General features: G+C 38.3%; 14 protein-coding genes, 1 long non-coding RNA gene and 2 pseudogenes across 24 annotated transcripts in view; 9 read left to right on the top strand and 8 right to left on the bottom strand.

The window, feature by feature from the left end:
* Positions 1-25,944, bottom strand: part of LOC127364283 (replication protein A 70 kDa DNA-binding subunit) — a 39,763-nt gene extending 13,819 nt beyond the window's left edge. The window contains exons 1-13 of one of the 2 annotated variants that reach the window (XM_051401688.1): positions 25,817-25,944; positions 25,241-25,288; positions 24,993-25,068; positions 24,638-24,746; positions 24,448-24,539; positions 24,242-24,340; positions 16,827-17,106; positions 14,634-14,736; positions 14,432-14,500; positions 11,018-11,210; positions 7,063-7,199; positions 6,324-6,472; positions 4,132-4,261 (exon numbers count right to left, since the gene is read on the bottom strand). In XM_051401688.1, coding sequence (XP_051257648.1) covers positions 4,132-4,261; positions 6,324-6,472; positions 7,063-7,199; positions 11,018-11,210; positions 14,432-14,500; positions 14,634-14,736; positions 16,827-17,106; positions 24,242-24,340; positions 24,448-24,539; positions 24,638-24,746; positions 24,993-25,068; positions 25,241-25,288; positions 25,817-25,849 — 1,518 coding nt within the window. In that variant the 5' untranslated portion in view covers positions 25,850-25,944. The remainder of the gene's footprint in view (positions 1-4,131; positions 4,262-6,323; positions 6,473-7,062; positions 7,200-11,017; positions 11,211-14,431; positions 14,501-14,633; positions 14,737-16,826; positions 17,107-24,241; positions 24,341-24,447; positions 24,540-24,637; positions 24,747-24,992; positions 25,069-25,240; positions 25,289-25,816) is intronic. The other variant, XM_051401689.1, reaches the window with a different exon arrangement.
* A 476-nt stretch (positions 25,945-26,420) lies between these two features.
* smyd4 (SET and MYND domain containing 4) lies at positions 26,421-35,372 on the top strand. The gene is made up of 10 exons (XM_051402085.1): positions 26,421-26,655; positions 27,765-27,909; positions 28,374-28,463; positions 29,320-30,313; positions 30,713-30,979; positions 31,160-31,383; positions 31,520-31,664; positions 31,767-31,883; positions 32,729-32,852; positions 33,032-35,372. Exons 1-10 carry the CDS (start codon positions 26,522-26,524, stop codon positions 33,153-33,155), a joined length of 2,364 nt encoding a protein of 787 aa, XP_051258045.1. The 5' UTR covers positions 26,421-26,521; the 3' UTR covers positions 33,156-35,372.
* Positions 35,373-48,298: 12,926 nt separating this feature from the next.
* On the top strand, positions 48,299-50,411 carry waif2 (Wnt-activated inhibitory factor 2). Its single transcript, XM_051402252.1, has one exon. It carries the CDS (start codon positions 48,539-48,541, stop codon positions 49,610-49,612), a length of 1,074 nt encoding a protein of 357 aa, XP_051258212.1. The 5' UTR covers positions 48,299-48,538; the 3' UTR covers positions 49,613-50,411.
* Positions 50,412-69,605: 19,194 nt separating this feature from the next.
* On the bottom strand, positions 69,606-72,881 carry LOC127364082 (uncharacterized). Of its 2 annotated transcripts, XR_007884974.1 has the most exons (4): positions 72,715-72,881; positions 72,446-72,526; positions 72,156-72,300; positions 69,606-69,692 (listed from the first exon to the last, which is right to left on the bottom strand). It is a non-coding gene; the product is annotated as an uncharacterized LOC127364082 (long non-coding RNA). The 2 variants fall into 2 exon arrangements; XR_007884973.1 differs by lacking the exon at positions 69,606-69,692 and having other exon boundaries at positions 71,890-72,300.
* A 94-nt stretch (positions 72,882-72,975) lies between these two features.
* On the top strand, positions 72,976-86,165 carry LOC127364285 (uncharacterized). 3 transcript variants are annotated; one of them, XM_051401693.1, is made up of 7 exons: positions 72,976-73,145; positions 73,663-74,049; positions 74,197-74,328; positions 75,032-75,144; positions 79,801-80,011; positions 82,324-82,647; positions 85,041-86,165. In XM_051401693.1, exons 1-7 carry the CDS (start codon positions 73,109-73,111, stop codon positions 85,484-85,486), a joined length of 1,650 nt encoding a protein of 549 aa, XP_051257653.1. In that variant the 5' UTR covers positions 72,976-73,108; the 3' UTR covers positions 85,487-86,165. The 3 variants fall into 3 exon arrangements, with proteins under 3 accessions (XP_051257653.1, XP_051257652.1, XP_051257654.1); XM_051401692.1 differs by having other exon boundaries at positions 75,032-75,355; positions 79,688-80,011; XM_051401694.1 differs by lacking the exon at positions 79,801-80,011 and having other exon boundaries at positions 75,032-75,355.
* Positions 86,166-86,289: 124 nt separating this feature from the next.
* Positions 86,290-90,574, top strand: LOC127364286 (olfactory receptor 1M1-like). The gene is made up of 2 exons (XM_051401695.1): positions 86,290-88,938; positions 89,100-90,574. The coding sequence occupies exon 2, from the start codon at positions 89,162-89,164 to the stop codon at positions 90,122-90,124; it is 963 nt and encodes a 320-aa protein (XP_051257655.1). The 5' UTR covers positions 86,290-88,938; positions 89,100-89,161; the 3' UTR covers positions 90,125-90,574.
* Positions 90,575-92,161: 1,587 nt separating this feature from the next.
* On the top strand, positions 92,162-93,513 carry LOC127363821 (cytochrome c oxidase assembly factor 4 homolog, mitochondrial). 2 transcript variants are annotated; one of them, XM_051400752.1, is made up of 2 exons: positions 92,162-92,310; positions 93,097-93,513. In XM_051400752.1, exon 2 carries the CDS (start codon positions 93,121-93,123, stop codon positions 93,373-93,375), a length of 255 nt encoding a protein of 84 aa, XP_051256712.1. In that variant the 5' UTR covers positions 92,162-92,310; positions 93,097-93,120; the 3' UTR covers positions 93,376-93,513. The 2 variants fall into 2 exon arrangements, with proteins under 2 accessions (XP_051256712.1, XP_051256713.1); XM_051400753.1 differs by having other exon boundaries at positions 92,164-92,310; positions 93,094-93,513.
* A 1,209-nt stretch (positions 93,514-94,722) lies between these two features.
* On the top strand, positions 94,723-96,553 carry LOC127363808 (olfactory receptor 2AT4-like). The gene is made up of 2 exons (XM_051400734.1): positions 94,723-94,830; positions 94,987-96,553. Exon 2 carries the CDS (start codon positions 95,022-95,024, stop codon positions 96,024-96,026), a length of 1,005 nt encoding a protein of 334 aa, XP_051256694.1. The 5' UTR covers positions 94,723-94,830; positions 94,987-95,021; the 3' UTR covers positions 96,027-96,553.
* A 1,626-nt stretch (positions 96,554-98,179) lies between these two features.
* Positions 98,180-100,733, top strand: LOC127363801 (olfactory receptor 2AT4-like; annotated as a pseudogene).
* A 1,583-nt stretch (positions 100,734-102,316) lies between these two features.
* Positions 102,317-103,928, top strand: LOC127364569 (olfactory receptor 2AT4-like; annotated as a pseudogene).
* Positions 103,929-106,464: 2,536 nt separating this feature from the next.
* Positions 106,465-109,008, top strand: LOC127363809 (olfactory receptor 24-like). Of its 2 annotated transcripts, none has more exons than XM_051400736.1 (2): positions 106,465-106,511; positions 106,796-109,008. In XM_051400736.1, the coding sequence occupies exons 1-2, from the start codon at positions 106,466-106,468 to the stop codon at positions 107,746-107,748; spliced, it is 999 nt and encodes a 332-aa protein (XP_051256696.1). In that variant the 5' UTR covers position 106,465; the 3' UTR covers positions 107,749-109,008. The 2 variants fall into 2 exon arrangements, with proteins under 2 accessions (XP_051256696.1, XP_051256695.1); XM_051400735.1 differs by having other exon boundaries at positions 106,467-106,511; positions 106,687-109,008.
* A 1,644-nt stretch (positions 109,009-110,652) lies between these two features.
* LOC127363806 (olfactory receptor 1-like) lies at positions 110,653-121,399 on the bottom strand. Of its 4 annotated transcripts, XM_051400730.1 has the most exons (3): positions 121,316-121,399; positions 120,810-121,232; positions 110,660-112,135 (listed from the first exon to the last, which is right to left on the bottom strand). In XM_051400730.1, the coding sequence occupies exons 2-3, from the start codon at positions 121,223-121,225 to the stop codon at positions 111,547-111,549; spliced, it is 1,005 nt and encodes a 334-aa protein (XP_051256690.1). In that variant the 5' UTR covers positions 121,226-121,232; positions 121,316-121,399; the 3' UTR covers positions 110,660-111,546. The 4 variants fall into 4 exon arrangements, with proteins under 4 accessions (XP_051256689.1, XP_051256691.1, XP_051256690.1 ...); XM_051400729.1 differs by lacking the exons at positions 120,810-121,232; positions 121,316-121,399 and adding an exon at positions 118,558-120,217 and having other exon boundaries at positions 110,653-112,568; XM_051400731.1 differs by lacking the exons at positions 120,810-121,232; positions 121,316-121,399 and adding an exon at positions 112,652-112,671 and having other exon boundaries at positions 110,653-112,568.
* On the bottom strand, positions 116,744-118,561 carry LOC127363807 (olfactory receptor 51I2-like). Its single transcript, XM_051400733.1, has one exon. The coding sequence runs from the start codon at positions 118,455-118,457 to the stop codon at positions 117,450-117,452; it is 1,008 nt and encodes a 335-aa protein (XP_051256693.1). The 5' UTR covers positions 118,458-118,561; the 3' UTR covers positions 116,744-117,449.
* A 1,925-nt stretch (positions 121,400-123,324) lies between the features above and the next one.
* LOC127363803 (olfactory receptor 6C4-like) lies at positions 123,325-125,281 on the bottom strand. Its single transcript, XM_051400726.1, has one exon. It carries the CDS (start codon positions 125,226-125,228, stop codon positions 124,134-124,136), a length of 1,095 nt encoding a protein of 364 aa, XP_051256686.1. The 5' UTR covers positions 125,229-125,281; the 3' UTR covers positions 123,325-124,133.
* Positions 125,282-126,981: 1,700 nt separating this feature from the next.
* On the bottom strand, positions 126,982-128,893 carry LOC127363817 (olfactory receptor 1361-like). Its single transcript, XM_051400747.1, has one exon. It carries the CDS (start codon positions 128,776-128,778, stop codon positions 127,807-127,809), a length of 972 nt encoding a protein of 323 aa, XP_051256707.1. The 5' UTR covers positions 128,779-128,893; the 3' UTR covers positions 126,982-127,806.
* Positions 128,894-132,587: 3,694 nt separating this feature from the next.
* Positions 132,588-134,198, bottom strand: LOC127363811 (olfactory receptor 6C4-like). Its single transcript, XM_051400738.1, has one exon. It carries the CDS (start codon positions 134,053-134,055, stop codon positions 133,084-133,086), a length of 972 nt encoding a protein of 323 aa, XP_051256698.1. The 5' UTR covers positions 134,056-134,198; the 3' UTR covers positions 132,588-133,083.
* A 2,383-nt stretch (positions 134,199-136,581) lies between these two features.
* LOC127363814 (olfactory receptor 1-like) lies at positions 136,582-137,994 on the bottom strand. Its single transcript, XM_051400743.1, has 2 exons — positions 137,941-137,994; positions 136,582-137,744 (listed from the first exon to the last, which is right to left on the bottom strand). The coding sequence occupies exon 2, from the start codon at positions 137,722-137,724 to the stop codon at positions 136,900-136,902; it is 825 nt and encodes a 274-aa protein (XP_051256703.1). The 5' UTR covers positions 137,725-137,744; positions 137,941-137,994; the 3' UTR covers positions 136,582-136,899.
* Positions 137,995-143,565: the final 5,571 nt, after the last annotated feature.

Genomic DNA, 143,565 nt, shown 5'->3' with positions numbered 1-143,565 from the left:
AGATACAATGAGCTAAACTTTTCTCAGTTATGAATTTAAATTAAAGTGTACACAGTCAAACAGAATCAAATTAAAATGCAGCTATGTTGCGGTAATTTAAACAGATATTAGCACCTTAAGCGCCAGAACTCACGCTGCTAAAATCAACAGCTAAAAAGGAAAGAAATGCTAATTTTGGGGGAAAAAAGGCTATTCTATCTTCCTGTGGAGGAGCACAGCATTCGATTTCCATAAATATAAATATAAAGAATGCACACAGCAGATGAACTGTGTCTCATTGGGAAGAGGCACACACACGTGTATGCGCCTGCATGCAAACATACACACGTGGATATAACACAAAGCGATAAATACGATATACATACACAAGATAGAAACCAGAGAAAAAAGCTTTAGCTTCACCAGAGGGTATATCTTCTATCGGGAGAGCAGGCCTTAAATAAGATGTTGGAATTACAGCCAGAATTTAAAATGAAATGCTTTAAAATGCATTCTAAACAACAACTACAAGCTAGAGCTGGGCCAGACTCATTACTAATGTTGGCCTAAATGAGTCTATCAAAGACTCTCCCTAGGATGCTGGCCAAATTCACAAACACACACAGACACACACACAGACACACACAGACCCACACAGACACACACACACACACACACTGACTAATGCTGTTCCTTCTTTATACAACCCACACTTTCTGTAAAGTGTTCACCAAGAGCACTGAATGTGAAAAGGCCACTGTGTTCTCTGCATCCCTTGTGAGATGGTTGATGCTGTCCTGTGTCCCTACGACCTCTGCAGATACTGTCAGTCAGACTTAGAGCTCTTTGACACTTTCTTCCCGCTAGCTAACACTGACTCATAATCTGTCCACCCATCCATCTACCCAGTACCCATGCCACACAGAGAACCCCTCCGAAACACTTACTAAGGAGGTTTTTTTAATTAGGAGAATTTCTCCCGTTAGCAACAGCCCTCTCCCCCTCAACACTCCAACTCCACTCCCATGCTTCCGCCCGCACGCCTGCCTCATCACATTTTGCAGACTTGGGCAGATTGGAGCGCTGGAAGGCTGGAGAGGTGGGAAGGCAATGGGTGGGGAAGGTGGTAGGAGGGTGCACGAGGCGGGAAGAACAGGACGCGTTTCTTTGGGGGCTCGTTGAGGGCTTGCGATGTCGGCAGATGCTACCGAGAATGCGAAGGGAGAGGTCAGCAGGATCTGGACCATAGTGTTTCCATCACGACTAGACCACTCTAAATAAATCTCCCTACATTTGTCATCTCTCCCCTTCTCCTTCTGTATTCCAGTGTGTACACAGAAGCCTTGGGGCAAAGTCTTAACCTTAAGCACACTGAGAAGAACCTAGAAGAGCACCATGACTAACGATGTTCACAAAAACAGATACACAAAAACTCTCACAGACACACTAACACAAAAATAATATGTGTGCAGACTCACCTAAAGATACACACACACACACGTAACACACTCAAACACCCCCAACATTCTGAAAATAGTTTTCATTCTTATCACACCAAATCCCTGTGTCACCTTCTGGCACCTAAATGCAATTAAAATTTGTATGTGGAAGGGCAACCAAGTGAAAATCTACTTCACATAATTGACGTGGCTGCACATGCCAACTTTAATGCTTGTCCCAAAATCCCAACACACACTCTCTCCCATACAGACACACACACACACACACAGCTACATTAATTAGAAATGGCTTGTACATTAACAACCACACACTGACACATACACACAGATACCCAAACAGAGTCACAGTCACGCACATACATGGAGGCAAACAGGTAGAATGTCAAATTAGGTTCCTTCAACTATAAACTAATGATTTGGATTCCATTATTATTACCAAAGCTGCTGCCTCAGAGTATGTGATAGACAACCTCCTTAAAAGCCGTTCAATTACAGAAGCGGTTGGGGGTATGCAGGGCAGAGAGAGAAAAGAGAAGAAGACAAAGGGAAAAAGGGAAAGAAAAAAAACTGAAGAAGAAGGGAAAAAAATCTAAGCTTGAATTATTTACACATTCTCACCTTTCAACTCCGTTCCCCACATCTGCCAGTTAACCAATCCTATCTGTATCCTTTTCTCAAAACCCCGTGTCACTTTTTTCCTCTTCCCTCGCTTTTTTTCTTTCCTTCTGTGGCATTGTTCCCTTTCCATCCGTCAACGCAAGTTTATAAGTGACATGAAGTTTAAGTGACTCTGCCTGGCTTTTATAGCCGTCTCTCACTCTCCCACGTCCTCCGTCCTCGCTACTTTCCTTCCGGTAATGTTATGCCCTATAGGCTTCCTCCACCTCCAACACATAATTAGAATTTTTTATTAGAAACGAAACTGATCTTGAAGCTACTCGTAAGTGGCTTCTAATTAAACGTGAGGGATGAGGGAGACTAGTCGGAGATAAACCTAATTAATTAGGCAGAAAGTTTATGCGTGGCACATACCACTTACATGCAGTCTACTTTTAGACGAAAGCATGATCATTTTGTGTGATAAGTCTTCTTAAAATGGCCCCTGGATTAATTTCAGAGTTCTCACATGCTCCTTTAACAGGGTATGGTGGTTTCGACCAGTACTGCTAAAATGTGAGAGCTTCACTATCACCTTCCCACAGCTAAAACAAGAGAACCATGACTCTAATCCATGCAGCGTTAGCAAGGCACAGCCGAGCGCTGCTCTATTTACAATGAACAGGAGACTGGATTTGTGTTTGTCCAAAGCTTACATTCAAATGAGACTGAGAAGTGGTCAATTTTAAAAATCACTAAATCCACGTCTGTTCATAGAAATTCTTGTCTGAAAAGTTTTACATTAGAGGCCTTCAGTGTCATCTCTATATGGCTAAACAAAAAAATACACGTCATCTATGTGTTATTGTCCTGTAACGTTTAGTAACATGGGTTGTTTTTAGGATACGTAGTGTCAATTTCTGTTTTATGAATTATCATTTATGAATAATTTTCCTAAATGCTTTTTAACAGCTGAACTCAGCTGTGGGTAATGCTCTATGTGTAGGTAGAGAAGTCATAGCGATAGGGTAGTAAAAGCGGGTAGTCACGCTCTTGACGTTAAAGTCCGTCAACATGATAGATGTGTCCCTGTGTGACTGCAAAACTTTGGTGCAAAACAGTGAAGCTCCAACTCTTTCATTCTCAGGGACAGACACCAAAACCCAGTGTTTACTGTGCTTGTAATACAACACTGAAAGAGTTTCTGCAATCAACCTCTGCTGTACTGTAGCTATGCTGATGTTACATCATCTGTAGATGGTTTTCTTTTCATTTGTCTTCAAACAGTAGCCAGCTGAGAGAAGGATTTTCTGACTCACATCTCAATCTGCTTCCAGCCAAAGTTTTCATAAAGAAATGGCTCAGAGATCTGACTAAAACTGCAACACAAACAACAAGATTTACTTTTTGCTAGTTACACACTTCGTGGCCTCATTTCCACCTGAACTGCTGTGCATCCCCTATTATGTGACTCGCTAAAGGTTCAGCGTGTAACAAGGAGGATATTTGGTCAGAAATAGAATATTCATAGGTGTGTTTTAATTAGTGTACAATCACCTGCGTGTATGAATCGTTGTGTTTTTGTTACCTTAGAATTAGCATTCCAAAAACATTCCTTTGTTCAATATCATTGTAAACTGAATATCTTTGGGTTTTGGACAGTTGGTTGGGCGAAACTGTACAGATGTGAATGTGACACTTAGTTTGGCTTAGGAAACTGTTATGGGCTATTTTTTTTAAATTTATTTTGACATTTTATAGACCAAACCATTAATCAATTAACCAAGAAAATAATCATCAGATCAATCAATATAAAAAAAAATGCTAAGGCTAGTTATTCATGGTACTACAGTATCTGATATCAAAAAGGGCCCAGAAATGTATGGTACATTTTTCTTTAAAGGTTTAATTAATCTAATGGTATGGTAATCTAATAGTAATATATGGCCATGGAAGTAATTGGGCTTTCATCGGCTCTGGTTTTTATATTTCTGCCTCCAATATTTATTTTCACTTGGTCTATGATGAATGCCCTGCTACATGGCTGTATGAGGCTGTATGTATGTATGTGTGTGTGTGCATGTATGCACTGCACCTTTTCTCCATGTCCCATTTGTTCACTCTTAATGTCACTCAGTGTTTTCCAATTCATATTTGCTCCACTCCCTGCTGATCTCGTCTCTGTCAGGGATTGGCTGTCGAGTGCATAGCCTTCCCGGTCATACCTATATTGTGGACATTAAAAAACACAGCACATATGTACAAATAAATGTATGCGCAAACATGCTTGTACACCAAAACAAACACACCCACACGTGAATATATAACATGCAGTATTAAGAGTGTCGGGAGACACAGAAAGCACAGAAAAGAAGGAAAGGAGGATTTGTTGAGTCAAATTAAAAACACAAACAGAGCATGCTTGAGAAAGCAACTAATGATCCCTGGATACTGAGATGATTAAACTACACAAGATGCACCATTAATATTAGTCATCTGTGACCAGGTCCAGGAGTGTATCCACCTCTTTGACAAAAGAGGGCATGCTGTTTACATGCATAAACGTGTGTTACATTAACAGACTTTTTCTTGTGAAGGAGATACTTCACTGTATTACACACTGCACTGTTTCTGTTATTATCTAAAGTAACCATCTTCAGCAATGACTGAATTACTCCCTTAATCCCCCTGAACTGATCTACAGCCACTGCATCTGCATCCTGGAATCTATTATATCTGACATATGGCTGTCTATCATGGACAAATGCATTTGTACATCAATTAGCTTTTCATATTTGAATTTCTGTCCATAGATACCCTTTCTTCGCTGAAAAAACTAAACTTGTCCATCTCGCTTTCTGTCTACCCACTCCATCTATTCATTTATCTACCTTTTTAATATTCCCTTTAAAATCTTAATGCATCAGTGTGAATCCTGCTTTATATTCTAGCCGAGCAGAGAAATCTAATCAAGGCATCATCCAAATTCATCAGTTTCCTTCAATTATGCAAGCAAGCCTGGTCAAAACAATCCCACAAAGCACCACATCGCCACAGGAACTAGAGTCAGACAGACACTTTTTGTCTTTGTAAAGCGCAAACCTAAATGTTAAAAAGGAGTAGAGAACAGTGTGTCTGCTCCTTGAATAACATCTATTGTAATGCTTTCACCGCTTTCAGCATGTAAACTGGAGAGAGGACCAAACAGCAGCAGAGATCAGGGGGAAAAGCCAGGGATTAGAGAAGAATGGAAGGAAGAATGAAAGGAAGGAGGGGCACCGTTTTTTAGTTATTTAGCCCTTTGAATGTCAGGATGAGATGGTGTATTGACCAGAGACTAATAAGACCAAGATTAAAGCTGGAGCAATAGAGTCTGCCCCTCCTCTCTCTCTCTTTCCGTCTTTGAGACACACACACGCACATACACACACACGTAACTGCTATGACTAATGCAACACACACACAAACACAAAAATGGCCATGGAGTAGTTAGCAAAAATTCATATAAGAGACATTAACGACTGAAGGAGTGAACAGAATAATGCCCACTGGTACTAACAAACACGCCCCTTTATATACCGTATTCACACTTTGAAGCTGTGAGCGTGCTGTTTGATGCAATTTTATCCCCAAGAATAGCTTTCAGTGTAGCACACAGGCAATCGTATGCACACTGAAGCATTGATATGTACACTCACATGTACATAGGGAAAAAAAAAAAGGATAAACGCATTTATATTTCAGCTGTGGCCAGAGTTGGGAACAGCCTTAATGAGTGAATGAGTCATAATTTAAAATCCCTACACAGGAACTGCTAATAAGAATCCAGTTTTATGCGACTCCATCTCTCTGTGCACGTAAAGTATAGCAGTTCAGAGCTGGAATCCAGAAATATCCATGTTCTGCTTTTCTGTTCCCTCTATCTGATCCTGTCTACATCCTGTCTGGAGTCCCACTGGGATTGAGGAGGCACATGCCACCATGTCTCCTGACACGTGATCGTCAGGGCTTTGCACTATGTGTGTGTGCATGTGTGAGCATGCCCTTTGTTTTGTATTTGTCATAGGTTATTTATTTATTTATTTATTTATAGAAGCATTTCGGCAACAAGAGGATATTTGTAGAGTGATTTGTCTGTTTACACATACTGTCTTGTGTCGTGCTTGTCATGACGTCATTGAGTTTCTGTGCACAAGGTGTACATGACAGCACGAGTGGACAATTATTTGTATGTTTATAAATGGTGTGTTTGAACGTTGGTATATGCTTGTACGCCATGTGACTCACCAGGCCCTTAGTCTAAAGGCCTCCGGTATGTCTGGGTTGACCATGACTGTTGAACTGAACAAAGCGGAGAGAGATCTGCCCCCGAAATCAGACAAGCGAGCTCCTTTGACGGCGACCACAGGCTGCCCAGAGCCGTCAAACTTCTCTGCCTGAAGAGAGAAAGAAACTGTGTCAAAGACAGTAATTGAGGAGAGGAAGACGGAGCGCAATAGACAGCAAAAAAATAAGTTGTGTTATTGTTTCTTATATGTTACATTGTGCAGCTCGTTGGAGAGACCAGAAATTAATATGTGGTATAGTTTGCTTTTATAATTGGACAACCTACAAGTTAATTTGAAAGTCATTTTTTGGATTTTGGCAAAGAGGAGGGATTAGCACTTGCAGATTGAATGAGCTTAGAGAAGAATAGTGCCATTTCATGCACATTCGAGAGTTATTTAGCCTTTCCGTCTCAGATCAGGGACTCTGGTCCAAAACACTTTTGAAGGTCACAGGAATGATTTGACCGATCCAGAATTTACAGCCTAGAGAAAACCTAATCAAACGCCTCTGTATGCAAGAGCACACAGAGATATGTTACTGACACGGACGCAGAGGCACATACATGGATGGGCACCTTAATAAACACATGATTAACTATAGCTTGTCCTACTTGTTTTTATGTTAAACTGCAAATCCATCCCTGGATACAGAGAAAGAGAGAAAGTAGAGAAAGAGATTATAGATTATAGATCATTACCTCCTCTCCCCACAATGTGACTGCCACCACTTTGCCAGAGTTGTCTATTAGGTTGAGGGCCCTCTTGGAGACTTCTCTGCTGGTCTTAGTGGTGATACGGGATACATCATCTGCAGTCGTACACACTCCAATCACATCTACAGACAGAGACAATCATTAAACATTCCTATAGATAGATACAGATGGTTCATGAAAACAGGTAGACAAATATGCTTATAACGAGGTAAGAAAAGGGCATTTTGAAAAGTATAAAGTGTAAAAATGCCTCCTGGATTACTCATTTATACTACATAATGTAAAGTGTTATCACATCATAAGTAGTAAAGACACAGAGTTGACATGCCTCTGATATTGCCAAGACAGAGCAGACTGACATAAATGTCATAACAAGCTGGCTAACACCCAGGCCCACACTCCAAATCACAACAAACACACTCATTCCTCATTCATGTTTCCTGTCATGCTCAAGGCCTAAAAACCTCATTCAGGATTACTGCACTGAAGAGCAGTCATTGCTGAGCTCTAGGAAGGTGAAGAGCCTGGCCTACCATGACTGATATTAAACACTAAATCAGAACATATCAAATTAATTTATTAAACGCTTATTGTACAACAAATAGGATTGTCACAAGGTTACTGAATATAAAGGAAACAAATAGAGATTAGATTAGGATAGTGTTCAACGACAGGATTAATGCATCTCAAATGCTATGACATAACCCCATGTCATAGTGTTTGTACAATTTTAATTCAATAAACTGAACCTTCCGAAGATAAAATGTGAAAACGATGACAGAAGATCATCACGTGATGAGCATTGATGATGTACTAGTCCCTCTTTACATCTTAATTTCATTCATATGGAACAAGGGAAAAGCAGCCAGAGCAGTAAGCAGCAGAGTTTTGTCATCTTTACTTGATGAATAACTTAAGATGCCCTCTGGAGTTTTCTTGTAAACAAACAAAGTTATGTTTACATTCAGTGTCACTCACCAAAACGCACTGTGTGCATCCATGGGACCTGACAAATGAGTGCATTTCCTTACTAATAAAACATTTGCGAAGCGATTTTTTAATATTTTAAATACTGCATTTTTCATATTTATGTTTTAAAAGATTGCAGTCTTCTTCTTCCTTGCCCTTGTTGGCACACTGCTATGTTTCCTTGTGTGTTCTGTAGATCAGTGGAATAATGTGAAACAGGCGGGAGATATGTGTATCGTGTTGCATGTCCTCTATTTGTAAAAACAGTGTCCAGAGGGCACTGGCCACCTCATTATCCTTACCTCTTTCACTCCACATTGTCTTTCAGAGACTGTAGCTGTCTGTTATAAAGCTAGAGTGAAGCCACTGGTGTCATATAAATTAGATGACCAAACAAACGCATCCATTAGTGCCAACCATGCAAGCATGTCAGGAAAAGGACTAAATAACACTCAAAACGTAGGCTAAATTTTGGTGATGGAAAAACATGGCATTGACATTTTCAAAGGGATCCCTTGATCTTTGACCTCAAGATATCTGAATGAAAATGAGATCTATGGGTACCCACGGGTCTTCCCTTTGCAGAAATGCCCACTTTATGCTAATCCCATGCAGTTTTAGGCAAAACCATGCAGTTTTTTTCCCCATGTAATATAATTGTGTTACTTTTGCCAAGAGTATTGGAATATTTCTGCATACTGGAGCCCCTAAACAGTGTTGGAATTGCATAAATGGGGAATTTCTGGAAAGCTGCTACACCTACTTCATGCCACCCCTGCCTAAGTAAGTGCCGCACTTGTGCCCCCCCCAGTCAAAAAAGTCTGGACACGCCCCTGCATAGCACTACTAGTGATCAAAAACACTTTAAATGGCTTAACAATGATCACATTTGTGTTGGATACCTCATGGTGTCAGAACTAGTGATGACCATGCGTTAAATAAAATGACTGGACAGAATTATTATATAGATTTTGCAAACCTACTTCCTTCTCTGAACTTCATCCTTCTGTCTGCTACTTCTGCTAACCTTTTTCTAAATCCCCCCCTCCTCCTTCCCCGTTCCTCCCTTGCTCTCTGTCTGTGCTCTCTCAGCCCTCCTTAATTCCATTATGATTGAGACGATGTCATCCACCTCTGAACTCCATTATCACCACAGGAACAGGCTGACAGTTCTCATTACCATGTTATAATCCCCTATTTAACAAAGGAGCAGGGAGAGAGGGAGTGCAGAGGGAGTGAATAGAGAGACAACAGATGACACACAGGACATGTAATGCTGCCCCTCTGCGACCGACACAAACACACTCCTCCAGGTAAACCGCTCAGTGCATCTCTTAACTGCGTAGCGTGCCGCCGTGCTGTCTTGGATTGCTCACAGTTTACACTAATTTAATGATGCAATGAATGTAAACTTACATGAATCTTCCACTCAGCAGGTCACAGTATGTTGTTTACACTTCTTTACGACCATTAATTTGTTCTGTAATATGGCGTGTCTGACAGTCACAAGAAATAATAGCCCTGCCTGTGCTGCCATCCAGCAGTTGCAGTATGCTCTGCTGACCTTATGCAGTATAGCACTGCATTATTGTGCAATGCAAAATCACATCTGGGTGGCTGATCACAAGTACAAAAGGACCTATGCTGATTGGTGCGGTGGGAAATTCAACAGACATCAGTCAGCTCTTGTATAGCACATTGTCATCTTGTTTTAAATAGAGGTTAATTTTTTTGGTTAAAAAAACTGTCCGATCATATTTGTAAGCTTGTTTATTTATTCTGCTATCAGAAAGTTCCTGATTTAAATCAAAATTTGTGCCCATTTTAAATTATCTTTTTACTTCCAGTATGGCTTCTTTCATTTAGAAAAAACCTTGGTTGTTAAATGAAAGACATATTACTCAAAAGTAAGTAAATAAAAAATACATTATTTAGGTATCAGTACTGAAACTGGGGTATCGATTCCACACTAATATAATAAACGTTTAAATGATACCCAGCCTAATTCATAAATAACAAAAACAGCTTATTAATGTGACATGCAAGATTACGTCCTCACCCCTCAACGTGCACGCAACTACAGAAAGGTCGCTGTCACACCTGTGATCATTTGAGCAAGCTACCAAATATATAAAGCACACTGTTGAATCACTGATTTCAACACCAATCTGCACTTGGACGATCCCAATTTGCCTGTTGCAGAGTAAGACATTCCTGTCAGACACAGAGGGCAGGCACTGACTAACCTTCATGAAAACAGTGGAATGAGCATTATCCTCTTTTTTTTTTTTTATCTCTCCTCTTTACTATATGCCTGAATTAACCTTCCCTTTGATCCTGTCACAATGTATTCTTCCATGACACCTGGCACATGGCTGACTGGCACATGCCTGTCTATTAGCTTAGTTTTTTTTAACATCTATATCTATAACCTGTTACTGCCTAGGTTGACTGAGCAGGTGGAGAGATGACCCAGCTGATAACCCAGACGTTCTAAAACTGGCAGCAACCAACATGTCCTAGCCTGACAACACCCGTCCACTAAAAGTCACACACACACACACACACACACACACACACACACACACACACACACACACACACACACACACACACACACACACACACACACACACACACACACTTTATAAATCACACTTCATTCAGTGGTTGTTCACAAAGTTTGTAGAGGGGGTGAGTCATGTCATTATCTGAACCCTCACCACAGATTGCTGATTGGTTTGACACATACGTATGTAGGTCAGCTGATTATTAATGTTTTCAAGTCTTGATTGCAAAAATTGAGCATGTGATATTTAGTCTGGCTTTGTGAGTCTACAATACCGGAGCAGCCACGGTTCCTGCTTTTGCCTTTTTGCCCTACTGGCTTTGGAACTAAAGCTCAACCTACTCACTCGCTGTTAAGTTGTTATTTTATCGGTTAAATGGTAGAATTAACATCTTCTCTTACCAATGATGGTGTCCGAGTCTCTGTTCTCCAGCTCTGCGATGGGCACAAAGTCACAGTGCAGTGTGGGTACGCCCTGACTGTCATCACAGGGCACGATGGATGAATGAGCATGGAGGGTCATCTCGTAGTCATTCTTCAATGTGGTGTACTGTTTGTTGGCCACCTTCAGTGTAGCTTTAGAGATGTAGTACACCTACACAGAAAAAGGGCAAGCAAGGTGTACAGGCATTATACAATTAGACCTAATCAAACTGGTTATTTCCTGTGAGTTTGAGGCAACTATGACTGATCGAACTGGGCAACCACTCTATGGATCCTGCAAGGGAAATTATTATTATTACAATAGAGCTTCTGTTCCACCAAAACCTCTTAATAAGAACAGAAAAACCTTCAGGTACAACCAAGTTGTGGTGTCATATCAGCCCCATCACTTCTCTAATTCACCATAAAATAAGAAGCAGCGAGAGAGTAGGTCAGCTAAACAGCACAATTTAGACTCAATATGCAAGGTGCACTTCTTCATTTACTCTCCCAACTCTCAAATATCCTCTCTCACTCTTTTTTTCTCTCTCTCTCTCTCTCTTTCTCTCTCTCTCTCTCTCTCTCTCTGAGTTTGGCTTACTCTCTTTCCTTTCCTTCCTCTCTCTTCTTTGCTCTCTCTCTGATTTACCCCACACAGAGATAGGAGCATGTGATAAGCATTCTGGCCGCTTAGAGCCAGTCACACCCACTCACTGTTCTGTCAATACTCAGATCACGAAGGGAAGACGGATTCATTCCTTTATTTATCTTTTGAGGGCAGAGGGCACAAATTGGATCTGGGGCTGTGTTGGGAGTCACTGCCAGTGGCTGATACCTGAGCCAGTGTGACTAGCAAAATGATGGCCAAGGTTAATTGAGTTATTAAGCTCTGTGGGCCAGACTGAGCCGAGAAAGAGCTTTAACATGTGTTCTACCTGTCTGTAATTGCATAGTAATACAGGAACATGCAAAGGGCAGACTGACCACCCATTTTTGCACAAACAACACAGACTGTTGCATGTTTCTCATTATTATTCTTTCAGCTGGTCCCAGTGGCTGGTGCTAACTCTCTTTCTAGGAAACAATGTAGATGTCTCTCACCGTATGTCACCATGCATCTGTACACCCCATCTGACATTTTGCTTTTATCACTTGCCTATTAATGTGGTGTTTTTATCAGTTTAATCACTTGAATGCAACATACTGTACACTGAGTGCCTGACTTCCCATGTGGGAAAAAACTCACTGGCCTTCACTAGTTTCATTTGAAGGCGCCATTTAATTTGTGTCCTCAAAAGTATTATCAAGGAATTCCTAAATATGAATCATTCCTTAATATCCATGATTATATTAAAGGACCCTACTGTATATACTTTTCTTCTTGTATAAAATTCAGTTTGATTTGCAGCCCTCCAGCAAGGTCAGAGGCGAGCATCAGTGTCAGTTATGCAACAGGAGCTGGAGCTGGTAGGCATTACATTTCTTACTAAAGGACAGTAAAGCAGATGCTTGCTGACAGAAGGTCTTGAATCAGGGCCCTCTTGTTGAAAGATGATCTTATACACAACTGCTACCTACAAGATTCTTTAAGACCAAAAGATTTATGTGTAAAAGTGTTTGTTTTGGAGTTTAATTCTAGATTTACACTGTAGAAAACATGTAAGAAAACCTTTATTCACTATATATTCACTTGCCCATGTACATGTCGTCCTCTTGATACTTGCTGTGCAGAGATCCCTTTGCACCGTGACTATACTGTACGAGAAGCGTGACAAAATCTAGTGTCCTCGGCCTGTGCTAAATGTATTGTGAATTACAGCCAAAGCGAATATGAAGCTTCAGCAGTCAGAGTTACCCAAATAGAGTGGGTATATTCCAAACTAACATAGTTTTTTGAAATCCATCTTTTTGTTTACCCGGACAGGGCCTCCTCACTGAGCCGTACATTCTGGCAGTTACATTGCCAGGACATAACACTGGCAATAAACCTACACACAACTACCAGGCCAAAGATACCAAATTAATTAGGCTAACTAAGACTGCTGAAGCCTCATATTAGCTTAGGCCAAACCGCAGAATGCATTTTTGCACAGAATAAAGTCTTTTTTCTCCCCATTTCCTCTAGCGTACTCACTACGAAGGGATCGATGCACTACCAGTGTGGAGAAGAGGAAGAGCAATTACAGTGACCCACAAGTCTTTCAACGTACATGTGGGCATGGGAGTTTTGTATGAAGTTAGATTCAAAAAACCTATCCTATCCTTTGACATCTTACAGGAACAGTTTCCCCTGGAAGAGCGCCGGGCTTTGAAGCCAGTTTGACATACTGGCCAAACTGTGTAATTACAGCAATGGCGTCTGTAACATAATGCACACTGGCCCAAAAATACTTTATATTTTACTTTACTATTTTTTTTGATTATTTTTTTTAGCGTCACAACGCCTGCGAAAAGACTCGTTTCCCTAAACAGAATTTGATCCATTCAGTATGATAAGATTCTTAAAGTCTAGAAAATTTGCAAGATTCAATTCAACAGTACTTCAATGTTGAAGTGGCCCCCCAAAGAGATGACAATAGCAGTAGTGGCGCAAAGCCAATCAGAGTTTGAGACCCCTTATTTATGCCCAATCAAGGCTAAAATGGAAGTTAGCCGGCTCAGCCATCGGAAGTCTCCTATATCCTCTATGAACCACTGTGGCTTTTTTTAATTTGTGCGTCACTGGGCAGCTTTCATAGGAATGAACGGCATGCCGCCTCCAACGCTGTATCCGGTTCTCTTTATGCATCCATGTGTGAGACTGGCAGCCAGTTCTGATACAATAAAGCAAGCAAAATAATATCAACACATCAGATTCGACAAGTTTTCTCTCACTGTTCTCAGCAGCATACTCCCAACCACATATATGCACCCAAATGTTCAATATGTCTCATACAGAAAAATATGACATAATAAATCCCTTTCACAAAATCCTCTAATACTTGCCTCTGGCTCATTCAGTGGCCAGAAGTCCTATAGGCTTGAGAGGATTTTGCAGACAGGTTTATTAGGCACTATTTTACCATTGCATTTATTTGAGGCGTTATGTGCCTACAAAATGGATACCTGAGACAGAGGTTTACTGTGCAACGACTCTGTAAATTACTTATAGCCTTCAGGTATTGTGTCACTGTTGTTACAACGGCTCTTGAAACAACTTCATCCAAGAAATGAAATGGCGACCACGTTTGGAAGCTCCTTTTGACACAATGTGAGGACAGACAATGTCCTTTCTACATTCTAAGCTATTGGAGATGTGCAATATGTACAAAAGTTATCACTTTTAAGCGAAGTTTCCAAGAAGCTCTTATCACTTCAAGTGAGGATGGATGTGGGTGAGTGGGATCTGCTCACCTTGCCTTGCTCCACTAGAGAGAAAAACCTGTCCACCTCCTTGTTGAAGGCTGTGATCTTGATTTCTCCCTGTTGAGCAGCACATTTCCATTAAACAACATTTCGTTTCACGGATAAAACGAAAAAACAGCCATGTGTGACATATGTTGACATGCATGCGCATAACAAACAGATATTCAGGCCTCTTCCCTCCCCTACTCACACTCTCATCTACTGTCTCAAAAGAGAAGAGTTTTCCCTCTCCTTTAGAGTTACTCCAGGTGCGGATACTGGACTTGTTGGTGACTCGGGCTCTGATAGTCCACCTAGAGATACACATAGAGTATACACTTAATAATGAATCAGCACTTACAATGTATGTGTCAACAAAGCAGGTTGTAACTCCCTCGCTACAACTTCCTTGCTTACTCTTCCAAGCGTGAAAGACAAACTACAATGGCCCCCAACAAACACAAACGGCCCTATATAGAGTCAGTATTTGGGTGCCAGTGTTTGTCTGTTATGGACTACAGTAGAAACATGGCAGTTCAACAAGGTTGCCTACATGGATGGCAACCCAGGGTGTCTGTAGATATAAAAGGTTCAATGATTTTACACTAATAAAAACATAATTATGAATATTACATTTAATTTCTGCCAATAGATCCTTCTAAATGGCACACATCCCAATACTTCAAAATACTTTAATCAAAACATTCTCAAATGCCCACTGAGCAAAATCTAAGCATTGCAAATATTTTACTTGTTAAAGTTACAGAAGTGCCTTCCATCATGTTTTCATTTTCTATACTAAAATAAATTACAAAAAAGTTTTCTTTGACCAGCACTGTTATGTGCAAGTACAGGAGCTGCAGTCTAAAGGTCAGCGCAAACAGCAAAGCTCGCTGCAGAGACACTTTAAAAAGCTTCCTTTTTTGTTAATGAGCATTCCAACTCTGCTTACATCAGTCACCAATGTGAAACACAACTGCGCAAAAGAACAATTCCCAAGGAAATTGGAAGAGTGTCTTTTTCAGTCTTTTTAAAGTTCCATGAAAGAAAAGAGAAAAAAAAGCATCCAGCAACTTTCTTTTCAAAGAGTGAACTAGGTGTTGTACATCTGCCAACTTCTGGGTGCATTTAAAATGTGCTTCTTATTCTGTTTTTAACAACAGCCAGCCAAGCACGGCAGTTTATGCAGCAGTGAGCTTTTTGACTGCGTTGATAATTGTGCAGTGGAGGATATTCATACCATAACTTTGCCTGCAATTAAATCCCCTATCATGAGAGCAGCTGCTGGCCCAGAGTGAACCCCATTCCCTGCTCAGTATGGATAAGACTGCTACACCAAGGTTTATGGCAGCCAAAAGCCAATTATAGTCTGCTCTAGATGCTATTACTTAACACCAGGAGAATGGGATGAGTGAGCAATGCAAACCACCATAAAAGACCAAGTGCACATACACAGCATCCCTATATAATCTACTGTATGTAACACTTCGTGTCACACACAGACGCACAGGCTCTTTTCATTTCACGCAAACATACACAAAAGAACAGCTGCTGAAGTCATCTGTTTTACTCACTGTAGGTACTCCCCCTGCTTCAAAGTTAGAACAGTCATCAGTTTATTACAACACCTAGAGGCACAGTTATCTTTACAGCTTGCAATTTCAAACAGGGCTACGTTATCAGAGCCCAAACATGGAGAGAGAGTTGACAGGGTACCTTTACTCCTATCTGGGCAACTACATCTTGCTATACAGTTCTCTTGTCTTTTTGTGACCACCTTTAAGGTCAGAGACAGAGACTTAGCCAAATGAAACGATAAGAAGCGAGAGGGGAAAAAAACAGCAGTAAAATGGACTCCTGGAGGAGGTAAAGAAATTGTAAGAAAAAAAACGATTGGCCAAATCCCCACCAGGCCAAATAACGGAATCAAAACCTCAGCAGCAGACCATAAAGAGCCAGCAGTACCTGCAGTTAAAGTGTCCATTTCTGAGGCACGATCGGTCATTTAATTTCCTTGCAGATGGGCTGGCTAACATGCACACACACAAATCCACACACACATTGATACGGAAAGAAATTAATGCTCACACATGTATGCACAAACACATTTATACTGACACACATTTCCAAACATGCCCCTAAGTGCTTCTCAGAAATGGCAGCAAACAGGGAAGTAGAGTCACAGCATGAGAGGAAATAGTTTAGCTGATGAATGAGCGGAAGGGGAAAAAATGTGAAATCATATAGAAGAGTTTGTTTGCAATTTGGGAGGAAATGCCTGTCAGGTTCAAGCTTTATAACTATTCCCTACAGAGTTTAAGTTGTGTTAAAATTATTTTACAGAGGCTCTAAATGTATATGAAAGCAGACACATGCAGACATGGGCACAGACACTTAAACTTACTTGCTTTGGTAGGGGTTGAGGTGAGCAATAGGAATCACTGTTGTTGAAGAACCTGGAGAAGTGCTGTCACCCTTCATGGGTGAAAACTTTGTGGGCGAAAACTTTGTGGGCGAAAACTTTGTGGGCGAAAACTTGGTGGGCGAAAACTTCATGGGGGAAGCCTTCATCGGAGAAGCCGTCATTGGAGAAGCCTTCATTGGAGAAGCCTTCATCGGGGAAGTCTTCATGGGTGACTTTCCAAAAAACCCTCTTCCGCTGCCTCTGGGAGGAGAAAGGGCTGCTGGGAAACAAAATTAGATACAGGAGTACTCCATATTAGATGGCAATGTGGCAATTTAATAGTGCTGAAAGATTAGCTAATTATTAACTGGTAAACTGACAACAATTTTTGTAATTGATGTAATTGAGAAAGTGTAGCAAACATTTGCTGGTTCTGGCTTGTGAAGATTTGCTGGCTTTCCCAGTTTTATTTCATTTTAAATGAAATATATTAGGGGTTTGGGACTGTTGGTTGAGAAAAAAAAGCACTGTGAAGATGTTGCCTTAGGCTCTGGGAAATTGTGATTGGCATTTTTAACAGTTTTCTGGCATTTTCATGCCGATTTGTTTAAAAATAAATCGAATAAAAAATAATTGACAATGATAATGATTGACTGCAGCCCTACAATTAAATCAAATATATATGTAAATATGTATGTATGTATGTATGTATGTACAACAGTGCCATTTTGTCTGAGAACCAAATACACAGATTTAGATGATACGCCTGTAACACCGTATATAACAGATATTGTCTTTTTCATTCCACACATTCTTCCTTGTCAAAACATGATGCCTACATTACCCACAATGCAACTAGACTGCCGGAGGTTCGGGTTGTTTTATGCTAGTAGCAGCTTAAGTGGCCTCGAGCCACTAGTCTCAAGTATGAGGAGCGGGCTGGTAAGCTCACTTCTTTCCAACTCTACACCCACAGATTTTTTTCATCTCCAAACTTGTAGTTTCCCTCTGGAGCCACAAAAGACTTTATGCAACTTTGTTTTTTGCACATTTGCAGTAGTACTCCTCAAAGCCTGTAAACAGACTTTAATGTGCCATATTGGTAAAGTTCCTCTTTAAATGAATTTCTGGATGAATTATATTTATTTTTATATACAAATATGGCAACAGTATTATTTTTATCATTTCTTCAATGATTGTATAGATGTTCGATACATTGTGGGATACTTATTACCACATGTACATGACAAAGTTCTCACTAACAGTGGGTGACCATAGAGTGGAAACTTAATTAAACACTAGTGGTAGTACGGTTATCTCATCAACAGCTGCCAAAATGATAAAATGCCAAAGAAAGTTAAACTCTCCCCACAAATCTCTCTGTAGAGTTACTCAACTCTCTGTTAACATCAGCTTGTGCCAATGAATTAAACTGTGTTTTTCTTCTTGGGCTGCCAATCAATTATTAACTTCATAATTACTATACTTATGCCTTTCAGTCATAGGAAAAAGAATAATTAGGATTAGTAATCAGAATATCAGTCTTGTGGCAAAGACACCAGGCATAAATCTGAAAATACTAGTCTTAACCACATTCATGCATTGTGACCATTTATATTTAGTTTGAGTCAGAGTTTAGAGGGTATTATTTTTAAAATAAATTTGTTCAAATCGGCAGTATAGCATATAGTAGCATGAATAAATGATGCAGCTATATTCTTCTTCTTAACATATTATTTATATATAATATAATATATAATATCCATCATTCTGTGTAAGAAGAACATATTCTAGTATTTCAGCCACTAAAGGTTTATCAGATATTGTCAGATAAGCACCTGAACTTGTGTAATTAATGAAGCTGGCATTTATTGTTTTTGTTATTTATTTGTATGCTGTCATGTGAATTGAACTGATTGTTAAATTGAAGAACTATGTCGACATTATTTCTGATTAGGTGCCCACTTACTCAGATCTAATATAAAATCTCACATACAAATAAAACACCACAACTACTAAAAAAAAGTTAAGAATAAGTTCCATTTGTTTCTAAAACAACTGTTCAGCTTTTTATTTTATGTTCATTTCACAAATGACAATGCCTGAACAGTTCGGACCAGCCCACAGCATCACAAGGTGTTACCTCACCTCCCACAACAAAGTAGCATCAGCCCCATCAGCAGTGATTCAGGCTAGATAGTTGGCTGTTGTCAAAATGTATTTTATGCAATGCCTCATTTTGGCCTGGATGATCTGCCAGCATTTGAGGGAAGAATTGTTCGGGATAAAAAGATGCAATTCCACAGAGACCACTCCCCTGATTTAAGCTCCTGTTATGGAGCACAACAAACACTCACCTCTATGATACCCTCTTTTGCGGGTGCATACAAGTGTGTGTGTGTGTGTGTGTGTGTGTGTGTGTGTGTGTGTGTGTGTATGTGTGTGTGTGTGTGTGTGTGTGTGTGTGTGTGTGTGTGTGCACGAGCCAATTCCTTAGGGAAATCACAGATTGAACAGCTATTTTCAGGCGAGGGGTAATTAACATCAATATTCATATACACGCTATCTGGATGGAGTGGTAGATGGAAGGAGTTGGTACCAAAAGAAGAGAAGGGGAGATGATAGGTGCGGATGGGTGGGTGGGGTGAAGAACAGAGAAAAGACAGAGGTTTATCAAGATCCAAATTTTTTGTGATTAAGATCAGTACTGAGTCCTAATATGTATGCCGGTAACGTATGCAACAGCCCCTGTTTGTGAAGAGGGCTTGGCTTGGTGAGGATACTGTAGGACGAGAAACAGATAGAGAAATATATAGACAATAAAACAGCAATAAATAGAAAAAGTGAATAAGAAAGTGAGTGTGTAAAAGCGTGTGTGTTTACGAGAGAGAGAGAGAGAGAGAGAGAGAGAGAGAGAGAGAGAGAGAGAGAGAAAGAGAAAGAGAAAGAGTGAGCACAAAGGAAACCTGCAGAGAATGGTTAGTGATGAATAATGATTTTTTTTTAACTGTACTTCAGCGAGTGCAGATCTCTTTTTAGAATTTAAATATCATCTGCGAAGCAGTTTGAAGGTAGTCTATTTCAAGGATAGCTGCTGATGAATATTTAAATGGGAACACAAAACTGCCTGTGACAACTATGTCAAAACCTTTGACTTTACACCTACTGCTGAAAGACAGGATTTTTTCAGAATATTACTACTGCGATTCAAATGTTGTTGTTTTTTTTAACTGAGAGAATACAATGTATTTTGTGACAGAGCTTTCAAGGAATCCTCGAACAATATTCAATGCTTAAAACATTCCAACTAACACAAGGGGAAAAATGTTCTCTGACCACATCCTCCCACTCTGAGGATGTCCAAGGTCAGAGTTCAAAACAGAACAGAATGCCTGGAGCCGATCGGGGCTACTTTTCAATCAGCTAATTACGCTTCCTCCAGTCCTCGCTCCTCCATCCTCTCGCCTGTGATCTGGAAATTTATCAAGTTCTGCCATCATAAAGGATGTCCCCATGCTTAAATATGTCTCAGAGAAGAAAGGAGAGGGGAAGTACAGATCCACACATTCTATACCGGACAGCAACATTTCAATCAGAATGATTGACAAGAGTGATTGGTCAGCTGTGGACTGTTGAAACTAAAATATTATTTTATTGCATTAGTGCAATCCTGTTGATTGAGCAAACTACCCGTAGAAACAAATAACACCAATGGCAGCTTTAACATTTTTCATGTTTATCCAGAAAATAAAAAGGATTAGATGTGTGTTTAATCTGAATCACAATCTAACAAATTAAAATCTTTTCTGCTCCAAGTGTATCTTGGCTTAGTCAGGAAAAATGTTTGTCCCAAAAAGCTGCACAGGTTTTATTAGTCCTATAATATCCAGCCTGAGCCTGAATTGGACAGACTTACTGTACCTGCAGCCTTTCACAGGCTAATTATTGATTTTATTTTAATGTTCCCTCTTGTCTGTTCTATTCTCTCAGTAATAAACAAATGTATTTGTTTATTGGTGTTATTTCTATCATGCTCTGACGCAGTAATGGATCTATGATTGCTATTGGAGCCGTTTAAAGCTCTTATTTAATTATTTCTACAAACTACTGGAGAGTTAAGATGCTGCGTCTCATGAAAATTTTGAGCAAAGTGAGCAAGGATGTCCCATTTCGTAAATACAATTCCTCCATCCTCTGTCTTTCCCTCGTGTCTTAGCTCTCTTTCGCCTGCCCGCTGGAAGGAGCTATGATACAAGGAAGAGATGTGAATAAAGGAAGCAAGGAGCCATGTTAGCCAAAAGGAAGCACCCAGAGATTCAGTGGGTTTCTCAAGGACTTAACAGATGCTTGAACCCAGACCCTCTAATAAAACAGCAGCCCTCATCATTACATTGCCCTCAGCTTGTTGGAAACGTTTCATTTGTGGCATTTAGCAATCGTGTGAATGCACACAAGTTTATCGACTTACTTAAAATGCAATTTACAAAAATATTGAAAAATAATCAAACACTTGTTGGAGAAAATACTTTGAGAGGCTTGTTTTTGGCTCCAAAAGAGGAATGCAGGGCCATTTCATCAACAGGACAATTAAACAGAGCAGCAGGTTCTCTGTATCTGGTGGATTCTCCGAGGTAACGTGATTCAAAGGATACAACTTAGTTGACTTTTTCCTTTCTCCCTCCGTCTGTGCATCGCTACAAGGGGATCCAGTCCACAACACAATATTCATGAAGCCATGAACTAGAGGAGCCATCGGCCCACACAAGCTCCCTCAGTCACAACACACACACACACACACACACACACACACACACACACACACACACACACACAATATATACCGAGCACTCATTATCCACCCACATGCCTACATCCTCCACTGAGGAGGACTTTTGGTATGTTTCTGCCACATAAAAAAATCAATGTCGATGCTGAGAGCAGTTGGTGGTATAAAACAACTGAGTGAAACAAAGGCTGAGCTAATAAAAGAAGATCAAATAAAACACAGGCTACTTTAGGCATGATAGATGGAATCAGCCATTTTGGCAGAAAACCAACCATCATTTGGAGGCCCTATTCTGTTATAAAAATCGGGTTGGTGGTAAAATGGTAAAGGATGTGAGTTATGGAGTCTGCAGTGGCCAGTGGGCAGCAAGATAGTTTCCAGCTCTGATAGCTAAGCAGTATATATGATAAAAGTGCACAAAGTGATGTAAAAATGGGGCACTTAAACTGAAAGAACTTCCATTAATTTGGCACTTCCTGTGGCTACCTTCAACTGGTTGAAAAACACCCTCTGCCTTATGATCCCGTTTCATCTGCTTCTTAACCCACGCTCAGACTACAGCCTTTGAACACTAAGGTGCTATGAATATCAAAGGCATGAAAGCCAGGATTTACTTTTCACTGCATAGTTCTGGTTAAAGTGCAGTATAGTAAATGAGATTTGAAAAACAAACAACAAAAGACTCTGCTGGTCCCAAATCATGGCTGCAGAACAACAGTATTGAGGAGAAAAACCAGGGAGGACTGCAAATCATTCATCAACCCCCCCTCTCTCAATGGGTACATGGCTCCCTCTGTTGGTGAAATGAGGGTTTATCAAATTATTCACATTTCCTCTAAAATAACAATCGAAACATAGCAGAAAAAGAATAATTACCATTCAACTCTTACACAGCTGATAATGACTGGTGTAAACAAATGAACAGAACATTGTGTTGTTATTATGTTGAGAAGCAAACGGATCTTTAAATAAAGACACAACAACTCATCATCTAACTGAGAGGTTCACATGTCACAAAGCCCAAAATGATGTTGAATTAGTTATTACTTGAAAAAGATCCCTACTCGCTACCCTGACTTCATATTGTTATTCATAATTGGTCCTCCATAAACACTATATTTCACTTGTTCCTTCTGCTGACTGCAGAATAAAGAATACATTGTGTGACAAAACTGTATTCAGGTTGAGCAACACCCTAGTGCCCAGTACATCTAACTTTGCTAAATAAAGAAATTAGAACCTGTTTATATTAGTTAGGTATTTAATTACTGTAATCTGCTCAGCAAATAAGTAGCATTAATCTATTTGGCATGTAATATCCATGAACAGAGAGCTTGAGGGCCTCTGGGTGAAGTGTTTTGTTGTGTTTAAAAATGATTTATTCAGACCTCTCCGCCTTGCATGCAGTGGCTTGGGAAAGCATTTGCATATATTCTTGGTATTACTGTCAATACTATCGGTTAAAAACACACAGACCAGAGATGTTTTTAAACTAATCGTTATACCAAACTCTATGTCTGTCTGTGTTGTATTTAATCTGCATCAACCCCATACTGCCCACTCGTACATGGAAAGCAAATGTTTAGCTGTGGCATGTTCTTGCAATATCGACAATGTCGGTGCAGTAATCAATAGGTGTATGCTTTAGAGTTAAATTCATCCAATTTGTTGGCTGTAAAACAAGTGGAGTCTTGCTGTTGTGTGTGCTCTAGATATGAAACCTCAGGTAGAATATGCTCAGAATGTATCACCTCTTTGCTGCAGAATATTATACTTCCCAACCCCTAATCACATTTGTCTTTAGTTACTGCTGCTGAGAATGAGAAGTCAACAACACAAAAAACTAAAAAGCTGAAAATATGCTGTGCACAGCAGTGCTTCTCTTCTGGGTGCCAGCTGGTGCAGGGAAAACCAAAGTAAACCAAACAAAATGTATTCCAGCACACACCAGGATACTAGGATTGACACTGTTTTATTACATTAAAAAACCACAAAAAGGAGAAAACTACGTGTTTCGCATGTTGCTTTATCAGATTTACTGGTGTGCCTTTAAATAATCAGGTGCTGATTAACAGGGAATCCAACAGGTTCACATTCAAATACAATAGCAAATATTATTCTACTACCACTAAAGATGAAATATAAATATTACATTTCATAATTAACAATAAGATACAATTCATATCACTGCAAAAACTGGCTATTCCATGCACTATATTTTCCCATATTACAATACTTCTGGTAATACTGTTATATTGTGTACAGCTGATTATTGAAAAGGCACGTTATGGTAATTAAGCACAGAGTGAATCTGAGGAAGCAACATGTGAAATATGTAGCTCGGTCCTTTTTGTTTGATTTTTAATGTAATAAAACAGTATCAATCCTAGTATCCTCATGTGCACTGAAATTTTTGTTGTTTGGTCAACACAAAAAGCTTCTTCTGCCATGCAATTGACTGATAAACAACGACTGACAACCCAAGAGTACTTCAGAGATTTAATTTGATTTGTCCTGGTCAATAAAAACTGATAAAAAAGGACCGTATTGGGAATGAAACAATTGTTACAGCATTTATGTTTAATGACTGAGAGGACAAGAGCACAATACAAAAATCTTTGGCACTCACCACTGCTGTTCCTATAGGAGGGTCCAGGTACTGCAGCAGATGGAGGGGATGCTGGAACAGACACACTTGAGGCTGACTTCTGTGGAGTTGAGGTCTTACCTGTAAGTTGAATTAACACCATAAGGGACCTTAAAAAACTTTTTTTTTTTTTTTTTTTTTTAACAACTGTTTCAACTTCATGCATGAGCATTTCAAAAGATCCATACTGTCTACAGTATATAGCGTGGGATTTCCAATCTTCCCTCCAGTTTCCTCGGCCGACTGCAATATCTCCATGTCCAGCACAATCACCACAATCCTGGAATACAAGAAGAAGAAAGCAAAAATTAGGCCGAAGGGGATTACATGCTGCAAACAAATAAAAATAGGGAGAGGAAGGAAGATAAAAACACATACCTGCCATCTGACAATGAGTTGGTGATGGTCCTCTTCACCTTACACACACAGTTAGGTACAAGGAGGTTGTCTTCTGGCAGATGGTTTAACTGTGTGGCCAGCAGGAAGGCTATATAACACAAACACACACATATCCAAATATTTCAATGAGAAAAAAGTTATTCTACAGATTTATCTATGACTGGTACTTGATAATCTTCTGAACTGCAAATTTTCCTTAGCATTACTGTTGTACTTTATATTTCATGATATCTTTTCATGTTTGTCTGTCAAACTGCTGCCAAAGGGCAAGATATGTACCATGGCAAACCGAACCCACAGTCTGACAGTGTTCTGGCTAGTGCAAGATACTCACAAGACAAAGAGTGCTGACCGTCGCTCAATATGAGCCGGTACCTGGGTCCAGTGTCACCAGTGATCTTACGGATGTTCTGGCAAACACAGAGGGAGGGAAGGATTTTATAAGCAAAAATACAAAGCGGTATGTTTTCATAGAGAGTGCATCTCTGCATTCATCTTAATCTATGCATTTTAGACAAGTATGATGTGGAAACCTGGAGCCTCCAGTGCACATACACTGAGAATGCATTTAAATTCACTCACCAGCAGCTGCAGCACAGGATCGTTCACCTCTGAGCCTTTGAACAGGGCCTAGACGATAACATACATGGACTTGTTAGTATATGCTGCCTGGCCCCATCCTGTCCCATAACATTACCATCCGGATAAAGCAGAGTTACTATCAATAATTAACTGGAGATTAATGAAGTGGTTATTATTATGTAATAACCCCTAGCAAGTAAGCCTCAGTGGACAAACAGGACGGGACTAGATCAGACCTTCCTGTTGTGTCAATCAGTTCTCTGGACACCAAATATTTGGTAAGAATTTGGCAAATTTCAATATTTCATTCAAACCCCATAAATGATGCATTGTGCTGCGTTAATACCACAATAAATGAGAAAAGCTTGCATTTATTTCACCACATAAACGTATTACTATTAAACGACAGCAACGTTTGAACCATTTGATCTATTAATGGTAAACGTTGCTTCGGCTGTGATCTCGTTAGCTTATAGTGCTAGCAGCTGCAGCTAGTAGCGCTACATTGCTAAATATCATCGAGCCGAGGCAAAAGGCAGTACTTCAGTTATATACTATATTAATATTTACGCTTACTTCAACTGCCCCCTGTGTGAGTTTTACACTCATGTCTCCTGGGTACAGTGGTTCTCAAAGCCAGCAGAAGCTTTTCTCAGGCGTAGACAAGTTAAAGGTATGGACGGTATCGCGAGAGTAACGAGACAAACGATACTTTCGTAAATACACAAAGTTACGTCAATGCGTAACTGCACCGGACATGGTACATTTATGCCTTCAAAGTAAAGGAGTAAAATCTGGGCTGGATATTGCAGACAGCACTTGTACGTGTATCAAAATGATCCAGGTAGAACTCACATCCCGAGTTAAAATGTAAGTAAGTAGAGTAAAGTAACTAAAGATAAATGGTGGATGAAAAACAAAACATTCTGGATTTGTTATTAACAATAACTACAATTTAATACTCATTCACATGAATATAAAGTATCTCCACACCATGAGGAAACACCCTTGTTTTACGATTGATGAAATGCATTATAGAGATATTTGTATGGGTTTTAATGGGGTTCATTAGCCTAGAGGATCCTTCTTGGACGTCAAGAAAAATTAATTTAGATGGTACGGGTTTTATTTTGAAAGTTAAAGTCGGAAGCTCCCATTTGCCCATTTGATCCACGCTAGCTTTACGGTGGTTCTCTGACTGCCGCGTGTTGGCGTGAAACGGAATCAAAACAAACCCCTAAACTGTCCCCCCGGTGCTCGTGTGCTTTATTTTAGTTCCCGATGGATCTTCCGTGTGTCCAGTGGCAAGATCACGTTGCACAGAAATGGACCGGACTCGACCCCGAGCTGAAGGAGCATTTTATATCCCTGCTTGAAATAGACGATGTTTTTAAATACACCCTGACTCTGACAACGTGAGTAGCTACCTTCACATTACGTCTGTTTTGTACTTTTGTACGGGTTTCCAGTCACTATCTGATCAGTCTGAGAGTTTATGAGTTCAATCTAAATGGTCTTTGGGACCTTGATTGGACCACTTTTTCCTCTCATGTTTTACTTTTGCAGAGACTTTATTCACTTGGCTAAAGTGAACATACAGGTGTACATATTCACATCTTGTAACTCAAGTAAAAGTACTAATCTCTGCTACAAGTAGAAGTCTTGCATTAAAAATGTATCTTGAGTCAAAGTATGTTAAGTATAATCAGGAAAGTACTAAAAAAGACTGCCCATGTGACTTCTATACTAATATATACCACTAGATTATTATTACTCATGCAATACTATAGAAAAAGGATGTTGTTATGTTGTAGTTGGTTGAGGTAGAGCAAGTGTATATTTTGTATAGGCCTGTAACTAATGATTATTTTAATTATGGATTGATCTGCTAATAATGTTTTTTTTTTTATTATGAAAATAGTGAGAAATGCGGTAACAATTACCCAGAGCCCAAAGTGACACCTTCACAATGCTTTGTTTTGTCCAACAGTCCAAAGTGCAAAGTAATTTTAAATAAATTGAGATAATTAAAAGGAAAATGAGCTAAATCCTCACATTTGAGAATCTGTAACCATAAATGTTTGCACATTTTTACTTTGATTATCATTATCACTACTTGCCAATTCATTTTCCATTCGGTTAATAGAAGTTAATAGTTTCAGCTGCAGTTGTGTATACTGTTAGGTATTTTAATTTATACCAATCATCATATATTATAAGCTCTTTGTATGTTTTGTCTGAAAAAAATCTTAATTTGTAAAGTAACTAGGAACCAAAGCTTAAAGGAAACATAGTGGAGTATAACGTACAATATTTCCCTCTGAAATGTAGTGGAATAGTATAAAATGGCATAAAGAGAAAAGACTCAAGTAAAGTACAAGTAGCACAAATTTGTTTGCACAGTACTTAAATAAATGTACTTAGTTACATCCCACCACTGAACATAAGCTTGCTGCATGTTGAACACAGAGACACTAATCTAGTTTCTCTATAGTCTGTAATGGTCTGCATTTCTGTTTCATAGCCCAGATGATCTGGACTTTGTGCAGTCGGTCTCTGCAGGATACTCTGTACAGAAGGACACAGAACAAGCAGCCAAATGCAGGGAGAGGGGCAACTCTAGCTTCAAGAGCAGAGACTACACTGCAGCCGCTCTGCACTATTCACAGGTGAAGTCAAAATCATATTCTCTTGTTCTGTATGAGCCAGAAAATAGAAACTTCCACCCACCACACTGAAACACTGAATTATGTTAAAGTCCAGCATTCCATTCAAAATGCTAGCCTGCTTTTGATTATGTATTATCTGTATCTGACCTTTTTAAAAAAAATCTTATTTCATGTAAAACATACTGTTCAGCTGTTTTTTGGATATGGGATCAGTAGAAGTTGAACAAGATATAACATAGTAATAGTTCTGTTGCACTATAAACAGTATTCATCAGATAATGTTGTATGTCTCCCTAAACTGGTTCAAAATCTGATGGACTGTAGATATAAATTGTTTAGATTTTGGGAACAGTACTGAAAAAATGCATTTGGGATTTTATAGCAGTATACCTCAAACATGGCGTCCTTCCCAGACCTAATTAACATGCATCAACATCCAGTTCCTTTGTCTCCTGTCATGACAGGGCATATGTTGTGCTCCCCAAAGTTCGGAGCAGCTGTCTCTGTGCTTTGCCAACCGCTCTGCTGCGCTCTACCATCTGCAGCACTACCAGGTGAGTTGGTGCCATCTTCAACAATGAAATAATGAGGTAGTGTTGTACTTGTGGTATCATTAAAACCTGCTTAAACCAGTTCTGCTTCTTATTTATCGACTACAGATGGGCCTGTAGATGTTTAACAGATTGTATCTGTGTGTGATCAGGTTGATCAGCACTTGACTGGAGGAATTCTGCAGGGAAAATGTATACTATATATAAACAGTACTGTCACATGCTTAAGATGTAGTTTATATTGAAGTCCACACAAATAGCCGATGGTTTGTAAGTGTACATAAATGGGTTATTTCATAATGATGTCAGAGGATATATGGGAAAACATTAAGGAGTTTTCTCCTTGGCCACTTTGGTAATATAAGATTTTCACTACAGGAACCCATATAATATCATTGAGAGGTTATTGCAGATGTACTTCTGGAACCAGAGGCTCATCTTCTATAATGCCTTATTTAATTGAAGCCTGTCAGCCTCACGATTGGGTAATTGACTCAGCCTTGTTTCATGAATTCATTTCTTCGACTCTTATAAAGCAAGTCAGACATATTCCAGAGTCTTTTATGGGCTGTTTTTACTACCTGTGTGGGGCTAAATGACTCTACAGATGAAATCTGAAATGTGCAGGATAATAATTCACTCAGAGGCCTTTTGAGGTTTAAATAGACTAGTAATGAAGCTTCTGCCACTCCTGATGCCACAATGACCACTTCTCACTTAGTGTCCTAAAGAAATGGCTTTATTATTTCTTTCTCAGGTCAGCATCTCCTGCTTTAGGTTTAGATCCGTACTCACTTATTAATTATTATTTATTATTTATTAAATGTGGCTCAACTCCAGTGTTTCTTCTTTTCCTCAGGAATCCCTTGATGACATTGACAAAGCTCTAAAGAACGGCTATCCCTCTCATCTTTCACACAAACTAGAGGACCGTCGCACGCAGTGCCTCAAGCACCTCTCTGCAAGCCTAAAGGCAAAAGAGGATCATCACAGTCCGGCCTCAAAGAATCCTAAAGGTCCAGACAAAGAGGGACCTCTCACATTTGGCATTTGCCCTCAAGCTGCTGTCGGCTTCAGCCCAGAGAAAGGTCGACACCTGGTGGCTGCAGAGAGGATAGCAGCCGGGGAGGTGATCCTCAATGACAGGCCTTACAGCTGTGTCCTTATACCAGGGATGGAGGAGGTGAAAGGGATGGGAGGAAGGCAGGACACAGAGAGAGGAGTCTTGCTTGGAATGGAACACAGGCGCTGTCACCGGTGTTTGACTGAAACACTGTGTCCTGTGCCGTGTGAGGGGTGTAGCTACAGCCGATACTGTTCAGCTTCCTGTCAGCGAGACGCCTGGGAAGAGCATCACCGCTGGGAGTGTCCACTGGGAGCAGATCTGATGGTGATGGGTGTGATGTTGCAGCTCGCTCTGAGGGTGACAATGAAGGCGGGGTTAAAAAACATCCAAATGGCCAGGGATCCAATCAGAGACAAGCACACAAAGTCAGAGCCAAGCTGTCTAAGCAGAGAGTCCGGTGGTTCCTATGCAAGTCATGCTTCATATTACGGTGACTCGTATCTGAGCGTGTTTCACCTGCTGCACCACCTGAAACGCCACAGTCCTCCTCTGCGTTTCCTGTGTGCGGTTACCGTGGCAACGCTCTACCTAAAGCTCAGCAAGGCAGGACCTCCACCTGCATCTTGGGACCTCAGTAGACCCTCGAAGGGGAACAACCAATCAACAGATGAGGAGGGAGGTATCGCAGATTGGAGCTCGGAGCTGTGGCTGATGGGAAGTGCAGTTCTGAGGCACATCCTGCAGCTGAGGTGTAATGCCCAGGCAATCGTCATGCTGCAAGATACAGGTGACAAGTGTTATCACCATGCCTCAAGTTTTATCACAATATGAAATCATGACTGTGTCTCAAAGTTAGAAACATAGAATAAGTTTATATCGTTTATGAGCATCAGTGCAAAGCCACCACAAGATGATCCAAATAGTTAAAAACCCTAAACACTGACATTTGAGAAATCAGAACCAGTGAATTTGGGGCATTTTTGATAAAAAATTACTTTTAAGTGTTGATCGAAATTGTTCATTTTCTGGTAATTGACCGATTGATTCAGCTCTACTGTAATGGTATCCATGCTTATACACTCCACTATAGCAGAATTGGGGCTTTTTTTTAAATAATGAAGGATGACGAAGACGATGTTCTTGTGTTGCTCAATGACCTTTACTTTCTGGTTCTTGCGACTCACAGGAGCAACAACCATGGCAGTGCAGTCCAGCAGGGAAATCCGCATTGCTACGGCAATATTCCCAACTGTAAGCCTTCTGAATCACTCCTGCTGTCCCAACACAAGCCTGGTGTTCAGCACTGGAACCGGTGCTGATCCCTCAGGTTCAGATGTGTCTGCAGATCTCAGTGAGAGTGTATCTGAGGACAGAAGCACAGCCTGCGGAGTGACTGTAACTGTCAGAGCAGCCAAAGTTATCACTCCTGGACAAGAGATCCTGCATTGCTATGGTAAGAAAATTAGCCATTTTTCCAAGGGGCTGATATATATTTCATAAATTACAGGGGCAAATAGCAACATTTCTACAGCTCTCTCCACTGAAACGAGAGCTTCATTGTGTTGTTCTTTCATCTTTTGAGCTTTAACCTGTGCTTTTGTGCTACCATCAACTCCCACCATCCCTCACTCAGGTCCCCACAGCAGTAGGATGGCGACCCAAGAACGCCAACGTCTCCTGCAGGACCAGTACTACTTCCTGTGTCAGTGTGAGGCCTGTACTCAGCAGCAACAGCAGGAGGAGGAGGAGGAGGAGGAGGAGGAGAAGGAGGGTACACAGGGCAGACAGCAGAGGTCAGATGCTGGAAATCTACATAAGTCTGGTCTCCTGTGTTGCAAGTGCAAAGGACCTCTCAGAGTAGGTGTTCATTAATGTTTTTGAGGATTTTCTTTTTACAATTCTATATGATTAATTGCACTACTTATTGATGAATTCCTCTTTTGATATTTACCTTACAGCTGTTGACTTTTGAGACCCTTTTTATGATTTTCAGAAAAGCAGTGAGGACAGAGGGATAGAATTTATATGTTCGCAGACCTGTGGTCACCGTATGCCTTCATCTGAAGTGAGTCACAGCCTGCAGGGGATCAGGGTCGCCCTGGAGGAGGCTGTGGACCTCATGGAAAGAGAGAGGCCAGGTCATTATGATATATTATGCACATATAATAATGTGTGTGTGATTTGTTCAGGAGCCTTTTGTTACATCTCTGCTACATATCTTCTGCTCTGCCCTCCCTCAGATGAGGCTCTGAGACTATTGAGAAGGACCCAGTGTCAGTCTGGACTGATCCTTGCAGAGACACACCCACTGCAGGGGGAGCTGGCAGACGCCACGGCCAGAGCGTATGCCACAATGGGTGAGAATAATAAAGCATGAGTATTTGCAGATGAGCTTTGTGGTTACTATATCCCTACTGGTTCATGTGGGTAACAGATGGGCTGTTATTTTTGTGCTCTGTTCTGTTTTTCTGTTATGTGTGTATATATATATATATATATATATATATATATATATATATATATATATATATTTATTTATTTTTTGTGTGAAAACTGTCTAATGGTCCCCATAACAATCCCACCCAAACAAAACCAAAAACAATAACATCTTTACCATTAATGGAGGTTTCAATCAATTACACTTTTACTATTAATGGACATCACTGATTGGTTGAGCATGTTAAGGTTTAAACTTAGTGGGGGGCCGCCACCTGAAAAGGTCTGGTTCTGAAAACCCAGTGCACAATTTTTAAGAAGCTAAGCATACTTTGACCAGTTGAGTAGATGTCAGATATTGCAACTCAAAATACTCTCTAATGATAGAAAAAAAAACCTTAAAGGGTTAAGGACTGATTAAGTTTCTATGCCAATGTACTATTGATAGCAGTGGTTTCTCGGAAAACAGGCATATTCTGTAACACACATATGCAAACAGATTCAAGCAAACCCTATAATTGGATTTATAACCCTGTATAAATAGCTGGATAATGTGTATTGGCTGCTACATTACACATTAATTGGATTAGTACTAACAGCAAGTGAACAAGCACAGTGATGATGACAATGAAATTCTTCATGGTATCATGTTTAATTTAAGATATGTTGCTAAAGCAAAGAAATCAAAGAAAACAAGAGTGTCAAATTAATCAATATATGACCTAAAGATTTTTCACTCCTCTTACTGCTTTGTTTCTTTTTGTAGGTGACTGGGACAATGCAGCCTCCCATCTGGAGCGAAGCACTGTAGCTATTGGCTCCCAGTACGGAGAGGACAGTATTGAACTGGGTCGTCAACTCTTCAAATTAGCTCAGCTACACTTCAATGGGTGAGTGAGTCATAGAAACAGTGAGGAACATTTTCAGAGCGTGTTGTTTTCAACATCTGATTAAAAATACGTACTACTACTAACTCTAATAATAAATTCTACAATTTTATGATTTTGACTGACATTATTAGTAGAACTAACAGCTCTTCTTTGCTGTTTTTCTCACCCCCTTCTCCCAGTGGTGCCAGAGGCCCAGCTCTCTCTGTCATCCCCAAGGTCAGACGCCTCCTCTGCCTTCACTGTGGCCCTCACTGTCATGAATTACAGGAGATGCAAGCTATGGAGAACTGCCTACGAGGCTAGTCTTACATGTACACAAGAGTTGAAATCTTTACAATGTAATTACAGTTGTGAACTTTAAAAATCTTCTGTGTACTTCTGTTGATATAAAACAATTATATATTACTGTTTATAAGCACTTTTGTATATATATACAGGTACTTTTATACCGATATACACGTATACTGTTTTAGAGGTGACGTACGAGTCTGCACAGCTAACAAATGGCCACAGGTATACATGCAGCTGATTCTGGCTCTCTGACCTCTTGCTGTCAGAATGTATCCATCAATAATTTCAATTTCATGCTTCAGTGGTAGCCTTGCAGTGTGAGGCAACTTATCCACCAGGTACTTCCAGGTTACATGTACTTCTATAAATGAGACTGAAGTAAATGTGTGCGTACTTCATGATTGTGGTTAAGAAATGTTTTACACGGCAAGTTAATCAATCTGTACAATCTGCAAATACCCTCGGGTACTACATACACATATAGGGAGTCCTCTGACCTTTAGGTGGCAGCAGTTATCCACTGACAAATTCAATTTCATGCTTCGGTGGCCAGAAAGCAAGATTTAGCTCTGACTCTTGAACCTACAGTACCCACCCCATGTCCTCCAAGACCTTTATACATTCAACTTAAACGTCATTTATGAATCTATGAAAGCATTTTGTAAAGGTCTTTAGTTTTTTCCCCCCCTCTTTCAATTTATAATCAATTAGTAACCTTCTACTGTGCCACATAAACGGCAAGAAAACAAGGGGTCTGATCACTGTGAGCTCTGCTGCAAAGGCTCATTGGTTTTCAGAGATGAGGGACAGCCCCTGTTGAGCAATAAAATCTCGATCACAGCTGGAACTCCCGAGGCATCTGCCAGTTAGACATCACCAGTATCTGGAGGGCATCCAATCCGACAGATTCGTACTTAGGGAAAGTTAAGGTCAGCTCAGAAGTTCAAAGAAGCAGCTGGTGAAATCAGACCAGCAGTCGAGTAACAGTGAATTCAAAAAGGCTCCAAGCTGCAAGTTCCTGCTGATTATTGTTGAGATGAGGTTGCCGCAGGTACAGGACCAAATAAAGTAAAGCCGTTCATGAACTGTTGAACTGGGGTCAATTTTGAGTCCAAAGAATTAGGCAACATCACAGATATTGTAATTCAATTCAGAGAAAACAAGATTAGGGCTGCAAGCAGCAATTATTCTCATCATCTGTTAATCTGATGATTATTTTCAGAGAATCTCTATACAACTAATATATAAAAATCACCTAACAGGCAGTCAGTGCCACAAATAGAAACTTGTATCATCAAAATCAATTTATTATCACAGATAATTTTATTTTGTGTCATTTTTGATATTGTTTTTTTTATTTTTGTATGTTTTTCCATACAGTAGATGTCCAAACTATCTGGCTTGAATGAATGGCAAGCCACTTGTTAAATGTTCAACCACTCTATGTTCAAACAACACGATACAAACCATACAAAACTTACTTCAGGATGCTGTACTATAAAGTAACTCCAAGTTGTTTTATATATAAGTAATACTTTCTCTTGGTATAAATCATGGAATTTACTGACTGAATCATGCTTAATTTCAAATGGATTTGATAGTGTAATTCCACTCCTTGCTTAAAACCCTGCTTGAAAACCCTCAGCTCTTCTGCTGTATATTAACATAATGTTAACATGACATGTCAGATAATGTCTTCTTACAAGTGGGAGAGTCACTGATGCAGCTTAAAGTCTGCAAATGCAGAGCCAAAGATAACATTGCTTACAGAGACGTTGAGTGATACCGCACACAATGGGAAATGTTCGCAACATCCCCTAATGTACAGCTCATGATAACATAGTTGTCATAGTAATCCTAGATAATAAAACTACAGTATTTGAATGTTAAAATCCAGGAATGTTCCTCTCTAAACACACTGCTTAAAGAATACTGATGTAGAAAAGCCATTGATTATAAATCAGGTTCCAGTTTGTCTTTGCACTGCACACAAATTGTGTGCATCTCAAGATCTAAAACTGCTCATTCATGTTTCAGATATTTTTGTTTGTTTGCTTTTGTGAGCTAAGCCATGTGTGCTTCTATATCCGTCTGGAGCTCAGGGAGAAAATGTGAGCTCATGTTCAAAGGGAAAAACGCAAGCGAACTAAATATTTTGAAGTAGGGAAAGAAAAGAAGCATTAGGAGGGGAAACACAGGCAGCATGAATAAATCTACAGACATCTCCAGTATCAGATCACAGTTTCCTTATTTGACTGTCCAGTGCCATTTGAGGCCATTTCCAGTGGCTGTGATCTCGGGCTTATCAGATGTCTGGCTATACATAATGCAATCAAAATTGGCCAGACCGCAAACAAAAAGCTGTTGCGTGTGTATTCTGTAACAAGGCCTGCGTCAATATCTGTAACACAGACCGACAGAGTTACTAACAGCTGAGTTGGCCTGACTCAACATGTCTCCTGTAAGCCGCTGGTCATCAACGTTACAACCACACCTACATGAATTATACACACAGCTGTAACCATAACAATGAACTCTGACCTTCAGTGTAAAGGTGTGGCTGGAATATTAAAGTGGTTAACGAGAGTAAAATTTGCCATTTGAATCCCATTTTTCCTGTATTTCTACATAAATAATATAAATAATAGAATATGGTAACCAATGCTGAAATAATGAGGTTGGTCATCATGCTAAATTCTGCAAGAATAATATTAAATATGAATAGAAAAAGCTGTCTTACATCATTATGACACTGTTGATAGATATTCATTTTCACAACAAACATATATGAAATATATCATATTCACACACATTTTCACAGTTACGCACTGTCAATACTTGTATGTAAGAGCACTGCAAATGAATGTTAGCCTTTTATGTACAGCAAGTCTAGTGTGTAGTTATTTTTATTATTATGAGTAATGATTATACCTCAGATTAGATTCTTTCTTCTCAGAGTTTTGTAATCACATTTTTTATAATCCTTCAAAAACTAACATTCATGTATCATTACTTAATGTCTACCTTTTAAGATAAAAGAGAGTCAATTAATAATCAAACTTTAAATATGAATAACATTTCTTTATTCCTTCCTTCTTCCTTTAATCTCTTCCTTCCAACCTATCTCAATATCCTGGGCTAAATTACTAAATAGCCTTCTAATCAACCAGCTCACATGTCCTTTCTTTCTTTTCATCCCCTCTCCAAAGAAAGACATTAAATGTAACTGCTGCTGCCGCCTGCTCATTCCGTGAGCATGTGTGGAACACGTCCGCATCCACAGCTGGTCCAGGTCCACAGACGCCAAAGACAATATTGAACTGTGTAGGCAGGCTGTCCATGTGAACTACTCGAGTATATCAGAGCAAAATCAGCAGCTCATTTCACATTCTCAGCCAGAATCTGACAGCTGGCCAAACAGTAGTGCCAATTATTGTGGTTAAAAAAAAATAATAATAAAAAGATTTTGCCCTGTCACTCAGTTCGGGGACTCACAAGGGACGTGTTAAAACTAAACTTGGAGTTTACAGCCACACTAGTGCCTCTGTGGAGCTGCAATATTAATTGTAAAGAAAGCCAAACCAATAGATCAACCAAAATATAAATGGAAACTCTGGGATCACCAAAGTTGACTAAGACCATGAATGTTTGCACCAAATTGTACAGTTGTCAAGACAAATTGACTCAAAGTCAGAGGGGTTCATCCTCTGGGGACCGGGAAAGTCTGTACAGGCATTTGACTAGCAATCAATCCAGTAGCTGTAGGTGGACTGACCCACTGACCATCCATGGAGCTATGCATGGCTGACAAAATGCAGCAGATTACCCTTCTGACATCATTCGGGTAATTTTCCTCAGACTTGACATGACAAAGCTTTTTTTGAGTCACTGCCAGCAGAGTGCAAAGGTCAAGCTGAGAAACACAACCCAAAAGACAACCTGAAATAAAAACCAAAAGGGACTCAATGCTGGCAAAAGGAAACTGTTCACCTTTAAGCTTTTTGTCATATTTTAGCTTTAATAGTCTGCTATTGTTGTTTGTGATCATAATTTATTTTCATTTTGGTACTTAAACAGTAACAATCTCATTGACCTCTCTTTCACCACTTATTCATCAACTTGCACTTTAAATCCTCCCATGCAGACCCCTGTGGAGGGTCTCATGTCACCTTTACCAGACAAAATAGCCCTCTTGTCGCCTTCCTCCCATCCTTATAGTTACATGAGCCCCTCACTCTGCTCTCTGAGAGCTCCGACCCCCTTAAGCTCTCCGATGTCTGCATCTGCCTTTGAGAGGATATGTTCCTTTAGTCAGTCTCCTCAATGCTCCATCTTTCAGCCCCTCTCTTCACAGCAGAGGACATCTGATACATGATGCAGACGATGGTAATGTGGCTGGTGCTCATGTAAAAATAAAATCCCCATCAGTCTTCCACACAGGCAAGGTTATTACGCACTATTATGGAAATGGCTGACAGTAAATAATAGTCACTCAAGACTGAGTGTTAAGTACAATGATGTATTTAAAACAGTTTCGAAAGACAAAAATAGAAACATTCATTAACTTTTGCTTGCACTTGCAGGCTACAATTTCAACATCCAAATCATTATTAGAAAGAGAGAGCGATGGCTTGGGAATCACAGCCTATGTAGTTGAGGGCTGGTGTAATGTCAGCTGCAGAGAAGGGGGCTTGCTAAATTTGGGACGTGCACAAGAGAGGCGTGTACACTACCGGACAAGGTGAGGGTCAGCTGGGCCAACAGACCCGGCGGCAGTCACTCTCCTGAAACAGTTCACTTTGCTGGAACACAGTCACACACCTCTGACTAAGCAGCTCGACAAATACAAGGTAAGGGTTTAATTGGCACTCCAATCTATGTATTTTTAGCCATGCTACTATAGTGCCACTTGGATCTGGGGACGGCAGTCAGTGGGTGGGTCCACCACCATGAGGCTGACATTTGTGGTTTTACTATAAGACAAATTTAGCGCCAAAATCAGGTCAAATGTTTAATTTTATGACCAAATACCTGAAAAACTAATGACATTCCCATCAGTCTCATCTGTAATTTGTGTTGCTAATTGCTCATTTCTAATTAGTAACACAGTTCCCATACATTTTCCCTTTCAAAATTCCATACTTTTCCAGACTTAGATTTTCAGACCATATTTGATGTAAATAAATGGTTTTAAAATATAACTGTTAACATGTATGTAACATTTTTTTTTTTTTTTTTTTTTAAAAAAAAAAAAAAAAGAACAAATAATTTTTTTTTTTTTTTAAAAAAAAGGTTTTTTTTTTTGGGGTTTGGGGGTTTGAAAAAGTTTTTTGGGAAAAATTTTTTTTTTTTTTTGTTTTTTTTTTTTTTTTTTTTTTTTGGGAGAAGGTTATTATGGAAAAATTTTTTCCTTTTTATTTTTTTTTTTTTTGTTTTTTTGGGGGGTGTTTTTGATTATGTATGTAGTTAGCATGCTAAATTTAGCTCAAGATTCCACTGTTCAGCCTCACAGAGCTGTTAGCATGGCTGCAGACTCTTGGTCTGTGTGAGTTTGGGACCTTTCCTATATCAGCTGATTCTTATCATTTAAATCCCTAAGTGAAGTTTTTATTTTGCATATGTTAAGTTTCATCGCATTATCGTCCGCAATGAGAAGAGTTGTTGTTGACAAACTCTATGGAGGAATGCTTTCTACTGTCCCCTGACTACTGTCTGCTTGTTATGATGTTCCCAGATATGAAAGCTGAATATTGCTGACATTATTCATCCCACTCCAGGGAACAATAACCCAGGTGACATACTTCGAACCTCAAAAAGCAAATAAAAAATATTGAGAGGAAAGTCGCCCTTGGGGAAATTTATTTATTTACTTAGTTCATATTCTGTTGTGTCAGCACTTCCTTCTGCCAGCTGGGGTACTAAATATGTTAACTGAAGAATAAAAAGCCTGCCGTCCTTTTTCTTTCTTTTTTCATAACTGTCATAAAAGTATATTCATCTGACAAAGCAATGATAATATAAGTAGGTTAAAGTAAAACATCCTTCATCAGCAACCTTGAAATGGAGTATTAACTTTTCATTATATGCAGGATATTTGGTGGGATAAGTAAGATGGTTAATGGAATATTATATTCATTATATTATTTAAATATGTTATTTTTATATTATATAGAAAGAGAAAAGAAAGAAACTGACAAGGACAAAGAAAAGACCTGACAAAAACACTTTAATGAAGTAGTACAGTTAAATTATTATTATTATATAAATTATCATACAAATAGTACTTCACATGTCTCTGAAAATCCCAGAATCCAACAAAGAGAATACATTCCACTTATATGTGTATCTGCATTTGTTTAATCATATGTTATGTTATGACATAAACTCTGATCAGTCTATAGTTTTCCACTCTGGCCACACAGAGTGATCAGCAGCCAAAGCTAACTCCTCTGATTGAGTGACTTGGTTTTGTTTATAGGTTGTATTTTGTGTGTGTGTTTGATGAAGCTGTAGACGGGCTTGGGTTTGGGCAGACAGGCTCACATAAAACCGTAGATCTATCTTGTCGGGCCATGGGGGTTAAAGCTAAGAATAGGTCCCCCTCTCTCTCTGCTCTCCAGATAAAAATAATGACCTCCCCTTTTTAATAAGCTCCGCCATTATAAATGTAAGATAATGTCTCCCTCCTTCTTGTCCATCTATCCATGCCTCCTTTCCTCTGACAGTGTCCCGCTCTGTTCTCAGCCGTAATGGCACAAGTATTTTCAGCATCATGGTGAAACGTGGATGGATGATGAAGACATTTCCCTTTATGACTGCTCATGCTTCTCCTTCATTTTCTGCCCCCCACTGTAATGTGTAATATGATCCTTTATTGCTCTCTGTAAGGAAATTTCCTTTTCACTTTCCCCCTTCACAAGAAGAGCGCATGATCAGCTGCCGAGCAGGTAGGGATTTGGTGTCGTGTTCAAGGACACTTCAATGCGTGCTGGTCCTCTTGCTTACAAGTTGTCTCCCTTCTGCCTTTCTACTTAATTATTCCCATAAACGCACATCAGCACCAGAAAACTGTTGTTTTTTTCCCAAAACTTAAATGCTTCTGTTCTCGCTGTGATGATATCTACAAGGATTGTATGAGTGCTAAAGAGTTGTTTATCTGGTGGCAGTGGTGGAAAAAGTGCTCAGATATCGTGCTTGAGTAAAAGTACCAATAAAACAGTATAAAGTCCTCAATTGCAAGTAAAAACCCTTATTTTAAATCATACTGCTGCAAAAGTAGATTATATAGCTATAACAAAATGTAGGCCTACTGAAAGTAACAAAAGTAAAAGTGCTCATTATGCAGAAGAACTGTCCTCTGTGACTGATTACTTATAATATATGACACTATTAAATTGTTAATACTGCTTCAACAGTGTGTAAGTAGTGTTTTACTGTTAGCTGGTCAGGGTTGTTTTATTATTATATTTACATTTAGGTAGTTTAATCCAGTGGTTCCTAACCTAGGGGTATGTCAGCCTCCAAAGGATTACTAAATAAATCTGAGCGGTTGTGAGAGTTCAGCTACAAAAATTTGTATTCATCAGGATTTGCTTTTGGAGGAAATATTGGATAAATTAACCTCTGTGGTGTTTGAACATTTAAATAAAATCATCTCGGAGGTTTAGAGAGGAAACTCTTTGGTGGAACTGCTAATGAGAAAAATGCCCAAACGAGACACTTCCTTTTATTAAGGGGTCAGAAGCCTAAAAGGTTGGGAATCTTTGACAAAATTTTATAAGCTTATCATATGTTTTTAGTATAATACTTCCTCTGAAATGTTGTGAAACAGACGTTTATAGTAGATGTAATGTACCAAATACCGCAAAATTGTACTAAAGCATTGTACTTGAGTTAATGTACTTAACTAATTTGCACCACAGTCTGGTGGCCAATACCTTTTGCTAACTACCTTCTTTGACCACACACAGTCCTGGAGATCTCACATCGCACATCTCTAAGCAGCTAAAAATGCATAAATTATTGAATAAATGAGAGGTGAAAGCATCCGACTCTGGTCGCTGCTCGTCCATCTCCACAGTGTCCTGCTGCCCTGGGTGCGGTTTGCCCTGGAAAGTTCACCCTGACTGTGGGTAGAAGTGATGAGCCAGTTGCTGATGGATGGAGGGGACTACTACTCTGATTGCCTGGCCCTGCCAAACATAAATATTGCCTCTTACTTTGCCCCTTCAGGACAGCCTGACAGCAGCAAGGTTTATTGGGAGACGTTGAGGGAGTGATGTCAGGCAGGATAACCAAAATGTACCTGTATAACTCTGTCTATTCTGTGTAATGTCTATTATTTGTCCTTTTAATTGACTATATTTCAATAGCCTAGTGTTGGTATTTAACGATTAGGTGACCGGTTTCAACACATTGTCACTTGATTATCTGATGACCTCCATGTAGTCTGGAAATCCTAACTCCTGAATTTAACCAAATCCAAATCCTGCCCCTGATCAGTGTTACTACTGATCCCAGTCCTATTTTATGCTTAAACAAAGTAGACAGACTTTTTACTGTGGATGCAAGTTGAGTCTCAGCATACTGTATCTAAATAAAATGTGATCATCTATGATATGGGACCGCCATGTTATTACACTGAGTGATTCAGCACATTTTGTAACAAAGAAAGAAAGAAAATAATCAGTCCAGTAAGCATGGTGTAATTATCTAATAGACAACTGGAAGCAATTCTCCTTTTCCGAAAACGTTTTATCTGTATAGTGGCACTGAAACTGGATCGCCTACCACTGGAACTGATTAACCCCTTCTAACAGGACTGGCATCAGGCCAGCGTCTTTCCCTGACTCAAGCAGTTGGTTCACTTTCCAAGGTGTCACTGATACACTTTACCCTTCAGCAGGAGTGTCTTAACTGCCATGGTGGCCTCGGTGTCGTCAGTCAATGACAGCCAGAAGGACAAACAGCGGTCACCCGAACATCAGATATCAACCGTTTTGTAATTCAATCTAAACTGAGACTTTGCTAGCCAAGTATCCATATCATTTGTCGTGATTGTTAATGGATGGTTAGAAACGTAATGTTCATCATGGACTGAAAGAGATGTAAACTAATCCAGCCGGCTACTGGAGAAGTCATTATTGTGTAATACTAATTGTGTAAAACCATTAGGACTTTTCAAAAAATACAGCAAGTCATGAATAATTGTTTAAATGTGTATCGCCTAACATCACGCATGATTCCCTGATTATATTTATTCACATTCAAGTCCTCAGATCCTAAAGGTCGACTAAACGGTATCAATAAACAAAGTAAGTAAGTAATTAAAGTGGAACTGCAAAAAGGAAGGAAATGCCGTAATAACCCAGAAGAACTTTGTGTGACTTTTACAACAATTGAATTTTACATAGTGTTCTGCAGCTTATAGATATCTCAATAAAAACTGTTCAAAAGTCATATGTAATACTTGATAGCACAAATGACCACTTGGATTTTAATCAGTAAAAGTATTAAAAGTAGAAGTATTGTGCCTGTGAATTGTGCTTTTCAAAGAGCCACATATCTATTTGGAGAGCAAAGTGTGTGAATATGATCTTTGCCACTTGCCCGAACTTTTGATTTCTAGATCATATTACATTCACACCCCAAATCATAAGAGTTGGAGGACTATGGGTCACAACTGAATGAATGTGATGCATTACATTGAGTCAAGACTGTAATGTGAAAAATGATGAATTTATGCATCACTGTGACTATAAAGTTTGAAAACAACCTTCATCAGCAACCTTGAAATGGAGTATTAACTTTTCATTATGTGCAGGATATTTGGTGGGATAAGTAAGATGGTTAATGGAATATTATATTTATTATATTATTTAAATATGTTATTTTTATATTATATAATAATAAAGAAAATAACTGACAAAAACACTTTAATGAAGTAGTACAGTTAAATTATTATTATTATATAAATTATCCTACAAATAGTACTTCACATGTCTCTGAAAATCCCAGAATCCAACAAAGAGAATAAATTCCACTTGTATGTGTTTCTGCATGTGTTTAATCATTATGTTATGTTATGACATGAACTCTGATCAGTCTATAGTTTTCCACTCTGGCCACACAGAGTGATCAGCAGCCAAAGCTAACTCCTCTGATTGAGTGACTTGGTTTTGTTTGGCCAGTTGTGTCTGTCTGGCTACGGCTCACTCCATTACAAGTCTAGATGACTAATTAATGGTCCCGGGACAGGTGACACCGGCTCCTCAAGATCCATTTACACCCTCATCACCACAAGGGCTCTGACTGGGCTCAGCTGCACTTTTTCACTTCTCCCTCAACTCCATCCTCTCTTCTCCTCGCTCATCCCCTCATCTCTTATTCATCTGGTGGTGGAGTACTGTTTAAGGAGCAGGTCTGCGGATAGACAGATGGGCAGATTGAGAGATAGATGGAGCAGACAAATAAAGGTACGGACTGTATTTGGGTTGGGAGAGAGACAGAAAGAGCAAGGAGGGTGATGTGAAACTATTTTTACTGTTTTTTTTAAAAAAAGTTGAGTGAGGTATTTTGCAGTAGTTTGTCCAGAGGGGAGATAGATGAAGCCTGACTCCACCTGCCTGCGAGCCCAGCACACCCACACTTACCTCTGAAGAGTTTTATTTGGGTCAGATAGTATTAGACCTCATGTGAGAATGTGTGTGTGTGTGTGTGTGTGTGTGTGTGTGTGTGTGTGTGTGTGTGTGTGTGTGTGTGTGTGAGTGTAAAGGACATTATTCACAGTTGCTACAGAGTCCTTCAACTTTTCAACCCAGCTGCTTTTTCAAGTGATGGACACTATCAAACACACACACACAGTGCAAGGAGAAAGATTAAGAACATTTTAGATGAAAATACTGTTACCCATGAGCACTCTGATGTACCACAGCATGTCCCCTGGCACCCATCTAATGGACAGAAGCAGTATAAGTGTGTGTGCCTCTAGCCAGTAATGATCCTGCACATACAAAAGCTCCATGAGTCACTTTCATAGTTAAGAGAGTTATGTCTCTATAGAGAAGGAAAGGAAATTTCACTTTTATTAAAGCTTAAAGTCCTTTTCATGCAAAACTTAAATGAACATTGCTAATCTGTCAAAGGTAAGAAGAAACGGCAGACTCCATTGAAGATGTAATACTGTAACTACTACAGTATGTCAAACTACTTTCTCCTTCCCACAGTATTAAACAGACCGCTCTGTTATTTAAAGGTCATGATTTTAGAAGGGTTTCTGAATGCAGCAAGAAAATGGTTCAAGCCTTACGGTATATAATATGCAGTGTAATAGAACAGCAAACTCAAACTCCTGCTTCAAACATTAATATACAGTGCAGTTGTTTATGGTATTGTGTCCATCCCCACCTTATCCATAAACAATAATGTAATGTAGCTCATTACAACACATTTTTGTGTCAACATATGTAAATGTCTGTTGTGTCAATAAAGGTGCTACATAATTTTTAGGCTATTTTATAATGGCGCATCTTCACACAGCAGTCTCTGTGTGTGATATTGGGCCAGAGAGATGATCAAGGTGCATATAATGTCTCTGATAGCCTAAGAGTTTGGGTAGAGTCATGCTGGGAGATCTGCACCTACTTTACCAACTATCCTGTGCACTGTGGTACCCTCAGGCCTTGAAGACTGTTTTTACATGCTGTATATATGCTTGTGTCCTTAACTTGGGCCATAAGTCCAGCATGTGTCAGTCATGTACCAGCTGGAGGGAGGACGGAGGACAGATCAGCTTGGCTGTTAAAACAAGGTTAATGAATGACGAATGACGCGGCAAGGATGAAGGAATAAAATCTAAATGTGAGAGTGGACAGCAGGAGCAATTTGCAGTGGACATATACTTCTACACATAGCACATAAAATGTAATCATGCTCATGTACAAAAACAGTATGCAGCTGCTAATTTAGCACCGAAGCTGGCAGAAATAACGACACACCTGAGGATAGGAGGAAAACTCGCACGCCAAGGTTACTGGCAACTGGTCGCACACCCACAAGTTTACACACACATACACATACACACACTGTAGTCAGGAGATAGGGATGGGCAGCCTTGAGTAAATCAATTACGAGGTTCAGTGTCAAGTTGAAGGCCAAGAGGAGGGCACCATAACAATATCCCAGCAACGGCCTGTGAATAGCAGCCACCACTAAATCAGCTCTCTGCACCGGCAGATAGAGTGGACACCTGTGGAGCAGGCGAAAGGGTCCTAAGAGGAGAAGAGGAGGACTGAGCAGATGTCCTTGTTTGTTTGGAGGAAGAAATACTATCCCATATGCCTTAATAGGCAAAACAACCTGACATTAATATGGCCCTTTGTGCTTATCGGGAGCACCAGCAGTAAGGCCATTCTCCATCATTCTCTATCTCCTTTCTCATTGTCTCTCTGTCTCCCAGTGTCTATATTTACATCCCAACCAAAGCCATTTCTGTCCATCCGTTCCAGATTTAGTGCTCTTGGGCACGACAGCAAAAGTGCAATCAGCTCAAGACTCCCTAGTGCCATGGCCCCTGTTTTATACAAACAAACACTAGTACTAAATGGCTTCTATGGGTCTTATTGTCCTTTAAAGGAATGGTTTGTCATTTTGGGAAGTGCACTTATTTGCATTCTTGCTGAGAGTCTAATATGTGCTCCTTTTAATTTATGATACCAGTAGCATCACTGAGTCAGTTGGGATTCTGTAACTTTGTAACAAGAATGGACATACTGAATATACACTATAGTGTATAAGTATGCGGTCTGGGGTATATGGAGTTTTGGTCTGGGAGTGTTTTTCATGGTTTGGGCCCCTTGCTTCCAATTAAGGGAGATTTCAATGTTACAGCATACACTGAGATTTTAGATAACAGTGCCCCTCCAACTTTGGGCCCATGTCCAAAAAGAATTGTTTTTTCCAGTTTGGTGTGAAAGAATTTGCCCAGCCTCCACCTCATCCAACACTCTCAGGATGAACTGAGACCCGAAGAGGTTATTTCCTAACACCTCTTTCAACACCCTCAGGATAACTGAGACCCGAAGAGGTTATTTCCCAAAATCAGTTCCTAACCCGTGCTGCTGTGGCTTTCATGGGTGTAAAGCCCTGCAACCAGGTTCCAAAATCTTGTGGAGTGGAAACTGGTGTAGCAGCTGATTATTGGCCAGGGTTTTAGAAAGAGATTGTAAACAATCATGTTTGGGATGTCCTCATACTTTTAGCTTCTGAATATAACTGCGTATATAAAGCTAACCCTGTGAGACTAGCATATACTACATTTACTAAACAAGCCAGTTACTATACTGTATACACTGTACTTTTGACTTTTCTGTGCAGTTTCAAAGAAATGTCATCATAAGCCTGAAGAAAACTGAAGGCTTTGGACATAATAAGCATGCACACAAACACACAACACAAAAAAAAAACACACACACACACACACACACACACACACACACACCATGGTCTTTGTCTTGGTGTGTGCTCTCACTCAGCCAGCAAACACACACACACACACACACACACACACACACACACACACACACACCACAAAAGAAGAAAGAAAGAAAGAGTGAAAAAGAAGAACAGTTGTGTTCATTGTAACCATGACCAGGTGTCAGTGGGGATGTTCAATGACAGCTTACTGTTACTCTGCATCTGCTCCAATTAACTAAACCCCAAATGGTTTGATTTGAACTTTTTTTGTCATCCTGAAAGTTATTTTTGTATCCTGTGTCTTTGATAAACAGGACCACACACACGTGACAGCGAGGAGTGGATACTGTTAAGTAGTATTTGTCCTTCATTTCTTAACCATTTCCACCAAATCGTTCTGTTTTTAAACCTGTCCTCACTTCACTTTCCTTCCCCCCTTCTTTATGCACTTAGAACTGACTGCACTGCTCTGCCATTTGGAGCTCTACATGGTGCTGAACCTCTCATTGTCTCTTCCTGTCTCCTTCTTTATTTCTTTTTCTTCCTCAGTTCATGTTGTGTTTGTTGTCAGTTTAAACAACTAAGGCTTACTCCTTTTTTCTTCTTTCCTTCCTTACATCTTTCCATTTGAAGGCTTCTTCTTTCCTTGTATCCTTTGGGCACAGAACAACAGAAGTTACTTATTAGGAGGTACTGTAGTGCTCTGTGGAGCTGTCCGTGGTGCTGAACCTCTAACTGTCTCTCTTTCTATGAGCAGACCTTCTTTCTCTCTATCTCTCTTTCTTTCTGGCTGACCATTAACATACTTGATTAAACTGATAAAAACTCCATCTGCTTCTGTCTTATTTATGTGTCCTTCATAAACCACTTTGTTCAGCTCAGCATTATGTTGGTTGGTGGAGTCAAAATATTGTCACCATTTCCATGATAAAACATGCACTATACCATGGCGCCTTCAAGACACAATATAGCTCAATTAGGAGATAATTCACTTCACCCTCATTACTTCCAGGCTTAAATGTTTCATCTCCTTGTTTCCGGTTAAGTAATGAGAAACCAGTCCCATGTCCTAGTCCAGCACCACATGCCCCATGCAAATTTCAGTGTTGGAAGCGGTGTATGTATTCAAGCTTATTGATTTGTTTGCCAACTCTATACTGTAGACGTGGAGAGCGTGACCAACTCCCTGAAAGCGAGTTTTCTTTCTTTCGAAAAGGGATCAATGACCCTAGGCCCCATTAAACTGGCTACACTGGCCGCACATAATTAAAGCAACTGATTTGCAACAAACACAATGTGCCATAAATTAGGGCTGTAATAATGGAAACGTGGCGTGGGAAGGAAACAACCAACTTTTTTGAAGTTTAAATTAACCTACAGCCATCTGTCGTGATAAATGAGCTCATTTTCATTCAAACGCAACAATACACTCAGGAGGGTGTCTTTAGTCAAACCAACATGTGGCCATTAAAACCATTTAACTCTTTCACATATCTGTAGTAAATTGCCTTCTGTGTTAATCCTATTTCCTATCAAAGATAATAACTATATAATAGGATGATTTGGGAGTACTGTCGCGTACATCTCTCTCTCTCTCTCTCTCTCTCTCTCTCTCTCTCTCTCTCTCTCTCTCTCAGTGACAGGCGTCAAAAATACCACCAAGGGAGCGCAGATCAGCAGCTTTCCACTCAGCCACACTCCGCTGTTGTCCACCGTCCGATGCGTAAGTATCCCACAGAAAACTCATCTTTTCTCCAAACGGAGACGCAGAGCGCCGAGATGACCGCGGAAGGCGCGTTTTTTCTATCCTGATGGTTCAAAGTAGCAGGTGCCGGACTGATTCGACTTTATATGCCTGAGAGGATTGTAGTCGGTCGCCTTCTTTGCAAGACACATCGGCATCGACCTGCTTGGAGACTAAAATGAGGGAGAAGATGTGGATATTTCGGAGTGCAGACAATTCAAAGTGTGTTTTTTTTATTTGGAATCAGTGGTGTTTGTGTTACGCAGCCGTGGTGTGTTTGCTGTTCTCGCCTGTCAGGATGGATGACGCCTGCCCGTCGTCCTGCATCTGTGCCAGAGACTCGGGGACAGTGACCTGTCGTGATGGGGAGGACTCTGACGTACCAAGAGACATACCGGAGTGGACGTCCACCTTGATACTCAAGGGAAGAAACATCTCAACTTTACAGCGCGGTGCGTTCATGATCAACGGCACGGAGTTGGAAATGACAACACTGTCGTTGTCCTATAACGGGATACAGGCAATTGAACCTTACGCCTTCCTGGGACTCACCCGGTTGCATTTGCTGGATCTGAGCCACAATCAGTTGGAGTCTATCTCGGCCAGGGCTTTCCACGGGTTACTAGAGCTGCGCTCTCTTTACCTAAATCAGTCTATTTTAGCCCCGGCCACGACGCAGCTCTCCAATGCGCTCAGCACACTAAGTTTACGCAACCTCCACAGGCTGGAGTTGGCGGGAAACAGCCTGAAGTCCATACCCCTAATGACATTAGATATCTATAATCTGCACGCGTTAGTGCTGATAAATAACTCAATAGAGAGCATGGAGTGGGAAAACGTGACCAATTTGTACCAGCAAAAGCGCTTACGCGTCTACTTGTCTTTAAACCCGTTTCGGTGCAACTGTGAACTGGAAGCGTTTTACTACTGGTTGAAGAACTCATCCCAGTGCCCGGATGCAGGGCGTCTCCTGTGCAGCGAGCCGGAGGGCAAGAGGGGGATTCCCGTGGAGAGGCTCCGGAGAGAGGACGTGGATTGTATGAACGAGAACCTTGAGGCGGTTTCATACGTGTTCCTCGGTATAGTGTTGGCTCTGATTGGGGTGGTGTTTCTCATGGTGCTGTATCTCAACCGTGGGGGCATCAAACGGTGGCTCAACAACATCCGAGAGGCGTGCCGAGACCAGATGGAGGTCTACCATTACCGTTACGAGCAGGACTCAGACCCGAGGCTGGCCAACGTGGCTGTCTAACCCCTCTGAAACGTCCGACCAGTGCTGTAGAAGCAGAGGACAGGGGATCCGAGCTGAAAAAGTACTTCATCTAAAAGACCCTGGTAGTGTCCTGTCACAATCAAAATCAATAATTTAAAAAAAAGTGTAACTTTTCAGCAGCTGGCCAATGAACTGGGATATGCAAAGAGCCAAAGACACTTAAATAACAAAGATACTGTTATTGTATATATTGTACATAAGTATCTCCTCAAGACAAGAATGCATTTCATGCATCATGTCAATTTGCAGTCTGCAGCAGTTTGTCAGACTAACTTAGTATTATTTATCTTATTAACCAAGTGACAAATATACAGTGACGGTATGAAGCTTTCTAGTTTGAAAAGCTGGAATGAAATGGTGAATCAATGTGATTACTGAAAACTGCAGCCCTTGCAAACGGCTGAAAACTAATAGTCTGCATTCAGGAAACCTTGCAGGGAAAACAAGATATTCCTGTTTCTAATCTACTGTGGGAGGGAGTGCATAATTCAAAGGGTGAGAGAGAAAAGTGGTAGAGAAGGGGGCTGGGGCAGGTAAGATGAGGAAAGCATGTTTGTTGGAGTGCCATGGTCATGCAAGCAGGCGATGCTGGAGTAAACTGTCATGTTTAATCATCAACCACATGGCATAAGTTGTCTTTACACAGGTGTATCCTTTGAACACCAGATCGGTTTATCAGTAAAGGGGCTAAAACAGAATCTAACCATGCATGTGATTGTTGTAGGCGTAGAAAACCAACTAAAACATCAATAAAAAGGTCAAATAAAAAAAAAAATAATGGTGCGTTAGCAGTGTTCTTTATGTCAGTATATTTTATCATCACTGTCAGTAAACTTCATGCAGCGGTTTGCTGGACATTAAACAGAGGAAATGTTTCCCTGTTATTATTTAGAAAATGAAAAATGGAAACCAGCCAAGCAGGTGTGAGTTAATCTAATCCAATAAAATGCCACATTGTCACCACCTCTGGGCTCCAGAAAAGGTCTCGACTATCTCATCTGCTTCTTTTTTTTAAAGCACCAAAGAGTGCAAGGCTGGCAGGGGTCTGCATGGCGAGATATTACTGAAAGGCATGGCAGCGTTAATCTCATCAGCACTGTGACTAATAAACCGTGGAGAATGATGATCGACCTGTGAAGTCAGTATCTCTCTATAGCCTGGAGCTCATCAACCCTCTTAACTGAAGGTCTACATTATGACCACAAGGTCAAGCATGAAAAGCTGGAGAAAAAAGCTTTGTGTGTGTGAGCATATTCATTTAAATATGTTAATGAGTGAGTGCAAATGATGCACGTTAGGCAAAGAATAGATGAAAGTGAAAACGACAAACATATTTTTGTGATACAGGGATCACAAAAAGGGATTTTCATGATAATTAATTGTTTAGGTATTAATTAGCCTCTCTTCTTATGTAATTAAAAGGTTTGTGCATGAACACTGGCTGACAAAACTACCCAGAATCAGTGTAAATTCACAGGCTTTCACTCGCTTGTAAGTCATAATAAACCTGATTAATACACCAGAGACATTACAATCAGTAGAGTTGATGTACAATTGTGTGACAAAAAGTGTAATGATGAGACACTTTAAACCACACAAACATATCAAAAAATAACACATATTACAGTGTCATATATTTGTGCATTTAAAAACATTCAATAAACAAATAAATAGATAGATTTTCCACTTTGTGCACTCTGAGAGTATTTCACTATGTCAGCAGTGTACGAGCCGCCTTTACATAACAGTAACATCAAAATGTGAGACATTGTCACTTGATATTAGGTGACATGACAGTGTACCATAGACTGTCATGTTGTATATGGGGGCCGAGGTGTAACAGGATAAAAGTATGTTGACATGACTAATTTTGACATCATACACTTAATGTATAGTCACAAATGATTCTGAGAAATTTTCAACGGGGGTCCATACCGCTAAAGGACAGTGTCTTAGGACATATACAACAGAGATATAAATAAAGAAACAAAACGAACAACTGAAACACCTACTTGTGTGTGAGTGGGTCAGAAAATGTATCTACAAGGACGGGACTGAAACAAACTTCATATGGATTACACATGACAGTGTGTGAAAAATATGTTGTGACAGTGGCTGAAAAAGTTGGAAGAGTGTGTGTGCATGTGTGTTTTTGTGCTGTATATGCATGTCCTAGCTAACCAGAGTCTACAGCAACACTAGCAGTTCTGTAAGAGTGTATGTAGACACACTGGTGCTTCGAGCTAAATGCTAACATTAGCGTGGTGACATGCTCACAGTGAAAATGCTAGCATGCTTGTGGCATGTTTAGCACATATAATGTTCACTATCTTAGTTTAGCGTGATAGTATGTTAACAATAGCAAATTAATACTAAACACTAGGGCTGCAACGATTAGGCTAGTAGATTAGTTTTTATAACCAATTCATTGTTTAAGTTATTTTTCACTCAGAAATGCTGTTTTCAGCCTCTCAGATATTGAGATTTCCTGCTTTCCTTTGTGTTATGTCATATTCAACTGAGTATCTTAGGGTTTGGGACTGACTAAACAAGACATTTAAAGACATCTCCTGGACTTTGACAAATTGGGATGGACATTTTTTACTAATTTCTGAAATTTTATAGATTGAATGAATACCTGATTAATCGAAATAACTGGCAGATTAACACAAGAATAGGTGAGGCTGATTGGGATGTCATTAGTTTCCCAAGTATTTGATCAAAAACATTTTTGACTAGATGATTGACAATGAAGGTCTTTACAAAAAGATATTTCAAAATAGTGGACTGACAAAGCAGCTGACAGGCCGAGATTCCCCTCCAAAGAGCCATGTCACTGGCTGCCTAAAAATGAAGTCTCTAGGCTTAATCTAAACAGTCCACTGTTGATGTCCAACCTGTAAATGTCTACAATGTGCATACTCTAATGTGACTGTGTCAAAATCACTTGTTTGGTTAATTCTTAGAATTCTGGGTTAAACTAAGATATGGGTCAGCATCACATATCACCAAATAGTGAACACATATATTTCTGTGATCTAATAATTAACTAATTGAGATTGGAGTAATTTTGGAAAATAGTTATTGTAAAATTCCTACACTATGGTTTCACTGGAATCACTTATAATAGTTGTACAATTATATTCATAATTGACAACAATGTGTTTTAACATTTGTGGATAGAAATCTAATCGGGGCATTATAACATGCTGGATGCCACAGGGTTCTATCCTTGGACCACTCCTATTCTTCTTTTATATTAATGCTGCAGCATCATCCTCCATGTTCCTCACTTAATTTTTACAGATAATACCAATTTATTCCTCTTGCATACACATTTTTCTGTACTTATAGCCAAAGTTAAAATGTCACATTAACATAAAAAATAATGGGTTTTTTTCACCGTTGGAAATTACCCAACTACCCAGATCCACAAGGTTCATTGGAGTCCTGATTGATGAAACTCTAAGCTGGAAAAATCATATTCAGTTTGTTTACAATAAAATATATTTACAGAATTGCCACATTTATCAGAAGTGCTGAGAACTCGGCACCTATCATCAGTCAGTTCAATATTGTATCCATTTTTTAGCATAAATATGTATACAAAACCTGTGTTTTCATTTGCATCTGCCTGCTTTTCTTTTCCAGGCTTTGTGAAGTACTTTTCCAGCCAAACTGTGATGTACATAACTATAATATGAGACAATGTTCTGTACTGGGGTCTGTCAGTTCTCTATGCGATATAGGGGATCTCAGCTATAAATAGTTATATTCAAATTGCATTTCAGTCTACCTCACTCAAGAATGTTAAATATAGGCTTTGGTCCTGTCTGATAAACCAAGCTGTCTGAACTGATCATATGTGACCATAACTGACCCTTTTCTATCTTCTGTACACGTGCGCACACACTCACATACTTTGCATTAGTCGGCTGAATCGTTCTACACCTCATATTGCAAACACACACATACACTAACGCACACATAGTCTCTCTACATTATTTTTTATTTATGTTGCTTACTTTATGTTTTCCTTTTGAGTCTATGATTTGTGGGTGACATGACTTTTGTGTCTGCTTATAATGTTTATTCCTTTAAATCTAACCTGCACAATTTGCTTCTTTTCTTTTGTTTGAGGTTCTGCTGTTCTGTTTTATTGTAAAAATAAATCTAAATTTGATAATAAAATGAAATAAAATCAAATGAGTGTTGCCATCAAATGTGTGAATTGGGCACAAAACCCAAGACATTAAGATGATAATTTTATCTTGAACAGAGACAGAATGAAACAAAAGGAGAGAGCCTTAACTTGCATGCTGTTTCAGCACAAGTGTTGGGATTAATGGTTATGTGCTGTACTCAATATCTGGAACTCTCTGGCCTCAAAAAGTCAAGAAACACTGGCACACAAACCAAACACACACCACACACAGTCTTTGTCCCTCTGTTTATCACAGTTACATTTTCTACATTTCTCTTCAGCAACTTTGCCCATATGTTCATTTAAATGTGCTGACTGTGACTGATATGTAATGATCTTTCCTCTGTTATTTTAACAGTCTTCAAGCTGCCTGCCTTTTCTGCCATCTTCTCTCTCTTTCCACTGTGTGGTATCTCTCGTTCTTCAATCAGCTTTTTCTACTTTTTTGGATGTGTCTCAAAGAGGTAGAAACAACACCATGTTCTGTTGTTGCCCAAAACTGAACTTGTCTTTATTTTCAGGCTTCAACTCTGCACTCGCTGTGCAATTCTCTTGGCATTGCTCCATTTCTTTGTTCTTCATCCATTTTGCTACATTCTCCTTACAAATACAGCTCTTGTCGAAGACATCCTCTCTGCCCTCCCTCTCTCTGCCTATTCCCCTCTCTCGCTCCTCTTCAGCCAGGTAAATGACTTTATTCAGTTGAGTGACTTTGTAAGGACGCAGGGACAGGGTTTAGGCTGAGCCCAGCAAAGAGGAAGAACGCAAAAAGAAAGATAAAGAAAAGGGAAGTAGAGAAAAGATTCATTAGAGTTTTTTAGTCCAGGCACCAAATGTCCTTGCCTAATGCAAAGCGATGACTCATCGTCTTGCTCTATATTTGAACGTCTGGGAGGCCAAAGCCTTACTGCAAACTAGAGGAGTCTAAATGGAGGTAAAAATGTGATGCTGCTATCAAAAAATTCAATCATATCTGAGCATCTAAACTCCAGGACAGTTTTTTTAAATGGCCTCCATAGGAACACTATCACCATGATGAGTTGTCTGAGTGTCTGATGTCTCACAGCCCATCAGCCACTGATTGAATAGTATGGTTACCTTTACACATGCATGCATCACTAGGTGTTGCAGACTGAAGGTGCAGTGAAGTCACAATGGGTGCAGTCACACATAACCAAATGTAAGTGAATGTTTGTTGGCTGCCCATTGATGTCCTGGAAAACAGAATGTGAGAAGTCCACAATGTGACATATGGAAATGAGTCTGCTAGTTCGTAGTTGTTACTGGTTATTGATTGCTGGACGTGCCTCTGCTGCTATCTGAAGATAAGGAAAGAGGGTTTGGCATTGTGGGACAGGAGAAGAAGAGGTGTTGATGTAGACAGGAGGGATCACATCAGTCTAAAACACTGCTGAAGTAAAACTCTACATGTTGTCCAGTAGCAGAAGAGGCTCAATGTTTCAGAGTACAATTTTATGAGTAAAACTCAATTATACAATATGAGCTGAGAACATTTTGAAATTACTTCTCCATTGGAAAATAACTGTGTGTTAATTTCTTCATCTGTATGGTGTGAAGTGAACTGGAAGCAAATGTGATTTTGTATTTCCTTTTTCTGCTATCAAAATCCGACACAAAACCAGCAAGCAGGAGTGCAGTCTTTGACTGTAAAACGTAATTGTTTAGCATGCTGTCACAGCAGCCAGGAATGCATTGCAGGTCTGATTCAATGTTAGCAGAAATGTTTTCTGACAGCAGCTGTTAATACGAATGATCAAGGGGATCAATGGAGGACACTCCATGATGTACAAAGACTGAATCATTTGACATTGCTTTTTACACTTGGTATTACAGCATGCCACAGAGTGAAGGAGTAGGGGTCTAAGAGGCAAACAGGGTTGGTAAATTAAATGTGTCTTCCCTTGATCACTTAATTATTGAGAATAATTAAAACAAAAACGAACAAATGCATTTTTGAGGATGGGTTACTTTCTCATAAACAAGTTCTCAAATATTATAGTGTTGGTTTACTTACCCTTAGTGTGGAAATCAACCTCCAATACCTTTTGGGTACTGACAGTAATGTGTCTTTAGTGTAGTCCAACTTATATATTGTTTTAAGCTTTTAATACTAAATATATACTCGATATTTGGTTACTAAAACATAAAGAAACATTTTTATACGTATTAATGACCAAGATGGTGACCAAGATACTTACTGAGGAGGTGAATAATCAATTTGTCAGTGCTCCCTGGTGGACAAATTATGTAATGGTGAATTAACTCAAACTCAGATCTCTGGGTTGTACAGAATACTGATATATCTGCAATAAGTTCATGTTGGCCACTATATCAGTCTTGATATATTGGTCCAGCTCTAGTTTTGAAAACTGTTGAGTACTGAAATATCTGGTCCGATTCTGATTTGATTAGATATTTCCTGTCTTAAACATTAGCTTTGCTAATTTTAGACTGTATTTGATTTAGGCTCAATTCTTATACAGCTGCTTTGTGTTAAACAGATTAAGCTGAGAAGATTGATGTTTCGTTAGCTAGAAAACAAATCTCACTGCGAGGTATCAAAAAACTGTACTGTATATCAGTTGATATTCCACACGACAGAGAGATCACAATGCAACCTGGGTAAATATGCTCCTTTAGTGTCCGTCATTGTGCCCTTGAAGTCTACTTGAGATCAGACTTCAGTTTTCAGGGGATTGGAACGTCACTTAAGATGGTGATGAGGATTCCCCCTAGAGGAAAAGCCAAAGGGAAGTTGATGAGAGTTCATTAAACCACTGCTGAGATGCACACAGCTCTGAATATGTCAGAGAATATTTGGCCATTTGACAATTACCGTGTTTACTTTAAATTAAGTGCCAGCCTTCAAGACCAACCTTAATGCCTCATTATTGGTGTGCACTCCACATTTTTCCTTCCAGCTTTAATTGTTAAAGTGCAGGCTTGGGGTGCCTAACAAGTTCTTATGAGATTAATTAAGCTTTAAATTTGAACAGTAAAAGGTTTGTTTGTTACAGGCAAGGTCATTAACTGGCATTCAGTGATAATGTCATCATAAAAGGGGCTCATTAGAAAGACTCCCAGGAGTCAAAGTTATTTTGTCTGGGGTCACCGAGTCCTGTTTGATGATAAATGCACCCTCAGGGAATACTATACATTTGGCAAGTCATCATTTTATTTTGTTGCCTTACTTCATACATTCAAAGCTTGCACACAGTAATGTCAGCTACTGAAAAGTCTGCACTACGCCAGTCAATATTTCCATTTTCTGGTGACTCTGCAGTATAATTATAAAGCATGGGAACCAATGCACTGAATTCTGATATTGTGAATTTATGTTTGGCCCCTAAGCTCAAAGGTCATGTGGGTTTTGAACAGGACCGCATCAGGTAATAAAGTAGATGACTGCAGTCCCGGCCTGGGTTTTAATTCATCCTGGACTGTGTGGATAAACACAGTTGGCTGGTCGATTGGCCTTTGACCAGCAGAACAGATTATGTGTTAACAAGCTGTATAGGTGTCTCAGATCTATACACTAATTAAACCTGTTGACTTTCCTGTCAATTTCCAAGAAGCAATAGTCAGCATGAGGAATGAGCTCAGGAAGACAGATATATACAGAGAGGGAGTTCTGACCTTAATCTCTCGCTGTAGGACAAACATTAATTCCTCAGATTTCACACGTTCATTTCAATCAAGTTCTTCCCAACGAGGGCACAGGTGCTCATTTTGGATTAGATAAATCAGTTAACAAGGATCATTAATATCCTTCACATCTCAGGTTAGAGCTATTATTGAAAAGGTGAGCAGATGCTCAAGATATAATCCACCCTGGAAGTGATCAAACTGTAACTCTCACAGACCTGAGAACTCAAAAATCAAACAAACTTACTGATGAGCTTATGGCTCTGTTATCTCATAAAAACCTTACAGCAGTTTTTACAATTTGCTGTCTACGGTACTGCACAACCTCGCTGCTGAGAGGTATTAATTAAGCTTTTTCACCAGCTGGACTGTCCTCTCAAGGACAACCAGAAATCACTCTATCAATATGTGGATGAATAATTTGATGCCTAAGGGGTACAGTTGTTGTGGACTTACTATGCTTGCTCAACAGTAAACTTTAGTAACATAATATTGAACACTTTTTCTGTCTCTCTTTCTTCTACTCTGTTTATGAATACATATGAAGAAGACTTCTCATCTAATCTGATGTCAAAAATACCACTTATGTCCTGGCTTTCACAGCTTTGCATTGTGCTTGTGTTTCTAAACAGAACTATACATCAAACAAACAGCTCAACATTTCTTATTTACACTGTAAATCATTTTCTCATTTTCTGTGGTACGTTTGACAAAAGCACGCCACTAACGCCTCATTTTAATTGAAGTGACACAAAAATATATTTCAATACATTGTTTTTTTAAATCACTGAAGCAGTTCTAAAAGATAAGGGCACATTTAAATTCCTTATAACATTATTCATCTTAATTACTAAATGTTTAGTGCTCATTAAATCCCATTCCCATTAATCATACTGCTACCGCTAATTAGCTGCCAGCCAGTCTGTTTCAGAAGCGTGAATATGTGATGGGCAGCTTCTCATTCAAGTGGCTATGAAAAAAAAGCAGTCTCAGCAGTTTGAATATTTCATGCTGTCCTTCAGTCAAGAGAAACTGCCGATCCTCTGACCGGTCATAACATTGGCTCGTTACCTCAGAGAAAACAGCATCTGCTCTGACAACCTGTCTGTCACTCCTTGAACATTCAAAGAGCTCTTTCTTCTTAGTGCTCTCTCAAGCCAGCTATTACAACCTGATTTTTATAATCACAGTACAAGCTACTTTCACCCTCATCCATTTATTCGTGTATTTGAAAAAAGTCCTGTTTTCTTTTGTCAAAATGGTTTCATCTCTTTACTCATGCAACCTCCCTGAAAGCAAAAATCCACCCATGACTAGACAACTGACTTTGTTAATAAAAACTGAAGATTGACGACTCCTGGACCCTGTATAATGCTAAACCGATGCATACAGCTCCAATATTATGTTCTGTAGTTTACATTGTTCAGAAGAGTACAACCTTGTTAATTGATTCAGTGAGCATTTGAGCACACTAACTTTTTGCAACTTTCTTGGCCTTTACCATCAAAAGTTTTAAACTGTCAACTACTGCCCTCGTCTGGCCACTTGGATACAATGCAGCTGGACAAAGTCAACTGCCATGCATTTTAATTTTCACTTCTAGGTGGTCTCACTGTTGCATTTAATCTGACTTTGTAGCATGCACTGCCTGGTTCACAATCTGTTCACTTCTCCCATATTCAAGGTTGCCTGACATGAACAGTAAAACATGTTGATGTAGGTTCATTTCGACAACAGGATAATTTTCTATGTTAAGTTATCCTTGACTGATCCCTGTAGGGAATTTCATTCTCTGCATTTCACCAATATTAGTAGCAGTCTGCAGCTGCTATGCAGCACCTGGGGACTAAAACCAGTTCTAAGCCTTGGTCAAGGGCACTGACAGGAGAATGAACCTAACATACATGTGTTCTTGAGGGCGGGGGAAACCAGAGCAGAGCAGAGAACACGCAAACTCCCCACAGAAATTCCCATCCCGATGCCCGAAATTATTGTCAGATATTCAAATCTCAAGGTTTAAGGTCAGAGTTACAACCAAGCTTTTTAGAATCAACATACAGATGATCATTTTAATAAATAATCCAAAATAATATACATACATTCCTCTTCTAGTGTGTAATGTTCTTACTATTGGTACAACAAATATGATACAAAAAGATCCTTATTGTATTTTTACTGATTGACAAGACTGAACATTTGCAAATAAACCAAATATATGGTACCAGATTTGGTTTATCTGCTAATGTTCAACAGAGTCTTGTCAATGATTCTTTAGAGACAGAGCCTACCACTTAAAATGCGTAGTCACACAGCAGTACAACTAGCCAAATACATATGATGCAATATAGCATTAAAAGACACATAAATCATTACTGCAGAGTTGAACAAATATATGTCTGACAGTCTCTGTACTGTGGTTACAGTTAAAATTTTTTAACTGTTTATTAAAGAATTCTTTGTAGCAATATGCCAAAATGGGTTTTTCTCCACGCTTCAAAGGCATATGAACCTTATTCATTCTTCCCTGAACACACCCTAAATGTGACAGCACGGCATCATGGCTTCGGTCACAGTCACCTACTGGTAACCAAGAGCACGGAGCGCTAGCCATCTGTAGTTGTTCTGTAGAAATCTATCACTTAAGCTTCACCTGCACACAGCCAACTAGTGGATGTTTTATGAAATCTGCAGTTTAAATTATGCATCAGCTGATTTATGACCTGAAAGACACCCTGACCCTGAGGGATTACTCAGTACTTCTACATAAAGTATAATGAATATAGGTTATTACCTTTATGACTGTAATATTATGTGTTAAAAAAATAACAACTCTAGTTTCATGTCTATGGTAATTACGATAATTCTAATATAAATATTATGAATAACTCACTACCCACACACAGTGATGGGATCTGTTGGGTCAAACATGTTTTGTACGAATGTAAATGTAAAATATAAATATACAAATATAGTTAAATATCTAAAATGATTGATGACAAGCAGTAGCGGAGAAAGGAGGATTGATTGTTGCTGATAAAGTATTAGTTACCTTTGTAGTTAACTTGCACCTGTACAATTACTGTTACTGTATAAACATGTAGTGTATCTGTTGCTGTGACTCCTCTTTGTTATTTTCCTCCTTCATCAATTATAGAAAAACAATACTCATTATTTGAGAAAACAGTTCAGTGCCTTGTAATTGAGGCAAATGAGATTGACAAGGCTCAAGGCTAAACAATAAAAGGTTTCATCTGTTACAGGCAAAATCATTTACCAGCTCTTCATAAAAGAGTCTCATTAAGAAGAGTCAAAGAGTCAGGAGAATGTTGTGTTTTCTGAAGGCACCAGTCTGATAACATAGACAGTATCAGGTAATACTATATGGATATACAATATGTTGGCCATGAATGTAAACACAAAGTGTAAATAATGTTAAAGCTACACAGCAAGTGTCATGAGTAAAGTAAAATATACATTTATATATATCTTACTTTTCAGTGATGTTTTGGGTACATTTTGGTACCACTAAGCTTCTTTTCAATATCCAAACTACTTTCAACCATCAACCATCAGAGATTTCACCACACCGTTTATAGTGAGATAGCTTTAATATAATTTGAATATGTCATTATGCCACTGGTGGCAATGTTGCAAATAAATAAAGACCATAAATGCAGTATTGCATTGCATAATGAACCAGAGTGACTGGTAAAGAGTGTGGTTGAGCTCATACAACTGAGTGCCACCTGTGCTGACTGTCATGTCCCCAGAGAAAGTTAATTATATCTAAAGTTTCACACGTCAATTTCACAGAACAGAACATTTTATATCCTTTACCTTGGAGTGAAAAGAATCATAAATCAACGTCAGGATTAAAGAAATGTAGATCAGGCAGTTTAGGTGCAGCCATAAATCATAGGCACAGCAAGTTAACAGCAGGAGAAGTTTGATAAAATGTTATTCTCACATAAAACATAAAAAGTGAGTGATTTGTGGTAAAACACTGTAACCTAATTTGACAATGAAACCCCTCCTATCAACCAACTATTTCACCAAAACCTGTGATAAAAGTCACTATCCATGATCCACATATCAATTCAAGTTGGTCTGTAGTCCAGGCACCTATTTTTACCCAATAACCTACATCAATCAAAGCCAAACCCATCATAAGTTTGTTCCTGGTGCAAATCATAATCAGGGTTTGTCATGGGTTTAAATGTTAGCCAAGGTCAGTGTGCTATCCAGACATTGACTTGAACATATAATACAGTTGCATAGCAGAGAATCCAGAAGACATTATATCATTATTTATTACCTTGTTTTGATACTTTCATGAGATTCTCCTTGGATTTTAAAACTAACATTCATTTTATTATCAAAAAGGACACGACGACCCAAAACAAAAGGATCGTGCCTCTTTAACTCCTAGGAGTCTTTGTAATGAGTCCCAGTTGTGACAGCAGCACGAGGGAATGAAGCTTAATGGCCTTGTCTGTAAACAAACAAGCCCTCTACTGTTGAACATTTTGCCTAATTAATCTCTTCCCCCATTCATTAAAAATAGAAGGGAAAGTGGGAATGCAAATATTTAAAAGGCGCATTTAATTTTGAGGGAAACCTGACACTTCATCATCGCCATCAAATAGCCACTCTTCTGTTAATTCTCTCTTTCCTTCATATTGTGTTTTTCTGTCAGTAAATCTTTGTGCAGATTGTAAACTGCATTGCACAATAAAACTGAAAACAGCCCTTATCTGCTGTTCTCATGGATCCTGCTGCATCTCTCGTTCTCATGGATCCTGCTGCATCTCTCCTCTGGGCTCTTGGCCAGGCCTTATCACCAACTTTTTTTATTTTCATCATCTCCTCAGTCCTTTTGCCTATTTTTTCCTGATGATTTGGATGAAAAGTTTTCAAGAATTTATTATATTGTTCCAGACGGCTTTGAAAGTACAGAGACGCCATCATTTTAAAGTTTCTGTTAAACTGCCTTGCAATTTGCCTTGGCTATTGTTGCAACAAGATGTTCTTTATGAATACACAATAGCATATCTAGCACACATGTACTGTACATACTAAGACATTTATCACGTGTATATTCATGTAACCTCAATGGGGGGGTATCCCAATACTGACCTTATTGAGCGGATCAGGTATCAGCTATCAAATACAATGTTTTTAGTGCCACAGCAAACTCTCGCCTCATGTTACTCCACATAAAAACAATCCCTCACAGGGAGATATACAGATTTTAAATTTGGGAATAAGAGAACGCTGAAACAGATCAGTACTCGGCATTAGCAGATATCCTGAGCTGTGGTATCAAAATTGGTTTTGGGAGAGAAGTTCAATCAGTGTATTCCTAATTATTAGCCCTCACAAACATAGCAACCCGGATTTTTTCTGGTTTTCATATATTTACTCTCAAGGTGACCACTCAAACATTTTTATACCATATTATTATTTTATTGGAACATTTCTGAAAACTCATGTACAGCTCCTTTTAAAATAAAATCCAATGGTGTATTTATTGGTTGATTGTAGTTTTTCCAGGTTTCCAAGCGTTTAGAATTTTTTGCTGCTGCACACAAGTAACTTCTATATGTCTTTTGAGTTGTCAGCCCAGTCTCCAATGAATTACATTCATTTTGATGATTCCACATTTGTTTGTGTCCAATACCAACGCAGCAAGTAACTGTGAACATAACATAAAGTTTAACGGCACCTACTGTTTGTCACACTTAGCTTTCTAATTATAGAAAGGTGACTTTAGAAAGGGCATTAATGGTGCGTAGGGGCTGCAAGTGCAGGCCAATGTGCTACAGCCCTTCACAGAAGAGGTGACTATTAGACAATTAGGGGGTTACTTGAGCTTTTCAAGAACACTAATGACTCATTAATATCACTATACCCCCCCTTGCCATTACAGTTTTAATTTCGAGAGTGCAAAACATCCTAATGGATGCAGATGAGATTAATTAGGCTTAAGTCTTAACAGTAAAAGGTTTGTTTGTTACTGGCGGGCAGTCATTAACCAGCATCCTTTGGTAATGACATCACAAATAGGGCTCATTAGCAGGGCTCCCAGGAGTCAGAGAGGATCCTTTTGTCTGGGGTCATTGAGTCCTGATGATAAAAGTGCTCTCAGGGAATACTATGCATTGTCAATGTCATTACATTTTATTGTTAAGTCACTTCATACATCCAAAGTTTATACAAAGTGTGAAAGTTGTTTGAAGATTTTGTGTGAGAATAACCTTGTGTAACTGTGTGTAGCAACAACTGAGTCAATAATTTGGTTTTGGTTTTTAATAGTCATGGTTGAGACCAAGGTGTTAGCCTTAATCATTTGTTGTGCAATTGATTGTGTGTTAGGATTTAATAATCAAGCCCCTACAAAATCAAATGATGTGTTACTGTAAAGCCTAAAGAAACTTAACTTGTTATTTCCGAAGAGGAACTCTTGGGGGAAAAGTTGGCAGTGCACATTAATTCCCCTCCAAATGTGAGAGTACAAGACCTGCTAATAGATGCAAGTGAGATTAATTAGGCAATGGTTTGAACAGTAAAAGGTTTGTCTGTTATGAAAAGGGTCATTAAGCAGCATCCTGGGATGATGAAAACTCAAACTGGGTTCATTAGAAAGACTCTAAGGTGTCAGATGCAGCAGAAAGTCCTTTTGTCTGGGGTCATTATGTCTCGTTTGATGATAAACGCACCCTCAGAGAGGAGGATGAGATATTCTTTTGTTTTTCACTTGCTTAAAGTCATATAAAATTTTGTTATAGTTTGAAGTTCCACTGATTACATTGTGGTCCTGAGTTCTTAAAAAAAAATTGTGGGCAACAATGTTCTAAATTTAATGACTAGTGGGTAAGTAGAAGTATGTATGAGAGATATGAGGCTGGAGGTTTAAAATGCAGAGCAGTTTTATTTTATTTTTCATTCCTGTGTCCATATCTGTATCTGATTGCACTGCGCTTCAACATCATCCATCTCAGACATCCTATGATACATCTTATCAGCAGTTTGATCCTCCAGTGCAGAAGTTACTCTAGTGAGGTGGGCAGGTTCAGCCCTGAATGCCCTTGCATAGCTCATCCAAGGGGCTGTACAGACTCAGGATGGCATTCCTGAATGACCAGTGTGCACAGGTTCAGTGGAAATGACGAGCTTGATCGGGTCCAATTAGAACAGGTGGCTGAACTTTGTTGAGTTAAGGCCAGGGTAAACCCTTGAGGTGACGGTAACATAAATGTAAAGTAGCAGTAGGAAAGGTACACTCCATCAAACATTAGTAGTGATTGTGTTATTTAGTAGATATCTTACTGACAGGTCTCCAGCTAGTCATTTGAACTTTGACTCTTGCCTCATCTAGGTCTCTCAAACACACTTCAGCCTACAATGTTGTCTTCTTTCTAGTCATTGTAGTTCAGTAAGGTCTAGACCAGCACCATCTCTGGTGAACATTAGTACTACTGTTAAAAAAAAAAAGGTTTCTGACCGGCTCAGCTGAAAGGTGTCTTGAGTAGACATCAACAGTCAATTAGTCCTGTGTATCAGTCAGTAAGAAGGTGTTATGAGTAAAGTTATTGTTAATTGTTAGTATAATTGTTACCACTTCAATCAGGAAGTAAGCACTATAAAAAGACCACAGGTCTTTTTTATATATTTTTCTGCACATTGTTTCTACAATTTTCTTTTTCAGTGTATTGTTTCTTGTGAGCATATTTTCTTCATGAACAATAATAGTAATAATAATAGTAACAATAATATCAGTAATATTAGCAATCAGAGTCAAGCAGGACCATGGCAGGAGGCCATGAGAACCTGCGAGACGAGAAAGCACAAGAACTCCGGGGAAGAAGTGAAGTTAGTAACATGCATTAATGGTACATGAAGGTGTTCAGAAAGAGAGAGAGAGGAAGAGAGGAGCTCAGTGCATCATGGGAAATCCCCCGATAGTCTAGGCCAAGAGCAGCATAACTAAGGGCTGGTTCAGGACTCACCTGATCCAGCTATATACTATAAGCTTTATCAAAGAGGAATGTCTTAAGCCTACTCTTAAATGTGGTGAGGGTGTCTGCCTCCTGAACCACAGCTGGAAGCTGGTTCCACAGGAGAGGAGCTTGGTAACTGAAGGATCTGGCTCCCGGTCTACTTTTAGATACTATAGGAACCTAAGTAAGTAGCCCTGCATTCAGAGAACGCAGTGTTCTAGAGGGGTAATAGGGTACTATGAGCTCTTTAAGATATGGGGCCTGACCATGAAGAGCTTTGTAGGTGAGGCGGATTTCAAATTCTATTCTGAATTTTACAGGGAGCCAGTGCAAAGAAGCTAGTACAGGAGAGGTATGATCTCTCTTCCGAAGTTTGCTGACATGTATAGAATATTATTGTGATGAGTGAAATAAAAATCTGTAGATTTTAAAAGGAAACTGTGGAGGCAGATGTGGTTTACACTCAGCTGCAGGAGACAGAGGTGTGGGGAAGGCTTGTAAGAGCAGCTCCAGGTGAGTTGATTATCTCAGCTGGTATTCATTGAGTAATCACACTCACCCCTCTTAAGGCAGTAGCGCAAACCACACCCACCACCACAGAAACAAGATCAATGAAGACAGCTGTTGTATCACAAGTTAATCTGGTCATATCATGCTTTGCCACAGCTAACTACTTGAAGATGGGTTTAAATATTTACAGGCTGTATGAAAGTATAAACTGTTCTCAAAAGATTTTGACATCAGTATAATATCAATATATGAAGACAACAAAAATTTTGTAAAGGATGTATTGGCATGACATGTTGCCTGTGTTAATGGTTTGATTTTGGTGGGTCTAAATGATGCAAGGTAGAAATTATAGACATTATTTCTAAAATATGTAGTAAAGGTTTATGGTTACCATATATTATAAATAAATAAAATGTAATATAACAATTTTATAACATCTCAGGTTACTGTAGTAACTGTAATCTCTGAGACAGTGTTAAGGTGATGTTAGTTTAATGTTATGCTTCACACAGACACAGTCTTTGCATGCACCTAATTCCCTTTCAACGGCACCATTTATCTATGATCACACACACACATATTTGGCCTAAACCTCAGCACACACATGAGGAAAGGGAACTCAAACCCTCCCGCTCCTTCATGTTTTTTGTCTCTTACCAACACGTGTTTCATACTCAGCTGTACACAGATTGTGCACATTGTTTGTACATTGTGTGTACCGTGTGTGTGTGTGTGTGTGTGTAAGATATATGACTGATAAATATAAACAGTAAATAACTAATGTGTTGTCTGCTTTCTGAAGTCTGCAGTGTTCAGGAGGTTTTCTGCTTGAGGCCTTTATTGTGAATGTGATGAGCAGAATGTTTCCCAGTCCTCTTATAATACCGAACTTTGGGTTTTTTAGCACAGGTTTCAGGTTTTTTTTAGGTTGTTTCAAAGACACAGTGGAGCAGTGCAGGGTATAAACAGGTATATGTCCACTTATTTTTCAGCTAGCATTGTGTATACCCACTTCTAAATCCCTCTGATGCATATCATTCAGTAGTGTTCTTTTTTTCCGAGGAAGGACATAGTTGTCTAATTTTCATAAGTGAATGAAGTAAGGAATAAGGACTCACTCACAATACGTAATTATAGTTATCACACCCATCTGTGGACCAATATTGATTGCAAAATCTTCACCTCTTGTGTGCATAATGCAGACGTTTAGTGGCAATGTGCAAATACTGCTGGCCCCTTTTTGGGTGAGGTATATGCAAGAGTAGTCTTACATGTCACTGTTAACCAGGCGCTTATCCTTTGCACTACTGTAAAGATATGATAGTTTGTTACAGAAATCAGATAAGAGACTTTGTGGTCACTATTTTCCCACAATGCACTGGCTGACACTGATCTCCACCCTCACAGCATCTCTGCAGCCTGCAGGGTAAAGACCAGTGTAGCTCCCCTCCCTTTTAAATCACAAACACAAGATGTTCTTTTGTTTACAGGCATTTATGTGCACATCCATGCAGTCAGGCATGCTGTGAGAACTAGATAAAAGAAAATACAATAAAATGAGCATAATGCATATAGGCCTACAGTGCATTCTCATAGAGAATAATCATTAAACAAATATATCTTGTATACTCTGTCTATAAACCGATCATATTAACAGATCATTAGCTTGCTGGACATTTACTACATTAACATGCAATTGTAAACGTTGTGTGGAATTAATTAGTATTCCTCATTGGCTGCGTTAACTCAAGGGGAGAAAAAGAAAAGGAAACTTTAACTTTTGACTCTTCACTTCTTCAAATCTTCATGAACATACAGTATCATGACTCCACATAATCCGAGATGCACCTGGCTGCAGACCTCCACTGTGAGGTCGCTTCCGGTGCAGGCTCCACTGTCAGAACACCTCCACTGTCAGGACGGGAAGTGCATACTTTTTTTTGGGGGGGGGTGGAGGACGTTTAAATGTCGATTTCACCTGCCTTTTAATTCGAGGGAGACCAGCGAGTCAGTATATGTCCCGAGTAGCGGTGAGTTGCTGATTTTGCTTATCCACAGAAAGTAAATGCATGGTTTCTGGTGTACTTCCTCAATATAGGTTCCGTAAAATAATAACGTCATAGAAGTCATTAATGATGCAAATTACCGAATGTTACATGTCGGTTTGAAGCTAGATTAGATAAGGTCAAAGTTAACTTTCACCAATGGCGGTTAACATCAACACCTTCAGTAGGGATCATTAACTTTTTAGTGCATAACGTAAAGTAACTGTTCGCATTTGTTTGTATGTAACGTTATAAAACATTTTTGTAAACTCTCCTTGCATTAGCTGGGCATCGTCACAAAGTTGAAAACGTGTCTTTCTGAACTCACAAACGTGATATCACCTGTTTTAGTGCACAAGTGGAATCAAAATGTGGCAGGACTACATGGCACATTTTTATTTTTATTTTTTTCCACCTCTGTTATACTGTTGTACTGTATACTACAATATATTATATATAAAACGAATAGTAACTGAAATTACTGAGAAATAGCATGCTTCTGCACCATCAGTACTTTTATTTTTGATACTTGAGTATATTTTGCTTCTAACATAACATACTAAATTACTTCAGTGTCTTATTTTAGCCACTTTCACTTAAGTACGTTTTTGAATGACTTTAACCCGTAGTGCAGTATTTTTGTAGTCGTTATTACTTCTTCTACATAAGTAAGGCCTCATTTACACTACCTGGTGCAAGTGGCCATTTTACCTGTCAACAAAGACAATCTAAGTTTGCAGGCTGTATACATTAATTTTAATTGAAGGTCATGTACTATAATTTAAACATGATGCATTTTATATCCTTTTTAGATGCATCATTCAATCATTCTATGTGGTGGAAAGCCTGCAGTGGAACGCTGCACAACATGCTGCAATCAGTTCCACTGCCCCCTTTGTCCCAAAGGCATGTTTAAACCAAGCCAACCAGCCAGACATCAGCGGCATTTGGAGGTCCACATGAAAAATGCCATTGCATTTGAAGGTAATGCCATTGCATTTTAGATTAAAGATAGGCTACACACAGATTTGTGTGTGTGTGTGTGTGTGTGTGTGTGTGTGTGTGTGTTCATGTGACTTGTTTGTCATTGTCTAATATAAACATTTTCTGGACTTACTCTTAGTTAAGAAGATTTGCCACTGCAATTTGAACTGCAGGAATGGGGGACATTATCATTGTCCTATTTGTGACAAAACCGTTATTAGAAGGACAGAATATTACAACTGATCATTTTGCTTATCTATATATTTTCAGGAAGAGGAGCAGCAGGCTGAGGCCTCAGTCAGACCTGCCAACGTGGACACACCAGTGGAAGGGGTAAGCTTTTTCACATTATCTATTGGTCAGATACTGTTGGTGCAGTAGCTATGGTACAGACATCTTTCTGTCTTTCCATAGGACTCGGTTGAAGATCGCATTCTTCGCCATTGCAGACATGCAGCAGAGTGGGTTGGGGCCAACAAACAACTGTTCTCTGCCAAAGTGGACCTGCCTGATGTTCTGTACATGGGGGAGGAGAACCAGGCTGAGGCTGCTCTGCAGTATGGGAGGGTGTGGAAAGTGGATGACCATGAAGAGGAATCCATCCTGGAGCCCTTCAAACTCACATTTTACACACTGAGGACGTGGAAATTCTGTGAGGAAATAATGGACAAAAGAAATAATTTGGCCTATTGTGAATGTCACACAGATGAATGAGTTTGTGTTCGAGAATAAAGGGCTACAGATCATTTGATCATGTTGTGACTTGGTGTGTTTTTTATGTTTTTCTCATTGATCACTTAATAATTCACTGGGATTATACTGTAGATATCAAGAGTTAGGGTTGTATGTATTGGTACTTAGGTGTTCCAGCAGCACAAGAACATAATTAGCATAGACATAGAACCAAAAATGAAATTTATGGTGGGTAAGAATAAAAATACAGAATAATACAACAGAAAAACAAATTGCAAAAAATATAAAGAAAAAGAGCAGTGCAAGAAAGTCAAAGTTAAATGATAATGAAAAGGCAGCAAAGTATTGTATATACTGTATAGTACACAATAAAATGTATAGGCCTATTCATAAGCCAGATGTTGGCTTATGAATATGAGTAATAACTTAAAAGAAAATTTGTGCACTGACGAATGTTATTCCTGCCCTACATTGTTTTCATTGATCAACTATTTGACCTTCTCTTTTCAAGATCCTCAGCTTTATTGTAGGCTACAAAGACAATTAAGCCCCGAGGCATATCACCCACCGTTTGTTTTTCATAATGACTAAGTTGTAAAGTTACGCAGTGCAGTGTTTATTAGTCTACATATATGGCAATCATTAATGAGAAGTGTTCTGAAAAAGACAGGCTTGAGAGTGGAGCCTGCGGCGGTAACGGCCTCTCAGTGGAGGTCTGCAGCCAGGACCTCTTGGATAATCCTCCACTTAACCTGCTAGGTGCTCTGTCCCTCAGTGATGTGGAGAGTGTGCCTAATTATAATCCAACCTGGGTTCGCTATGGAAATATATTACAGGTCCTTTTGAACATACGATATGTTTTATGTGCATGTTTTAAGTATGCTTATATGTATTTAAAAAATATATACCTACATTAAATTTATTCAAACGTAAATTATTCTATTTTTAATTCAAAACTACTAAATGAATTCAAACTGCAAAGTGACTCTGATGACAGCTACAACCAGACCTCAGATCAGTGATTGCCTTTACTTTGTATTGAATGATATTGATAAAATTCAAATAATTACTTGGTAATGTTTTTAACAGTAACCACCAAGATTATCAATAAATTCAACTCAATGATTTCTCGTGTATTGGGCCTGTTACACTGACGTTATGTCGATATCAGCCTGGTTCTGAAGTGTTGTGAAATATAGAGCAGTGTTTTATTGTGAAGGAAACACTGAGTGCCGCTGCAGCTTCCGGTTAGGGATGGGCGATACCACACTTTTAGGATTCGATACAATACTGATACTTTTTCTTGCAATTTCATCAATACCGATACTGATCATTTCTTATTGGCAATTGTTTTTCAATTAAAATATTATTACACTTAAGGCAAATCACATGACAAATACTGGCCATTTATCCCAAATGTATTATGTGCAATACATAATAAAAATAAAAGGAAAAATAAATAACATAACTATGAATGAAATAAATTAAATATGAACAAAAACATGCACATTTGCACTTTCCTGACTTATTTCTCAAAAAACAAAACACCTGTATGTTGAAGTAAACATGTAACACTGTACCCTTTCACTGAAGTAACAATCAGAATCAGAATCAGAAATACTTTATAATCCCAGGGGGAAATTATTTTTGTTACAAAACTCCACATATACAAACAACATATATTATACAAAACAACATCTATCAAAGACCAGAGACAAGAGAGATGTTTGACATTAACTTTGTAAAGCACATAACAGATAACAGAACAGTAATAACAGAGTTAGTAGACATTTGTTACTTTTATTATTTATTTATTTTTAAGTATTTTTGGGGGCTTTTTATTGCCTTTATGATAGTGACAGCTGAAGACTGGGCCGGCTTAGTCCCACGTTTGACGCTCACATAGTTTCCTTGTCACGTGACACGAGCCAGCTCAATACGCCGCCAGGTACGGGGGTGACTCGGCACATAGTAATTGAAGTAAGCTATCAAAAACAGTTGAAAGTGATGCATGCACCCCCAATTCTTATTTTTTAGTTTATTTCGATATTTGTTTAAGGAAATCGATGCCAAATGAGCAGGGGCGTTTCTAGACCCCCTGGGGGCCCTAGGCAAGAAGGACCAAGGGGCCCCCCAGAATCATGATAAATGAAGTCCAAAAGAAATCTTTTATTAAACAATTAACATATAAAATAAATAATAAATAACATAACTGTCTGAATGCAAACTTTACATACAATATATAAATAACAGAAAAACAAACATAACTGAAATGTGCAAAATTTTCAGAATGATAAAGTCCATGTCTGTTATTTGGAGTGGTCCTTTTCTCACAATTTGTCACCGAGCATTGTCGTTGATGGCTTTTGGCCACAGCACAGGATCATCTGATATTATTAGATTTTATTTTATTTGAGTACCTTCTGGTGATGTGGTGTCACAGGCGATGAAGAGGTGGTGTGGCCTCAAATTGTAAAGGTGCTGCCATGCTGCTGCTGCATGAAGTTGCCATCATGTCCTGCTCATCTTCCTCAAGGTCCCCCTCATGATCTGAGGTTGATATTGCTAGAACGAAAATAGTATAAGAAACTTGTTTAAGAAAAATATTTGTGTAGTCATATTAAATCAGATAGATCCCATGATATATTTTAAATGGGAGAGCAAGTCACCGTAATCTTAACTTTAAAAAGGAAACTAAATAAGTTTGTACTTTGATGTGTGGAGGTCTGCTGTTGCTGCTGTTGCTGTTGTTGTTGTTGTTGTTGTGGGACAAAAAACTTTAACAAAGCACCTTGAGGAAGAAAAAAGAAAAGAGCACCATGTATTTGGTTGGCTGAATTCACTTTACACGGACTTTAATGTGCAGTAAACTTTTTGGTGCTTGGTGGGTGACTGGGAGTTTGGGATAAAGTGGCAGGCTGGCTGGCAGCACTACTTTTTTTATAATGTAACACACATAGCTTACACATTCCCACTTACCACTGTCACGGTTTTTCTTTTCATCCTCTTCTTGTTTTTTGTTTTTTTCTTTTCGTGTGCCCAGAGATATGTGCGCTTCATTTTTTTATCTGTGTTTGACCGGGACCGCACGTCGATGCCGGCTAGTAAGGGGGCCCATTAGGGAGTTTCCCGACGTGTCATTGCAATGTCTACGGGGGTTTCAAGTTGTGTCGCTAATATGGAGCGATATCAGCCGTCCCTCGGGCCCCCCTTCAGCTCGACGTGTCCACGTCTACGCCCATCCGGTGTAACCGAAAGTAACCGAAAGAAAAGTTGATTACTATATTGCTACTACTGACAACTATAGTTGTTAGTGCGTCGGCGCACGGTCCGGAGCTCCGATACACGGACAGAAAAGTGAAGAAGAGTAAAGATGAAGATGTTGCTGGTGTCTGTGATCCTTGTGCTTGGTAAGGTTGAACTTTCTGTGTCCAAAGTGCTTTGGGAAAGCTCCGCTCCACTCTGTGTCCATCGAGCGTTATTTCCTCATGGAGGAAACTCCCCAGCCTGGAGGACGATTCATCAATATTCTGATCAATCATCATATTTACTATTAAAAGTTTCTATACAACTAATGTTATTGATGGAAGCGGCTCTGTACATTACTGTCAGACTGGAAACTACAGAGGACTTCTCACAGCCTCTGGCTCACTTCCTGTTCATCAACTTTCCTCTCACACTAACTCATTCATTAACTCACTGCAGCTATAACAGCTGAGGATACATTGTGTTTATTGATGATGATCAGATATAGATTACAAGGTGAATGGTAAATGATGATGATTGAAGCTGCAGTATCTAATCGGTGACAGATATAATGTGGGTCTGCTCTCCTGTTCCTTTAATGAATGAGGAGGAGACTACTTTCTGTCTGATGGGACCAGCAACAAGCTGATATAAAGAAACTGATCAACTGTGTCCTTACAGTTACCCAGCATGCCTCCGGAGGGAAGACCATTGATGGGATTGAGGGGGAGGAGTCTGTTGTTTTGCCCTGTGAGGCTCCTCCTTTTACTGGTGAATATGTGTTATGGAGCCGCGAGGATCTCGATCCCACCACTGTTCATCTACGTCAAAAAAACAAAACTGATGCAGAGAAAGATGAGTTTAAAGATCAAAACCCGTCCTACAGAACCCGCACAGAGCTGCAGAGGGACGCTTTGAAAACTGGAAATGTCAACCTCACTCTGAAAAACCTTCGCCTGTCAGACAGAGGCAACTACATCTGTGAGGTCCTGAAGGATGGAAAGAGACACGAGACACACGTATACCTGCAAGTCTTCAGCAAGGAAACACAGGACAGCCTTACTCAAGGTTAGTTTCCTTCCTTCATGATCCTTTATCTGAGTCTGCAGGCATTAGATCAGATCAATCAGTCTGCAGGTATTAGACCAGATCAATCAGTCTGCAGGTATTAGTTCAAAGGTCAATGAAGGTCTTTCTGTGTGTTTTCTGTTACAGTTGAACTACAACGACAACATAGAAAAGACACATTGATCGGTGTCTTCTCTGCCATTGTGGTGCTGATGATTATCTGTTCTGTTGGTCTGTTCCTGTTCCTGTATCGTTGTGGATACATCAACTTCAACAAAGGTGTGTGTGTGTATAATTCTTTTAGGTCCCCTGTTGGACACAACCACTTTTCACAAGCACTGGATGTCAATCAGTTTTTCAATAAACAAGCTCAGTTTGCAGTTCAGCAATTCTAAGTACATAAAAAGGTATCCACTTGTCCTGTATAGAATGACAGGATTCAGCTGTTGGTTGGTACATATTAATGACACAATAATGATGATAATGACACTCTCTCTGAGAGACACAACTAACAACCAGCAGCCTTTGCTCTTTATTGGGAGCAATTACAGTAACACTGCAGTAACTGCAGTTGCTTCCTTTTGCAGAGAGAGACCAAGATCCTCAGTGAAGCTCAGTTTCTCACTAAATTGTAGGTACATCAAAAATACTAAGTGTAGTGCAGCTCCAATGTGTCCAACTACAATAACTTATTGAATGAGAACAAAAAATGGTTGAACATAAAGTGAGTGGTTGTAAACATTTGCAGTGTGTTTGTTAATCAGACAGTGATGGTGCAGCGCTTTATTCTACCTCTTTATACAGGATCTTTATTTCTACCACTAATGTTTAGTTCAGAAAACACATTTCAAAGGGGGACATTAATGAAAAAGGTTTGAGAAGCTCTGTTTTAACAGGTAATACTAATTCCTCCTTGTCAGTGCTGCTGCTACTGCTCTATGTTGCTGATGATATATTGATTGATGGGTTGTTGTCCTCTCAGTCCCCCAGGTTGAGGTGGATTCAGGGATGAAGTCTGTCCTGCTGCCCTGCAAAACCTCAGTTCACCTGCCTAAGGACGGCACAGTGGAGTGGACGGACAAAGGCAACTGGAAGGTCCATGTGTATCCGAACAGCTCCGATCAGCCTGAAGAACAGCACCAGGATTACATAGACCGAACAGAGATGAAGAAAGATCTGACAACTGGAGACTTCAGTCTGACCCTGAAATTCCCCACAGACACAGACAATGAAACCTACACCTGCACCGTCTACAACAAGGAGAGAAAGATCCTGATGAAGAAACAAGTGGAGCTCAGGGTCAAAGGTCAGTGCTGTATATACAGATCAAAGGTCAGTACTGTAGATACAGGTCAAAGGTCAGGCGTGCACCTTCAATCACTGATAATCACAGTGCTGACTGATCATTTGAGGGCTCATTAATAATGCTGATCAATGATTGGCTCACTGGATCCACGTCAGACAGACTGAACTGAATCTACTTCAACATCAACAAACACGTTTCAACTCCTTTAATACTGAACCATCTACAAAACCTTCACTGACAACACCTTTCATGAGTTCTCTACAAGATCTGAATCCTGATCCAACAGAGCCTCCAGCTCCTGATTCAGGTCTTTATGGTTTGGGCATTGAACTGTTCGACTAAATCTGGTTTACAGCTGTTCAGATCCCTGTATTTGGAGGGACAGATGAGGCCATTTGGTTATTAATTTAGTCTCTAATAGTAATAATTTTATCAAAAAAGAAGTTCATAAAGTCGTTGCTACTGAGGGTTATGGGGATATATGGCTCAATAGAGCTGTGACTCTATGGAGGGCCTTTCTATAGGTTTTAAGACTATCTTGCCAAATTGAGCGATATTCTAATAGTTTGGAAGAGCGCCATTTCCTTTCAGATTTCTGCACTTTTTGCTTTAATTGGCGGGTTTGGTGGTTGTACCATGGTGCTAGTCTCCTATGTTTTAATATTTTCCTTTTTATAGGGGCAATATAATCTAATGTTCTTCATAGTGAGTCTGCAGCACTATTAACAAGATTATCAATTTGGGAGGGACTAAAGTTATTATAGGACTCTTATATATTCAGACATTAAATTAAACATTCATGGAATGTCCTCCTTAAATTTAGCTACAGCACTGTCAGTTAGACATCTGCTGTTTTGCCTAATGGCTTGTAATCTAGTAATAGGAATTCAAAGGTTATTAAATAATGGTCAGGTAGAAAAGGATTTTGTGGGAAGTCTATTAAATGTTCAATATCAATGCCATATGATAGAACGAGGTCTATACTGCCCTTGCAAGGAAATCAATATTTTAGCAGTACTATTACACTATTACACAACACAGTGTACATAACATAACAAATGCTGAATCACAGTGGGCTAACTACTACTACTACTACTACAGCTATGCTAGCAATCAATCTCTAGACCGAATTAGAAATGAAATGAATACAGAACAAATATATGATAGATATAACATTGAAACTTATAAATCAACAATACTCACGGACAAGTAGTGTCCAAGGCAACAATGTGAAAGATAACTGCAGCAGGAGAGGCAGGCCCATATGGTCTCAGTTAGGGATGCACCGATATGAAAACTTTGGCCGATACCGATATCCCATATTAATTTTGCTGTTATGGCCGATAACCGATATTTACCGACATCGATATATGTTTTTTAAAAAAAGTTTCTGAGATGATAAAATTTAGTACAGACTGAAAATCATGCAAACTGCATTTTTGAATGTCTTCCTTTATTTTCAGAACATATTTTACTTCCAAATAACAAAGTTACAGGGCTACCATAAAACATAAGTAACCAACCTTTACCACTTATCAAACATGCCAGTATTCATGACAACATGTTTTCAGCTCTGTGCACTCCAGTTAAACTCAAATCTGTGAAAAGGCTAAATCAAAATATCTAAAACATGTCCTGACTGTTAGTGCACATTTTTTCAACTTGCACTGTAATTTTCCACATAGCAAACATGCAGTCAAATGTGCCAGCAATGGCAATCCTGCAAACTCTTGCGCATGTAAAACAGCTCTCTTCATTTCAAAGTTTCCATCAATCCACTGAGCAGTAAGGCTCAACATACTCATCTGACTTATGTCTGAACTCCATATATCCATAGTGAAGCTAATGTCAGTCACACTGTCCAACAATTTGTGGATATGCGTGGCCACGACTTCGTACAAAGCAGGGAGGGAGACATCGGAAAAGTAGCGCAGACTTGGCAGGCTGTAGCGGGGTTCAATATGCTCTATCAACCGCCGAAATCCTCGGTCCTCCACTATGGAAAATGGCTGGTTGTCAAGAGCAATCATTTCCATCACCTTGTTGGTTATTGACCTGGCTTTTGCGCTGTCCTGGGCAAATTTCTTGGTCTGGTCGAGTATCTGCTGTATTGGGCTCCCAGCTGCAGCTGCAGCTGCTGCTGCTTTCATTTTTGCCTGCTGGCTAACGTTGGCAGCATTTGCTTCCTGTAATTGTTCGTGTAGTTCTGGGTGGCGGTTTTTCAAATGACATATTAAATTTGTGGTGTTGAATGACTTGACGCGGCATCCTCCTCGCATTACCTCGACTTTGCAGGTGTTGCATACTGCTTTTCGAGTGTCTTCTTTTGACACCGTGAAAAACGCCTACACCGCTGACATTTTTTCTCCTCTTCAGTTTAACATCCCACAATCCTGTGCTGCCACTGTCGTGTGCCCAAACAAATACACATGGCCAAATCCCCCTCCCCCTCCTTCTCCCTCTCCCGACACACAAACAGCAACTACAGGATATACATCGGTTGTGGATATCGGCCCAATTTTACTCATCGGACCGATGCCGATATGTTAAAAAATTACGAACATCGGCCGATACCGATATTAATGCCGATGTATCGTGCATCCCTAGTCTCAGTCTTGGCTAGTTACACAAAGAGAAATACCCTGCTCTGCAACTGTTGCTGCTGAAACAACCAAAAGGGGGCACTGCAGTGCATGAAATTGTGTTAATACTCAAACAAAAGGCAGAACAAGGTCAGAGTGAGATAACAATGAGTGGGTTTATTTACACTCTGACAGAAGCCAATTGAGTCTATTAATGTGATAAATGCATTACTAAGGCTGTCATTGTTAACATCCACATGAATATTAAAATCACCTACAATAATTACTTTATCTGTTTGAAGGGCTAAATTTGATAAAAACTCAGAATTCAGACAGAAAATCTGAGTATGGTCCAGGAGTGTGGTACACTACAACAAACACAACTGGCTGCAGTGTTTTCCAGGTTGGGTGAGAAAGACTTAGAACAAGGCTTTCAAATGATTTATAATTTAGTTTAGGTTTAGGATCAATTAAAATGCTTGAATCATATATAGCTGCTTCTCCACCTCCTCGGCCGGTTCCTTTTATTTTGTGCTACTGTGGAGTTTCATTTAGGTTTTTATGTTTATAAAGGTCCTCCAACCTAAAACCTGTTTATTGAGCTGTAAACTGAATTATCTGACTGTACTGAGATCAAACATCACTGCTGCTGTTAATATTCACATTATTACCAAAGTTATGAAAATCTGTATTCCAGGTGTCTCAATTTGTCCTGTTTTATGTCAGCCTTTACGTTCTAAGTCCAGTGCTGACACAGAGTGGACATTTTGGGACATTTCTATATAACCAGGGTTAACTTCCTCTGATCAGAGGAGGGCGCCCCCCCCTCCCCCAGCCTCTGCTCTGAGTTCAAATGTAAACTGGTGGAGAAACATAATTCACAGGAGGTTATGCTAGCTGTTGCTAACCCTCTACATAGTATGTTTATATTGTGGCGAAGTGGTTCGGACTTTAGAATCAGAAGCAAAAATACTTTATTGATCTCTGGGGTTAAATTTCTTTGTTACAGTTGCTCTACTCACTTAATGTTAAAGAATATAATTAATACTTATATCACAACATATATATATATTGTGTTATATATTGTGATATAAGTATTCAATTAGAATAGAAATTAATGTATTGGTAAATACATTTCAGTAAAAAATAAAATGGAAATTGAAACATAATAAGAGCCTATATACAAAGTAAATGTAAATGTAAAAGTATTTTCACAGTATGTGCTGGCAGAAAGGAAATAGTAATGAGTTAGTTACTTTAGACGCTGTAGAAGCAGCGGACTGCAATCTCCACCTTGATCCCATACTGACAGCCCCCCAACAGTACACATACCAGAGAGTTAGCCTCTCTGAGCCACTAGCTTCGCTACAACACAGCTGCTAGTTTTTTAGTGGTGCTTCCAGTCCGCTGAGGTCACTGAGTGTAGTGCAGCTCCAATGTGTCCATCTGCAATAACTGATATTGAATGAGAATAAAAACTGGCTGAACATAAAGTGAGTGGTTGTAAACATTTGCAGTGTGTTTGTTAATCAGACAGTGATGGTGCAGCGCTTTATTCTACCTCTTTATACAGGATCTGTATTTCTACCACTAATGTTTAGTTCTGATCAGAATTTCAAAGGGGGACATTAATGAAAAATGTTTGAGAAGCTTTGTTCTAACAGGTAACACTAATTCCTCCTGGTCAGTGCTGCTGCTACTGCTCTATGTTGATGATGATATGTTGATTGATGGGTTGTTGTCCTCTCAGTCCCCCAGGTGGATGTAGATCCAGGGGTGGAGTATGTCCTGCTGCCCTGCAAAACCTCAGTTCACCTGACTGAGGACGACACAGTGGAGTGGACGGACAAAGGCAACTGGAAGGTCCATGTGTATCCGAACAGCTCTGATCAGCCTGAAGAACAGCACCAGGATTACATAGACCGAACAGAGATGAAGAAAGATCTGACAACTGGAGACTTCAGTCTGACCCTAAAATCCCCCACAGACAGAGACAGCAAGACCTACACCTGCACCGTCTACAACAAGGACAGAAAGATCCTGATGAAGAAACAAGTGGAGCTCAGGGTCAAAGGTCAGTGCTGTAGATACAGGTCTGTATTAATTACAGTAGTGCAGTAGTCAGACTGATATCAATAAACTGACTGATTTCCAATCAGAGCTGACAGTATTGATCTGAATTTGGCTCAGGATGTTTTTATTGATCAAGAAGAAAGTGGAAGAAAGGAGCTGTGACTGTCAGTCTGGCTACAGTGCTGAAGAGGAACCTGGGGTTGTTCTTATTTTCTTCAATTAATGCTGAACAATAGGCTCCTCTGGCATTACGGAGGGCCATTTCCTTGCAGATTTCCGCGCTTTTTGCTCTAATTGGCGGATTTGGTGGTTGTACCATGGTGCTAGCCTCGTATGCTTTAATATATTCCTTTTCATAGGGTAATAGAATCTAATGTTGTTCCCAGTGAGCCTGCAGCACTATTAACAAGATTATAATTTTGGGAGGGACTAAAGTTATTATAGGACTGTTATATTCAGACATTGAATTAAACACTGATGGAATCTCCTCCTTAAAAGCACCTACAATAATTACTTCATCTGTTTTTAGGACTAAACTTGATAAAAAATTCAGATAATAATAATATACTTTATTGTCCTTCACAGGAAATTTGTTACCGCATTCTGTATACATAGATACGAAAAAAACAAAAAATAACAAAAAGAAAACACATATGGACACCACGACATAACAACAAGAATAAACACTTAATACAGCACATTTAGCACATTCACCACTCCCTGTCCTGTGCGTAGCACTCACTCACGGCTGTTACTATGATGCCTTGTTTAAAGACGCTATGACAGAAGGTACAAAACTCCTGCCATAGCGAGCATGTTTACAGGCCACGGTCCTGTATCTGCGACAAGATGGCAGAAGTACGAATAATGAGTTGAGGGGGTGGCTGGGGTCGTGTGCTATACTGTGTGCTCTGCGTGTAATGGCTGTATTGTTGAGGTCTGAGAGGTTGGGGGTGGGTTGACCAAGGATTTTGGAGGCGTGGTGTGTAATGCGTGTCAGTATGTTCCTATTTGAGGCAGTTAACATGTTGTAGAAGCAGGTTGAACAGTAGAGGATGACAGGTTGGACTATGCTTTTATAGAGTAATAACAGAAGTTGGGGGGCAACAGAGAGTGCATTGAGTTTGCAAGAAAAATAGAAAATCAGAGTATGGGCCAGTAGCGCGGTACACTGTAACAAACAGAACTGGCTGCAGTGTTTTCCAGGTTGGTGAAAAAGACTAAGAACAAGGCTTTCAAATGAATTATAATTTAGTTTAGGTTTAGGATCAATTAAAGGGCCTGAATTTTATATGGCTGCTACTCCACCTCCTCAGTTTAAGAGGACAGAGACCTGATGTTTAATAGTCCACATTTAATGCTTTTATTTTGTGCTACTGTGGAGTTTAATTTATGTTTTTATGTTTATAAAGGTCATCCAACCTAAAACCTGTTTATTGAGCTGTAAACTGAATTATCTGACTGTACTGAGATCAAACATCACTGCTGCTGTTAATATTCACATTATTACCAAAGTTATGAAAATCTGTATTTCAGGTGTCTCAACTCGTCCTGTTTTATATCAGCCTTTACCGGGGGGGTCCAGTGCTGACACAGAGTGGACAGTTTGGAAAGTTTCTATCAAACCAGAGTTAACTTCCTCTAATCAGAGGAGGGCAGCCCCCCTCCCCCAGCCTCCCCAGCCTCTGTTGGTTCAAATGCAAACTGGTGGAGAAACATAATTCACATGAGGTTATTCTAGTTGTTGCTAACCCTCTACTTAGTATGTTTATATTGTGGCGCATTGGTTCGGACTTTAGACGCTGTAGAAGCAGCGGGCTGCAATCCTTACCTTGATCCCACACTGACAGCCCCCCCACAGACATACACACATACTGTCGAGTTAGCCTCTCTGAGCCACTAGCTCAGCTACAACACAGCTATTAGTTTTTTAGTGGTGCTTCCAGTCCACTGAGGTCACTAAGTGTAGTGCAGCTCCAATGTGTCCATCTGCAATAACTGATATTGAATGAGAATAAAAACTGGTTAAACATAAAGTGAGTGGTTGTAAACATTTGCAGTGTGTTTGTTAATCAGACAGTGATGGTGCAGCGCTTTATTCAACATCTTTATACAGGATCTGTATTTCTACTACTAATGTTTAGTTCTGGTCAGAAGGATCTTGGCTGAAAACACATTTCAAAGGGGGACATTAATGAAAAAGGTTTGAGAAGCTTTGTTCTAACAGGTAACCCTAATTCCTCCTGGTCAGTGCTGCTGCTACTGCTCTATGTTGCTGATGATATGTTGATTGATGGGTTGTTGTCCTCTCAGTCTACCAGGTGGAGGTGGAGTCAGGGGTGGAGTATGTCCTGCTGCCCTGCAAAACCTCAGTTCACCTGACTGAGGACGACACAGTGGAGTGGACGGACAGATGCAACTGGAAGGTCCATGTGTATCTGAACAGCTCTGATCAGCCTGAAGAACAGCACCTGTATTACAAAGACCGAACAGAGATGAAGGAAGATCTGAAACTTGGAGACTTCAGTCTGACCCTAAAATCCCCCACAGACAGAGACAGCAAGACCTACACCTGCACCGTCTACAAGAAGGAGAGAAAGATCCTGATGAAGAAACAAGTGAAGCTCAAGCTCAAAGGTCAGTGCTGTAGATACAGGTCTGTATTGATTACGGTAGTGCAGTAGTCAGACTGATATCAATAAGCGGATTGATTTCCAATCAGAGCTGACAGTATTGGTCTGAATTTAGCTCAGGATGTTTTTATTGATCAAGTAGAAAGTGGAAGGAAGGAGCTGAAAGAAACACCAAATCTTTCCATCACTTAGAACAAAGAAATGCAGCTTTAATTGATTGTATCAATTAAAGATTGATGATCAGTTCTCACCAGATTTAACTCATCTTCACATCCTGTTGAAGAAGTTGATGAAAGAAAAGAAGAAGAGCAGAAATATTGATGAAATTAAAAAGCAGTTTGTGATCACAAGCAGTGAAAGATAACAATCCTCAGTAGTGAAGTTTCCAATTTATTTCAACATCATAGTAGTGAATGTGTCTTCTTTAGCAGCTCCACTTCCTTCAACTGTGTGTCCACCTTCAATCACTCTTGACACTCACAGTGCTGACTGATCATTGGAGGGCTCATTTATAATGCTGATCACTGATTGGCTTACTGATTGGAGTCAAATATGAGCATAAAACGTCAAGGACTGTAACAAACGCTGCCAGTGAACACAATCCAGACACAAATGATGTTTCCTTCTAAACACATTGGTCACAAACATTCAGTGGTTGATTAAAGCTCATTTGTAGGAGACCGCTGTTCTATTTAGGGATCAATATCTGTACAAATCAGAGAGACTTCAATCCACTTTATATCCCCTAAAGACAAACCGTAAGAAAAGTGGATTCTGACACATTAAAGCTCACATTGTGTTCAATGGGATTGATATAAAGAGAGAAAATGGACTCCTCAGACAGGGCTCCAGACTAAGTTTTTGCATCGGTTGCACTGGTGCGCCTAACTTTCTTTTTTTTAGGTGCACCAGCACAAAATTTAGGTGCACCCAAATTTTTCATTGCGTTGCCTTTAACACCATAAGGTCACCTTTTTATCGCTCTCCATAACTTTCATATAATGTGAATGATTTTTAAACAAGAACAAGGTGTAGAGAAATGTTTGTCTTTATTTGAAGCACAATTATATATAAAACAAAAAATAAAGTGTTTAAAGTGCTTCACTGAGCTGAAATCGAACATTTCAAACTAAAACACCAAGCAAAATAAAACATTTCCAAATAAAAGTGCTTGTGCTTAAATTGCTTCACTGAACTGAAATTGAACATTTCAAACTCAAACATTTCAAGTAAAATAATTATTAATGATAATAATAATGATTACTACTACCTGCTGCTGAAATGCAGCTGGGAGAGGGGCCACTTTCTCTACACACTTTTCACGGCATATTGTGTGTTTCGTAGACATGTTTTTTTAAAGTTTCGATACGAAACGTTGTTGACCCGCTCACGAATGCACTATTTCCGGCCACATTCTGACCGCACTCCTGACAGTACACGCAGTGCATTGCGTTACGTCCTTTGTTGTACCTTAGCCAGGGAAATTGTTTCAGCCAGTCCTGTCTGAAGGAATATATTTTGGCCTTTTTAATTTGGGTCTCAGAGCTGGGCTCTATCCCAGACTCGGTTGTCTCCTGACCGGTTGACCGGGGCTTGGTATCTCACCAGGGACCGAGGGCTCCGTGCCTTGACGGGATGGACTCTCTGTAGTGGGGATGGATGGGATTATAGTAGTAGGGCTGGTTGTAGGCTTGGTTTTCCTAATGAAAAAACTTTCAATATTTCTGCCGCTCTTCATTTTCCCTCGTTTTGTTCGTTTATTTTATTTTTCCATTTCAGTTAGTCAGCTACTCTCGCGCTCAGGTCACGCGCAGTTTTTAAACACACGCAACTTAGCGCGGTGAACAGGACCACAGCCAATCAGAGGCATAGACCCGCCCGAGCTCTGTCTCTTATTGGTTTAGAACACGATATGATCCTACCATGAGTGTGTGAGTTTGGTCACAGGAGAACACAGGAACACACGATGCGCTTGCGAAATAAATTGTGTTATGTTTTCACCCGGGCAGCGTCAGGTGCACCAGTGCGACCTAGAAAAATTATTAGTCGCATGTGCGACCAAATTGGTCAGTGATCAGTGTTTTGATGTTGAACATGTGTTTGAAATGCTGTGTGGAACCAAGATTCATTCACTGTTACATTTGAGCAACAGACAGCAGTTGAGATCAACACTGAGATGAGACATTGCTGCGAAGCAGCACATGGACAGAAAATTACAACATGTCCAACAGCTTGAAAACCTGCTTTTAGTTCCTATATTTCTGTCCCCTGTTACATACTAGTTTTATCTGGTTCTGTCCTTCAGGGTTCTCTACAACTTTATATTCAGTCAATAAAGTTATTACAAACTGCTGCTGCTGTCTGTACAGCTGATGTTGGGGTTTGTTGTTCTCTCAGACTGTCAGGTGGAGGTGAAGGAGGGGGCGAAGTTTGTCCAACTGCCCTTCCAGACCACAGCTAACCTGCCCGAGGATGCTACAGTGGAGTGGAGACACATTGAACCCAAATACATGAAGGTCCATGTGTATCAGAAGGGTTCTGTCCAGCGTGAAAGACAGGACCAGGATTACAAAGACCGAACTGAGATGAATAAAGACTCGCTGAAGACTGGAGACCTCAGTCTGACTCTGATATCCCCCACAGAGAGAGACACAGGAACATACAACTGCATCGTCTATAACAAGGGAAACAGCCTGAGACAGAAAACATTCCGGCTCACAGTCAGAGTTCAGAATGAGAATAGATTTCAAAGGTCAGGGGTCTCTATGTCTGTCTCCTCTACAGAGGGAACCAGTAACAGAGGCAATGAGATTATTCCTCTGATGACTGTTCAATCTGCCTGATGGATCAATCTTTGATTATTGGACAACGTGTGAAGACCAGCCAACCAGTAGCAGCCATATATGATTCGAGCCTTTTAATTGATCCTAAACCTAAACTAAATTATAATTCATTTGAAAGCCTTGTTCTTAGTCTTTCTCACCCGACCTGGAAAACATTGCAGCCAGTTCTGTTTGTTATTGTACCACGCTCTTGGCCCGTACTGAATTCTCAGAGTTTTTATCAAGTTTAGTCCTTAAATCAGACAAAGGACCTGTGAGAGTGCAGTCGGAGAGACTCCCTCACGAGGGAAAACACATCGGTCAGGTTTATTTGTTGGACCTTTTTGAACCGTTGACCTACCTGGAAGTCGGAGCCTGGATCGAGACATTGATGGTGAGCCACAGCCCAGAGGAGAACTAAACTTCATTACACACACACAGACACACACACACACACACACACACACACACACACAGACCACCAACTGACCAAATGTGCGGTAGGACAAACTCTCTCCACTTCCTCAGTGGAGGGGGGAGGGGGATTTTGAACTTTAACTCACAGCTGTGAATTTTTTTTACATTTTATATTTTTCTATATACCAGGGTAAGATTTGTGTCAGAGTGTGCATTTCCATGTGTTTGGTTTGTCCTTCCCATCCTTGTATTAAAAGGGAAGTGTTTTTGTTTCTCAAAGAAAGTACAACTGTGTCTGAGTCATTCCTGGTGTCGTTTGGTTAATCCTGGACTCCGTTGTCGAACATAGAACTTCTGACCCCAGTGGCCCTAAGTAATCAGTACACACAGTAATCAATTTCTGTTCCTCATCTCTAAAGGGTTACATCTAACTGACAGTGCTGTAGCTAAATTTAAGGAGGAGATTCCATCAGTGTTTAATTCAATGTCTGAATATATCAGAGTCCTATAATAACTTTAGTCCCTCCCAAATTGATAATCTTGTTAATAGTGCTGCAGGCTCACTGCGAACAAGATTAGATTCTATCGCCCCTATAAAAAGGAAAAGAGTCTGAGTTTAACATCAGAAAATTGCAGCTCATCCAGGTTTTTATGTCCTTAAGACATGTATGTAATGTAGATAATAGGGGATTTCCAATGATGCACTGAGCTCCTCTCTTCCTGCACACATTCATGTCCCATTAATGCATGTTACTAACTTAATAATAATAATACATTTTATTCAAAAAAGCGCTTTTCTGAATACTCAAAGACACTGTACAATATAATATAAGAAGAATACAAGAACATCAATCAGTAAAACAATATACAACAATAATTACATACGTTAAAAACACATGAGACTGAGCTTCACTTCTTCCCCGGAGTTCTTGTGCTTTCTCGTCTCGCAGGTTCTCATGGATCCTGGTGGAGCCTCCTGCCATGGTCCTGCTTTACTCTCATTTCTAATATCACTGATAATATTGTTATTATTACTATTACTATTATTATTACTACAGATACTATTATTACTATAATCACTGCTCATTGTCCTCCATCGATGTGGCTGTTGTTGTCGTCATCATCTCACTGTATTTACATCTGTATATTTTTAAGATCATAACTGCACACTATGTAATACAGTGTGTGTGTGTGTGTGTGTGTGTGTGTGTGTGTGTGTGTGTGTGTGTGTGTGTTACTGTGTGTGTTTAAGACACATGAAGTAACAAGTGACTCACAAATATTTATGTGGTAACTAGAGTTTAAATAGGCTATTTACGATGGAAATTATACATATTCTCCTAAAATCACAATGACAGAGTTCGTATCAATTGTAAATCTCTCTTTTTACTCAGCTGTCACACTGAAACTGGCCTCCAGCAAAGACAGTAAAATCAAGTCTTTTATGTGGTCCTTAAATGCAACAACAACTACCATGCACTACAATGAAGCTACTAGACTACTTCCAAAATTCAAAACACAAAATGAGAACCTGTTATCTTGTCTGATGGTACAGAAGCCTTGCATTGATACATTTTATTTCCTCTGTTTTCCCGTGATAACGAGATCATTTTCTCGAGATCTCGAGATAACGAAACTTTGTTTTCCTGAGATAACAACATAATTAATTCGAGATCTCGAGATAATGACTGTGATATGATAACTGTGGTCAAACCAGCCATTACTCCGATCCCCGTGCTCAAATCAGCCGCACTTAAATTTACAGCGTATTCCAATTTGGAGAAATTCAACAATAAAATTCCACATTTGTACCTGCTTTTAATGTACCTCAAATATGAGAAAAGATGCCACTTGGAGGTACAAATATGGAACTTTTGTTTTGGCATTTCTCCACATTGGTGCAGTAAAAATGCTTGATATTAAGTATGTTTTTTATTCATCATGGGCACATGAAACACTTTAATGTAACATATTTTATTTTAAATGTAGGTTCGAATTATTGCTTATATGCTTACTGTTCTTAATACCTTATATCTTAATACAAAACAAAGTTTTGTTATCTCGAGATCTCGAGAAAATTATCTTGTTATCACAGGAAAACAGGAAATAAAATGTATGAATGCATGGCCCTTTAGGGCTTCCGTATGATGGAAACAGTTTGTATGAATCACTAATATTTGTAGAGATGAGAATAAAACTGGCCTATATTTCAAAATACAGACACACACATAATCAAAAGTTCAGAATCACCACAAAAGCTTTATTCAGTACAGTCAGGTGGCTGGGAGCACTACTCTACATTTTGAAAAAAGTTATGTTCTGTACAAGCAGACTGATAACTAAAAGGACAGAGACAAAGACACTGAGCAACAGTTATTGGTCAAAGAAATTGGAAGCCTAGCATTAGCACTGTTTTAGTTTAGCAATGATATAGGGTCGATTGCACTTTTCTGGGCTGGAAAACAAATTCAAAATCAATTTGGGGGAAGAAATGGTTACAACAGTATTCTCACCAGTCATGCAACACTGTAGGGAGATAGACTAAATTAAAGCTTTAATCATTTAATTATTCTTTTCGCATTCGATTTCAAATGTAAACGATACATTTCGTGCCTGAATTGTACTGTTTTTAATCTATGGCAAAACAGCCCTTATTGAAGGAAAGATGAAAAACATCAATATAACAGGTGATTCCAGACTTTTGAACGCTGCTGTACATTTTTTGTTACAAACATTGCTGACTGGGTTTCAGTGCTGTTTATTATACTGTGCATTTTTTCCTGCTCTTGAGTAATGAGGTGCTTGGAATAATTATAATTACCTTTGCAAGTTAAGACACTACACCCCACTGATATACCTTTAATAGGGTAGTGCTCATTAATGTATCGTTCATCCATATTATTCTTAATTAGAAGACTGCATGTTATCTCTGGAGATCAATGAAGAGGGTATATTTTCCGCTGTACACAGGTCTGACATGCAGACATTCACTGGCTGCTATTGGCATCTGCATCATATGGAGTCACAGTGTGTAAAACAATCAACAACCAGAACAGGTGAGCCACAAGAACACTGTTTTCTGTTGCTTGTTTGAGTTAAGGATAATAACGATATATATTATATTAACCACTCAGGATGAGAATCAATGGTTTCAGTCATTTAAATGCCAAATGCACAAGTGTTTATGTGTTCATTTGAAGTATGTGAATTTTTTCAGACTAGAGAGATTTTGTGCACAGTGGACCAGAGGCCGAGGCACGCAGCCTGTGGAGTTCAACTATGTCTTTACTCAGGACTGTTATAAACAACTCTGATATCATTCATCCTCCAGGCTTCTATATCATCGGATTTGAGACATTTCCCTACATCAGTATCTACATCATCTTCCTAGCGTTTGTCTATGTGGTTACACTAGTGTTTAATATTTTGTTGATCTACATAATTTCCCGTGACCACAGTTTACACACTCCAAAATGTATGGCTGTGGTCAACCTTGCAGTAATTGATCTTATCTTAAACACTAGCACTATACCCAGCATGATTAAGACATTCCTCTTCAAGGATAACTTTGTTCCATTCAACCTATGTCTGTTACAAATGTATGTCTACTACACTGTCATATCTCTGGAGTCATACGCACTTGCTTTACTTGCCTATGACCGGTTGATTGCAATATGTTTCCCTCTACGCCAGAACTTATTCAACACACTGCCGATCATGTCTTGTCTTGTCGGAGTGACTTGGGTTTACAATCTGGGAAGAGTGTCTTATAGCACAGCGATCATGACTCAACTGTCTTTTTGCAATTCTGTCAGAGTGTTCAGCTATTTCTGTGACTATGCTCCTGTGTTTAGACTCGCCTGTAATGATTACACATTGCAGTGGTCCGTGGCTTCAACTTCTAGTATGGTGAATCTGATGGGCCCCTTTACTTTCATTCTTCTGTCATACGCCAGCATCCTGGTGACTGTGTTCAGGATGAAATCAGTAAGCAGTAGAGTCAAAGCTCTCGCTACTTGCATTGAGCACTTAGTCCTTGTTGCTGTATTTTACATTCCTTTATTTACAATTTTCTTAATTGGGCTTTATGTGCGATCCATTGACCCAGACCAGCGTGTGCTGAGTCTGTCTCTGGCCTCTTGCCTCCCACCCTGCATCAATCCTATTGTATATTCTTTGAAAACTAAAGAGATTAAAACCAGAACTCTAGCACTGGTCCACAGAATGAAAACAAGCTCTTGACAAACTTCTCTTCTATACAAAATCAATCTGTAGAAAGTGTGTGTGTGTAGTGAGACAAAAGAGGCCTTTTTTATTTTTATTTATCATCATTTAAAAGCAGCCATGTTTGCACAAATGTGTCATATTATTTATTATTCATTATTAAATAGTATGCTTTTGTTAATATTTATTTTATTTGATGTTCTGCCACTATTTAAACACTGACCAAATTCAACAAGTGAATAAAATGCATGCCCCTATTCTTATGTAATCATACACTGCTGACTTATTTATACATAAAATATACTTGGTTGTATTTTAATGTAATTGTATGATATTTGTACATTTGACTGCTCTGTCCCTTATCTGTCACACAAAACACTCCTTTATAAAACACTCCATGATTTTGTTTTACTGTATCAAAGTGAAATAAAATAATAAATAAAATAAATTGTCTGATAAAAAATAAAACAGAAGGTCTCATTATTGTGTTTACCAGCACTTGCAGAACTTTTAAGTCAGTGTATAAAGAGCTCTCAGGGGTCATCACACCACAAAGATGACAGAGCCCTCTAAATGAAAACTCAGGTTGACTTCTGTTTATTTCTCATTCTCTTAAATTATGCAGGAGAGGTGATGTGTAGAGAAATTAACTGCACAGATATCTACATGGTAATTATGTGATATCGCTTTCTAGGATGAATATTTAAGTTTTAATGAAATTTAAAAATGTATATAAAAAGGTAAAACTTAGATCATACTTCTACGGACACAGGTTGGATGAATATTATGTACTTAAAGTGGCCCACCAACTGAGAAAAATAATCTGTCAAGCTTAAAACAATGTGAAAAGTGTAGAAAAAAAGTCAAAGTTTACCATGACAAACACATATAAGTGGTGTAGTACGGAAGCCCTAAAGGGCCATGCATTCATACATTTTATTTCCTCCGTTTTCCTGTGATAACGAGATAATTTTCTCGAGATCTTCACCAATGTGAAGAAATTCCAAAACAAAAGTTCCATATTTGTATCTCCAAGAGGCATCTTTTCATATATTTGAGGTACTGTAAAAGCAGGTACAAATGTGGAATTTTATTGTTAAATTTCTCCAAATTGGTAAAAAAGTAAAAATGCTTGATATTAAGTATACTTGTATTCTTATATGTGTAGAAGTCAAATATACCATCCATAGCCAGGAATTGTTGAGCAATGTGTTTTTACAGTAGCTCAAATATGAGAAAGGATGCCACTTGGAGGTACAAATATGGAACTTTTGTTTTGGCATTTCTCCACATTGGTGCAGTAGAAATGCTTGATATTAATTAAGATATTAAGTTTTTTATTCATCATGGGCGCATGAAACACTTTAATGTAACATATTTTATTTTAAATGTAGGTTCGAATTATAGCTTACTGTTCTTAATACCTTTATTTTGAAAACTGGAAGTGAGTACACTGTAAATTTAAGTACGGCTGATTTGACCACGGAGATCGGAGTAACGGCTGGCTTGACCGCAGTTATCATATCACAGTCGTTATCTCGAGATCTCGAATTAAGTATGAATGCATGGCCCTTTAGGGCTTCCATATTTGTAAGTACTTTAAGAAGGCCTACAATTTAGAAAACAAAGCATAAGTGATGGTGATGACTCAGTGTGGCCTGTTTAATGATAAAAGCATTTTTGGGGAACATAACATGTGTTTGTCACAAACACAGTTCACATGAAAGTGTCACAACAGTATTTTTTTTGGACAGCTTTGTCACTTAGTCCTTCAGTTAATCAGAAAAAATCCAATTCAGAATCACAAAATTTGGTTTGTGGTTTTTACTGGAAAGGATGAAAAAAAAGAAAAATTGGAATCTGAAAAGTAACTGAAGTTAATATGAAGCAATATTTGCCTCTTAGAAGCATAAAGTTGAATAAAATACTCAAATAAAGTACTTCGAATATGTATTTAAATACAATACTTAAGTAAATGTACTTAGTTACTTTATCTGACGTTCAGTTGTGTTGTTGCTGTGCAGCGGAACCTTTGTGTATATCGACGGAACTGTTTTACGGTTACACTTTCGTCCTCTGCTCAAGTGTGTCCTCCACGTACCGCTGACAGCGTTGACCGTGTGTTTGGTTGTGAGAGGAGTTATAAAGGTTATGGAAACTTAATTTCGGTGTCTGAACGGACAGATTGACAGAGAATAAACAAGGTAACGTAACGGTAACGTGTTAGCAAGCTATTCTCTAACATTCTCGTACATGTTAGTTGACCCAGTATGTAACGGAGCATTAGGTACTCAGTGGTTGAGAGTGTCGGTATTTTTACTGAACTTAAGGAAGTAAACAATACAGTCATTTAATAATGATTCACTACAAGTCCTGGTTTCAAAATCGTTCTCAAATAAAAGTATTATCAGCAAAATACTCGCTGTGCAAAATGCCCCTTTAAGAGTGTTTTATATTGGGTTTTTATTATTGTTGTTGTATTGACATTGAAGAACTTAAATGTATGTTACATATACATTTTTATATAGCAGGTAAAGGAACTGGACTAGGTACATTTTCTGAAATAAAGTGGAGTGAAAGAGTAAAATGGAAATACTCAAGGCCTCAAAATTGCATTGTATATATAACTAGTATTGTGCAGTCCTCGAGTAAATCTACTTATAGACACATTTATATTTGCACAAATGAGCTACTTGATGATTTAAAACAATAAATGATTATCACAAAAGCATCAAGCACAAGTGCCTCATGAGACAGGATAGATTTACAACACACCAAAGAGGGAAAACAGGATTAAAACTGAAATGTGACGTGATAAAATGGAGCACTACTTTATTAAATGGATAAATGTTCCCCAAAAGACAGATTAAAGATGGTGAGTTAAATCACTGCAGACAGGCATGCCTAGGGAACAGCCAGATGTTCTGTGGTTGCTCCTAAAACTTTATCATCACTTGTTTATCAATAACATCATGTGTCGTCCTCAGCAGATCCACTGAGTCAACACAAACAGGATGGCGTCCCCTTCACCCCACGACCGCAGCCGTAAAGACGAGGACGAGGACGACCCTGTTGATCGGATGATATCCCGCACTGGCTGTGCCGAGCTACATTACGCCGTGCAGGAGTGCATGGCTGAACACCAGGACTGGCGAGCGTGCCAGAGCCAGGTCCAGACTTTCAAAGACTGTATGATGAATTTCCAAAATGCCCGGAAAGAACAGCTGATGAAGAGGCAGCCAACCTCCACTGAGTCTGCAGCCAGCTGAACTGACAACACATCACAAACAAGCATCACGCATCACACACACACACCCACACACACTGGGATGTGTTGAGGTGGAGAGACTGTACATTATTTAATGATTTGTAATGATAATAAACAAGAATAAGCAGCTACAAAAGAATATGTCCTGATCTTTGTGTGGTGGAGAGCCAAGGCGATTTTGGCTTTGTCTATCAGCCAATAGACATTTTGTGTCCAGACATTGGAGTACAGAAATGCCAAAGACATGTTTCAGATCATTTAGAAATAGTGTCTCTATTATATGGTTTATCCCCCAGAGAGAACTGGGAAGTTAATTTTTAAATAGTAAAATGTCCCGCTCAGGACATATGTTGGTCACAACTGCATTGTTTACAGAAAACATTTAAGGGTCCTTAATGGCTGTTTATGTTATGTTTATGATAAAAAAAATAAAACAACTATATATAATTTTATTTTAACTAAAATATTGACCTTCCTCAAAGCTCCAGTATTCTCTTTTTTTATATATAGTCACAAAACATATTTCATGAATATAAAGTAATAAATAATAATAAGTAAAACATCTAGTAAACAGATATCTTTGCATATATATATACGCCTTTTGTGTCATGGGGGCTTAATTGTGTTGGAGAGAAAAATGACAAATGACAGATCTTCACTTGAAGTGTAAATTGATGAGTGGAAAAATGTATTTAAATGATTTTAGAGTAAGGTTACAGCATAAAATGTGAAAAAAGTTAGAAAGTCTGAAAACTTTCTGAATGCACTGTATATCGCTCAGTGACTGCAGATTTAAAAAATCTGGCACACAAAAAACTCATCAGCTAAAAATGTCTGAGCAAGAAATATGAATAAACTACTAAAATGTAAAAAGCAGTAAGAATTTATAAATCTCAAGGTTCCTCATGAGGCCCAAGACATCACAACCTCTGGTAACCTAGGTTAAGACTGAATGGAAGTCAGGGACTCAGACCTTCCTACGATATTATGGACTTAATGAGGATAAGAAAATAATGTGTGCAGAATCAGTATGTTATAAGAGGATGTGGAGTGGAGAGTCAAACTGGCTTTTCTTCAGCAGTCCATTGTAGGTTAATAAGTTTACAAGGTCAAGTTTTAATTGTTAAAGTTGGTAATATGTGCAACAGAGATTAAATATTCACGTTCAAACATGTTTGTTTGTTACAGCAAAGGTCGTTAAGCAGCATTCTCTAGTGATGGCATCAACAATTTGACCAGAGTAAGCAACAACAATGCTCTTTATGAATCAAATTAATGTCATTAATGGGGGTATTGCAAAATGACTTTTACAGTATCAGCTGGAAGCTTTATCTCAAGGGATCAATGAGGATGGTATATCTTCCAGTGTACACAAGTCAGACATGCAGTCGTCTGTTTGCTGTTCGTGGATGCAGCATTAAACAGGTCTACTGCTAAACAATCTTTAACACATCAGGTAAGACACATTCACTGATTTTTGAAATGAATGAAATAAAAATATATTTTATAGACTGATTTAAATGTCATCAAACTAGCATTTAAATGATACCTGTGGTTTATAGTGTGGATAGAGGTCTGATGTACAATATGATATGATTTCCCTGTTCTCTAGACTGTCCTCCAGCACACAGACTGTGGAGTTCAACTATGTCTTTACCCAGGACTGTTTTAAACAACTCTGTCATCATTCATCCTCCAGGCTTCTATATCATCGGATTTGAGACGTTTCCCTTCATCAGTGTCTACTTCATCTTTCTAGCATTTGTTTATGTGGTTACAGTGCTGTTCAATAGTTTGGTGATCTATGTTATTGCCTTTAATCATTGTTTACACACTCCAAAATTTTTGGCTGTTATCAACCTTGCTGTAATTGATTTATTTCTTAACTCATGCACTATTCCCAGCATGATAAAGATATTTCTCGTCAAGGATAACTTCATTCCATTCAACTTATGTTTGGTACAAATGTATGTCTACTATGCTTTTGGGACTTTGGAGTCATACGCTCTTGCTATTCTTGCTTATGACCGGTTGATCGCAATATGTTTTCCTTTGCGTCATAACTCAATCAACACAATGCGGAGCATGTCCTGTATTGTCAGCGTAAGTTGGTGTTTTGCTCTGGGAGTAACAGCATTTTCAACAGGTATAATGACTCGACTGTCTTTTTGCAATTCTGTCAGAGTGTTCAGCTATTTCTGTGACTATGCTCCTGTGTTTAGACTCGCCTGTAATGATTACACATTGCAGTGGTCTGCAGCTTCTTTCCTTAGTGTTTTGCTCCTCGTGGGACCCTTTACCTTTATTCTCCTCTCTTATGTGAGCATCCTGGTGACTGTGTTCAGGATGAAATCATTGGACAGTCGGGTGAAAGCTTTGGCCACTTGTGTGGAGCATCTCATCCTTGTAGCCGTATTTTACATTCCTCTCATCACCATTTTTACTGTTGGGTTTTTTTGGGGTCTTATTGACCCAGACCAGCGTGTGCTGAGTCTGTCTCTGGCCTCTTGCCTCCCACCCTGTATCAATCCAATTGTATATTCTTTGAAAACCAAAGAGATCAGAATTAGAGCCATGGCACTGGTAAGAAAAACTAAAATTGACACACAACAAACAAACCAACAAAAAAGGGTTAATAGAACACATAAATAATTTAGGACCAATATGTTTGTGCAGTGAGTAAAGAGTCTGAACTGTGTGCCATGATAATAATGTCTGTTAGCAGAAAAGTCCCTAATGAGTCACCACCAGCGGGGTTTAACCACTTTTTTTTTACCTTTTTCTTTTTCTTTTTCTTTTTTTTTTTTTTACAGCTATTAAGTTTATTTCTTCATTAAAGTGAAAAGCCTGGTAAAAAACAAATGTCTTCACTTTAGCCTTTAAATAGTTCTGACTTTCCTGATACAGGCCTGAAACTCTTTATTGCACTTTGCTTCGCACTTCTTTTAAAATGTTGTGTTTTGCTTTATTTTTTGCATTTTATGTATTCTATTTTCATCTTTATTTTATCTAAGTTTTCTATATTATTAAGTGGGTTTTATTTTCCATCTTATTTAACATAAATTATGGCATTCTAGCCCTGTTTTTATGCTCATGCTATGTCTTTTTTTTTCATGTGTAGCACTCTGTGCATGTCATTTCTTTGTTGTAAGGCATTTTAAGCTGCATTTCTTGTACGAAAGGTGCTATACAAATAAAGTTATTATTAATATTACATTTATTATGATTATCCTGTTCATTCTGGGCCAATGTGAACTACACAATCCTTCATCTTTTAGTTCATCAATGATACTTTACCACCGTTCGCACCACAGCAACCTATGTGTTCTGCCCTTTTTTGTCTGACCACTTTGTTTTGGCTCACCATGGCCTGTTCAATGATAAATGTATCATCAGGGAACACTATGCACTAGACAAGTCATCATATAGTTTACTTTGTGCGTACAAAGTTCACAAAATGTTTTTAACTTCTGATTGCTTTATTCTGAATCTGCTGAATGTTCCGGAAATGTACATTTAAATACAGATAAATTAGCAACATGATTACACAATAATGATAATGAAATCATATTTACACCTCCTCTGAGTTTCATGCTCATCCAAGCAGAAGAGTCCAAATCAATCTGTGATTAAACTGTGGATGCTCCTGATTTTTTCGTCTAGTCACAAGAGATCTGTATATTTTTCAGTTCGAGTAAGTTACATGAGTTCATGTTACACCATTACAAAGAGGTAAAGATCACAGCCACAGCCACAAATGCAAGTAGTTGGCATACCTTAATGCAATTCTCTAAAACTTGTATAATACCTGATGACTGCAATGCCCGATTTAACTGTCACAACAACATTATTTATATATTATAACATTTAAAGGGAGTGGTGAGATAATGAAACTCATTAAATCAAAGCTCAGAATAAGCAACAACCCTGTCCTGCTCTCTGTGGATCAAATATAAAGGAGCAAGTAGTATTATTAAGTAAAACAAATCTAGTGAACAGATATCATACACATCATTTGTGTGTGTTATGGGGGCTTAATTGTGTCAGTGAGGTGTATTTGATTAACAGTTAAAATTAACTACTTAAAACAGAAGCAGATAACTGATCTCAAAGGAATAACAGTCAATTGAGACAGAGGACAGTTGGCAGAGTCTGGAGTCAAACTGGCTTTTCATTTGAAGTCCATCATAGGTTAATAAGTTTACAAGTCAAGTTTTAATTGTTAAAGTTGTTAATATGTGCAACAGAGATTAATTATTCTCAAATTTAAATGGTAAAATGTTTGTTTGTCACAGTAAAGGTCATTAAGCAGCATTCTCCAGTGATGGCGTCACAAATTGGACCCAGTTGAACCACAGTCTGTGATTAATGTAACTTTAGGGAACACTGTTTGCTCACTTAGTATAAAAAAAACATAAAACATTTAGCAAGTTCATCTACTCTTTATATACTGTGTAGTGTATATCAGTATATCTAAGTCAGGGCCATTTATTCAATAATGATTCTATACAAATCTCTGCCTCCTCTGAGTTACTTACTAACAGAACAGTTGCTACACCCCGTCTGCTGTCACAAGAGGTCACTGAGGCATGAAGAAAGTTATAATTACCAGTTTTTCATTGAGCTTTTGTCAACAACTGTTCAACTTGATTTATTTTGGAAATTTCCATGTATCCATGTTTTACAAAGGAGTGTTGTGAGAATGAATGAATGAATCAAATCAATGTCATTAATGGGGGTATTTGCAAAATGACTTTTACAGTATCAGCTGGAAGCTTTATCTCAAGGGATCAATGAGGAAGGTTTATCTTCCAGTGTACACAAGTCAGACATGCAGTCGTCTGTTTGCTGTTCGTGGATGCAGCATTAAACAGGTCTACTGCTAAACAATCTTTAACACATCAGGTAAGACACATTCACTGATTTTTGAAATGAATGAAATGAAAATATATTTTATAGACTGATTTAAAAGTCATCAAACTAGCATGTAAATGATACCTGTGGTTTATAGTGTGGATAGAGGTCTGATGTACAATATGATATGATTTCCCTGTTCTCTAGACTGGAGAGCTTTTAAGCAGAGGCTGTCCTCCAGCACACAGGCTGTGGAGTTCAACTATGTCTTTACCCAGGACTGTTTTAAACAACTCTGTCATCATTCATCCTCCAGGCTTCTATATCATCGGATTTGAGACGTTTCCCTTCATCAGTGTCTACTTCATCTTTCTAGCATTTGTTTATGTGGTTACAGTGCTGTTCAATAGTTTGGTGATCTATGTTATTGCCTTTAATCATTGTTTACACACTCCAAAATTTTTGGCTGTTATCAACCTCGCAGTAATTGATCTTATCTTAAACACAAGCACTATCCCCAGCATGATTAAGACATTTCTTTTTATGGACAATTTCATTCCATTCAACCTATGTCTGTTACAAATGTTTGTCTACTACACTGTTATACCTCTGGAGTCATACGCTCTTGCTATTCTTGCTTATGACCGGTTGATCGCAATATGTTTTCCTCTGCGTCAGAACTCAATCAACACAATGCGGAGCATGTCCTGTATTGTCAGCGTGAGTTGGTGTTTTGCTCTGGGAGTAACAGCATTTTCAACAGGTATAATGACTCGACTGTCTTTTTGCAATTCTGTCAGAGTGTTCAGCTATTTCTGTGACTATGCTCCTGTGTTTAGACTCGCCTGTAATGATTACACATTGCAGTGGTCTACAGCTTCTTTCCTTAGTGTTTTGCTCCTCGTGGGACCCTTTACCTTTACTCTCCTCTCTTATGTGAGCATCCTGGTGACTGTGTTCAGGATGAAATCATTGGACAGTCGGGTGAAAGCTTTGGCCACTTGTGTGGAGCATCTCATCCTTGTAGCCGTATTTTACATTCCTCTCATCACCATTTTTACTGTTGGGTTTTTTCGGGGTCTTATTGACCCAGACCAGCGTGTGCTGAGTCTGTCTCTGGCCTCTTGCCTCCCACCCTGTATCAATCCTATTGTATATTCTTTGAAAACCAAAGAGATCAAAACCAGAGCTCTGGCACTGGTAACAAAAAATAAAGTTGGCACACATCAAACACAACAACAAAAAAGGGTTGATAAAACACCAAGAGTCTGAACTGTGTGCCATCTTAATAATGTCTGTTAGCAGAAAAGTCCCCAATGAGTCACCACCAATGGGGTTTAACCACAAGGTCATCAGTGTAAAGAAGACTATGAACAGGGTACTGTACTTCAAACCTATTAATGTGAATGTGATTTTATTAAAGTCGCATTATGTGTAATACACTAATGCATGTCCATCGTTTTGGTCGTAGTGAGCCAATTGATCACTCAAGTCCTTAAACTTCATAAACAAAAAAAAAATGGACACTATCATTTTACCACCTTTATGCAATATCTTCTGTAGCTGTAGTGCATAGGTGTTGAAAAAAAAGTGTCTGGTTTTGTACATATCTGCCTTTTTTCTTTTTTTTTTTTTTTTTTACAGCTATAAGCTTATTTCTTCATTCAATTCAATTCAATTTTATTTGTATAGCGCCAGTTCATAACAGAAGTTATCTCAGGACACTTTCCAAATAGAGCAGGTGTAGACCGAACTCATTATAACATTATTTACAGAGACCCAACAGTACCACCATGAGCGAGCACTCGTCGACAAGGGCAAGGAAAAACTGCCTGTTAAAAGGCAGAAACCTAGGACAGATCCTTCGGCTCTAGGTGGGTGGCCGTCTGTCTCGACCAGTTGGGGTGAAAGAGAGAGAGAGAGAGAGAGAGAGAGAGAGAGAGAGAGAGAGAGAGACAGATAGACAGGCAGACAGGTGCACAGCAACAACAGTAGCAATAACTACACTAATAGTAGTGACTGATGATGATAAACATGACAGCAGCAACGATGGGGGACAATGAGCAGTGACAACAGCAACAACAGTAACCATAGCTATAATAATACTTTATAATAATAAATCATTAAAGTGAAAAGCTTGGTTGAAAAACAAATGTCTTCACTTTAGCCTTTAAATAGTTCTGACTTTCCTGATACAGGCCTGAAACTCTTTATTGCACCTTGCTTCGCACTTCTTTTAAAATGTTGTGTTTTGCTTTATTTTATGCATTTTATGTATTCTATTTTCATCTTTATTTTTATCTAAGTTTTCTATATTATTAAGTGGGTTTTATTTTCCATCTTATTTAACATAAATTATGGCATTCTAGCCCTGTTTTTATGCTCATGCTATGTCTTTTTTTTCATGTGTAGCACTCTGTGCATGTCATTTCTTTGTTGTAAGGCACTTTAAGCTGCATTTCTTGTACGAAAGGTGCTATACAAATAAAGTTATTATTAATATTACATTTATTATGAATATCCTGTTCATTCTGGGCCAATGTGAACTACACAATCCTTCATCTTTTAGTTCATCAATGATACTTTACCACCGTTTGCACCACAGCAACCTATGTGTTCTGCCCTTTTTTGTCTGACCACTTTGTTTTGGCTCACCATGGCCTGTTCAATGATAAATGTATCATCAGGGAACATTATGCACTAGACAAGTCATCATATAGTTTACTTTGTGCGTACAAAGTTCACAAAATGTTTTTTACTTCTGATTGCTTTATTCCGAATCTGCTGAATGTTCCGGAAATGTACATTTAAATACAGATAAATTAGCAACATGATTAAACAATAATGATAATTAAATCATATTCACACCTCCTCTGAGTTTCATGCTCATCCAAGCAGAAGAGTCCAAATCAATCTGTGATTAAACTGTGGATGGTCCAGATTTCTTCATCTAGTCACAAGAGATCTGTATATTTTTGAGTTCGAGTAAGTTACATGAGTTCATGTTACACCATTACAAAGAGGTAAAGATCACAGCCACAGCCACAAATGCAAGTAGTTGGCATACCTTAATGCAATTCTCTAAAACTTGTATAATACCTGATGATTGCAATGCCCGATTTAACTGTCACAGCAACATTATGTATATATTATAACATTTAAAGGGAGTGGTGAGATAATGAAACTCATTAAATCAAAGCTCAGAATAAGCAACAACCTTGTCCTGCTCTCTGTGGATCAAATATAAAGGAGCAAGTAGTATTATTAAGTAAAACAAATCTAGTGAACAGATATCATACACATCATTTGTGTGTGTTATGGGGGCTTAATTGTGTCAGTGAGGTGTATTTGATTAACAATTAAAATTAACTACTTAAAACAGAAGCAGATAACTGATCTCAAAGGAATAACAGTCAATTGAGACAGAAGACAGTTGGCAGAGTCTGGAGTCAAACTGGCTTTTCATTTGAAGTCCATCATAGGTTAGTAAGTTTACAAGTCAAGTTTTAATTGTCAAAGTTGTTAATATGTGCAACAGAGATTAATTATTCTCAAATTTAAATGGTAAAATGTTTGTTTGTCACAGCAAAGGTCATTAAGCAGCATTCTCCAGTGATGGCGTCACAAATTGGACCCAGTTGAACCACAGTCTGTGATTAATGTAACTTTAGGGAACACTGTTTGCTCACTTAGTATAAAAAAACATAAAACATTTAGCAAGTTCATCTACTCTTTATATACTGTGTAGTGTATATCAGTATATCTAAGTCAGGGCCATTTATTCAATAATGATTCTATACAAATCTCTGCCTCCTCTGAGTTACTTACTAACAGAACAGTTGTTACACCCCGTCTGCTGTCACAAGAGGTCACTGAGGCATGAAGAAAGTTATAATTACCAGTTTTTCATCGAGCTTTTGTCAACAACTGTTCAACTTGATTTATTTTGGAAATTTCCATGTATCCATGTTTTACAAAGGAGTGTTGTAAGAATGAATGAATGAATCAAATCAATGTCATTAATGGGGGTATTTGCAAAATGACTTTTACAGTATCAGCTGGAAGCTTTATCTCAAGGGATCAATGAGGAAGGTTTATCTTCCAGTGTACACAAGTCAGACATGCAGTCGTCTGTTTGCTGTTCGTGGATGCAGCATTAAACAGGTCTACTGCTAAACAATCTTTAACACATCAGGTAAGACACATTCACTGATTTTTGAAATGAATGAAATGAAAATATATTTTATAGACTGATTTAAAAGTCATCAAACTAGCATGTAAACGATACCTGTGATTTATAGTGTGGATAGAGGTCTGATGTACAATATGATATGATTTCCCTGTTCTCTAGACTGTCCTCCAGCACACAGGCTGTGGAGTTCAACTATGTCTTTACCCAGGACTGTTTTAAACAACTCTGTCATCATTCATCCTCCAGGCTTCTATATCATCGGATTTGAGACGTTTCCCTTCATCAGTGTCTACTTCATCTTTCTAGCATTTGTTTATGTGGTTACAGTGCTGTTCAATAGTTTGGTGATCTATGTTATTGCCTTTAATCATTGTTTACACACTCCAAAATTTTTGGCTGTTATCAACCTCGCAGTAATTGATCTTATCTTAAACACAAGCACTATCCCCAGCATGATTAAGACATTTCTTTTTATGGACAATTTCATTCCATTCAACCTATGTCTGTTACAAATGTTTGTCTACTACACTGTTATACCTCTGGAGTCATACGCTCTTGCTATTCTTGCTTATGACCGGTTGATCGCAATATGTTTCCCTCTGCGTCAGAACTCAATCAACACAATGCGGAGCATGTCCTGTATTGTTGGCCTGACTTCGATTTATTGTCTGGGAGTAACAGCATTTTCAACAGGTATAATGACTCGACTGTCTTTTTGCAATTCTGTCAGAGTGTTCAGCTATTTCTGTGACTATGCTCCTGTTTTTAGACTTGCCTGTAATGATTACACATTGCAGTGGTCTATGGCTTCAACTTGTAGTATGGTGAATCTGATGGGCCCCTTTTCTTTCATTCTCCTCTCTTATGTGAGCATCCTGGTGACTGTGTTCAGGATGAAATCAGTAAGCAGTAGACTCAAAGCTCTCGCTACTTGCATTGAGCACTTAGTCCTTGTTGCTGTATTTTACATTCCTATATTCACTATTTTTTTAGTCGGGCTTTATGTGCGATCCATCGACCCAGACCAGCGTGTGCTGAGTCTGTCTCTGGCCTCTTGCCTCCCACCCTGCATCAATCCAATTGTATATTCTTTGAAAACCAAAGAAATCAAAACCAGAGCTCTGGCACTGGTAACAAAAAATAAAGTTGGCACACATCAAACACACCAACAAAAAAGGGTTGATAAAACACCAAGAGTCTGAACTGTGTGCCATCTTAATAAAGTCTGTTAGCAGAAAAGTCCCAAATGAGTCAACACCAGTTGGGTTTAACCACAAGGTCATCAGTGTAAAGAAGACTATGAACAGGGTACTGTACCGCAAACCCTTTAATGTGAATGTGATTTAATGAAAATTGTATTATGTGTAATATACTAATGCATGTCCATCGTTCAGTCGTAGTAAACCAATTGATCACTCAAGTCCTTAAACATATAAAAGTACAATTGGACACTATCATTTTACAACCTTCATGTAACTTCTACTCTAGCTGTACTCCATAGGTGTTGACAAATAATGTGTCTTTTGTTTTTTACAGACATTAGATTTATTATGAATATCCTGTTAATTCTGGGCCAGTGTGATATCAGTACATAAACTCCCTAATCATATATACATATATATCTCATATATCCAAACGTGCATGGTTTGTAAAGATTTCCATTTATGTTTTTGAAGAAAAAGACTGAGAAGATGACAAATCAAATCTAATGCAACATAGAACCTACTAAGATGTAGGTGTAACATTATGATGAGATTTAATTATAACAATTCATATTAAAAAACTTAATTTCTTAAATTTGAAGATACTTTAGTAAGTAAGGTTATGTTTGTCTGATGAGACGTTTCACTGATGAAAACAATAAAGTGATCACTCTGGTGGGGCGTGTAGGGCTAGAATCAGATCAAAGCATCATCCACAAGAACCACTTTCAGAGCAAATGATGACATATACGCAAACATCCCATAAAGATGTGTGTCCAGACCTGAGGTTTTTTCATACCAACATTAAAGCTTTTGTCATCTATTTTTAATAGATGTTACAGTGACATGGACTGTAAAAAGTTTTCGCAATAGGCTGAAATGTTTGATTAATATGATTTATCCTTCACCTGCATTAAATGTATGAACCCTTCAATCTGTGTGTGCTTTATGTCCGTTTGAAGAACAGATTTTATTGACTTGATCACATTTAAGTGGCTTCACCACAGTAATTTTAGCGCTAGTGTTTAGGGAATCCAGTGAACCCAGTGTTTGCTTTTATTGGATAAACCAAATTAGAACTAACACTTTCCTTGCTGGCGACACAGCCTGCTTAGGAGATAATCCCAAAGTCTGAGGCTTTACATTTCTCCTTAGCCATTGTTTTTATATCCAGCGATCCTCACTGTGTCAAGATTTGAATAAAAGTTTACAAGTTAAAAATGCAGTAATTTTAGTTTTCAGCCCAACAGAAGCAGATAACAGACCATGAAGGAGGCTCATTCAATTTTAGAGAAATGACAAATGCTGTTGAAATTGGGATTCACCGACTTAATGTCAATATCAGCAAACCCCAGTGAGTGCTGGCATGTGCCCTATGGCCCTATAAAGAATCGACTGCATAAAAGATAATGTTTCAGAGGACCAAAATGTACAGTTTTGAGATTTTATTTATTTAACCACTGTCACAAAACTGTGAGCTGCAGCTGCAAAAAATCTATGCTTTACCATGAACATGAAACATAAAAATCGTTTCATTTGCTGTATCACTGAGAGCTAAACAAAATATTACTAATAAGAATTTTAATGACATGAAAACTATACATTTAACTCTAGCTGTCCTAGTCCTAGTCATAAATGCAAGAAGTGCCTGACAAGGCCAGTAATATGGCCAATGGTAACCGATGATATCTTGAGCTTAAACAATGAAGGAAATCTAGGGATTGTAAGATCTTTAAGAAAGAAGGTGGCATGGTGAAAGTCCAAGTCCCTTCTCTTGCTGCCCTTGGAAAGTAGTTGTACTTTCCCTCTATTGCTTTTATTCTTAATAGGTGCAACTGGGATTAATTAGTCTGAAGTTTAAACAGTTAAAGCTTTGTTTGTTAAAGTCAAGGTCATTAACCAAAGTTCTCTGGTGATGGCATCACAAACTGGGCTCATTATAACTGCATCCTCAGGGATCATACAAACAGTAAACAATACTAAACAATCATATTGTTTACTTTGTGCATACAAAGTTCACACAACGGTTAGTAATTTCGGACTATTTTATAAAGAATGTGTCGGAAAATTGAATGTATAATACATCTAAATACACAACATGATTACACAATAATAATAATAATGAAATAATATGAGTTTCATGCGACCAAACAGAAATCCAGTGTCCAAAGTCTAGAGTCCAAATCAATCAGTGGTTAAACTGTGGATGGTCCTGATTCCTTCATCTAGTCACAAGAGGTCATAGAGTTCATTCACATCAGTGTTGGGGCGATGTAGTTCTCATGGACTGAACTCTGATTTATGCAGCACTTTGGATGAACAAGGTTAACTGGATCACAGAGGTGATCCTCTGTGATCCTGTTTCAGTAGAATCAAACCTGATCATTAATCAGTCAATTTTTCAGTTTGAGTTAGTTACATGTGAAGGGTATAGAAGTGGCCATCATTACATACAGGTAAAGATGACATGGCACAGCCACAAATGTTGGCATAGTTGGCTTACCTTAATACAATTATCTAATACTTGTACAAAACTCGCCTATTAGCCTGCCTCTTTTAACTGTCACAGCAACATTAAATCCATATCATGACTGATTTTATTGTATGCTATTTTGCTCTGATGAGATTACAAGTACAGTATCCCAGCCTTTAGAAGGATTGGTATGATAATTAATCTCATTAAATCATAATTCAAAATAAGCTTTAGTCCTGCTCTCCATGGATCAATTCAATTTCATTCAAAGGTTTTGACTTTCTCATAATGAACCGGAAGCTTTATCTCTGGAGATTGATGATGAGAGTATATATTTCATTGTCAAAGAGTCAGACATGTGGCCAACTGCATGGTGCTATTGGAGTCAGCAACAAAGAGAGTTAGTGTTGAACCAGGTAATCATTCTTCATTTACTGAATTTAAGCACAGTTCTGCATGTTTAAACTTACTGAGAATGTATTTTAAATACTGTTTGGTTTTAATGTAATTATTGCAATTGCATGGATAGGATGCTTATACAGCCCTTAAAGATCAATGTATATAATATGATATGATTTCCCTGTTCTTTAGACTGGAGAGCTTTTCAGCAGAGGCTGTCCTCCAGCACACAGACTGTGGAGTTCAACTATGTCTTTACCCAGGACTGTTTTAAATAACTCTGTCATCATTCATCCTCCAGGCTTCTATATCATCGGATTTGAGACGTTTCCCTCCATCAGTGTCTACTTCATCTTTCTAGCATTTGTTTATGTGGTTACAGTGCTGTTCAATAGTTTGGTGATCTATGTTATTGCCTTTAATCATTGTTTACACACTCCAAAATTTTTGGCTGTGGGCAACCTTGCTGTAATTGATTTATTCCTTAACTCATGCACTATTCCCAGCATGATAAAGATATTTCTCGTTAAGGATAACTTCATTCCATTCAACTTATGTTTGGTACAGATGTTTGTCTACTATGCTTTTGGGACTTTGGAGTCATACGCACTTGCTATTCTTGCTTATGACCGGTTGATCGCAATATGTTTCCCTTTGCGTCATAACTCAATCAACACAATGCGGAGCATGTCCTGTGTTATCAGCGTGAGTTGGTGTTTTGCTCTGGGAATTATTGCATTTTCAACAGGTATAATGACTCAACTGTCTTTTTGCAATTCTGTCAGAGTGTTCAGCTATTTCTGTGACTATGCTCCTGTTTTTAGACTCGCCTGTAATGATTACACAATGCAGTGGTCTGTGGCCTCTTTGCTTACTTTCTTGCTCCTCGTGGGACCCTTTACCTTTATTCTCCTCTCTTATGTGAGCATCCTGGTGACTGTGTTCAGGATGAAATCATTGGACAGTCGGGTGAAAGCTCTGGCCACTTGTGTGGAGCATCTCATCCTTGTAGCCGTATTTTACATTCCTCTCATCACCATTTTTACTGTCGGGTTTTATCTGCGTCTTATTGACCCAGACCAGCGTGTGCTGAGTCTGTCTCTGGCCTCTTGCCTCCCACCCTGCATCAATCCTATCGTATATTCTTTGAAAACCAAAGAAATCAAAATCAGAGCCCTAGCACTGGTAAGAAAACCTAAAATTGATACACAACAAATAGGCCAATCAAAAAGGGTTAAAAAAACCCATAAATAATTTAGGACCAATATGTTTGTGCAGTGAGTAAAGAGTCTGAACTGTGTGTTAACTAAAACATTGGAGAACTGATAAAATGACCAATGAATGAAACAATTATTTACTTTAGGAAAGGAAAAGCCTGGTAAAAAAAAAATTAAACTGGCACACAGCACTGACGTTTCAAACTTGATCAATTTATTTTCTGCCTTTCTATGGTTTTGTTAAATCCAATATTTCTGAATACAATGGCCTAAGATATAAATCAATTGTTACTTTACAGCTTGTTTTTGCCTTTTAAAGATTTCAGGGTGAAGTTTAAACAGTAAAGGTTTATTTGTTATGCTTTATTGTGGCATGTTTATTAACAAATCAATGGGAACAAACAATGCAAAATACTTAAAGTTATCGCACTGCAATGTTTATTCACTTTCTACAATTTGTTTAAATGTAATGTGATGTGTAAATTATTCAAGTTTTATAGTGTGCCATGCCTCATGAAAGTGTTAAGTTATACTGTATTCATATACATCTAATGCAGGGACATAATTATGGAACAACAATCTCTGTACAAATCTCTTCATGCAACCAGTCTTTGCAATTTGATTATTCCTGGGAACTAACTGTTAAAGCAGATGTTACACTGAAAAAGCAATTAGTGTTGTCTCTGATTTATGCAACACTTTGGATGATGTTAATTCAATCACAGGGCTCTGAGCAGGTAAGATTTTCTGACTTACGAAAAGCTGGTTGAATGTCTTGGCCAAACTCAGGAATTAAACGCCCTTTTGAAAAAAGTAAATTATTCAATTACATAGCCGAGGTTGCAGACAGTTTCACATCTTTTTTTTTTTTAAATCAGACTTACATTTATAATGAACACCCTAAAACTGATCATTCTGTGGTCTAAGCACACACACTGGGAAAATACACTCCTCTGGTCCTTGTGCCCCCACTGCAGATTGCGTGAGCAGCCAAACATTACTGTAGATTTGTGCTCTTGTGCAGCAGTACAGCTGTGTCCCCTGGTTTGTCCATTCTATGTGACATGTTTCCAATTATTTTGTGTACTTTGAAAATGTCAGGTGTGGAAAAAATATAATAAAACTTGTGATATGTAACTTTCATGCAACCCTTCTTTTTAAATTCATCATTTCCAAATTTAAATACATCTGAATTGCTTAAAAGTGTGAAGAAAAGGTCTGTTATTTTTACATGTTACATGTATTTACTTTTGTTAGACAAATAAAAATCTGAAAATGATGGCCTATTCAACCATAACCGACTCTTTAAACTGTTTTCTAAACCCTGGTTTCTTGTAGGTTGAGTATTATATTTATATTTATATATAAATTATTATATTTATATTATTTCTACCGACATCATACCAAGATGAACATTGGTCACATAGCAGGGTGATTATTGGAGCAATTTACCACATAAATATAAATATTTTAATATAGCACAAATCACCAGATTCATACTAATATTGGTTGTCTCAGATAACAGATTATCAGATAATCTCAGATAACAAACGTTTTAACTTATTTCTGATCTACTGCATATAACTCACAGCATTATAAAATCTAATTGATATGGTATGAAATAAACATTTATGTCAAGTATATTTAAAGTATGCTCTTTGGAATAGTGTGACATGATGCAGTATATAACTCTGTCGCATCTTGACAAGTGATGTGCTTAATGATATCTTGTATGTACTTCAGCCTGTCCATAATAGAGAACGCAGATGACAGTATGGTAATATGATGAGTGTCTGCCCTCTAGTGGGTTTATGTGTACAGTGCAAGCTGTGCCATGAATTAATCTACAGCAACTACATTAACAATAAGAAATGTCAATAGCTGAATAATAAGTTTTATTCATTAATTTTCTTCCTTGACATTGTATAGCTGTTTTATCCCTGTCAGTTCCACTGACTACCAATGGATATATGGAGCTGTCCGTCAGTCTATTCCTATGTAATTAACATACTTATATTTCATACTTACACATATTTGTTTTTTGTCCTCTGCCCAGTTACGTGCTTCAAGAAATGACAATACAATCACTGATAGGTAGCTTGTTTGAACATTAAAGATACTTATATTATATTATATATTTTGTGTGCTAGATGGACAATTTGACCTGGGAGAATAAAAAGGCAGGGTCGAGGAACATTTGGGATATCAAGCACCACGTCCATTTATGCTAAAATTCTCCAACATGAGAGTTTTCTGTTTTTCTCTGTTTTATATCAAAACATGCAGTTTTTTGTGCGCAGTTCAAGAGTATGTGCTTACTTCTGTTTGACAGATTTCATTACACTTTAAAGGTACAGTATAGACCCAACATTTCCTTCCAGCTCACTGTTAATGTTATGAAACTCAACTGTGAACTGTGGGAGTAAAAAACAGCACTTCACTGGGAAGAGAAGAGAGTTCAGTTGGTTAGGCTAAAAAAGTGACATGGTAGCCACTGTGATTCAGCAACTCATCGTGCCTGCTTTGGTGTATGTTTCGACTATAATCCACTACTACTGTAGAGTACAAGCACAAACCACTAGATGGTGTAGACATATTTCTTCTTCAGTCTGTTGCCTCTTAAGACTGTTTACATCAGGTCAACTTATCAGTGAATATTTTACCAAGCTTAAACCTTCTAACAACACAGCATGTATGAATATGTTAACTTCTTCCAACCCACTGCCAGATTTTTAATGGAGGTGAATGTAACATAAAAGTGTTGTGTGACTGCCACCTTCAAAACAGTTGCGCCTTTACCTCCACAGAGCAAATAACAGACACAATAAGTACAGGTAAAGGTAAGATAAGTTAAAAAAAAATTATATGCATGTGCTGGGAAATAAAAGTGCCAAAAAAGCAGAGCAGTAGAATATAGAAACATATCAGAAGAGCTAATTAAAATAGACAGAAACATTGATGGGGGGATTGATATTTGGTGAGGCAAGCATTCATCTCTGTATGAGACTTTTACATGCTTAATCTTTTGACACTGTATGACATATATTATCTACAAAGTCTATAGAGAACAGAGTTGCAGATAATTCCCAAATAATTATTTCCACCAGTGTACAGTCAGGTCGAGTCATGTTTATTTACATAACACACTTCATACGACAATCTACTTCAAAATAAGAAAATAAAAAACAAAAACTATGTAATTCATACATGAGAAAAACATAAAAACATGTAAGATACCCTTAACAATAAATAAGGTTTCACAATAAAAAGGGAATAAGATAAGAAAGTATTATTATTATTAATAAAATATAATAATAATAATACTGATTCTAATATAAATTGGGTTTACCGTTTTACCACTTTTACCATTTAAATCATTATTAAAAGCTTGAGAAAAAATATATATGTATTTAGTATTTTACTTTTTAAAGAAACTTGTAGCAGACCTTAGTCCATGTGTTAGAGAACCACAGATGCCATGAACAGATTTACAATTTATTACAGGTATAGAAGGAGACCTGTCCTTAAGGGATCTGTTGGCCGATTAGTGAGCATATTACAACAATGTGGGAAGGAGCTAAGCCATTCATAGATTTACAATCATGTATTTTAAAATAAATTATTTGTTTAAAAACCAATTCACTACATATGGAAATCTTTTATTTACAGGATATCATTTTATGGCTAATGCAATACAATGAAACAATTTACTTATTTAGAAAAATATTGTAAATAACAATTATGACACGATAGTCATTTACAAATTAAATTGAGGTACTTAATAAGTTGTTAATTGCAAAAAGTTACAAGCGTTTATGTAACACTCCCTAATGTGTTAATAGAGCAGAGATAAAGTGTTTACGTTTTTGGACGTTTTGTTGCTAATCTTATTTATGTTACAAAGCTTCCTGATAGAGTTCAGCACTTCTTCTGTCTTTAAAGAGTAGATAATAGGATTGAGTAAAGCTGGTATGGTGTGTGTCAAAGTAGAGTTTATGATCCTGGCATTAGGGTGGATTTGGGAGGACACTGTTGCTATGTTGGTTCCCACAATTGGTAGGAAGAAAACAGCCACAAGAATCAAGTGACAAGTACAAGTTTTCATAGCTTTAAGTCGTTCCTCTCCTGATGCAATCCTGCTCAGTTCTATGGAAATGCAAACATATGTTAATGCTATCAATACAAGAGGAATACAGAGGATTACAATAAAAGCAACATATCCCATTATGTAATTCAAAGACGTGTCATTACAGGCCAGACGAAATATTGGTCCATGATCACAGTAAAAGCTTTTTACCACCAAAGAGCTACAGAAGGAGAGGCGATCAATAAGCCCAACCATGCACCCAATTACACTTAATACGAAAACCCACACAGAAAACAGCATTGCAGCAATAGCTGGTTTAGTCACAATACTATGGTACCTTAAAGGGAAGCAAATGGCTATAAATCGGTCATATGACATTGTGACAAGTGTCCATGACTGCACACTTCCAAAGAATAAAACAAAGAACATATAACTTATGCAAGCCTCATAGAAAATGTATCTCCTGTCAAACAAAAATGTGTCTAAGAGTTTTGGGATGAGAGCTGTGCTCCCACACAAATCTGTCAAAGCCAGGTTAAACACAATCATGTATTTAGGAGTATGGAGAGTCTTGACCAGGTAAATAACTGAGATAAGGAAGCCATTTCCAAGAACAGTCATGATATAAACAAAGCACAGGAACACATAGAAATACTTAACATGAGGGATGTTGGAAAACCCACTGATATAGAATTTTACAGGGTGAACAAATGTGGTATTAAATATTACAGCAGCTTTCTCTTCTGGACCCATTATGGATATATGTTTCCCTAAATGTAAAAACAGAAAATGAAAGAATAAATAATAAAGTATGACACAGTGGATTGATATGAACCGTTGTAACTAAATTCACCTCAGACAGCTTTAAGTGTGCAGTGCACTAAAGTAGAGTTGTACTGTGAGAGCCCTGACATTTATATTTTACCCTTTTCATCATGGGACAGTAGAAATGCAGGTGACTATATCAGGTGGTCATGTCATGGTGGATATCAATGTATTTCAATGTGTACCTGTGTCATGACACATTCAAAACAGGATACAATTACACTGAATGGCAGAAAATTTAAGTTATAATTCATTATTTAAAGGAAAGAATTAAAAAAAAACAAGTAACCAGTAATCTCAGGTAAAATGGTATGGTATTTCTAATGTGCCTCCAAAGGATCTTTCAAAACAGAAAATTACAAAAACAAAAAATTACTGGGCATATTTGCTTGAAAAGTAACTAAAACAATTTATCTGTTATCAAAATGCTAACAACTAAACAACTTGCTTTTAAAAAAATGCTTTTCTGTTGATCTACTTGTTAATTAATCCACTATTCAATGTGATTCTAATCAAAACAAAGATAAGACTCAAAGTCGGGATTCTAATGTATATTTAGATTTATCAAATTTCTCTGTATGACAGCTCCAACCAACCATCCAAATGTTGTACTGCACCTTTTTCTGAATAAGTATTACCTTCAATAGTGTACAGTCACAACAAGTAATGACATAATCCCTGATTTCGTATTAGATGGGAGATCATTACCCCATATTGCTAGTAATATATAATGTAACCATTTTATTTTGTCTTGTTATTGAAACAAAATACAGTAAATAACAACATACTACATGATAACCATTTCTAAAAGTACATTTTAGTGCTTATAGGTGGGAGGTCAGTCGTAAAAAGCTATTGTAAGACTCCTTAATGTGTCAGTACAGCAGTGATAAAGAGTTCTCCCCTCTGCCAGGATGCACAGATCTCATATAGCACCATACTGAAACTCACTCGGGTGTGCCAGGGTGTTCACGGCCCTATCGGTTTCCTGAATACAAAAGAAAAGTGGTTCAGGATGAAGTGAAGGCCACGTTGGAGATGGGAGTAATAAAAAAGTTAAACAGTGCCTGGTGTCGCCCATTCGCTCTTGTGTTCATGAAAGATAAATGTGCTTCTCCACTTCGTACATGTTATACCAATTTGTTGCTCTTCCGTTCGGGTTGTTTGGTGCCCTGGCTACCTTCTAGTGACTCATGGACTGTGTGCTACATCTGCACTTTGCATGTGCTGCTGCCTACTTGGATGATATTATCATTCATAGTAACAGCTCGGTGGAGGGTGAGCAGCATGTGGCAGCAGTGCTTGAGTCGCTGAGACAGGCTGGTCTAACTGCCAGGCCAAAGAAGTGTGCAGTTGGACGGAGGTAGCAGGTGCGTCCTCAGGTAGATAAGACAGCAGCAATTGCGGCTTGCCCATGACCAAAAAGACGGTGAGGCAGTTTTTGGGGCCGACTTAGGTTAGGCCGGACCCGATAAGTTGGGTGGTAGGGGTATGTGGAGGTGGATGTGCTTTACATTCAGCTGCAGGAGGGAGAGAGGTGTGGAGATGATTCGTTGAGTAATCACTCTGAAAGGATGAATATTGGCTTCTGTTGTAAAGCGGTTTTAGTGGTCAGTAGACCCAAAAGGAGATATACAAATGCAGTCCATTTACCATTTATTTACGAACTTGCACACAAAGTCTGAAGCGTTTCATTATTCTATTAATTAATTAATTAATTAATTAATTAATTAATTAATTCTATTAAAAGGGTGAACAAATGTGGTATTAAATATTACAGCAGCTTTCTCTTCTGGACCCATTATGAATATATGTTTCCCTAAATGTAAAAACAGAAAATGAAAGAATAAGTAATAAAGTATGAACAGTGGATTGATATGAACCGTTGTAACCAAACTTACCTCAGACAGCTTGAAGTGTGCAGTGCACTAAAGTGAGTTATACTGTGAGAGGCCTGGCATTTATAGTTTACCCCTTTCATCATGGGACAGTAGAAATGCAGGTGACTGTATCAGGTGGTTTTGAAGATTAATTTACTTGAATGTGTTACTACGGTGGCCGACAAGGGCAAACGCGCCGCAAACGGCAAAACACTTCAAACACAGGAATGATGCAAATCCAAAAACACAAACACATAAAACAAATGCTACAGAAAAACGCAGCAATAGAAAAATGCTGCAATCACAGAAACGAAGCAGAAGCACAAACCTATAAACCCACAAAACAAATGCCAAAGAAAAATGCTGTAAATTTCAAAAACACACAAAACAACAAAACAACTCCAAGAGAGAAACGCTGCAAATTTGCTCGACAAAACGGAAGTGCGCCAGGCCACTAGGGGGACCCGACCTGAGGAATGGACCAGTCCCGAAAGACATGAAGAAGAAGAAGAACGTTGGCTAAGTTTTGGAGAGGAGAGAAAAAGGTACGTTTTCCTTTATGTCTTTTTTAAACACCTGGCCATAATCTTTTATAATGTTATAATATTATATCATCCATCATATTAAATACTATTTAATATGATTTAATATTATAATATAATATTATAAAAATATAATATAATATATTTTTATAATCCTATAATAATTATATTATATTAAGAAGAATGTTATAATAATTATAATTATAAATATATTAAATGGGAATGGGAAGTTGCTATAAGACGGGAGGGTTTTGTTGCAACTGAGTCGTCAAAGCTCTGTAGTGGGCACTTCAAGCCTGATGATTTTAACAGGACGGGTCAGATTGTCAGGCTTAGAGATGGTGCAAAATGAATTCAACTGAACAATCAACCTTCTTTCTTTATTAAAATATAAAAATAATTCATTTATACATTTATCAATATGCCATAGCCTACCATATGTCTTTGTTAAAGAGCATAATACAAAGTCTTTTAGCATGAAAGCACGTATTTTTCAATGTGTGACAGTGCCCTGTATCATAACTAAATCTCTGCCGTTTGTAACAAACAAAACCGTGTGAAAATCCGGTAAAAATTCGGGGAGTTATGATTATTGTAGTTGGGGATACACCTTCCTCAGTAGAAATAAATGCAGGGCAGGTGCATTGGAAACCCATCCAAAATGGCTGATACGTCAGCTCCAATAGGCAGCGTCAGTCTATGAGGCGTCTATGTATATTATGTCTATGGGTCCATCCCTCAGGTCGGGTCCCCCTAGTGGCCTGGCACACTTCTGTTTTGTTGAGCAAATTTGCAGAGTTTGTATCTTGCAGTTTTTTTGGGGTTGTGTGTGTTTTTTGAAATTTGCAGCATTTATCTTTTGCATTTGTTTTGTGGGTTTGTAACTTTGTGCTTCTGCTTCGTTTCTGTGAATGAAGCATTTTTCTGTTGCTGCGTTTTTCTGTTGCATTTGTTTTATGTGTTCGTGTTTTTGGATTTGCATCATTCCTGTGTTGGAAGCGTTTTGCCGTTTGCGGCGCGTTTGCCCTTGTCGGCCACCATGTGTTACTGTCTCATAGTATCATGTAAATGGTTTGCTGATGCAATCCATTCAGTTTACTACAGATGTGCATTTCTATGCATTGACAACGACCCCATACATTAAAGATATATATGAAGCAACTACCAATGGTATGATATGATTTGATGCTGTTCAGCAGACTGCTTGAGTTAGCACCATGCATTGAAAAAGGATGGTGTACACTTCACCTAATGTCCACAGCCCAGGATTACCCTGTTGAACTATCCCACACTGGCTGTGTGGAGCTATAGATGAAGCACATCATGCTTGGTAGAAAAGAACTGCCTTTTTATGCATTGCCAGTACCTGATGTGATTATTCTACATAAAACAATATAAAGACATGGCCTAGATTTATAGGAGTGAGGGGCAGTAGATGTAACACTTTACGAATTTACAGAGCTTTAAACTTTGCAAAAATGCCACACATATGGATGCAGTTACATTTTCTGACCCTCTGTCGGGAAGTGAATGTAAGAAGTGTTGTGTGACGGCCACCTTCAAAACAGTTGTGCCTTTACCTCCACAGAGCGATATTAGCAAAGATTAGACAAAATAAGTATAGGTATGATAAGTATGTGCATGTGCAGGGAAATTAAAGTGGTTGAAAATCATGGCAGTACAATAAAGAAACATATAAAGGAATCAAGGAAATTTACTTAGAATAACATAACACAAGGTTATAGAATGAAATGAAAGTTTGCAGTTCTTTCATACACATGGAAAATTATAATTAAAATAAGATAAAACAATTTTTACATATATACATATATACATATACGTATACCAAGCATTGTTGATGTAAACACAGCGTTTCCATTCTCTCGTCCTGTGCTCTGTCGGCTCAGTCCACCCATTGAGTGCTTGATCCAGGGTGTTGATGGAGTAGGTCTCTGGAAAGATGTGAGCACAACAGTCACTGATTTCTCGTTGTTTGGTCAGTCCCATTTCACAGAGACCAAAAATTAGCATCCAATGACATCAAAAGAAAAAAAACAGATCAAAACAAAATGTATCAAGTTATATGGAGCATATACATGTGCAGCTGTTGCAATGACAGATAGTATAGATTAATTGCAATATTAATTAATAATTGTTATCTCAAGCGGTATACAGTCTGAACACCAATTCACTACTTATGAAAATCCCTAATTTAATTTTGATGGAATATCATTGCTTGCCTAACACAAAAGAATGAAACATTTCCTTTGGTCTTCTTATTTAGTAAAATACAGTAAATAATCTACTATATCATAGTCATTTTTAGTTCAACTTTAGTAAGTATTAGTAAAACACAAATATAATTTCAAGTTCCAAAACACAGTTGTTCTTATGTAACACTGTGTCAATACAGCTGTGATAAAGAGTTCACCTTTTTGGACAACTTTTTGTTGCTAATCCTATTTCTTTTACAAAGCTTCCTGATAGAGTTCAGAACTTCTTCTGTCTTTAAAGAGTAGATAATAGGATTGAGTAAAGCTGGTATGGTGTGTGTCAAAGTAGAGTTTATGATCCTGGCATTAGGGTGGATTTGGGAGGACACTGTTGCTATGTTGGTTCCCACAATTGGTAGGAAGAAAACAGCCACAAGAATCAAGTGACAAGTACAAGTTTTCATAGCTTTAAGTCGTTCCTCTCCTGATGCAATCCTGCTCAGTGCTATGGAAATGCAAACATACGTAAATGCTATCAATACAAGAGGAATACAGAGGATTAAAATAAAAGCAACATATCCCATTATGTAATTTAAAGATATGTCATTACAGGCAAGACGAACTACTGGGCCATGATCACAGTAAAAGCTCTTTACCACCAAAGAGCTACAGAAGGAGAGGCGATCAACAAGCCTTATCATGCATGCTATTGCACTCAGTAAAACAGCCAATGCAGAAAGCAACATTGCAGCAATAGCTGGTTTAGTCACAATACTATGGTACCTTAAAGGGAAGCAAATGGCTATAAATCTGTCATATGACATTGTGACTAGTGTCCATGACTGCATACTTGTAAAGAATAAAACAAAGAACATATAACTTAAGCAAGCCTCATAGACAATGTATCTCATGTCAAACAGAAATGTATTTAAGAGTTTTGGGATGAGAGCTGTGCTCCCACACAAATCTGTCAAAGCCAGGTTAAACACAATCATGTATTTAGGAGTATGGAGAGTCTTGACCAGGTAAATAACTGAGATAAGGAAGCCATTTCCAAGAACAGTCATGATATAAACAAAACACAGGAACACATAGAAATACTTAACATGAGGGATGTTGGAAAACCCACTGATATAGAATTTTTCAGGATGAAAAAATGTGGTATTAAATATTACAGCAGCTTTCTCTTCTGGACCCATTACAGATATATATTCCCCTAAATATAAAAAGAGAAAATCACACAATAAATGATAAAGAAAGACACAGTGGATTGATATGAACCATTGTAACTAAATTCACCTCAGACAGCTTTAAGTGTGCAGTGCACTAAAGTGAGTTATACTGTGAGAGGCCTGGCATTTATATTTTACCCCTTTCATCATGGGACAGTAGAAATGCAGGTGACTGTATCACATGGTTTTGAAGATTAATTTACTTGAATGTGTTACTGTCTCATAGTATCATGTAAATGATGTGCTGATGCAATCAATTCAGTTAACTACAGATGTGCATTTCCATGCATTGGCAACAACCCCATACATTAAAGATATATATGAAGCAACTACCAATGGTATGATATGATTTGATACTGTTCAGCAGACTGCTTGAGTCAGCACCATGCATTGAAAAAGGATGGTGTACACTTCACCTAATGTCCACAGCCCAGGATTACCCTGTTGAACTATCCCACACTGGCTGTGTGGAGCTATAGATGAAGCACATCATGCTTGGTAGAAAAGACTGCCTTTTTATGCATTGCCAGTACCTGATGTGATTATTCTACATAAAACAATATAAAGACATGGCCTAGATTTATAGGAGTGAGGGGCAGTAGATGTAACACTTTACGAATTTACAGAGCTTAAACTTTGCAAAAATGCCACACATATGGATGTAGTCACATTTTCTGATCCTCTGCCCGGAAGTGAATGTAATAAGTGTTGTGTGATGGCCACCTTCAAAACAGTTGTGCCTTTACCTCCACAGAGCGATATTAGCAAAGATTAGACAAAATAAGTATAGGTATGATAAGTATGTGCATGTGCAGGGAAATTAAAGTGGCAGAAAATCATGGCAGTACAATAAAGAAACATGTTAAGGAATCAAGGAAATATTTTTATCATTACATAACACAAGGTTATAGAATGAAATGAAAGTTTGCAGTTCTTTCATACACATAGAAAATGATAATTAAAATAAGATGAAACAATTTTTACATATATACATATATACATACATGTATGCACCTAGGACATAATTCTACAGTGCATCTTTTGAATTTCAGTCTGGAGGAATGTAAACAACAGCAACAACATAGTGATGATGATATGGTTTCATCATTATATAAAATGAAACAGTGTCAATCCACTTTGACTGCGATTGAACACCAAGCATTGTTGATGTAAACACAACGTTTCCATTCTCTCGTCCTGTGCTCTGTCGGCTCAGTCCACCCATTGAGTGCTTGATCCAGGGTGTTGATGGAGTAGGTCTCTGGAAAGATGTGAGCACAACAGTCTCTGATTTCTCGTTGTTTGGTCAGTCCCATTTCACAGAGACCAAAAATTAGCATTGATGATACTTTCAGCAATAACATCAAAAGAAAAAAAACTGATTAAAACAAAATGTATCAAGTTATATGGAGCATATACATGTGCAGCAGTTGCAATGACAGATAGTATAGATTAATTGCAATATTAATTAATAATTGTTATCTCAAGCGGTATACAGTCTGAACACCAATTCACTACTTATGAAAATCCCTAATTTAATTTTGATGGAATATCATTGCTTGCCTAACACAAAAGAATTAAACATTTCCTTTGGTCTTCTTATTTAGTAAAATACAGTAAATAATCTACTATATCATAGTCATTTTTAGTTCAACTTTAGTAAGTATTAGTAAAACATAAATATTATTTCAAGTTCCAAAACACAGTTGTTCTTATGTAACACTGTGTCAATACAGCTGTGATAAAGAGTTCACCTTTTTGGACAACTTTTTGTTGCTAAAACTATTTCTTTTACAAAGCTTCCTGATAGAGTTCAGCACTTCTTCTGTCTTTAAAGAGTAGATAATAGGATTGAGTAAAGCTGGTATGGTGTGTGTCAAAGCAGAGTTTATGATCCTGGCATTAGGGTGGATTTGGGAGGACACTGTTGCTATGTTAGAGCCCACAATTGGTAGGAAGAAAACAGCCACAAGAATCAAGTGACAAGTACAAGTTTTCATAGCTTTAAGTCGTTCCTCTCCTGATGCAATCCTGCTCAGTGCTATGGAAATGCAAACATATGTTAATGCTATCAATACAAGAGGAATACAGAGGATTACAATAAAAGCAACAAATCCCATTATGTAATTCAAAGACGTGTCATTACAGGCCAGACGAAATATTGGTCCATGATCACAGAAGAAGCTGTTTACCACCAAAGAGCTACAGAAGGAGAGGCGATCAATAAGCTGAACAATAAATGCTACTAGACTCAGTAAAACAGCCCATGCAGAAAACAACATTGCAGCAATTGCTGGTTTAGTCACGATACTATGGTACCTTAAAGGGAAGCAAATGGCTATAAATCTGTCATATGACATTGTGACTAGTGTCCATGACTGCACACTCCCAAAGAATAAAACAAAGAACATATAACTTATGCAAGCCTCATAGAAAATGTATCTCCTGTCAAACAAAAATGTGTCTAAGAGTTTTGGGATGAGAGCTGTGCTCCCACACAAATCTGTCAAAGCCAGGTTAAACACAATCATGTATTTAGGAGTATGGAGAGTCTTGACCAGGTAAATAACTGAGATAAGGAAGCCATTTCCAAGAACAGTTATGATATAAACAAAGCACAGGAACACATAGAAATACTTAACATGAGGGATGTTGGAAAACCCACTGATATAGAATTTTACAGGATGAACAAATGTGGTATTAAATATTACAGCAGCTTTCTCTTCTGGACCCATTTTTTCCCTAAATATAAAAAGAGAAAATCACAGAATAAATAATAAAGTATGGCACAGTGGATTGATATTAACTGTTGTAACCAAACTCACCTCAGACAGCTTTAAGTGTGCAGTGCACTAAAGTGAGTTGTACTGTGAAAGCCCTGACATTTATATTTGAACCCTTTTATCATGGGACAGTAGGAATGCAGGTGACTGTATCACATGGTTTTGAAGATGAATTTACTTTAATGTGTAACTGTCTCATAGTCTCATGTAAATGATGATCTGATGCAATCGACTCAGTTAACTATTGTAAATTCCAGGATACTGAATTATCTATTAATGGTAAAATCCATCATTCAAATGTAGAAACAAGATTAAATCCCAACAAAGTCATTGCTGAGCTGCAGTGGAAGGATAGCAACACATTTCACACTAAACAGGCTCTAACTTTAGAAGATACCCACTTGATAGGACAAACTCAAACTGCTGAAGCCTCATATTAGCTTCTTGTTAAGTTCAGAATACATTTGTCCACAAAAAAAAGACAGACAGGAAAAAGTAATAAGGCACTAGATGGTGCAAGACTTGATAGAATACATAGAAAGAATTATAGACTACTCTGTGTTTTGTTTTCAGTCATTTAGGTCTCAAGCCTATCTAGTGGTCAAAATTCACCAAGCCCAATGAAACCGAACATCATTTATTCAGCCTGATGTTGTGTTTATGTCAATTTCTTTCTTTGCTCTTTGAGCGAACTCAGAAAATATCCTAGACAACTGTAGGTAAATATGAAGCAAGGAAAATATTGTACACCAAATATACCTAAGCTATGTGAGGCAACAAACATGTTTTTTTAAATATTTTTGGGGCATGTATTGCTTTTAATCGACAGGGACAGCCGAAGAGTGACAGGGAAGGGGAAGAGCTAAAGGAGATGAGGGCCACAGGTCGGAGTCAAACCCATGGCCGATAACAAACATGCTGCAGGTGAAGGCAAGATACTAATAATATCTTGACACAGTGGGAATATTCTACATCTTATTGTCAAGAAGAAGTCAGAGTTTAGAGGAAAAAACAATATTAGGAGTAAAGCAAGTGAGACAAACACTGTGTGAAAAACAACACTCTTGGAAAACGTGGCAGAACCAACCTCAGCTGAAGTATTAAACATTCACCACATTGGACACCAGGATGAAAACAGAATGCCAACAGCAAATGAACAACATGAAACTATTCATCTGCTACATGGAATAGATTTTCAGTCAACATTAATGCCAATGAATGAAACTATTCTGCATGCTAACATGCTGACAGTAACAATGCTGTGACCTACTTTATGTCCTAGTGACCTATCAGTGAGTTAAGTTAATAAACAAAAATAGGGGGGCACACTAGCGAGCCACCAGCTGTTCAGATAATCAAGACTTATTACATTTCATTCAGTGGCTTCCATATTACATGGCAGTCTAATGTGACTTCAGAATTACTTTATATGATGCTTTACATATCTTGGTATTAACTTGAACTTTTATTAAAAAGGTCCTGTGACAGCAGAGGAGTAACTCTATATCTGGAGAATTAATCTAACATACATGTTATGATGGTTGGGGAAACCGGAGCACCCGGAGGAAACCAGGATGTTGACACACCTTTGCTATGTTTAGTACTCGTGCTCGTTGCTGGCTTGATTACTTTCCAAAGTCTAAACTTATAGTTAAGATATACCAATCCATTTATTTCTTAAATTAAAACAAACAAATCCTTTACAATAAACAAAACAACAGCCGACTTTGGCACGGTTAAAAAACATATGCCTCACTGTGCGCCACGCCTGTACCAATTAGTCTGCACCTTTAATAGACTTGTGGCTACCCACAGCGCCACCCATAGTAAACATAGAAAATGGCTCCAACACACAACCTTCCAGATGTGAGACGACATTGCTAGCTACCATGCCACCAAAAGATCTTCTGAAGTTTATAGCAAATTTTAAAACATATACCTAACTGAATAAAGACTAAACAACATAAGTCTGTTATCAGAAGATAACAGCATGACCAATCAAACCACAGGAAAAGATCATGATCAACAACAAGAGAACCAACAACAAAAAATCTTGGATCACAATTGTTTATTCACTTAGAAATGCATAACTACATTTGTATATGATTTTAATGTTTTCATTATTATTAATAATTTTTTTCAGAAAATATAAGCTGTGTTGGCTATTACAGGCTGTAGTGTCCTGTATGAGACAGCAATAATATTGGCTACATTTTCAATTTAAAAACCACTTTCAAAATAAGAATTCAAATATATAGATCAGACAATGATTTGCTTTCATAAAAATAAGTTCTCCCTCTACATAACAACATCCAATTAAACACGACAGCAATGATGAAAAATATACACTCGTGCTCATTATGATTTTATGAAAAATGTATTAACCATTACAATGGTTGTTAATCATTAATTTGGCATTTTGGGTTTCTGCTGTTACTTTGAGACATTTTTGGAGAATAATATAAAATAATAGTTTTGTAAATTAATTCTGCATTATATTGAGAGGCATTTATCTTAATATCTTTGTTATAAAGATGGCTATACACATACAATATGTTCACATTACATTATATTTCAGCTTCTGTCAAAGCACTATGGAGTCGTTCTCCAAGTCTTTTCATTAGGCTTATACATAATAAGAAAAACATGTTTATCGTGTAATTGTAGTATAACTGGTTAATTTCAATTTCAATTGTTTTGTAAAAGTATTAATCATAATATTTATATATATTCTGCATAAAATTATTACTAAACAAAAGAACAACAAAGAAAATAAAACTTAGTAATCAAACTTCACACTACCTCTTTTTGTATGGTGTTGCTGATGCAAAATTTAAAATGACAAAAGGCTAAATATGTTCTAATTGTTTGTGGCAATTCTGGATTGCCCTCTGATTTTAAATAACTTTTTCATAGATACTTTTATTTCTTGTGTCTGCAAAACATAAATTATTGGGTTCAACATGGGAGGGATGACAGTAGTCAAAGATAAGTTTATGATCCTGGCATTTGGATGTATTGTAGCCCCAAAGTGATATACAAATATGATAGGGAGGAAATAAATTGCCACTAATGAGAGGTGGCCCGTGCAGGTTTTAAAGGCCTTCCCTCTTTCCTTGGCGGTAGAAATGTTTAACAATGCATAGCCAATACCGCAGTAACTTGCCACGATAAATATTAGTGGAGGCCAAATAATAAGGTTTGATAACAAACCAGCAATTACACGGCTAGGGGTAACATCATTGCAGCCAAGCCGGTACATTGGGCCGTGGTCACAATAATAGCTGTTAATAACCACAGACTTACAGAAGGAAAGTCTTGTTAGAAGGCCAACTGCAATAAGTACAACAATAATGACAAAGACCCAGAAAGAGGCAATCAGAGACAGCATGAACCTGTGGGTCATCTTCACTTGATAATGCAATGGGGAGATGATAGCTATCAGTCTGTCATAGGAGAGTGCAACCAGATTAAGAGCCTGCATTGAAAGGCAGGTGAAGCAGAAAAAAAGGAACGTCAAGCAGTTGTTATAGCTGATGTAGCGATGGTTAAACAGGAAGATGTCAAGAAGCTTTGGCACCAGAGCAGTGTTACCAAACAGATCCACAAATGCTAAATTAAAAACTGCAATATATTTTGGAGTTCTCAGATTATGATCCAAGCATATTACAGTCATCACAATTGTGTTTCCCAGCACTGAAAGAATGTAAATAAAAAAGAGAAAGACATAGTAATACTTAATATTAGGTATGCCAATAAAACCACCTATTATGAAATAAGCAGGACGCACAAAAGTGATGTTTCTCCCAAGAGCAGAGTTGAAAAACTCCATTTGAAGACTTTCTGTCAATGTTTTTCTATTTTCAGCACAGTAGATCATGTAAAGACTCGTCCCCGCTTTTGTTTCAGTTGGAGCCTGGTTTCTGATGACAGAGCTGTGGCAGGCTTTAACCATGTAGTAGCAAATGGCTGGTAAGGGAAGCAGTGCTCTTCTGTGTTTCTGTCAGTTATAGCGCACGGTCTGTTCCCCTATGTATACTGTACAGTTTCTCTACCTGGGCCCGAGGACCCACATGGGGTCACTGGGTGTGCTGAAAGGGTCGTAGTAGAGACTGATATTACTGATACAGTTGAAAACAAAAGAAGGAGTGTTTCAATCGGTTTTGTGGTTCTAAACATATGTTAAAACACCTCTGGTAGTGTGTGTGTGTGTGTGTGTGTGTGTGTGTGTGTGTGTGTGTGTGTGTGTGTGTGTGTGTGTGTGTGTGTGTGATTGTTAAACTCTGACCCAGCCAGCAGAGGACAGAGCAGCATGGCAAAATACTGTACTCCCAGCATAGTTTTTTATTACATGAGTATTCTGGTACAAACATTCCCCCACCAGTATGGCAAGTAGAGATGTACTCGCCAAACAGAAAATCTACCCACATTTGGGGCTTGGCGGGTGTTAATCTGGGATGACAGTCAGATGTCTTGCTTGTGCAATTTGGTCAGTGCTCGTCTTCCTGGTGTGAAGTTTGTGGCTCTTACTTGGAAAAAGGTGAATTTGAAAATTACTCAAAGTTATAGTATATTATGCGCAAAAAGTTATTACGTTAATGGTTCAAAAATGTCATCACATTATTGGCCAATTTCAGACAACATTTCATTAGATGAAAAACACCTTATCAGCTATCATTAAACAGTACATTATTGGGTGTTAAAAAAAATTTAATTTTTGAGCCATTAGCCCAGCTACAACACAGTCAGTCAAAATGTTAAGAGCATAAATGTGCTTCTACTGCCTGTAAATGCCACCAGACTTCTTGCCCTTCCAGTGCATGGATTCATTAAGGAGAAGTGGATTTGAGAACTGGCATTGGAGACAGGGCTCCATTCACTCCTAAGGCTGCTCAGTGGTCAACCTTGCTGTTCTTGTTCTGCTGTGTGGCTATTAGTATTAAGGTTAACTGAGAGAAAAAAAAGACAGATAAATCCCTTGTATGTGTTCACATGCTTGGCCAATAAAGCTTGATTCGGATAGAACACAAGGTTGTTGCCATGACAGTAGCTACTGTAGTAACTCCATTATGAAACTGTCAAAAGTGCAGTGATTTATACACAGAACTGTGTTGTCTTCTCTAGATAGAGATGAGCTATTCTCTCCCTCTTTCTCTGGTGACAGAGCTCTGTCCAGGTTTAACTGTCTCGACAGGAGTGGCTACTAAGAGAAGCAGTCCTCTTTATTTCTGTCAAATAAGGGTCAATGCCTGTTCCCCTGTGTATGTTGTATGTAAGTTACTCATCATCAGACAAATCCATTTTAATCAATCTTACTTAACACAAATGTATAGAGCACCTATAACGCACTCTGTGGTACTTGTTATTATATTTCAGTGAAATATATTTTGTATAGTTATTGTAAGAGAAGACAATGAATGAAAATCGCTGCTATTTTTTTCATAATTGCAATGACAAATACATTTGAACTTGATTAAAATTGCATTGTAACAAGAGTAAGACTGTAAAGCCATAGCAGCCCTGTCAGGCTGTACTTAGCCACAAAGCTTATGGACAATAATAACTATGGCCACCCCTGACTTTTCATCTAGTGCCACTAATGGTATTCCCATAAGCCTCAGCTGTGCTATAGGTTGACCGCTGGGAAACTTCAGCATACCGCTCAAAGCGACGTTGTGCCTGAGTATAGTGTCACAGAACCACTAGAATGGCTATTCCTGGTCTTGTTTTATTATATGTAATTTAAAAAAAGTAAAACATTTTTCTAGATGTAGAAAAAACACTAAATCATGATGCACACAAACACCAAAACACATGAGACAATAGCCAAGTTATCATTGTTTTACAAATACACAATTCAGCTTCTTTATAAGGTTTTAGATTTTTAACCAAAGATATGAAATTAACTTCCAGATACACAGTAGACTGGACACAGTATCATGCATACAGAGAAAAGATAGAAATTGGTAACAATAACTTATTTGCTCAAGTATTGCTTGAAGAAGAAAAACATACAGCACTTTTTTTTCTTTATCTGCTCACAAAATGATGTTATTCTGAAGAACAATTCCAGTGTAGGCTACTGTTTTATTCTATGACCCCTTTCAGAAATAAAAATAAATTGTACAAAGAACAAATTAAACATTTTGCTTTTAAATAACTGCCAGCATATAAAGACAAGAATAAGTAAACTATATTCAGTTATTTTTTTCAAATATTTATATATTCTTTCAACTTTTTTTCTACTATAATTCTTGTAAAGCACACACATTTTTTTATGGATTATGTTGACTAGTAAAACATAAATCTAAATAAATTTAGATAATAAAGTCTTTAAACATTCCTATGAAAACATTATCAACTGCTGAAATCACATCATAGGTGCAGCTTTTATCACACAGGCAGAAACTAGTGGGCTCACACTGTAGGAATATTGTGTGGTGTTATCTTTAAGAAGAGTGTTTTATTTCAAGACTTGTTGCAAAATATCTACTTGATTCATAGACCTGAATTTTAAAAGCAAAGACTAATTATCACATTGTTGTTGTAATTTTGGATTGCACTCTGATTTTAAACAACTTTTTTATAGATTCTTTGATTTCTTGTGTCTGCAGAACATAAATGATTGGGTTCAACATGGGAGGAAAGACTGAGGTCAAAGACAAGTTTATGATTCTGGCATTAGGATGTATATTTTCCATCAAGGTAAATGTGATTAATAGTGGGATGAAATAGATTGCCACCAGTGAGAGATGTCCTATGCACGTTTTAAAGGCCTTGAGTCCTTGTTGAACTGTGGCCACTTTAGCCAAAGTACAGCCAATATATAGGTAACTTAACAAGATAAAAAGGAGTGGAAGCCAAAAAATAAGAACTGGGTACAAACAACTAAGGACATAATTTGGGTAATGGTCATTACAGGCAAGTCTGTATATCTGGCCATGGTCACAGAAATAGCTGTTAATAACCACAGACTCACAAAAGGAAAGTCTTGTAATAAGGCCAACTGCAATAAGCACAGCAATTATAACAAATACCCAGAAAGAGGCAATCAAAGAAAACATAAACCTGTGAGTCATCTTCACTTGATAATGCAATGGGAAGATGATAGCCACCAGTCTGTCATAGGAAAGTGCAACTAGATTAAATGACTGCATTGAAAGGCAGGTGTAGCAGAAAAAAAGGAACGTCAAGCAGTTGTTGTAGGCGATGTAACGATGGTTAAACAGGAAGATGTCAAGAAGCTTCGGCACCAGAGCAGTGTTACCAAACAGGTCAACAAATGCTAAATTAAAAACTGCAATAAATTTGGGAGTTCTCAGATTATGATCCAAGCAAATTACAGCCATCACAATTGTGTTTCCCAGCACTGAAACAATGTAAATAAAAAAGAGAAAGACATAGTAATAATTTATATTTGGAATTCCAGATAAACCACTTATTATAAAATAAGCAGGACGCACAAAAGTGATGTTTTTCCCAAGAGCTGAGTTGAAAAGGTCCATTGTAAGAACACAATGATTTAAGTAGAGAAGTGTCCCCTTCTGTGCATCAGCACCAGGACTGTGTGTCTTTTGTAGATGGAGATGAGCTCTTCTCTCTCTGTCTGGTGACAGAGCTCTTCACAGGGGTGGGTACCAAGAGAAGCCCTCGTCCTCTGCATTTCTGTCGCATTAGACACATGTCTGTTCCCCTGGGTCTGTTGTAGGTAAGCCACTCATCATCAAACAAACCCATTTCAATCATACTGAGTGCAATCATGTAATTTACAATCTATTTATGTCTATCTATAAAGCACCTATAACTATTTTTTTATATTTGTGTTGTATTTCAGTGAGTGACTAATCAAGTGTTCTGTTTAATTGCAATATTTTCGACAGGTATTTTGAGAGGAGGCAGTAAATAAATATGTGACCATTCATTTGGCTGTACCTTTCATGGCTGCAATGACAAATAAACTTGGACTTATAGTTATAGTACATCCAAAATGTTTTTCTTCATAAACAACCAAAACATGTGTTAAAGCATTCTGCAATTACATACTAAAACGACACAGGACTTCACATCCGGTAACCTAAATCTAACTTCAGTTATTTCATAATAAAAACCTCAATCTAAATAAACATGTCAAAACATTTTTGCAATTTTACTGTTTTAATCCTTTAACATCCTAAAAATTTAAAACATGCAGGCACAAAAAGAACAGCTCAGCTCCTGTAGCTGCTGCACAACAACATTCTTCACAAAAAGAAAATCAGTACACCCTTGAATGGCTGAAGAGGTTTAATGTGAAGCATGACGCTACATGTTCTGGATATAGTAAGAATGTTTAACTGTGACACTAAGAAACAGCATTTGATCATCAACATTTGATCACAGTAAATCAATGTAGCTTCTTCATATGCTTTAGATTTTTTATCAAAAAGTATTCAAAATAAACTCCACATACACAGTAATGTTTACTCCATCTAGTTATCATATGCAGGAACATACATTGTTTGATCATAATTACTTGTTGAAAGTCTTGTAAGAGGGCCAACTGCAATAAACACAGCAATTATAACAAATACCCAGAAAGCGGCAATCAGAGACAGCATGAACCCGTTGGTCACCTTCACTTGATAATGCAATGGGGAGATGATAGCACAGCCAACAGAGTGCATAAAGGCAGGTGACAAAAAACGCAACAGTAGGGGGCGATGGTTAAAGAATGTCAAGAGCTTGCACCAGAGCAGAGTTACCAAACAGGTCCACAGTTCCTAAATTAAAAACTGCAATACATTTTGGAGTCTCAGATTACTATCCAAGTATATTACAGCCATCACAATTATGTTTCCCAGCACTGAAAGAATGCAAATAAATAGACATAGTAATAATTTACATTTGGGAAATACAAAATAGGCAGGATGCACGAAAGTGATGTTTTTCCCAAGAGCTGAGTTGAAAAGGTCCATTGTAAGAGCACAATGATGTAAGTTGCTCTTCTGTGCATCAGCACCAGGACTGTGTTGTCCTTTGTAGATGGAGATGAGCTCTTCTCTCTCTTTCTGGTGACAGAGCTACTGTATGTCCAGGTTTAACTGTCTTGCCATGAGTGGCTACTAAAAGAAGCAATCCTCTTTATTTCTGTCATATAAGACTCATGTCTGTTCCCGTGTCTGCAGTAAGCCACTCATTATTATTAATGACTGCAATTATGTAATTTATAATCTATGTCAGAATCATGTACTGGGTCAGGTACCCATTGGTTTTCCTATCACACAACTGACAACCAAGCTGCTCTACGTTTGTATGCAGTGACTTCATATTGTCTAAAGTGGAGAGAGATTTAGCGAACTGGCATGTTGCTTGATGGACATTGGTGCCCATCTGGTTGAGTTGACACAGGAGCAATATAAACATGTCAAAACTTTCTTGCAATTTTGCTGTGGTAATCCTTTAAAATGTAAGCATACACACACAAAAAGCACAGCATGCTTTCAGACCAGCTCACTCTACGAGCAATGAATTAGTACACATGACTGATCAATGGTTAACATATATGGATGACAGAAAACTAGTTTCAAGGGCTGTGCCCTTGGATTTAACTGCAACTTTTGATGTCATTGGCCACAGCATTCTTATTGCCAAGCCTAAATGTTATGGTTTTTCACTTTTAGCTCTTGCTTGGATGAAGAGTTATCTCTTAGGTAACACAGCAAGTGTTTCTTAATGACAGTGTCTCTAACAGCAAAAAGGTATCTTGCCGTGTTCCACAAGGGAGTTGCATAGGGCCCCGTTTATTTAAATTTTTTATAAACGACCTTCCATATATTGTTAAAAATGCTGATGTAGTGATGTATGCTGATGATTCAACTTTGTTCTGTGCATCACCCACATTTGTGGAACTGAGAGAGAATCTACTTGTTGAGTTGGATGCAATAACTAAATGGGTGAAAATGAACAAATTGGTACTGAACATTGACCAAACTACCGCACTCCACTTCTCTATAGATGGGATATTTGTTGAGCAGGTCACAAACCAAATTACTGGGCATTAGATTAGATTAGATAAGATAATTTACTGTCTTGGTCCGGCCAGATTGATCATATTGTCTCTATGATGGGAAAGGGCATTGCTATTTCTACAAGGAAATGTTCTGCATATGTTTCACCTTCTGTTATGAATGATGTTGTTTGGTCACTTGTTCTTTCATACCTGGAGTATTGCCTAGTCATCTGGTTAAGCTCTGCTGAGAAACATCCAAAAGCAAATAGCTCAGAACAGAGCTGCCAGATTAGTTCTTCATTGTTCTTTTCGTGTTAATGTGTGTGAGATACATAAACCATTATCTTGGCTTACTATAGAAGCTAAATTGAAATCTATTCTTCTGTTGTAATGTGTCCTCTGGTATAATACGCCACGCTTCTTTTGTGAACAGACTTACAGAAGGAAAGTCTTGAAAGAATGCCAACTGCAATAAGTACAACAGTAATTGCAAAGACCCAGAAAGAGGCAATCAGAGACAGCATGAACCTGTTGGTCATCTTCACTTGGTAATGCAGTGGGAAGATGATAACTATCAGTCTGTCATAGGAGAGTGCAACCAGATTAAGTGCCTGCATTGAAAGGCAGGTAAAGCTAAAAAAAAAAAAGGACCTCACCTTGGAGAGATTCTCTCTCCTCTATAAAAAAAAAAAAAAAGGAGCAGTAGAGATCTCTTCACTCATCACTATCGAAACTATCTCTCCACCCAGCTACATATTCCATATGTACAGGGACTCTGTAAGACACCTCACGAAGAAGCTGAGCAGTCACAGACTCACAAAACTATCACTGTTGCTCTAATCATATACACAACTCGATGAGCCCACACCCGTGTTATAAACAAACTATATACAAATATACAATATTTACAAACCCCTTTGCCGGCAGGACAACAAGACAACACCACAACATTTGATCACAATAAATCAATGTAGCTTCTTTATATGCTTTAGATTTTTCATCAAAAATGTATTCAAAATAAACTCCAGATACACAGTATTGTATACTCCATCTAGTTATCATATGCAGAAACATACATTGTTTGATCATAATTACTTATTTTGGTTTTTTTTTATTACAAATTTAAAAAAAACTAAATAATACATTTATCTGTGAGTTTTTGATTTTGCACCAACCGTCACATCTGCTTTCATAATTCAGGCTGTCACTATCTCAGAACAACTTCTGAATAGATTGCTTTTCTAATTGTATACCCTATCTCAATTACAAATGATTCAAATGTATAGACTATAAATCAGACACTTTGTTTTTGAATAACTGCCAGCACATAAAAAGAAGAAAAATGCAGTCACTGCACTTTTTTTATTTATATTTATGTTCCCTTTGTAATTTCCCTAAAACGTAACATATTTTGCATGTGGGGTTTCTGTAAGGACTTTACTGGATAGTGGCAATGGTTTTGTGGATAACCTTGAAAACGAATAAGAAACCTATATATTGATAACTTTGTTGTATGGATACAAACATTCCTATAAAAAACACTATCAGTTGCTTTCCTTGTTCTTGCGGTTCTCACACAAGCACTATTATTACTCTACATCAGTTCATGCACTGTAAGAGAAGTATACATGGTAGTTATAATTGTATTATGCTATATTTACAAATGGTTTTCATTTCAGTGATTGTTCTTTAAAAACTGTTATTTGATAAATAATACATACATTTTCAGACAAATCTAGTATTCATCATGGCCATCTTACTGTAATGAAAACAATGTCAAAAAACAAAAGGCCCAAAACATCAACAAATGCTACCATTACGGTTACTTTTTTGTTGTAATTTTGGATTGCACTCTGATTTTAAATAACTTTTTTATAGATTCTTTGATTTCTTGTGTCTGCAGAACATAAATAATTGGGTTCAACATGGGAGGAAAAACAGAGGTCAGAGACAAGTTAATGATTCTGGCATTTGGATGTATATTTCCCATCAAGGTGAATGTGATTAATATTGGGAGAAAATAAATTGCCACTAATGAAAGATGACCTGTGCAGGTTTTAAAGGCCTTGACTCTTTCCTGAACTGTCGCTACTTTAGACAGTGCAAAGCCAATATATAGGTAACTAAACAAGATAAATATCAGAGGGAGCCAAAGAATAACAAATGGTAACAAAACACTAATGACAAAGCTGGGTGTATAGTCATTGCAAGCCAGTCGATATATCTGGCCATGGTCACAGAAATAACTGTTAATAACCACAGACTTACAGAAGGAAAGTCTTGTAAGAAGGCCAACTGCAATAAGCACAGCAATTATAACCAATATCCAGAAAGAGGCAATCAGAGACAGCATGAACCTGTGGGTCATCTTCACTTGATAATGCAATGGGAAGATGATAGCTATCAGTCTGTCATAGGAGAGTGCAACCAGATTAAGAGCCTGCATTGAAAGGCAGGTGAAGCAGAAAAAAAGGAACGCCAAGCAGTCGTTGTAGGGGATGTAACGATGGTTAAATAGGAAGATGTCAAGAAGCTTTGGCACCAGAGCAGAGTTACCAAACAGATCCACAAATGCTAAATTAAAAACTGCAATATATTTTGGAGTTCTCAGATTATGATCCAAGCATATTACAGCCATCACAATTGTGTTTCCCAGCACTGAAACAATGTAAACAAAAAAGAGAAAGACATAGTAATACTTAATATTAGGGATTCCAGATAAACCACTTATTATGAAATAAGCAGGACGCACAAAAGTGATGTTTTTCCCAAGAGCAGAGTTGAAAAAGTCCATTGTAAGATTTATATCGAGCTTTCACTGTCCGAAGCACAGGCTGTTATGTAGAGAACAGTAGTGCATGTCACTACTGTGTTCTGTTAAGTAGATGGAGATGAGTTATTGTCTCCTGCTGTCTGTTCCATGATGAAGCTCTTACAAGCTCTTTTGTTTTTCAGTCCTATATCTATAGGTATGTTAAATAAGGATAATGTCCAATCCCTGGAGTTTATTGCATCACAAAAAATATTTTCAATGGCCTTCCCTGAAAAGACATGTAGTTGCCAGGCGATTGGACTATTTCTCTCATTTGTTTTGGTGACTAGTCTGACCGGCAGACTTTAGTTGGTACACAGGTTGTTATCTTGTTGTGTAGGCAGTCGTGGGCACACATGCAGCCTCTGTGTGGGTTGATGGCAAAATAAATAACTTACTTCACTGTTCTTAACTTTCGCTAGATACATTCTAAAAGAGTAGACGTTTGGGCATATGACAAAAACCTTAAATGTCTTCAGAGTAAAGTCATAATAATAAATAAAAAGTATAATAATAGTTCAATATAAAATAATAAAAACTAAAAACTGAGATTTGGCTTTGCTGCCTCGCAATAAGCCCAGTGCTCACAATATTATACAATTAGCTTACAATGTGACCATAGGCCTTTATGTCTCAAAACAGCTGCATCAAGCCCATTCAATCTGCCTCACCCAGATTTCCTTTTATACACTTTAAAATATAAAATATTGTTTTTACTATAGCTTGACTGAATACTCAATGGTTACCTTTTACAGAGAGATCTGATCCATTATGTCCAGCTAATCAACATTTTAAATTCAATATTCAGTCAATGTCAATTCATTGTTTCCTATCTGGCATTATAGAGTTGTGACTAAACCATGACTGACGGACTAGATAATCATTATCTTGTTTAAAAATGATGTGCGTCTGTGAGAAGTGCCACCTGCCCATATATTGTCTGGACTGGTGCCCACAGCGGTTGCTGCTGCCGGGAAGTTTCAGGTCGTGCACGCACATATGAACGTACGCACGCAAACTACTTTTATCTTTTCCCGAGCTGCAGCTTATAAACACTGATGCCTGTTGGTGTTTATCAAACATAAAAATATTGAATTTCACTCTCATGTTTGACAGGCACAAAGTCACAGAATAGCCCTGAAACACACAGACAGACCAAGAACTGCACTGCTCTGTTTTGTTCATGCCAGGTGGGTTCATGTTGACCCAAGGGATTGTTTACATAACTGAAACCCACTGACATGTACATAACAGGAAAGAGTGATGGACTATTACACCAGTTGTCTGTGTGTATAAATACCAGAGTTGTACTGTTTTCTTCAGCTTATTTGCAAATAAACTCATTCAAATCCACAAGTCCTGATCTTCAACTCATTATTGAGGCATCATTAAAAGACATAATACTGTTAGTGAGACAGAATAGAGAGAGATGCGGCAAACTGCACATCAACTTAACATTACTGTTATTTACTGATATAAACACAACTTTACCTGATTCCTCTTATCACAATTCACTCTCATTATGTGTTTTTTTCCCCCTCTTTTTCTGATGGATAGTCCGTTCATCCTCTCATCAAAGTTGTAAACATTGTCACCCATTTTGACATGGAGGGGGGAGGTGGGGCCCTTGCAAATTTGGAGGGCCCTACGCAGCTTGTGTAGTGTGCGTGCAGGGAGGACCAGCTCCGGGTAGAGGGAAGAATGGATTCGACTAAATACAAGTAAATTCTGGAAGCAAACATCACACAGTATGTAAAAAAGCTGGAGCTGAAAGGAGGATGGCTTTTACAACAGGATAATGATTCTTAATCTACTAAGGACTACCTCAACAGATTCAAAGGCTTTGGAATGGTCCTCAAAGGCCCCTGACTTAAATATCATTGAAAATCTGTGGGTAGATCTTAAAAGAGCTGTGCATTACTAAGATTACTAAGAACTGACAGTGTAGGTTGCCCCAACTTTTGCACATGCCACAATGATGTTTTTGTTTTATTTCTATTTATTATTTTCTATCTCTATTTTTTGTTCAGTTTATGAAATAAAATGAAACGATGCCTGAATCTTTGCTGCAAATATTGTGTTTTATGCTCCTTACCCTCCGTATTTACATCTTTTTTTAATGAAAAAAATCACCAAAATGTGTTATTTTTTAAGAGATGGACAAACTCTCACTTACAACTGTCATGTGGCTTCAAACAGGAATTATTAGGAACAGAAGTCCTCCTGCATGAACTGAATCGCCCCAGGATGAGTGGAAAGAGAGCTGGGATAAGAGCTATGCTCCAGGATCAAGCCATTGCTCTCGATGGGCATGTTCTGTAATAATGTACTGCATATTATATATGTATGTTAGAAAACATTGTAAATTAATTCATAAAAGACAAGTAGACAAGGCAACAAGACAGCTCAAGTTAGTTTAGTTTTAAATTAAACTATGAGGTATCCATGATCATAAATTAACAGAAACAGAAAAACATTTGATCATTGATTTTGGAAATACAAAGAATATGATTTTTGTATGTTTTTAATTTTGCACCTTAAGATGAAAAAAGACAAATTCAGATAATACATAGACAACATATGCTGAAACAATTTTTTTGTAGTATATCCTTGCAGTTGTCTTACAAGCACGTAAAAACAAATTATACCAACTAGCAGAATAAAAGTCTTAACATTGGTAGGTTCTACATCATTGAATGTCACACTGTAGATTGTAGTTTTTACCATGTTTAGCTATCTTTAAAATAGTTAACTGTTGTTTTATTGATTTTACTCTGACAAACTGTAATGTACATCATGTCCTAAACAGGCCAAAAATATACACAGTCATTTCATGATTACTTTCTTCACCGTAATTTTGGATTGTTGGATTTTAAATAACCTTTTTATAGATTCTTTGATTTCTTGTGTCTGCAGAACATAAATGATTGGGTTCAACATGGGAGGAAAAACGGAGGTCAGAGACAAGTTTATGATTCTGGCATTTGGATGTGTATTTGCACCCATAGTAAATGTGATTAATGTTGGTAGGAAATAAATTGCCACTAATGAAAGATGACCTGTGCAGGTTTTAAAGGCCTTCACTCTTTCCTGAACTGTCGCTACTTTAGACAGTGCAAAGCCAATGTATGAATAACTTAACAAGATAAATATTAGTGGAAACCAAAGAATAAGAGCTGATAACAACTTACCAATGACAGAGTTTGGAGTTCTGTCATTGCAGGAAAGTCTGTATATCTGACCATGGTCACAGAAATAGCTGTTAATAACCACAGACTCACAGAAGGAAAGTCTTGTAAGAAGGCCAATTGCAATAAGCACAGCAATTATAACAAAGACCCAGAAAGCGGCAATCAGCGACAGCATGAACCTGTGGGTCATCTTCACTTGATAATGCAATGGGAAGATGATAGCCACCAGTCTGTCATAGGAGAGTGCAACCAGATTAAGAGCCTGCATTGAAAGGCAGGTGTAGCAGAAAAAAAGGAACGCCAAGCAGTCGTTGTAGGGGATGTAACGATGGTTAAACAGGAAGATGTCAAGAAGCTTCGGCACCAGAGCAGAGTTACCAAACAGATCCACAAATGCTAAATTAAAAACTGCAATATATTTTGGAGTTCTCAGATTACGATCCAAGCATATTACAGCCATCACAATTGTGTTTCCCAGCACTGAAACAATGTAAACAAAAAAGAGAAAGACATAGTAAAACTTGATATTAGGTATGCCAATAAACCCACTTATTATGAAATAAGCAGGACGCACAAAAGTGATGTTTTTCCCAAGAGCAGAGTTGAAAAACTCCATTTGAAGATTTCTGTCAAGATTTTACTGCCCTGTAATGTAGAGAACAGTACTGCATATCACCTGTTATGTAGACGGAGGTGAGCTCTTCCCCCTTGCTGTCTGTCTGACAGTGAAGCTCTGACAAGCTTTAACATTTTTGCAGTCCACGTGTGTTTATGTCAAATAAGGTTAATGTCTGATCCCTTGAGTCTATTGCATCAGAAAAACTCATTCAATGCAATCTGCTTATATGATTCTACGATACAGCTTTCTATTTGAAGCCTATGGAGCATCAAAAGCTTTTACTGTCCACAATGCAGTGATTGATGCAGAGAAACATCCTCCCTCAGCATTTCAGTACTGTTTTCTGTGAAATTGTTTGTGATGATGAAATTCTGTCACGGTTTGACTATTTTGGCTGGAGTGGTTACAGATCTCTGCCTATGAATGCTAAATCTTGTTGGCAGATTTAGAGGCTCAATCCAAAAGCTAAAACTGGTTGTAATAAACAAAAACTTTATGGGGGAACTGTTGTGTCTCTGTAGATAATTTTATTAGGTATACGGCCTAGACCTGCTCTATTTGAAAAGTGTCCTGAGATAACTTCGGTTATGAATTGGCGCCATACAAATAAAATTGAATTAAATTGAGAGCTGGCAGCCAGGCAAATCTGGTGGCAGAGGAAATTGTTTGGCAAGCAGGCTGGCAATCTAAAGACTACACTGGCTAACTTGTTCAGAAGAGCTGACGCGGGGCACACAACACACTGTGTGTGGTGCAACAAGCCGGCAGGGACTGGATGTCAGCCAGGCTTCTTACAGTGGTGAGGTGCAGTCTTGATTGAAGGCAGGTGTGCTTGATTGTGGATGACCAGCAGGTGAGTGGAGACAGAGAGAGGGCAAGGGGGGGAAGGGAACAAGCAGACAGACAGACAAAACAAAACCCAACAAGCACACCTCACTCACACCATGAGGTAGAAAACAAAACCACACATCACAATCAAATTGTGATGGCTAGACGACAGAGCATCTCCAAACCTGTAGTTCTTGTGGAGTGTTCCCAGTCTGCTGAGGTCAGTACCTATCATAAGTGGTCCAAGGAAGAAACGTGGTGAACCGGAGACAGGGTCGTAGGTGGCTAAGGCTCATTAATGCACATGGGGACATTTTGGTGTAAACATTTATCCGCAACTGTGGCCAATAGCCTCTCTATGCTAAATCTATGCAGACAAAATATCTGCTGGTAATTTGGCGCTTGGTGGGTGTTAATTTTGGACCTTGTTTACAATCATTCAGTGTTCCCTCATTTGTACTCATGACCTTTGGATACCAAGATCCTGCTTAGTACCTACTTTTGGGCTTCCCAGTAGTTCACCTGATAAAGCACGTACTAGGGCTTACTACTACTACTACTACTACTAGGGATGTGGTAAATAAATCATATTGCGATTATTCTGATTGGTCATTGCATGGAAAAAAACTTAAAATCATGATGATGTGATATTTGTTGGGGTCCATTTTTTTTTATCTGTAGATGAAGATTTGTAGGCCAAGACATGTCTAAAGTATCACAGTACTTCATTATAATCCTGTTTTGTCCCAAATTTGACCTTTATTAAAAAATTGCAGCTTCTGCAATTTGGATATTCCACTTGGCCATATTGCGATTTTTACAATATTTTGATTAATTGTGCAACCACGTACCAAGGTCCTTACCACAGCCGCCCGGGTTTTTTCCCTCCATTTCCCCTGCCTTTTCTGTCTCTCTCTCCTGTCACTGTCAAATAAAGTAAAAGTCCAAACAAAGAACCTACTTTTAATGTGCTAGTGTGTTTTAGAATACACTGAATGCCCGAAGGAAACAGACTGTCTATGAATCTAAACATGCTGCTTTTTACATAATAAATACTGTATGTCCATAAAGTCAGAAGGAACAAACTTTTTTGTGCTGCTTGGTACTTCAGATTGTTTGCTTCTTGCAATAAGTAACAAGTTCACAACTGAATGATTTGTTACTCCCTTGTTGAATGCTGGAACAACTGGGCCTAATGAGGGTGTTAATGAGTTGTTTGTTGACATTGCTCTTGCAGGATGATGACACATCCAGAACAGTTAGGTAAACACTTTGTCCCAAACTGCAGGGGACGGTCAAGAGAGACGGAGGGAGGGGGGGGGTTGGTTATGTAAGGTCAGTTGGAAGTTGGAAGACAGCAAGAATAACATTGCTACATGAAGTTAGAAACTTTCCATGACCTGGATTATTTTAAGGAACAAGGATAACAGAAAAAAAATGTTACGGTGTTTAGCAGCCATTTGGTTAAAAAATAACATTTTATAGAAAGCTTGGTTTTAATAATTCACGTGTTATGTCGGCTGAGCTACTGTATTGCTTGTTTGTGAAACCAATAATCATATGAGGACAGCAATAAATCTTCAGCAATGGAGCAACCATTTATTTAGAACCAGTCAAAATATGTGAAATCCCATTCCCCGTGTCATAACTAAACTGAATTCTGTCCGTCAACTGGGGTTTTACACAATAAATAAAGGAGGGATTCACATTTACTAGGGGCGGGTGAAAAAAATCAATTCATATAGGGATCACAATTCACATATTTTATGATTCTGAATCAATTCACAAAAAACAAAAATCAATTTGTAATATATATATATATATATATAAATAATAATAAATTGATGTAATAATAACTGGGGCACAGAGCAGCACCCAGGTAGTGCACATGTCACAGTTACTTTGTAGTTATTCTACAAGAAGGCAAGCGCTTGGATGCATTTTTGATTCAATGAAGTTCTTAGGAGTTTCAAACCAGCAATACTCCACTTTTCTCATTCCCAGGATTGGATGCATTAGCACCTGAAGCGATGTTTTACGAGTTTGGAAAATATACTTATTAATGTGACTTCTTGAACAAAAAACAGTTCCAGCACAACACTCTGTAAAACCCCAAATTTATGTTTTTACATTTTGTTACTTGTACAAATGAAACAAGCATCACATAACAAATTAATTTGTGAGCTTTAGAGATGCTGGTATACGTTCTTTTTTTTTTGCTTTGTTTTGGAAGTTTTTACCTTTTAGCAGACCCAGGATAGCTAGGTCCCTCTGTTTCCAGTACTTTTGCTAAGCTAAGCAAAACAAGATTGCATCATACTTGCCCTTTGTTTTCCAACTTCCATCAGCAGGTCTCATTAGAGACCTAATTAACTAGCAGAGTTTTTCAAGTGAGTAGGTAAACTGATTTGCTTTACACAACTCAAAAATATTTCACAGGTCAAAAGGTTGCCTATAAATAAGTGTTTTTATTTTGCAAACTTCTATATGGAGTGTAATATTCTATGACAACAATGCATTTGGAGGTGCATAGTTATTTTGATAGATAAATAAATCAAGGGCTAAAAGTCAGCTGTTTATCCCTCAAATGTGTTTGAATTAAAATCCAAAAGAAGTACTTTTGTCTGCACCAGTAATCTTTTAGCCATTTAAAAACTGGAACAGTAGACAACTCTGAAATAATATTTGTATATGCAATAACTGTACTATGTTAACTCCTGCCTTGGATAAAGCACATTCTAAATTGACTGGGACACAGCGGATACATTCAGTATTTGTTATTAATTTCATTTGGTGTTGTCTACAACATCAGAGCCTACTCAAGAGACTATTAAAGCTCCACGGGCCACAAGACCTCTAAACTCAAACTATTACATGCCGTATTGTCCGTAGGGATTTACTATTAAGGTATTGTCACCAAACTAATGAAATTAGCTCCCTAATGTTGGTGTTTAAATTCTCCCATAGCGAGAGAAAAAATAAAGAGGACAAAATGATGGGATGCATCCACTGCCTCAGGCCTGCAGGGAACAGTTCATTACACTTACTAAATTCTGCCAAAAAAAAAAAAAAAACCTCACAAATTAGACTCCAGAGGGAATCATCCACCTGTTAATTTGACAACATTATAACATTTAATATTGTTTCCAGGAGAAACACAGCATATTTTAACTTATACATAAGGTTGAAACTAGTTTTTTGTCTGGATCAATTTATCTAGTAGTTGAACAAATCAACTCATTGTTTCTTCTACAAGATGTCAGAAAATAAGTAATTAATTAGAAGATTAAAAGATAAATGGAAGTTGCAAATGCACACTTCTCAAGCTGAAACATAAATTTTTATTTTAGAAATAACCATATATGGTAACTTCCTTATGACAGTTTTTATTACACTTCTATGGCATATTTTGGTGTTTCTTTTTATTTTTATAGGTGATATACTAATACACACTTCACTGTTATGGCTTTCTTTCACAAATAACTCAAAGTGGGCTTGATCTTGATTTTCCTATGGCTTATTTATTACATATTTTCATAGTATATTGATGTGGCATATTTCTTTTGCAGCAGCTGTCTGCTCAGTCCTATGGGGAGAGGAGGCCTGCTGTGCCACAGACTGTAACACTCCAGGGTTAAAATTTAAAATTTCCGAGTATTTCAATGAGTGTCCTATAAAGGCTTAAAACAATTAATCAGTTATAAAAAATGTAATTCTCTGTCAATCAACTTAGCATTACTGCACTTGTGTATAATATACATACTCACAGTATAAGTACAGTGGTACGAGCTGAAGATGCAGTTTACGTATTAGGAGTAGTAACTGAAGTTGTAGCAGTATTATTGCTAGCTGTAGATGCAGTAATAGTTGTGGTAGTCAAAATCATAGTGGTAGTATTAGTTGCAGTGACAGTAGCCTAATAATACTAGTAGTAGAAGTAATAGTCACTGCAGTAATAGTAGCAGTAATAGCATCTGTAGTGGAAGTATTAGTGGCATTAGGTGTACCAATGCCCATCTTTAGACCTAGATCTCATAAATACTTATACAGTATCTTTAACATCTTTACGCTCTCTTTACTTTTTTCAGTGCAGAGTTAACTTGAGCTCACTTTCCTCCATTACAAACAAGTCTATCAATGCTGCTGCGGGCTGACCCATGGGAATCTCACCGCAACGCCACTGTACTTTCTCATTTGCCCTCACGAGAGACCTGATCTGTTGTTTTCGTCATACCACACTGCTTCCCGGAGGACAAAAGTCTTGCTTACACCTGTTATGACCAAATTGACTAATTGATCCTGAGAGGGTTCAGCCACACACACACAAACATTTATCACACAAATGGTGCAGCTTATTATTGTTGAAGAATTTGTTTTCTCTAATGCGCATCCGTTCACCCTGCGGAGGCAGCTGTCTGTTTGTCACTTGTTTTTACTACTCTGCAGAGTTACAATCATACCATGATTTACTTTTACCCGAATAAACGCAACAGACAAGATAATATATCTAATGATACCATTATCTCATTATCTAATGATAAGAACCTAAGAACCACAAAGCAGAAAGCCAAAACAATTATATAATTGCATAATACACACCAAAAGACATCACAATTGTAAACTTGGCTTGGCATACCCATGATAAGGGCTTGTATGTGAGTATGCATCAGTTCAATAACTTTTAACTCTTACAACAGGGACTGGTAAATATTTTTCAAAGACTTAATCAGTCGGTCATTCTCTAAATATCGGCATCGGCATCTGGCATTGAAAAACCCATATCGGTCGACCACTACTACTTGGTAAACATTACAGGCATGAGATAAGGAGAGAGAGAGAAGAAGAGAAAGCAGA

This window comes from Dicentrarchus labrax, unplaced genomic scaffold (genome assembly GCF_905237075.1).
Source record: "Dicentrarchus labrax unplaced genomic scaffold, dlabrax2021, whole genome shotgun sequence".
NCBI classification, from domain to species: Eukaryota; Metazoa; Chordata; class Actinopteri; family Moronidae; genus Dicentrarchus; species Dicentrarchus labrax.
Note: the sequence above shows the minus strand (reverse complement) of the source record. Positions and strands in the feature narration are given on the sequence as shown.

Excerpts from the sequence above, each read along its gene's own strand:
- smyd4 (XM_051402085.1), top strand. The coding sequence starts at position 26,522 with ATGGATCTTCCGTGTGTCCAGTGGCAAGATCACGTTGCACAGAAATGG. Across the intron at positions 30,314-30,712 it reads CGTCATGCTGCAAGATACAG|GAGCAACAACCATGGCAGTG; the intron begins GTGACAAGTGTT and ends TGCGACTCACAG. Across the intron at positions 31,665-31,766 it reads CATGGAAAGAGAGAGGCCAG|ATGAGGCTCTGAGACTATTG; the intron begins GTCATTATGATA and ends GCCCTCCCTCAG.
- waif2 (XM_051402252.1), top strand. The coding sequence starts at position 48,539 with ATGAGGGAGAAGATGTGGATATTTCGGAGTGCAGACAATTCAAAGTGT.
- LOC127364285 (XM_051401692.1), top strand. The coding sequence starts at position 73,109 with ATGAAGATGTTGCTGGTGTCTGTGATCCTTGTGCTTG. Across the intron at positions 74,050-74,196 it reads ACAGGACAGCCTTACTCAAG|TTGAACTACAACGACAACAT; the intron begins GTTAGTTTCCTT and ends TTTCTGTTACAG. Across the intron at positions 75,356-79,687 it reads AGTGGAGCTCAGGGTCAAAG|TCCCCCAGGTGGATGTAGAT; the intron begins GTCAGTGCTGTA and ends TTGTCCTCTCAG.
- LOC127364286 (XM_051401695.1), top strand. The coding sequence starts at position 89,162 with ATGTCTTTACTCAGGACTGTTATAAACAACTCTGATATCATTCATCCT.
- LOC127363821 (XM_051400752.1), top strand. The coding sequence starts at position 93,121 with ATGGCGTCCCCTTCACCCCACGACCGCAGCCGTAAAGACGAGGACGAG.
- LOC127363808 (XM_051400734.1), top strand. The coding sequence starts at position 95,022 with ATGTCTTTACCCAGGACTGTTTTAAACAACTCTGTCATCATTCATCCT.
- LOC127363809 (XM_051400735.1), top strand. The coding sequence starts at position 106,744 with ATGTCTTTACCCAGGACTGTTTTAAATAACTCTGTCATCATTCATCCT.
- LOC127363807 (XM_051400733.1), bottom strand. The coding sequence starts at position 118,457 with ATGGGTCCAGAAGAGAAAGCTGCTGTAATATTTAATACCACATTTTTT.
- LOC127363806 (XM_051400728.1), bottom strand. The coding sequence starts at position 121,225 with ATGGGTCCAGAAGAGAAAGCTGCTGTAATATTTAATACCACATTTGTT.
- LOC127363803 (XM_051400726.1), bottom strand. The coding sequence starts at position 125,228 with ATGGTTAAAGCCTGCCACAGCTCTGTCATCAGAAACCAGGCTCCAACT.
- LOC127363817 (XM_051400747.1), bottom strand. The coding sequence starts at position 128,778 with ATGGACCTTTTCAACTCAGCTCTTGGGAAAAACATCACTTTTGTGCGT.
- LOC127363811 (XM_051400738.1), bottom strand. The coding sequence starts at position 134,055 with ATGGACTTTTTCAACTCTGCTCTTGGGAAAAACATCACTTTTGTGCGT.
- LOC127363814 (XM_051400743.1), bottom strand. The coding sequence starts at position 137,724 with ATGGCTGTAATATGCTTGGATCGTAATCTGAGAACTCCAAAATATATT.